This window comes from Bubalus kerabau, chromosome 23 (genome assembly GCF_029407905.1).
Source record: "Bubalus kerabau isolate K-KA32 ecotype Philippines breed swamp buffalo chromosome 23, PCC_UOA_SB_1v2, whole genome shotgun sequence".
NCBI classification, from domain to species: Eukaryota; Metazoa; Chordata; class Mammalia; order Artiodactyla; family Bovidae; genus Bubalus; species Bubalus kerabau.
Window position 1 is genome coordinate 42,791,922 of NC_073646.1, and position 138,764 is coordinate 42,930,685.

The 138,764-nt window shown below is 56.6% G+C and overlaps 4 protein-coding genes across 16 annotated transcripts in view; 1 reads left to right on the top strand and 3 right to left on the bottom strand.

Moving 5' to 3' along the window:
- The first annotated feature begins 8,100 nt into the window (after positions 1 to 8,100).
- Positions 8,101 to 43,199, top strand: ADAP1 (ArfGAP with dual PH domains 1). 3 transcript variants are annotated; one of them, XM_055562369.1, is made up of 11 exons: positions 8,101 to 8,394; positions 23,855 to 23,985; positions 30,558 to 30,649; positions 32,568 to 32,650; positions 37,703 to 37,815; positions 38,316 to 38,462; positions 40,259 to 40,342; positions 40,602 to 40,664; positions 40,982 to 41,053; positions 41,214 to 41,460; positions 41,541 to 43,199. In XM_055562369.1, exons 1-11 carry the CDS (start codon positions 8,313 to 8,315, stop codon positions 41,567 to 41,569), a joined length of 1,143 nt encoding a protein of 380 aa, XP_055418344.1. In that variant the 5' UTR covers positions 8,101 to 8,312; the 3' UTR covers positions 41,570 to 43,199. The 3 variants fall into 3 exon arrangements, with proteins under 3 accessions (XP_055418344.1, XP_055418345.1, XP_055418346.1); XM_055562370.1 differs by having other exon boundaries at positions 41,232 to 41,460; XM_055562371.1 differs by having other exon boundaries at positions 40,985 to 41,053; positions 41,232 to 41,460.
- Positions 43,107 to 56,880, bottom strand: GET4 (guided entry of tail-anchored proteins factor 4). The gene is made up of 9 exons (XM_055562368.1): positions 56,474 to 56,880; positions 52,847 to 52,925; positions 52,557 to 52,638; positions 52,078 to 52,227; positions 50,418 to 50,556; positions 49,109 to 49,249; positions 48,861 to 48,936; positions 48,154 to 48,226; positions 43,107 to 43,729 (listed from the first exon to the last, which is right to left on the bottom strand). The coding sequence occupies exons 1-9, from the start codon at positions 56,863 to 56,865 to the stop codon at positions 43,644 to 43,646; spliced, it is 1,218 nt and encodes a 405-aa protein (XP_055418343.1). The 5' UTR covers positions 56,866 to 56,880; the 3' UTR covers positions 43,107 to 43,643.
- A 355-nt stretch (positions 56,881 to 57,235) lies between these two features.
- SUN1 (Sad1 and UNC84 domain containing 1) lies at positions 57,236 to 102,043 on the bottom strand. 11 transcript variants are annotated; one of them, XM_055562366.1, is made up of 22 exons: positions 101,957 to 102,043; positions 92,398 to 92,532; positions 85,256 to 85,405; positions 83,624 to 83,808; positions 81,757 to 81,783; positions 81,473 to 81,649; positions 74,996 to 75,079; positions 74,701 to 74,811; positions 73,471 to 73,569; positions 72,865 to 72,958; positions 71,944 to 72,002; positions 71,656 to 71,801; positions 70,740 to 70,916; positions 69,972 to 70,058; positions 68,890 to 68,933; positions 67,356 to 67,491; positions 65,419 to 65,673; positions 64,793 to 64,877; positions 62,335 to 62,450; positions 61,077 to 61,244; positions 59,329 to 59,421; positions 57,236 to 58,974 (listed from the first exon to the last, which is right to left on the bottom strand). In XM_055562366.1, exons 3-22 carry the CDS (start codon positions 85,330 to 85,332, stop codon positions 58,861 to 58,863), a joined length of 2,334 nt encoding a protein of 777 aa, XP_055418341.1. In that variant the 5' UTR covers positions 85,333 to 85,405; positions 92,398 to 92,532; positions 101,957 to 102,043; the 3' UTR covers positions 57,236 to 58,860. The 11 variants fall into 11 exon arrangements, with proteins under 11 accessions (XP_055418341.1, XP_055418332.1, XP_055418330.1 ...); XM_055562357.1 differs by lacking the exon at positions 101,957 to 102,043 and adding an exon at positions 88,175 to 88,271 and having other exon boundaries at positions 71,656 to 71,795; positions 92,398 to 92,534; XM_055562355.1 differs by lacking the exon at positions 101,957 to 102,043 and adding an exon at positions 88,175 to 88,271 and having other exon boundaries at positions 92,398 to 92,534.
- Positions 102,044 to 121,473: 19,430 nt separating this feature from the next.
- Positions 121,474 to 138,764, bottom strand: part of DNAAF5 (dynein axonemal assembly factor 5) — a 23,436-nt gene continuing 6,145 nt past the window's right edge. Inside the window, exons 5-13 of the mRNA XM_055561919.1 lie at positions 136,253 to 136,485; positions 135,489 to 135,701; positions 133,977 to 134,120; positions 132,635 to 132,803; positions 131,486 to 131,633; positions 127,455 to 127,605; positions 126,479 to 126,635; positions 124,955 to 125,146; positions 121,474 to 122,084 (exon numbers count right to left, since the gene is read on the bottom strand). Of these exons, the coding sequence (XP_055417894.1) occupies positions 121,948 to 122,084; positions 124,955 to 125,146; positions 126,479 to 126,635; positions 127,455 to 127,605; positions 131,486 to 131,633; positions 132,635 to 132,803; positions 133,977 to 134,120; positions 135,489 to 135,701; positions 136,253 to 136,485 (1,544 nt within the window). The 3' untranslated portion in view covers positions 121,474 to 121,947. The remainder of the gene's footprint in view (positions 122,085 to 124,954; positions 125,147 to 126,478; positions 126,636 to 127,454; positions 127,606 to 131,485; positions 131,634 to 132,634; positions 132,804 to 133,976; positions 134,121 to 135,488; positions 135,702 to 136,252; positions 136,486 to 138,764) is intronic.

The following is a 138,764-nucleotide window of genomic DNA, read 5'->3' on the forward strand; positions in this document are numbered from 1 at the left end:
AGGCAGCGTGGCGGGAGAGGGCCTTGGGTAGAGAAGCAGACATACAGAAGTGTGTGCAGAAGCGTGTGCATGCACCCGTCTGTGTTCATACGGACATCCCTTCGCTCTGGGTCCTGGGGGCCTGGGGGACCCCTGGCAGTGAGGGGCTTGCCTAGTGTCTGACTCTGATTTGAGCCTCTCTCCAGCAGGAAGACCCAGGGCCAGAAAGTGCATTTGACCCTGGACCTTCTTGTGTCAGACAGTAAGGAGTTGCTGAAGCCTTGGTGGACTTGTCGGGAGCGTGCGACAGGGCTCCCAGTGGCCTAGTTGGCAGCAGCAGGAACGACTGTTAGGCTTTGGCCACAGCATCAGTTCCTGCCTGGGAGTCCCTGCTGAGGGAGTCACGAGTGGAGTAAATGTTCCAGCGAAGGAAGGGGACAGCCCTCATCCCAACCCTGGCCTGTGTGGAAGCACGGGCCTTCCGGGCATCGGTGTGTCTGGAGGTGGGTGGGCAGTGTTAGGTGGAGCGGGTTTGCCTGTTCTGGAGGACGCCCCGGAAAGCACTCAACCAACAGCCGAAACCTCGGGGATGTTGCCCACGGCACCTGCCCTGATCTGCCCCAAGGAGGAGGCGTCGCTGCTCTTTTCTCTGAGCGCGTCACCTCCGTCTCTGAGGACACACCGATGTGCCCGGCCCGGGGGCCAAGCCTGGTGTGAGGACCCGCGGTGCCTTCCCCGAGGACGGGCGAGGGGCTGCTCCTGGGGCTGCGGGTCGGTCACAGCGTATCGTGCCCGTGCACATGGTGTCGTCGGGAGAAGCGGGCACACTGGCCTGCTGCAACTTCTGGAGGTCTGGAGTTATTTCAAAATAAAGAATTTAAAAAATGTTCCGTGCTCATTTCTTTGTAGTTGAACTTTGTACATATATGACTGGGTGAATTTGCGTTTTGAAACACATTTGGGAATCCCACAGAGAACGCAGCTGTGGTGGCGTTGGGAGGGGGCGCGGGGCCGGAGGACACCGCACGTGGGCCGCGGTCTCCTCACGGAGGAGCGGCAGCTCCCGCAACCGCTGCTAAGAATACGAGGCTTCATCTGGTCCTGCCGAAGCTCCCGTGAGGTGTTTTTGGTTGCCTGTCATTTGTCAAGTAAAGAATGCCTTTTACTTGTCGTGTGTACTTGACTCGATGAGCCAGTGACGTTACTAGAGGGCCCCTGAGACAACGGGCAGAACGTTTTCCAAGCGCCTTCCTTAGGATGATGTCAGGGCAGCCTGACGACCACCGTCAGCCCGGGCCTGCAGCCACCTTCCTGAAGAGCGATGCTGATGGAGCTCCTGGGACGGGAGCTGGGGGCGCAGGGCTGGGCCCCCACCTTAATGAGCCAGCCAGCTCCCTGTAACAGCTCTGGAAACTCGAGTGGAGGAAAACAGGTGGGTGGAATACCTTTTACTCTGTTTAGGGAGGCAGTGCTTTTGTTAAAAAAAGCAAGTTAGCTTCCTTCCCCACTAACAGATCAGCACAGACTCGGTGGCTTAAACAACACAGTCATGCTGCAGACTGGAGGCCTCATGTTCAGTAGCTCCCTCGAGCTGGCTCCTTCCGGAGGTGCTGGGCAGAGTCCGCTTCTTCCTCTCCCAGCTCCTGGAGGTGCTGCGCTCTGTGGCCCGTCCTCGTCCTGAGCTGGTGGCTTCTCCCTCCCAGACTGCCTCCTCCCCCGTCCTCTGTCTGACCCGGGGTCTCCACCTCCCTCCCGGAGGGTGCTTCGTGATGACATCGGGCCCCCCAGGCACGGGCAGCTTAGAACCAGGGGACGCAACAGAGAACCCTGCTTGTTTTATATCCGTGAACTGCTTAAACCGGGGGACAGAGAACCTCGTTTGTTTCATATACATGAAGTGCTTAAACTGGGGGACACAGAATCCCGCCTGTTTTACACGCGTGGCTCACGTGTGATTGTGTGCGGTGCTTTGCGGTGCATGGTGGTTTTGATTACTCAGCAGACGTCCTTCAAAGGAAACTGAAGAGTGCGCGTTGACCTCACGCCTGCTGCAGAGAAGCCGTGGCCTCTGCCCTCCCTGCGTCCTGGACAGCGCGCCCCCGGCCCTCGGGAGGAGCGGGGGTCTTACGTGGCCGCTCTCTGTCCTTGGGAAGCACGTGGCGGCAGCAGGACCCCAGAGCAGGACAGCCCCCCAGCCCCGGGGTCTGGGAGCTTCCGGGACCGTGTAGAGTATCCCCCGAGCCGGCCCTCAGCAAACAGGGCTGTCTCCGCGCAGTGCACGGCGCGTGGCTGTTTTTCTTTGTGTTTATAACAAGCATCTATCATTTTTATAGAAACAATAGGAACATCAACCAGGGGAACAGCCTTCTGAAGGTGCCAGGCCGTGTTACCAGGCTCCGGCTTACCAGGTCGTGGGGGTGGGGTCAGGGTTGGCGTGTGGAGGGGGCCGGCCGCCCCGTGACAGAAGCTGGGGCTGGGAAGGGCCTCTCCCTCCGGAGGCCGCGGGGCGCAGACTGTGGTGGCGTGGCGGCCCCTGCTGGCCGGTGGTGGCGCTGCAGTGCCTGAGGTCGCCTGCGGGAGGGCCGTCCTCTGGGGCCCCCAAGGGCTCAGCGAACATGCAGTGGCCTCCACACTCTGGGAGTAACACATCAGGCCAGGGCTGTGCGTCTCTGAGGCCCTGGATACTCCTGATACGGGGGCCAAGCTGGAGGCCCCAGCTGAGGTCCAGCCCCCCCAGCCCCTGTGCCCCTGGTCACCCCGGGCTCAGGGGCCAGTGAGGGACTGCGGGGGCTCTCCGTCCACACCTGCGGGCTGTGTGCCCAGGGGGCAGTGGAGCCCCTGCAGAGGAGACCACCCTGGGGCAGAGGGCGCTGGGGGAGGGCCAGGGCCGGGCTTTTGCCCCGCTCTGTGAAGAGGCCTGGGCGTGATGACGGGGGCAGGGTTCTGGAGAGGGGACCCCCTGTGCACGCGCTGGTGGCAGCTCCCCAGGCTTGGCTTCTGAGCCCAGCGCCTGATGGTTGCCATCCTCACGGCCCTGGATGGGCTGTGGTCAGATGGTGGCTGATGCCCCTCTGACACCATACCCGTGTGCCTGGCACATGAGCCAGGTGGGGGCCGGGCGGGAGGTGGGGGACCCCCAAGGGGCCTTGGCAGGTGGCAGCTCAGGAGACACTTGGGGAGACAGCGCACCAGCGGGAGCTGAGTCCTCTCCCAGTCTTGGAGGCGGGGGTCCCGGCCCAGACCCTGGGGCAGCCGTAGGCCCCACCTCTCGGTGGGCGGGACAGTAATAGGCCCCACCTCTAGGTGGGAGGGGAAGCCGGTAGGCCCCACCTCCCAGGGGGTGGGGCAGTCGGTAGGTCCCACCTCTCGGGGGCGGGGCAGGAAGCTCCTTGGGGAGGGCGTGTGGGAGGCTGAGGGGCAGACAGGGTGGGGCACAGACGCACAGACCCTCCTGGGGAAGGCCAGGACCCCTCACACCCCGCCTGTCCCCCTGTCCGCAGCCTGACCTGTCCTGTCCCCGCATGTCAGCCCAGGACCTGGCCCTGCCATGTGCGCAGCCTGCAGGGCCTGGTGAGCTGAGGGGTGCTTCCAACACGGCTGTGGACTCCCACCGCCTTGCCCTGCAGGTGGGGCAGGGTCCCTCATGCTCAGTCCACTGACAGGCCTGGGGCCTGGTCCTGCAGAGAAGCCTCAGGCGGCCGGTGAGCAGGGCCTCGCAGCCTCGGCTCCCCACCCCTGAGGACTGCTGACCCGTCCATTCCGCCAGCCTGGTGGCTCAGCACGGGCTGGAAGCGACAGGTCCGAGGCCTTGGGAGCACCCTGGCACGCCGTGGGCGTCACGACCGGCTGCTCTCACCGACCGTTGCGGTTCGTCCGGGCTGTAGCGCTGTAACGCTGCTCTCGTTTCAGCGGCCGAGTCCTGCTCCCCTGTATCCACGCCTCCGCCGACGGACAGTGGTTGCCCCGCTTTGGCTCCTGTAAGGAGCGCTGCTTTGAACGTTCAGGTACATGTTTCTGAGCGTGTGCGCTTTCTGTCTCAGGGGCGTACTTGGTGGAGTGGGTGATGCTCTGTTTATGGGTCCGCACTGGTGCAGCCGTCCCGCGTCTCCCGACAGCCGTGATGCTGGGTACATGCACTTCTGTGTGTCTTCCTGGGAGAACGTGCTGCTCGGGTTCTCTTCCCACTGGCTTGTCAGAGGTCTTTGTGAGTTGAGTCACGCTAATTTGTGAACTTTAAGTCCCTGGCTGGATGTCAGTGCTCAGAGAGCCGGGGCCTGGGACATCACCGCAGCCGCAGCCCACTCCCCAGCCCGCACCCGGGCTTCCCCCGGCTCCCACGCCCGCCCCGGGGGGCACCCTGGGAGCCCAGGTCCTCCAGGAGCCCGGGGGTCCTGAATACATCTCCCCCTGCCACATGCTGGTTCCCTTCAGGATACCAGGCAGAAACTCTTTTTAAATGTCCCCACACCCACTGAACGAGCCCTGGAGCTCTACCCCCATGGAAACCCCACCCGCCCATCCCCTCTGGGGACCGCCCCCCCAAGACCCCCGGGTTTCTAGGCCAGTGCCGCTCGTAGATGGAGACTCGGTCCTGGTCCCGGGACCGTCCCCGCCGCCCCTGGCTGTGGTGCGGGGAGGGGTGCACAGCCTGTGCACTGAGGGTCACCTTTCTTTGGGGTGTCTCTGTGTTTCCTTTGCTGGGGTGGGGCTGGAGACTGAGGCTTAGGCTCAGGAATTACACAGGGTGAGGGCTTTAAAACAGGAACTGTGCCAGCCACACCGGAAGCCGCCGCTCATGGCCAGGCGTGTCAGCCATGTCTCTGTGCGTCTCCCACATTCTGGGAGGTGCTTGCTTCCTCAGCCCCCGGAGTCCCCGTGGGGACCTTGCCCTCAGCTGCCACCCAGTCCTCAACTGAGGACTGACTCCGACCCCCCGGCTCATCCACTCCTGGGAACCCCCGTGGGGTTCCCGGCTCAGGTGTGGCTCAGAGCAGGCTGGGCGGGGATGGAGGGTACAGGGAGGAATGCCCCAGGGCCCCCCCAGGCCCAGGAGGCTTTGGGCTGAGCCAGCTGCTGGCTGGGCTCCTGCCCTGCTCCGGTCTTGCCCAACGCCCGCCCGGAACCTTGTGGTTGCCCAGCCCCAGCCACGACGTGGCCGGGAAAGGCTGGAGGGCAGTGCCTGCTTTCCCTCCCTGACGCACCCCAAACCCAGGTCTTAGGCAAGGGTGCTGGTGGGGGTGGTGGACATGGCCTAGGGCTCCCCGTTTTCTCCCCTTGGTAGACAGGTCCCCGCTGCTCAGGGCTCTGCACAGAACAGGCGTGCCGAGGGTGCTGTCGAGGGCCCGGCCTCCCGGCAGGCCCCCTCTGGGTGCCCCACCCCGCCCAGGCCGGAGTGCCAACCCCTCTGCCCTGCAGAAGTCCCTCAGGAGTCTGGGCACAGCTGCCAGGGGCTGGTGGCCGGCATCCCGTGGGGCGCCCACTTCAGCCCCGGCGCTGCCTCCTGGCAGCCATGTCTCCCTGCCTGCACCCGTTGCCCTACAGCCCCTGGGGCTCGGGCCCCGCCTCTCGGGCCCGACCCTCCATGCCCTCCACCCATCCTCGTGACTTTCCCCCCTCCTGCCTGGCCCCCCTCTGCCCAGCCCTGCTGGGGGGCCTGCTGTGGACTCCATCGACTGCCCCAGACTCTGTCTCCAGCGCTCAGGAGGACCCCTCCCTGGGTCTCCCGGGTGCTTTGGCGCCCTCCCCCCCAATCCTCGAAGCCACCCTCAGGCCACAAGGCTCTGAGCCCCTGGCGTTTCCCGTCTGTGTCCCCCCATCACCCTCATGTGCCCCTCCCCCAAAGCAGACTGCGGTCACTCCCCTCGCTCCTGTCCACTCAGCACAGGGGCCCCCAGGGCCCCCCCAGGACCCTGGGCGCTGGCCTCCGGCTCCTCTGACACCCCCCTGGAGCCTGGGCAAGGGCCTGTTGGGCATGGCCCGCCCGGGACTGCGTGTGCCCTGCGTCCTGGGAGCCCCACACCAGCCCACTGCACCCTGTGCTTCCCTTCGGCCTGGGAGCCTGGTCAGGGGCTGCAGAGCTCCGTCCTGCCTGTCTCTTTAAGGATCTCACGTCCCGACCTCTGTCCTTGAATCCACTTCCCTGGACCATGTCCTCACCCCCATAGTCAGATGGGACGACAAAGAAGGTGCCTGCCTGCTCCTCTCCTGCTCTTGCTCCAAGCCCCTCTGGCTTCCTGCCCCCACCCATCCCTCCTCGACCCTCAGCAACCCTACCGCTGGAGTGGGGGGCTCGGCTTTTTGTCCCCCAGCTGTATGTTCATCCCAGTCTTTCCACTTAGAAGCCACGTGTGGCCTTGGGTGTGACTGAACAGCTCCATGCCTCTGTTTTCAGAATCTGTAAAATGGGGATTAAATAGGAAGGGGTTTGACCTAATGCCTGATGTAGGATGGAGAAGACAATGGCACCCTACTCCAGCACTCTTGCCTGGAAAATCCCATGGACGGAGGAGCCTGGTGGGCTACAGTCCATGGGGTCGCGAAGAGTCGGACATGACTGAGCAACTTCACTTTCACTTTTCACTTTCATTCATTGGAGAAGGAAATGGCAACCCACTCCAGTGTTCTTGCCTGGAGAATCCCAGGGACGGGGGAGCCTGGTGGGCTGCCGTCTATGGGGTCGCACAGAGTCGGACATGACTGAAGCCACTTCGCAGCAACAGCTGACGTACGGTGTCAGTGAAAGTCACTCAGTCGTGTCCAACTCTCTGTGACCACACCGACTGTAGCCCACCAGGCTCCTCTGTCCAAGGGATTCTCCAGGCCAGAATACTGGAGTGGGTTGCTGTTCCCTTTTCCAGGAGGTCTGCCCAAGCCAGGGCCTGAAGCGGGGTCCCCTGCGTTGCAGGCGGGCGCTGTACCGTCTGAGCCAGCAGTCACTGAGCTAGTTGCTACTGCGACTGATGCCAGCTTGTCTTCATGAAGCGCCGTCCCCCACTCTGCTCTGTGGCAGATACTGACCCTGGCATGGGGACCCCGAGATGAGGACACCAGCCGTCCCTCCCGGAAGGGCGCCATCTGATGGGGGAGAGAGGGGCCAGTCCAAGCACACGGTGATGCGGGACCTGTGGTTTAGAGACTCGCGCCCAAGTGGGCTCCCATGTCCTGCCCGAGAGACCCTCAGGGCCCTGGAAGCATCGCGCCCCAGAGGTGGCCAGAGCAGGCCTCGGTGGGCAGTGCCCACGCCGCCTCCGTGGGGGGCGAGGTGGCAGGTCCGCCCCCGTCCAGCGGCCCTTCCCCTTGTCGTGGAGGTGCTCTCCTGGTTGTGGGCCCCCCGGGACTCCAGCACAGCATCCAGCTGAGACCCTGGCTGGTGGAACGCACCCGCAGCGCCGGCCTCCCCGCAGACTGACCGGCGGAGGACCGTTCTGGAAGAATGCTGGCAGTTGTTGACAATGGTTGGCTCAGTCGCTGGGGTCGGGGGTGGTGGGGAGGCTGTGGTGTTTGTCTGCTGTTTGTTTCTAACCAGCTGCATCGCTGCATTCATAATTTAAGAAGAAAACGGAAAGAATCTGAACAAACAGGGACCCGTCCCCTCCCCTCCCCCATGCTGTCCTGGCATCTGGGTGCTGGCTTCCTGACTCAGAAGGCTTTATCCAGAGCACCCTTCTCCCCCCACACCCCGCCCCGCCTGTCCCCGCTGGGTGCAGAGCGGGGCCCTTCTGTGGCCTGAGCGCCCACCGCACTGGGGCTTGTCACCGGCCGGCCTCTCCTCCGAGGACAGGGAGGTGGTCCTCAAGGCCGCGCACGCACCCCTTCCAGCAAGCATTCCCTGCTTGCCCGCTGGGCCTGGCCTGCTGCCCCTGGGGGCACAGTAGGTGTCCAGGCGCTGTCAGGGCGATTAACCAGGGATGGTCCCACCCCCACCGTGGCTGCTGGCGTCTTGCCCGGGCAGGTGCGCCCGCTGCACGGGGATAGGGTGGGCGGTGGCCCGCAGACCGCCCCTGCGGGTCCCTGGGCGGGTCCCGGGAGCGCGGGCTGGGGCGTCGGGCAGGCGCGGGAGGAGGCCGTTCGCCCGCCCTTCCGCCCGCGCCGCTGGGGGCCGCCCGCGGGCCGCGCCGGCCAGAGCGCGCCGTGCGCCCCGGGCCCCGCGCCGGCACACGCTCGGCTGCCGCGGCGGCGAGGAGAGCGGCGGCGGCGGGGCCGGGCGGGCGGCAGGAATGCGGAACCGGCGCGCGGGCTGAGCCGCCCAGGATGGCGCAGGGGCGGCGGCAGCGGGCGGCCTGCGTGGGGCCCTAGTGCGGCGGAGCGGGCGCTCCCCACCCGGCGTCGCGGCCATGGCCAAGGAGCGGCGGAAGGCCGTGCTCGAGCTGCTGCAGCGGCCGGGGAACGCGCGCTGCGCCGACTGCGGCGCCCCGGGTAGGTGCGGGCCGGCTGGGCGCGCCGGGGTGCTGTGGGCCCGCGTGGGTGCGGGCCTGGGCGGCTGAGGCCCGGGCCGGGTGCCGGCCTGGATGCCAGCCCTGGGCCGGGGAGGGGTGCTGCGGCGCCCGCAGGGCTGGGGGGCGCGGGCCGCGGAGCCTGGCTCCCACTCGGGTGGGGCGCGGGCCTGGATCCCGCCAGCCCCCGGCCCCCGGCTCTGTCGCCGCCTCCCCTCCCCCAGGCTGCGTGTCTTGTCACCCGCCGGCAGCCGCCGCCTTGCGAAACCTGGGGCTCCGCAAAGAAAGAGGAAATCGCGCCGGGAGACCGGCGGCAGGGAGGGGATGGGTGAGCGGGGCCGAGGCTCCTCCGCGGGGATGGAGGGTCCGCTGGCGCCCCCACCTGCGGTGACGTCATGGCCCCTGTCTGCAGCCGCCCTCCGGCCCTGCGCTGGGAGCGGGGGAGGAAGCACCTGCCACGGCCACGTGGACCCGCTGGGAAAGGGGTCGCGGGGCCCCCTCCCCCCCAAGCCTCGCTGCCCTGGCAGGTGGCCAGTTCAGGTGGGGCCCTGGGCAGGTGCCGTCTCCCAGCGGGCATCTCCTGGACTTCGCTCCTGGGTGGTGCCTGCTCTGGGGTGATTTCCTAGTCGCTGGAGCCCTGGGGCTAGTGTTCAGGGATTGGCAGGAAGAGAAAAGGCTTTGCTCTCAGGCCCCGGGGACCCTGCTAGTGAGCTGGTCGCCCCTGGCGGGTCGTGGCTGCAGTGGGGGTGGGGCAGGAACAGCCAGGGCAGCCCCCGGCCTGCAGGGAGACACTGGGTGCTCCCTGGGGCGCCTAGCCTGAGCCCCTCAGAGCAAGCTGAACAGCGTGGAGTGGCTGAGCCCCTAGAGAGGGAAGGTGGGGACACGGACTCTGGACATCGGCCAAACAGGACCCACTGGAGCCCCTCAGAGCAAGCCGAACAGCGTGGAGTGGCTGATCCCCCAGAGAGGGAGGTGGGGACATGGACTCTGGACACCGGCCAAACAGGACCCACTGCCCGGCTCTTGGCCACTGCTCGCCCACTGGGCTGGGAGGGGTCTCTTCCCTCCTGCCCCCTCCAGGTGCTGGGAATCTGCTGGGAGAGGATGCGCTGGGCTGGAGCAGCCCCGAGGGGAAGCAGTGGCAGGCTTCTCTGGAGACAGGCGGGCTGAGGGCCTTCCCCACGGCCTCCCTCCGAGCCGGCTGCCCAGGGCCTGCGGCTGTGCGCTGAGGCTGCATGGCCACCGCCTGCTGCTGCTGCCCGCCTGGCCACCCCACCTCTCTCTCCCGGGTCTGTGTTCCCACTTGTCAGGAGGGTGAGCCGTGCCAGGGAGTGGTCTGGGGAGGAAGGCAGTCCGCACCGTCTCCTGCCAGGCCTGGTCTGAGGGGCCGGGCCATGGGGCCAGCCTGCCCAGAGGAGATTCTTGGGACACCGAGCCTCCCTGGCAGGAGGGAGAAGGGGCCTCCTTGGCGTGGTGGTCCTACAGCCGCTGCGCCCGCCCACCCACTCGGCCAGGGACACTCTGCCCCCACCCCGCGGGCATAGGCACTCGGGAGGGCCGGTGCCCGGTGCTGGGCCACACCTCTGCCCTTCAGACTCGGTCCAGGACCTCAGATCTTCGCCTCGTCTGTTCAGCAGCCTGAGGAGCAGCCAGGATGTGGGCCCCGGTTTTACAGCTGGGGACACCAAGGCCTGGAGACCTGGAGCTGACTCAGTGGCGTGGGGCCTCAGGGGTGACTGCTGTTTGGGTGCCCGGCCCCCTGGCCTGTGTCACGCCTGCCGTGTCTCTGTTGCAGCCCCACGACTCTGTCCGTGGTTGGGGCTGCCCTGGGGGGCTGCTGTGGCCTCCTGTCCCCGCTGCGGCCAGCTGGCCGACTGGAGCCCTTCCTGGCTCTGAAGGGGGCCCAGAGGAGGACAGCGCCCTACCGTGGCTGGTGCTCCTGCTTGTCTCCGCCGCAGCCCACCCAGAGCGGCGCCTCGGGGCGGGGGTCCCCAGGGCCTCGGCCCCCCAACCGCCAGGTGTGGGGCTGTGGGGATAGATTTGGGCAGGTTGCCACGCGAGGGCTGCTGGCAGGGAGGCCGTCTGGGGGTGGTTGCAGCCCCCAGACCCTCCAGTTGTCTGCCCTAGAGTGGGCGCTGCTGCCCTTGAACACAGGGCCTGGTCTGAGGCTCCTGCAGGCGCTTCTCACTGCAGGCCTGCCTGGGGGGTCTCCGTCCCAGAGGTAGGGGGTGCTGCACTTCTTTCCTCCGGGTCACCCGCCTCGTTGGTCACCTGCCAGGTGACCGCCTGGCCTCCCATAGGCAGGAAGGGCGAGGCCTCCACGTGTTCCCTGGTCTGAGGTGTGGGTGATCCTCCTGTGGGGCTTTGATGCCTGTCACCTGGACCACCAGGTGAAACCAGTTTTGACTGGTGACGTCTGGGCTTGTCAAGGAGCGCTTTCTGGGAATGCAGTGCGACAGTGGTGTGGAGACCCTGCTAGGGGCCCGGGGCTGGGGGCCGGGCCTCACCGCTCAGCCGGGACTGGGGTGTCTGCCTGCCAGACCTCAGAACAGGAGGTCCGCGCTCCACCCCAGGGGGCTTCAAGGCAGAGGTGACTTTTCAGACGTCGCTGTGAAGCGGGGCAGGAGCGCCCAGGCTGGGAGGGGCTCTGCAATGTGGCTTAATTTGGGAGAGGGTCCCCTGAGAGTGTGGCAGGCAGGGGGCTGCTGAGAAGTGGGCTGGGCAGTTGTCCCCGCTCCCTGGAGGCGCAGCCCGCTTGGGCTTTAGGTCGCTATTTTTTTCATCGTGGTGAAATACACGTAAAAGCCACGCTTTCCACTGTGTGCAGTCGCCACTCAGCGGCATTAAGTGCATCCACATTGTGGATGCCACGTCACCACCGTCCGTCTCTCAGTGCGTCTTGCGAGCTCTTTGCATCTTGCAGAACAGAGACCTGTCCAGGTAAACACTGCCTCCCTCCTCTCCCCAGCCCGCAGCCTTCCCTTGCTGTCTGTGGACTCGACCCAGACGAGTAGGATCACACAGGATCCGTCCTCCTGCGTCTGGTGTATTTCACTGAACACAGCATCCTCAGCGCTCACCCTGTTGTGTCTGGAGGCACGGTTTCCCGCCTCCTTTAAACAGTTGACACGTCACTGGCTGCGACATCACATTAGTCTCAGGTATAAACACAGCGGTTTGATGCTTGTGCATGCCGGGAAATGGCCACCACAGGAAGTCTAGTTAGCACCCCTCATGCAGGGTCTCTTCCTCGTGACGAGGACTTTTAAGATCTGCTCTCTCAGCAGCTTGCAGGTGTCCGCAGGCCTCGTTGACTCTGTAACTGGAAGTTGGTACTTTCTGACCCCTCTTCACGCAGCCCCACCTCTGACAACCTGTTCTCTCTCTCTGTGAGTGTGGGGTTTGGGGTTTTGCTTTTTAGATTGCGCATGTTAATACAACATTTGTCTTTCTCTGTCTGGTTTATTTTACTCAGCATAATGCCCTCAGGATCCATCCATGTGGTCACGAGTGGCAAGGTCTCCTTTTTGACGGCTGAGTAGTACCCATGTGTGGCACGTCTCTATCCAGTCATCCATATCTTTGCTGTGGTAGATGGTGGTGTAGTAAACACGGGGATGGAGATATCTTTATGAATGCATTTTTGTTTCCCTCAGTAAAATATCTGGAGGTGAAGTTACTAGATTGTAAGGAAGCCCTATGTCTAACTTTCTGAGGCGCCTCCGCCCTGCTTTCTGCCTGCTGCTGCTGCTGCTGCTGCCAAGTCGCTTCAGTCGTGTCCGACTCCGTGCGACCCCATAGACGGCAGCCCACCAGGCTCCCCCGTCCCTGGGATTCTCCAGGCGAGAACACTGGAGTGGGTGCCATTGCCTTCTCCGGCTTTCTGCCTGTGGTGCCGCACAGATGTGTCCTTACACCCACTGCGGCCTTGCATCCTTGTCTTTGCAGGCTTGTTATTTCCCGTCTTGTTCTTGACGGCTCTTCTCACGGGTGTGAGCTGACACCTCGCTGTGGAGTTGACCTGCGCTTCCCTGGTGCTTAGTGCTGTGGGTGCCTCCACACACCACGGCATCTGCATGTCTTTGGAACAGCATCTCCTCAGAGGCTTCGCCCACTTTTCAATTGAAGTGTTGAGTCTTTTGTTTTTGGCTTGCTATCACATGAGTTCTTTGTGTATTTTTGGATGTATTTAGACCCATTGTTAGGTACATGATTTACAAATATTTTCTCCCACGGATTGCCTCTTTATTCTGTTGATGGTCTTGCCATGCAGGAGCCTTTAGTCCCACTTGTTTATTTTTGCTTTTCTGCCTTTGCTTTTGGTGTCAGACCCCAGACTCATCGCCAGGACTGGCGTCAGGGAGCTCGCTGCCTGAGCTCCTCTAGGAGTTCTGTGGCTCCAGGCCTTGCACTCACGTCTTCAGTCCATTCTGAGTTGATTTTGTAAGACAGTGGTCCCCGTTCATTCTTTTGCATGTGGATGTCCAGTTTTCTGGTTTACTGAAAACACCGTCCAATTTCCTTTGTACAGTCTTGGTTCCTTTGTTGTAACTTAATTGACCACATAGATGTGGGCTGATTTCTAAGCTCTCTGTTCTGTTCCATTGATGTGTATGTCTGTTTTTATGCCAATACTATACGTTTTTGCTATTCTCTTGATTACGATAGCTTTGTAACAGTTTGAAATCAGGAACTGTGATGCCTCCAGCTTTGTTCCTCTTTCTCAAGTTTGCTTTGGCTGTTTGGACTTCGAGGTTCATAAACATGTTAGGATGGTTTGTTTTGTGGTGCCATTGGAGTTTTGACAGGGGTTTCTGTAGATACCTCCTCTGACACTGTGGATGGCTTTGGGGAGTGTGGACGTTCTCACAACGTCAGTCCTCCCCATGCTGAGCCCGGCGCGTCACCATCCGTCTGTGTCTCTGGCTTTGGGGAGTGTGGACGTTCTAACGTCCGTCCTCCCCGTGCTGAGCGCGGCGTGTCTCCATCCGCCTGTGTCTCCGGTCTCTGGCGTCAGTGTCTTGCAGCTCTCAGTGTGCATGGCTTTCGCCTCCTTGCCTAAATCTGTCCCTAGGTGTTTTACTCTCTTTGATACAATTGTAAACGTGCTGTTATCTTACTTTCTCTGATGTTCTTACTTGCTTTGTTTTTGGCTGTGCTGGGTGCTTGTTGCCGCCTGGGCTTTTCTCTAGTTGTGGCGAGCGGGCTCTGTGTCCAGTGGCCGAGTGTGGGCTTCTCGTTGCAGCGGCCTCTCTTGCTGCAGAGCAGGCTCCGGGGCACTTGGGCCTCAGCGGCGGTGGCTCCTGGGCTCTAGAGCACAGGCTCAGGGGGTGTGGCACAGGCTTGGTCCCTGCGTGGCGCGCGGGGTCTCTCTGGGTCACGGCTTGCACTTGTTCCCCTGTGTTGGCAGGTGGAGTCTTTACCGCTGAGCCACCAGGGAAGCCTCTAATCGTCTGTGTGGTGGTGGTGGTGGTGTTTTAGTATAAAGAAACACAATGAATTGTTGTATATTGATTTGTATCCTGCAACTTTACTGAACTCATGTAATAGTTCTAACAGTCTCTCCATGGAGTCTTAGTCTTCCACGTCTTATGTATTGTCATCTGCAAACAGCGACAGTTTTACTTTTTCCTTTCTTGTTTGGGTACCATTTATTTATTTTTCTCTCCTGTTTGCGCTGGCTAAGAGTGCCAATACTTTGTTGGAAAACAGTGGCAAGACTGGGCACCCTCGCCTCGTCCCTGGTCGTAGAGGACAAGCTCTCAGCCTTCACTGTTGGCTATGATGTCAGCGGAGGCTCGTCACGGCCTTTGCTATGTTGGCATGCACACCCTCTGTACTCACTTTGTTGAGAGCTTTTATCATAAATGGATGTTGAATCTTGTCAAATGCATTTTCTACACCTGTTGAGATGATCATGATTTTTATTCTTCATTTGGTGTATCACATTGATTCTTTTGCTTCCCTGGTGGCTCCGTTGGTAAAGAATCTGCCTGCAATGCAGGAGACAGAGGAGACTCGTGTTCGATCCCTGGGTCAGGAAGATTCCCGGAGGATAAAATGGCTAACCCACTCCAGTATTCTTGACTGGAAAACCCCATGGACAGAGGAGCCTGGCAGGCTACAGTCCATGGGGTCTCAAAGAGTCAGACACGACTCAGCGACTGACCCACTGTTGATTGGTTTGGGAATATTGAACCGTCTTTGCATCCCTTGTGAGAGCTGGACCATAAAGAAAGCTGAGCGCTGAAGAATTGATGCTTTTGAAGTGTGGTGTTGGAGAAGACTCTTGAGAGTCACTTGGACTGCAAGGAGATCCAACCAGTCCATCCTAAAGGAAATCATTCCTGAATATTCATTGGAAGGACTGATGCTGAAGCTGAAACTTCAATGCTTTGGCCACCTGATGCAAAGAGCTGTCTCACTGGAAAAGACCCTGATGCTGGGAAGGGTTGAAGGCAGAAGGAGAAGGGGATGACAGAGGATGAGATGGTTGGATGGCATCACCTATGCGATGGACATGAGTTTTAGCAAGCTCTGGGCGTTGGTGACGGACAGGGAAGCCTGGCGTGTTGCACTCCATGAGGTCACAAAAAGTCAGACATGGCGGAGTGACTGAACTGAATTTGCATCCCTAGAATAAATCTCAACTGATGATGGTATATGATCCTTCTAATGCATTGTTGAGTTTAGTTTGATAACAGTTTGTTGAGGATTTTGTATCAGGGATATTGGCCTGTGATTTCCTTTTTGTGTATCTTTATATAGAAAACCAGGTATCCTTATGTGATTTTGGTATCAGGGTAATGCTGGCCTTGTACAGTGAGTTTCAAAGTGTTCCCTCCTGTTTCTGGAGGAGTTTGAGAAGGACTGGTATTAGTTATTTTTTCAGTGTTTGGAAGAGTTCACCAGTGAGGCTGTCTGTCTTGCACTTTGGGTTGTTGGGAGGTTTTTGATTATGAACTCAGTATCCTCACTAGTTACTGGCCTGCTCAGATTTCCTGTTTCTTCATGATTCAGTCTTGGAAAGCTGCATGTTTCTAGGAAATAATCAGTTTCTTCCAAGTCGTCCAATTTCTTGATTTCTAGTCTCATGCCACTGTGGTTAGAAAAGACGCTTGATGCGATCTCAGCCTTCTCAGATTGGCCTTGTTTTCTGGCCTAATGTGCGACTGACCCTGGGGAATGCCCGTGTGCGCCGGGGAGGACGTGCTTTGTGTGGCTTCTGGATGGAACTTCCTACGCGTGTCCACAGCCTCATGTGTTGGCCAAAGCCGGAGTTTCCTGACTGGTTTTCTGTCTGGATAATCTAACCACTGGTGAACGTGGGGTTTAACGTCCCCCCTCTTACTGTGCTGCTGTCTTTTTCTCCCTTTACGTCTGTTAACATTTGCTTTACATTTTTGGGTGTTGCTACGTTGGGTACCTCAGTTCAGTTCGGTTGCTCAGTCGTGTCCAACTCTTTGCGACCCCATGGACTGCAGCACGCCATCACCAGCTGCCCATCACCAGCTCCCGGAGCTTGCTCAGACTCATGTCCATCGAGTCGGTGATGCCATCCAGCCGTCTCCTTTGGGGACCTAAATATTTGTAAATATTTGCATCGTCTTGTCGGGTCGACCTCTTCATGTGACGCCCTGCTTCGTCTCTTACTGCAATGCTTGTCTCACAGCCTTTGTTTCCTGAGTATTTCTTCCTAAGCACAGCATCCCAGCTTTCTTAGATTTCCATTTCCTTCCCTCTTGAGGTCAGATCATTCTCCGTTGTACGGATGGACCGTTTACCTGTGCGTTCTATCGATGGACACTTAGGCTGCTCCCACGTTCCGGCCGTTGTGGACAAAGCTGCGGTCAACGTGGGTGAGCAGACGTCTCAGGAGTCTGCTTTCGGTTCTTCTGGATTCACTCAGAAGTGGCCTTGCTGGGTCACATGGTTTGTTCTTCTCTCACTCTTTTGAGTAATCTTGTGCTGCTTTCCAGAGTGGCTGTGCCGCGTTCTGTGCCCACCAGCCGCGCACGTGGGTGTGAGTCTCTCCCCGTCCCCACTGTCTCTTGTTCTGGTTTGGCGGCAGCAGTCACCCTCCTGGGCGTGAGGTGCTGTCTCACTGTGGTCCTGATTTGCATGTTCTTAATCATTCATCATGTTGAGGATCTTTTCATGTGCTGACTGGCCATTTATATATCTTCTTTGGAGAAACGTCTTTTTAAATCCTTTGCCCACTTAGAAATTGGATTGTTGTTTTTTCGTTGTTGTTGAGTTTGGGGAGTTCTCTATATATTCTGGACATTAATCCCTTATCAGATATATTATTTGCAAATATTTTCTATGTTTCTGTGGTTTGGCTTTTTACTTGGTAGATAGTATATTTTGATGCACAAAATTTAAAATATTTTTGTGAGGGAATTCCATGGCAGGCCAGTGGTTAGGACTGAGTGCTCTCACTGCTGAGGCCAGGGTCCAGGCCCTAGTCAGGGAACTAGGATTCCACAAAGCCGTATGGATGACCAGAAAAAAGCTCTTCTAATTTTCATGAAATCCAGTTTGCTTATTTTTTTTTTTCTTGCGTTTGTCCTTTGGTGTCATATCCAAGAAAGCATTTTCAAACCCAGTGTCATGAAGGTGGCCTCCCGTGTTTTCTTCTCTGTTGTGTTCGGCCTCACATTTAGGTCCCTGATGGGTTTTGAGTTGATTTTTGCATGTGGTGTGAGTCAGGGTCCGACTCTAATCCGCACGTGATAGCTGACATTCCGGCACTGTTTCTTGGACAGACAGTTTTTCCCATTGATCTTGGCACCTTTGTCAAAAAATGATTTGACCATATATGTGAGGGTTTATTTCTGGGCTCTCTATTCTGTTGGTCTCTGCCTATTTTTATGCCAATATGTTTTATGATTTGATTACTGTAGCTTTGGAGGTCCCTTCAGATTGCATATGAATTTTAGGATGGGTTTTTCTATTTCTGAAAAAAAAATATTTTTGGAATTTTGATAAATATCGCATTGACGTTTTAGATCGTTTTGGGTAATGTTGGCATTTTAACAACATGAAGTTTCCAATCCATGGACATATGATGTGTTTCCTTTTATTTATTTCTTCTTTAAATTCTTTCAGGACTGTTACATTGTACAAGTCTTTCTCCTCCTTGGTTAAGAAAATTCTTAAGTACTTTATTCTTTTTGATGCAAATGTAAATGGCGTTATTTTTGTAGTTTCCTTTTACTGTTGTTATATGTAGATGTATAGTGTGTGAGTATATATACATATGTGTGTATACAGTCAGTTGATTTCTTGCGTGTTAACTTTGAATCCTTTGCTTAATTCATTTCCTAGTCTTTGCGGCTTTTCAGTGGGTCTTTGTATCTGCCTATTATCAGGTCGTTCCGCTGGCGAATGACATAGCTCCACTTTCGCTTCTTCCTTTCCAGCTTGGATGACTCGCACTTCTTTTTCTTGCCTGATTCCTCTGGCCAGAGCTCCCAGCGCTCTGCTGAGCATGGTGGTGCAGTTCGCACTCTGGTTTCTTTGTGCGTCTCGTGTGTTTTGTGGAACACCAGCCATTTGAATCTAATAACATGGAGACTCTGGGGTGGGTAGCCACTGCTGGGCTCAGAGCTAGTGATGGAGCTCAGTGGAGCTCGGTGGGGCTGAGCTCAGTGGAGCCGATGCCATTGATGTGCAGACTGCCCCTCGAAGCTGTGAGGCTTCCGCAGGCTCCGGAGCTCAGGACCAGTTCTGTCGTCCGAATCTGCCAGCGCCATGGTTCTCCAGGTGGAGAGACTCCGGGTGCTCCCTGCCCCACCAGCTTCCCAGAATCTTGCCCAGGACGGGCCCTCCACCGCGGCTGTCCAGGACAGTGTGTAGGCCTGGAGGTGGCCAGCAGGCTGCCAGCCTCGCCTGGCCCACAGCAGCCCCACCCAGAGCCAGGGGCCGGCTGGGGCTGACCTTGGATCCGCCCCAGAGCTGGCGCTGCCCTGCCCGTGTGTGAGTGTTGGGGTGCCTTGCCCTGCGCCTCGCTTGAGCTCTGCAGTCTCGTGGGGCTGGCAGGTGGGCAGGTGGCCCCCTGCAGAGGCCAGATGGGCTGCGGGTGTGGCGGCCCCTCCTTCCTGGAGGTCAGGAAAGATGCCGGCGATTGGAATGTGGAGGACGAGCTTTCAGACTGTCGGAGGCCATGTCAACGCTGCTGCACGGAGCGGGCGGCGGCTCTGGGGACAGCGGGGGAGCTTGGGGTCACCTCAGCTAAGGGCCGGCCTGGGGTGGGTTCAGTGGGGAGCGGCCTGAGCCATGTTGGGGGGCCTGGGGGAGGGGAGCTGGAGGACACTGTGAGCCCTGGGCATGCCTCGTGGGGACCCAGCCAGCAGAGCATTCGAGGGGCCACGGGGAGGGGGGGCCCCACTGTTACGGAGGGGCAACTTGGGGTCACCAGTTGGTGGGGCCCGGGATGGTGGGAGCTGCCCTGTGGAGGGAGCAGGCCCCCCCGCTGTGACCAGGATCCCCAGAGGAGGCAGCGCTGGAGGCGCTTTAGTCGTGGGGGGGCAGCTCTGATGGAGGGCCGGATGCCCCCGCCTGTGTGCGGCCCCAGGACCCTGGCACAGGCCTTGGTGAGAGTGGGCGGCATTGGGCGATGGGGGGCCGTGCAGTCTTGGCCAGGCGGTGGTCAGCACAGGGCCCCCAGGTGGGGGTGAGCGGTCTCAGGGACAGGAGCGTGTGGGTGCAGCCGGGCCTGGGGCGCTCACTGGGGGAGGCTGTTGCTGCAGTGTGGCCTGCGGACAGGTGGTACCGTGGCTGCCAGGGTCCCCTGGTCACGCGGGCGCAGCTCCTCTGGAAGCAGGAACCCGCCGGGCCCCGCGAGCCTCGCTTGTTGCCGGGGGAAGCGGAGAGGCCGTGTGTCCAGCGCCAGGATGCGGGCTCGGAGGTGCCCACGGTGTAGGAGGGCCTCCGCGGGGCGGGGTGGCAGGCGCGGAGGGTCCCGGCTGGGGAAGCAGGTGGAGGCAGGCCACTGCGGAGTGAGTGGTGGGGAGGGGCCGTCAAAGCCTGGAGACGCTGGGAAGCCTGAAGAGCTGGGTGTGCCGGCAGCTCGGGTGTGGGCAGAAGGGCCGGGAGGGGCTGCGGGAAGAGGGGGAGCCGTCCGGGTGCTGGGGACGCGGGCGGCGACCGGGCGCTGGGCGGGCTGGCAGCGGACTGGACTGGAGACGCCTGGCACTCATGGAGGTTCTGGAGCAGAGAGGGCAGGGGTGGGGGCGGAAGAACCAGCCGAAGCTGCTTCCCTGTTCGCTCTCCTTCACCTTTGCTGAGGCGACACTCAGGTGAGGCAGAGCTGACCACGGGAAGAGAAGAATTCACGGCCTTTAGAACGTTCCCTGGTTGCGTGACCACCGCCTGCGTTGAGCTCAGATCTTAGAGCCAAGAGGCCAGATGAGAAGCTGGAGGGCCCCTGGTGGGGTGTGCGTAGCCTGTGGAGGACTGTGGGCAGGGGACCCGCGGCGGTGCCTGGTCCAGGAGGGCTGGGCTTGGCGCCAGGGAGGCGAGGAGGCCCTCGGGCTTGAGAGGGGCTCTGACCACTGGGTCTGGCTGCTGCTGGGAGTGATCCGAGAGAGAAGGGAGTGGGGCCCAGGCGGGGAGGCCACGCCAGGCCCGGGTGCTTGCCTCTCCGGGGACTGGGCGGGAGGAGAGAACGTGTGGCCACAGACAGGCACTGAGCGCCTTCTGTATGCAGCGCCACCTTTAGTGACAGAGCACCACCCACCCAGAGCTCGGACTCCAGCGGGAGGTGAGGGTGGACACCCCAGCGGTGCTGGATGCGTGGAGGGCAGCTCAGCAGGGGGCGCCTGCGATGGGCGTGGGCAGTGGGCCCCGAGGCCGGCGCCCATCCCCCTCCTTGGTACCCCTTGGGCCTCTGCCCAGAGCTCAGCCCTCCCCGCTGCAGCCTGCGGCCTTGCCGGGACCCCCCGCGGGCTCGGCAAGGGGCACACCTGCTCCTCCCGCCTCAGCCCCAGGACATGTCTCACCTGCCCTGGAAGAGCCAGGGAGCTGAGTCACGCGGAGTGTCCTAGAAGGCAGGGCAGGTGGGGCAGCTGGGGGGCAGGAGAGGCGGGTGCGGAGCTGGTGGCCTGGGGCAGAGTCTGCCTGGCCCACAGGTCTGGTCACCCCCGTGCAGGAGCCCGGAGAAGCGCAGGGCAGCCCTCACCCCTCTGCCACGGGGCCCTGCGCTCCACCAACGCTGGCCGTTCCCTTGGCCAGAGCTGCTGACCCACGGCCTCTGCTGGGGACACAGGTCCTGGCGGCTGAGTCCAGGCCGTTGGGAAGGGGGTCCCCGCATTGTGGGTACACAGAGGGGCAGGGCAGCCCCTTTCCCTTGGGGCCGGGCCGGCGTGTGCCCCCATAGTACAGCTGGGCCCAGCGTGGGGCCCTCTCCTGCCAGGCGCCCTCCGCCCTGGGGCCCTGGGCTCAGGGTGAGGCTCTCGCAGACGCGCACACCCCAGCTCCCACGCCTCTCCTGGTGCTGGTGCGGGGGGCGCCTGACCGGCTCTCCTGCTCGGCGCCCTCCTTCCTGGGGCCCTGGGGGCACAACTGGCCCCCAGGAGCCAAAGGTCTCCCCTCCCCTAACCACCCCTGCCCCCCGCCTGGGGCTTTTGGCCGCAGGGTGGGCATCGAGCCCCCCCAGGAGACTGTGCTGAGAGGCTGCTTCCAGGAGGAGGGAAGGGCTGGGCGAGTGACTTGCTGATCTGCTGAAGCACAGACGCCCAGACGGACCGGAAGTGGTCATCAGTTATCCCCAGAGGGGCTGCAGGGTGCCGGCTCCCCTGAATAGCCTCACACCCGCTCAGCCCCACTTCCTGTTCTTGTGGCTTTGGAGGGCTGGGGCAGTCACTCTTCTGACCCCTGAGGCCTTAGACTGCTGGTCAGAGTCACCCCCAGAATTCTACCCCCAGGGTCTGAACCCTTCTTTAAATCACTTGATTGGAGCGCCTTCCTGGGCCCTCCAGGGACGCCCTGCGGCCGCCTGGAGGATTTGAAGCCTTTTGCAGGGCAGAGGGCAGACAGGCATGCACCCGGCCGGTGGGTGACTCGAGTGCCCGTGCTGCAGGCCCCGGGGCAGGGGTGGCCGGTGCCTTTTCGCCCAGAGGTGGGGGCACACGGAGGGGCACTCCCGCGGGCGGACTGCATGCTCCACAGGCTGCAGTGTGGAGGCTTCCGGCCGAGACGTCCCTGCCTCCAACTTACTCGAAACCATCTCCCTGCCCCGGTGCTGCCCAGGCAGGAGGAGGCAGGAGCCGTCTGCTCCCGAGATGAGGACAGGCTTCCTTGCGGCCTGGCCGCTGGGCGGGGGCCCCTGTGGACGCCGGCTAGTATAGCCTCCCGGCACCTGCCCGCTCTGAACCAGGAAGGTGTTTCTGGGAGACCTGGGCCAGCCGCCCTCTGCTGCGTGACCTCAGGCCCTGCTTACAGCTCCCTGGGCTTTGCTCCCTCATCCTGTGGAGCTGGGCTGACGGCGAGGCTGCAGCCTGGCAACGTGGCCAGTCGTGGCCAGTGAGGGTGAGGAGGCTGCAGACCCCAGGACCCCAGCGGCTGGCTCTGCGTCCCGAGTGGGTGTGAGGGTCTGGGGGAGGTTGGAACGTGCCTGCGGGTGCTCCTCCAGGCCCGGCCACTGGATGCCCACCCGGGAGGACGCAGGAGCCGCTGGCCCTTCAGGCTCGACCTTTCTGCTTCTCTGTTGGGACGGGGCTGGGGTTGTCGACACACAAACAGCACCTGCCTTGGGTGTGATAGTCAGAGGGTCAAGGGAGCCCTTCTGAGTGTGGAAGAAGCGGCCACTGCCACCCCAAAAGGCCGTCACCCCGGAAGGCTCTGGGGCGGGTGTGATGGAGCTGCAGGGCCGTGAGTTCTGCTGGGCCGGGTCCCAGAGGGAGGCCAGGGCGGGCGCCCGGGAGGGAGCCATGGCCCTCGCCCTGCCCTGTGCCCAGGCCCCCACCTCGTCCCGGCCGGTGCACGAGGGTTCCTGCTCAGAGGACGTGGGCTCCCCGCGAGGGCCCCAGTGCGCCTCGCCCGCGGGCCTGCTGGCTTCCATCCTGGCTTCCTCATTTCCTGCAGGGGCCGCGCTTTGGCACAGAGGGCGCGCTCCTGGAAGGGTGGGGGGCACGGTGACCGTGCAGGGTGGGCCGGACGCCAGGTGCAGCCTGCTCAGGGCCCTGGGCAGGCGCTTTCCTGGGTCCTTGGCGGCAGCTGGGTGACGCTCGCGGGGAGCGCTCCTGCAGATAGGTGTTCTCTGAGGTCCCACAAGCCTGTGGAGAGCAGTCGCCGGCGGGGCTCTTCTGTCCAGGAGCCTCGGCTCTGGAGGGCATCTGGGGTTCCCTGACACGCAGTGTCTCTCCCGCTGCTCCCCGGGAGGCTCAGAGCCAGGAGCCTGGCGTTCTTCTCCCTCCCCAAGCCCGCTGTGTCTGGTCCCAGGGTCCCCATGCACGCAGGGGCCGAGGACCTCAGAAGCCTGGTCCTGTCCATGGGCAGGCTCTTGCTGCCAGAGCGCCTTCCCAGGTCGTGGTGGGGGCCGTGGGGTGGGACGTGTCCCTGACGCCCCCTCCCAGCGCCCGTCGGGGGCCAGCGGGTGGTCACAGAGGCCTGGGGGGCACAGGGGCCGTGCCCAGGGCGCCACCCTCCGGCTGGAGAAGCCCCTGGGGTTCCACCCAGAGAACTGACGTGATGTCTGTGGGCCCCGCAGGCAGAGGTGCAGCCGGGGGATGTGGGCAGCGGCCAGGAAGCTGGGGGTGGACAGCGGGTGTGGGGAGGATGGGGCCCCGCTCACGGCCCTTCCGAGCTGGCTGAGGCCTTGGGTCCAGGCGGCCCCTGCGCCTGCTCTGCTTGGGACCCGCCGATGTGCAGGGGGAGGCCAGGGCAGGGCTCTTGGTGGCCTCAGAGAGCCAGACCCTGTCCCTGGGCCGGGCACTCCCCCGCAGCCTGTTGCCCCAGCTGCAGCAGGAGCCTCTTCCCGCAGCCACTGCCGTGTCAGTGGCCAGAGGCCCTTATTAGGGGTCAGGGTTTGGGTGTGCCCAGCCCCCCAGCCCCCAGTGGAGAGTCTGCAGAGGCCAGGACGAGGTCCCTCGTGGAGACACGGCAGTCTTCCTCCTGAGCCTTGTCTGTTCCATGTGCCACGTGCGCTGAGAGTCTGGGGCGGAGCCCTGGCTCCCAGCTTCCAGTCTCTCCCCTGAGGCCCTTGGGGGGAGCTAGCATGACGGGGGGGTTCTTGGGACGATGGGGGGCTGGTCCTTTGTGGGGGTGGCCGGGACCCCTGCTTGGGGCCCTCAGACCCCGTGAACTTGGTGTCCCGTCTTCCTATCGCTCCAGTGAGGAAATGAAACCCAGAAAGGAGGGTGGGCGTGCAGGCCTGTGGGCTGTGGTCCAGTGCCCCCGTCTCAGGGGAGACCCCCCTGACGTCTGGCCTTGTCTTGCAGATCCTGACTGGGCCTCATACACCCTGGGGGTGTTCATCTGTCTGAGCTGCTCTGGGATTCACCGGAACATCCCCCATGTCAGCAAGGTGAAGTCCGTGCGCCTGGACACCTGGGAAGATGTGCAAGTGGAGGTACGGCTGGGCTGGGTGCCGGGGGGTGTGCCCGCTGCCATGGCGGCCTCAGACCCAGCCAGGTGCCGGGGGGTGCCTGCCCACTGCCACGGCAGGCCTGCCCGCTGTCACGGCGGCCTCAGACCCAGCAGGGTGCCTGGGGGGCCTGCCCGCTGCCACGGCGGCCTCAGACCCAGCCAGGTGCCGGGGGGTGCCTGCCCACTGCCACGGTGGGCCTGCCCGCTGCCACGGCGGCCTCAGACCCAGCCGGGTGCCGGGGGCGGGGCCTGCCCGCTGCCATGGCGGCCTCAGACCCAGCCCGCACCCTGGCCCAGGCAGGCCCCTACCTGCCTGGTGCCCTGGGAACCCACATGGGCCCCTTGTTGTCAGGGTTTCATGGATAACTTACACAGAGTTGCAGAAGGTGACAGAAGTCAAGCCCTTCACCTGCTGTCCACCCACAGAGTCCCGGGCCCACCCCGGCCTCCGTGCCAACTCAGAGTCCGCACGTACCCTAGTGAGGCCGCCCCGGCACGCGGACACACCGCATGGCTGGAAGCACCCCCACCCCAGGGCCAGACAGGAGGGCGAGGCCGCATTGACACAAGCCCGCAGCACGTGCACCTCGTGAGGAGGGAGGGACAGGGAGGTCCCAGAGAGGCTGGGCTGGGCTGGGGGTGAGGAGCGAGCGGGGTCTGGGGTGAGGGGCTCCAGCCCCTTCTGCTCTCTGCTCCTCTGCTCCCGTTGCGACCTCGAGGGGCCGGCAGGGCTGGGCCTGCAGGGCGCTGGACCCCCGCCCCGAGTCCTGGGCCAGAGGTCATGAGCCAGCCCGGCCCGGGAGGCCCGGGTGCGGAGAGCCGGGCACAGGGCCCTGGTCTGTGTGTTTTGTTTCATGGTTTTCCCTGAACTTTATTTTTCTATAGCACGTGCTTTAAAGAAGCTTTATTGAAACATGACTCACACGTCACACAACTTGCTCTCTTAAGAGCACTTCAGCGGAGTTGCCCCCATTGTCAGCTTTAGAACATTCCCATCACTTCAGATGGAACCCGGCCCTCCGCTCCACCCCTGCCCCGGGCCTGAGCCCCCGCCCGCGTGCTTCCCCCTTATGAGGCCGGTGACACTCACCGTGCGGCTGGACCCCGGTCATGGCTGCGTGCACAGCTCCGGGAGTGTGGGGGCCCTGCTGAGGCTTGCTGCGGGGTGTCCTTCCCAGACAAGCCCTGGGCCACCGGGGCAGCAAGGTGGCCTCCATTCCTGGAGGGGAAGTCGGAAGGCTCTGACTGTAACTTCAAGGATTCTGCCAGGCTTCCCCTCCTGGCCATGCCCGCAGGCCCTTCCCTGCCCTTCCCCGCCTCAGGGGCCGTTGCAGAACCAGGTGTGACCTCCGGGCTCCGGGCTGGGCCCCTCACCGTCACTGGCATGGGCTGCTTCCTTTGTGGGGGTTTCACAGAGGCGGGTTCGCGGCCCTCAGAGACAGCGAAGACGTTTTTGGGAGGTTGTCCTGACTTTGCTGGTGGTGGTTTTCACGGTGGAAACTTTCAGATTTTGAAGTGATCAAGTTTATCAGCCTTGCCTTTGTGGTTTCAGGGTTTACTGCACACCGAGATAGGCCTGCGTTGCCCTCAGTTATTTTTACTCAGAGCAGCCTGATCTCTTGCTGCTCACACGCCGCGCCCCTCACCCTTCTAGTCTACGGTTTGGTGGTTTTCATGAATTCTCAGGGCTGTGTGACCACCGCCATGATCTAATTTGAGAAGGTTTTCATATCCTCAAATGAGCCCGCACCCACTGGGGCCCCTGCCGGCCCCCGTCCCGGCCCCGCCGAGAGAGGGGCCCTGCCTCCCCGCGGCGGGCCTATCTGCTCTGGGTGCTTCGTGCCGGTGGGTTCACCGTGTGGTTCCAGGCCCCCTCCCTCCTCTCGCTGAGCATCGATTTCTAGACTCATCCCTGCTATCGGGGTGTCAGCACTTGACTTCTTGTCACCGCGAGGTCACGCGGTCGCGTGGGGGCCACCGCTTGTCCGCCCCTCACCAGCTGCACGCCTGTCTTGTTTTCCCAGGCCTTCTGAGCAGCGGGGTTCACGGCAGGTCTGTGCCCTCAGCTCTGGGAGGGCGCGGCGCTGCCAGGCCTCGGGGTGACCGCCTGACGTCTGAGGGTCGGCGGGCTCTGCGCACCACAGCGCCCCGGCCCGCCGGCAGCTCGCGAGGACTGCAGCCCCTCCGCGTCTCGGTCTGGCCTCAGCCCTCCTCGGGGCGTGCGGGCGTGTCCTCATGGTGTCGGCCCCCCTGCCTGGGGATGAGTGACGCTGAGCGCTGCTCCGTGTGCTTCTTGGCCAGCTGTGTATCTTCTTTGGGGCAATGTTCATTCAGATCCTTTCCCACTTTAAAAATGGGTTGTCTTTTGATTACTGAGTCAGGAGATGTTATCACTAAGCTTTAGATTCTGGACACAAAATCGCTTTCAGATTTAGTGTTTGCAAGTAATTCTTCTCGTTCTGTGGGTTGTGTTTTAACTTTCATGTTGAAATGATATTTTTAAAATGAAAAAGTATGGTTTATATTTTTAAGGAGCCATCTATAATTTTTTACATCATGGAGGGGCGATTCATATAAAATCCATTTTAAAGTGAGCACGGTGGGACATATATATGCTGGAATATTACTTGGCCATAAAATAGAATAAAAGAACGCCAGTTACAGCTACATCGATGAGCCTGGAGATTATCCCGCCAGGTCAGTCAGACAAAGACACATGCCGTACGACACCACTTACGGGCGGAATCTACAATATGACACACATGAATCTCTATGAAACCGAGAGGAGCTCACGGGCGTGGAGGCCAGGCTGTGGCTGCCAGGACGGAGTGGCTGGGGAAGGGGTGGGGGTCCGGGGTCGGCACGGGCACACTAGTGCCGTAGGGTGTTAAGCACCGTCCTGCCGTTGCGCTCGGGGGCTCTGCTCAACGGGCGAGCACAGATGCAGGCACGCCTGTGCCTTACCCACGTCAGAAAGCAGCGCAGCGCTGTACATCAACTAGACTTCAGTAAAGTGAATTTTTAAAAAGTGAATAATCCAGAGGCAGGAACGTGCAGTGGGGAAAGGAGAGTCTCTTCTACGAAAGGTGCTGGGAGAACTGGACAGCCCACACCGCATGTCACACCGTGTACAAAAAGTGAGTCAACATGAATCAAAGACCTAAATGTTTAAGACCCCAAACCATACAGCCCAAACCGTACACGAGCTCGTGGCCGTCAGTCTTAGCAGTATCGTTCTGGGTCTGCCTCCTCAGGCAGGCTACAAAAGCAAAGATAAACAGATGGGACTGCAGCAAATGAAAACGCTTTTGCACAAAAAGAAAACTATCAACAAAGTGAAAAGCCCACCTACTGAACGGTAGCGATGTTTGTAGATGATGCGTGTGTTAAGGGCTATTGCACAAAATGTACAGAGAACTCATACAACTCAGTATCAAAAAGAAAAAACAAAGTGTCCAGTTAGAAACGGGTTGAGGACCTGGACAGACGCGTCTCTAAAGACACGGCTCGTCAGCAGGTGCGTGAAAAGACGCTCAGCGCCAGCATAGAAACGCTGATCCAAAAAAACAAAACAAAAAAAAGAAACGCTGATCTAGACCGTGCCGAGCCTCCACCTCACGGTGCCAGGAGTGGCCTTTGTTAAGAGTCTGCAGATAATGGGGGCTCGCCTGCCGGCCCAGCAGTTAAGACCCCACGCTTCCAGGGCAGGGGCTGTGGGTTCCATCCCCGGTAGGGGAACTACTGAGATCCCACGTGCCATGTGGCCAAGAAAAAAAGATTCTATAAATAACAAATGTGCAGAAAAGAGCGTCTTCTGCACTGCTGGTGGGAACGTGAACTGGTGCAGCCGCTGTGGAGAACGGTGTGGAGTTTCCTCAGAAAACGAGAAAGAGACCCGCCATACAATCCAGCAGCCCCACCAGGATGAGGGCTCCCTGGTGGCTCAGGCGGCAAAGAACACGCCCACAGCGCCTCATTCCTGGGTCGGGACGCTCCCCTGCAGAAGGCAACGGCTGCCCACTCCATTGTGGCTGGAGAATTCCATGGACAGAGCAGCCTGGTGGGTACAATCCCACTAGAACATTTTTAATCAAAAGGATATATGTACTCACGTGTTCCCTGCAGCATGAGTTATAATAGCCAAGATGTGGGAGCGTCTACAGGTGCCTTGATAAGGAAGATGTGCATTTATACAACGGAATATTCCTAAGCCAGAAGAGTGGTATTTCACAATCTGCGACAACAGGGGTGGACCTGGAGGGTCTTATGCTAAGAGAAATCTGTCAGACACAGAAAGCAAGTCTGATCTCACTCCCCTGTGGGATCTGAAAAAGACGCAGACTGACAGGCATGGGGGACAGGCAGGTGGTTGCCGGAGGGCAGGGCTGGGGGAACGGGAGACGTAGGTGCAGGAGACTGAGGCGCCGAGTCCACCCTAGGACAGGTAAGTCACGGGCTGTAAGGGAAGCACGCGGTCCCCAGCCCCGTAACCGGCGTCTCACGCCCTGAACAGGAACCACCAGGTCTCACGCCTGAAACCAGCAATGTACGTCAGCCCCCCGGCAGCGAAAAGCAGATAAAGCACGTTCAGAATCCAGCTCAGCCGTCGCCTGCAGCTGCCAGGACATCTGTCGTCCTCACCTCAGGGGAGCCCCTTCCTGAGACCCCAGGGCGGCTCTCCTGTCTGGATTCGCCGGTCCGGGACATTCCACAGCAACGCGGCCCTCGGCTGTCTCAGGACCTGGGACGGCTGCTTCTCAGGGGCCTCGTGTTTTTAAGGCTCATGCCCCTTTTCCCTTTCCTGATGGGGTCCTTAGAAGCACAGCAGTCTTAAGTTCCGGTGAAGTTCTGTTGATTTTTTTTTTGTTCCTTGTGGTTTTGCTGTCGCTTCTAAGAAACCCTGGGCTTATCTGATAGCTTTAAGAAGCCTGAGAGAAACCTAAGGGCTTCCCTGGCGGCTCAGCTGGTAAAGAATTGCCTGCGATGCAGGAGACCTGGGCTTGATCCCTGGGCTGGGACGATCCCCTGGAGGAGGGAAAGGCCACCCACTCCAGTATTTTGGCCTGGAGAATTCCACGGACTGTATAGTCCACGGGGTCGCACAGAGCTGGACATGACTGAGCGACTTGGCACGCGTCACACACAGTGACTAAGAAACCATTCCCAACCCCAAATCCTGAAGATTTCCTTCCATATTTTCCTTGAGTCATGTTTTAAATCACCCTGTGATTTTCATCTATCTTTTTTAGCTGTTCCGCGTGGTCTACAGGGTCTTAGTTCTCCAACTGGGGATCAAACTGCCCCCTCCACTGGAAGCTGGACTGCCAGGGAATTCCCTTCGTCTACTATTTTGATTGCTTAACTTTGGAAATTCAGCCTCTCATGAAGTTGGAGTTTTGTTTTGCTGAAAGGCATACCCCCTTTTCTGCAACGGTTTCCAGTTTCTCATTGGTTATCAACCCCCATCTATCTGAGACGTTACCACTACTGTGTACCAGCTCGTCCTGCTAAACCTGTTGGTACTGGATATTAGATCCCATTGGATCTGCTTCTGGACCTTGGAGGTTTTCTTGTTGGCACTGTTTGACTCGGTAGCTTTATAACAGGCTTTAATATCTGCTAGGAAGCGTCTTCCTTCTCACAATTTTCTTCTGCTTGTTAACTTTAAAATGAACTTTAGAATCATTCTAGCTCTTGAAAATTCTATTCCTGGTTTTCTTTTTTGAGAATTGCTAAAAGTAGATCAACATAAGGAGACGGCGTGCTTTCCGTCTCCCTCACCCAGAGCTGGCGTGTCTGTTCAGCGTCTGCTCTGCTCCTGGGGGCGCTCGGAGGCTTCTCTGTGGAGCCCGAGGGCCCTCACCCCGCTGGCCCTCAGCGATGATGTCCGGCTGCTGTCCTCAGCCGGCCTCGGACCAGGCGGGTGCTCTGTGCGGAGAAGCCTATGCTTTGAGGATCCCACGTCGGTCCCAGCCTTTGCTGAAGGGTCTCATCGTTTTGTGGCTCTTGCCGGTCATCCTGCGCACCCTTGGCTGGACCGTCCTCAGTGCCCTGACTGAGAGGGTGGGCTTGGAGCCCTGGGGTCCCGCACCACCCCTGGCGTTTGAGGCCCTGCGGGAAGCCCCCCCACCGACACCAAGGGCTTCCCCTCCGGCCCACCCAGCTCACTCCACCTCAGGGCCTTCGCTCGTGCTATGTCCGTGCCCAGACACCCCACACGCCGGCTGCTCCAAAGACCCCCGTCGCCCCCACCCCACAGGGCACCCTGTCTGCATTCCACAGGCTCGTTCTTTGCTTGTAGTCCCCTGCTTGGTCTATGCAGCCTGGCTGCCTCACAGGACGTGGGCTTCCAGGCCGGTCTGGCCTCTGTGCCCTGGGACCCGTGGGATCAGATGTGGGGCGGGGGCGGGGGCCTCCCTCCCGAGGGGCCCTTTCTGGAGGGCCGGGGCCCCACCGCCCGCGGGGAAGGGCAGTGCCCAGCTCCCCCACCCTGTGGCCAGCCCCCCGGCCCCAGGTCAGCTGTGGCTCGGGGCCGTGACACCGTCTCTCTTGCAGTTCATGGCCTCCCGTGGGAACGCCATCGCCAGAGCCACGTTCGAGTCCAGAGTGCCCCCCTTCTATTACCGGCCCTCGGCCTCCGACTGCCAGTGAGTACACAGGGGCCTGTCCGCGCCGCTGCTCCGCGCCGGCCCGTGTCCGGGAGCCCTATCCAGGCGCCCCCCGCTTGGTTTTGATTCCTGGTGTGGCAGTGGCGGGCAGGGTGGGGACAGCTGGCCTGGGCTCCTGGGCGGTACAGGTCCCTGCGGGAACCTCAGCCTGGGTCCAGGGGTCCCTGTGGCGTCCCCGGCGTCTGGAGGGCTTGCTGGGCGGCCGCTCCTGCATGCGGCCCACCTGGCTTGGTGCCCAGGACATGGGCATGGGGAGGGTCAGGGGCATGACCCCACACGATCCTAGTCACCAACCTCTCAGAGCCTCAGGTTCCCTGTCTGCCCACCCCGTGGGCACTCCTGGGCTCCACTGGGTTCCGAAAGGTTCCGGAGATCAGGGGAGGTGCTTGGGGTGAGGTTGGGACCCCAGCCCCTGGGGGAGGCCCCCATGTCGGGCTCTGCACCAGCTTGGAGAGGAAGGCCCTGTGACGAGGCTCCTCCTGGACTGTCCCTCCGTTGGGATGGACGGCGGGGCCGCAGCCTGCCCTCAGCCCAGGCCCCTGCGTCCAGCCCCACCCCTGGGCCGCCTCCTTTGTGCTCAGCGCTGTCACCCCGACTCACTTGGTGAACCCCACACCCCGGAGGCCCTGCCCACGACACTGGGACCCGGGCTGCATGCAGGGCTCGTGTGTTCCTAGCTCTGTGCAGATGAGGGCTGGGAGATGAGGGGGCTGCCGGCTGCCACAGTGGGGTTGGGAGCGGTGACCCACCTGGGAGGCGGGAGTTCAGCACCACCAGTTCAGACCCCGCTTGACAGGTGGGGAGCCGGGGGCTGACCTCACTCTGCACGCCGCGTCCAGTCTTCAAGCCCTTGTGGGCAGGGCCCCTTGCTCGGCCCCACCCCTCCTGGCGCCCCCCACCCGGCCTCTCTGCCCGGCTGTGAATCTGCAGGTCAGCAGCTCTCCTGCGGTCAGCCCACCTGCACGCATGGCTGCGTCCCCACCGCCTGAGCCGGCGCCACGGACAGACTCCCACGGGCCTGGTCCCTGCAAGGTGCCCCAGCGGGCCGTGTGGTCAAGGCCTCTCGGCTGACCCGGCGGCCCCAGTGGGAGAGTGCTCTGAATCCCAGTGGGCCCCACTTTCCGGAAACCTCTACTGGGTGAAGGCTCACAGGAGCCGAGCCCACTCCATTCCCCAGACTCAGGTGCTTGGGTGTGCCGGGAGGGATGGGGTCCTGGGAGAGGCCCCTCACTGGGCTGGTATCAACAAGGGAACCTGACCAGGCAGCCATGAGACCAGGAGGGTATGGGGGCTGACAGCTGAGCTCACCACGGAGGCCATGCAGCAGTGGAGGGCGTGTGGACGCCCGTGGACGCTGTGGAGTGCCGTGCAGGGGTGGACGGGGCGTGTGAATGCCCGTGTTTGGTGTGGAGTGCACCTCAGCTATACCCACTTAGTGGAGGGGCTGCAGCAGCCTCCCACAGGCAAAGGCTCTGGGATGCCGCTGGGATGAAATCGGTGGTGAGTCAGGAGGCCAGAGTCTGGCCCGAGTGGGGTCTCTGGACCCAGGGCCCTCCCCACCCCCTGCCGTCTGGGTAAAGGGAGGATCAGGTCCCAGGGAGGCGGTCAGTTTTAGCAGCAGGCCCGTGACCCAGAGCGGCCGGGGACCCAGCTCCCTTCCCATGTCCCTGGTGCCTGACCTCGGGTTTGGGGGAGGTCAGGCCAGCGCCCCGTTTGGCCTCTGTTGGAAGCTGGCCCCTCCTGCTTCCCACGTGAGTGGGGCAGGCTGGAACCCCTGCTCCTGGCAGCCGTGGCCTGGGGTGCCCCCCTCAGTGGGTGAGCCTGGCCCGCCTGCTTGTCAGAAGTTCACCTGGGCAGCTTTGGCCAGCGTCACCCAGCACGTGCCCTCTCTTCTCAGACTCCTGCGGGAGCAGTGGATCCGGGCCAAGTATGAGCGGCAGGAGTTCGCCCACCCCGAGCGGCAGGAGCCCTACTCTGCAGGTGAGGCTGCCCGCAGCTGGGCGTCCGCCCCTGCCCCCCACCCCCCAGAGCTGGAGCAGGGTCCCGAGGAATCTGGGCGGCCGCTTCAGTGTCTGGGCCCATGTCCGTCCACCGGCCCTCAACACCGGCTGGCTGACCTGGCTGCAAGGGCCCTACAGCTGCTCACAGCTCCGCCCTGAACCCTGCCCGAGGGTGGGGCTGCCCAGGGCCCTCTGGGCCCCTGGGGGCTGTGCCTTTGCCCCCGCAGGGCGGGTGGGGCTGTCCACAGCGGTGTGGACAGGCCTGGGGCCCAGGTGGGCCTGGAGAGGGTGGGCCAGGCCCCAGGGGCTTGGTCAGCACAGGGGCTTCTGCTGCTGCGACGGGGGCCCGGCCCCCACACGGTCTGTCGGCCGAGGGGCTCTGCGTGCGCCCCGCTCCTGCCTGGCAGGCGGTTGCAGGACTGCTTGTGGCCTTGGCTCAGCTGCCATCCACCCGAGAGCCGCGAGCTCGTGGGCGCAGCTCCCTGTTCAGCCCCAGGACTCACACTCGTCCTGCCTGAGGCCCCGGGACGCTCACCCCACAGCCTGTCTCCCGTCTCCCAGGCACAAACACCTTGGGGGTCTGGCATGTGTGGCGTGTGGCCTCGGCTCCGAGGCAGAGGCAGGGTGTCTGTTCCTGCATCAGGACCTCTGGCTGTGAGGGTCCAACCCAGCGGGCGTCAGGCAGACGAGGGTGGGCTCTCAGTGGCGCTGGCTCCAGGCCCAGCCTGACCCCAGAGCTCAGTCAGCGGTCAGTGCCCTGAGGACGCCGCCTGTTTCCCCTGGTTCCGCCTTGGGTGGCAGCAGCCCCCCAGAGGAGGCTTCAGTGCGGCAGCTCCAGACTTCCCGCCTGGGCTGGAAACGCCCTCGGCTCCCACTTTCCCCGGCTGCCAGGAGGAGCTGCCGGGCACAGGGTGGGCCTCGTGGGGGACAGTTCCCACCAGGCGTCAGCTCCTCTGCGGGAGGCCACCCTCTTTTCTCTGAGCACTTGGCCCCGAGTATGGAGGTCCTGGCCTTGGCTGCATCTCTGCCCCCGGGCTCAGGGCAGGGAGCCCTGGCCAGGCTTTCTTCTCTTTTCTTCAAAGCCAGTGTCCCCCAGAGTGTGAATGCCACCCCCTCGAGCCCTGAGAATCCAAGCCTGTGGTCCCCCACCCCCCTCGCCCAGTGGAGCTCTGGGTGCCCTGAGATTCTCAGGAAGTGTCCTGGGTGTGCAGGACCCCATGGGAGCCCTCTGCAAGCCCCCTTGGGGCAAAGCCCTCACAGGGTACCGTGGGGAGGCGCCCTGGGGACCCAGAGGTGCCCAGCACTGCCCTGAGTAGCCTGTCTCGTGGTCACGGTGGGGCTGCCCTTTCCCAGCCTGCCTCCCCAGGTCTCCCGGGGAGAGGGTGGTGGCCAGAACACCTGGGGCACGGCTCCCCACAGCTGCCCACCTGGCTGGCCGGAGACCCTGAGGCTGGAGCCCTGCCCGCACTGTGCCGCATGGAGGGGGCTAGGCCCCAAGCCCCCAGGCTCCTGCCCCGGCCCCACGTGCACCTCCCCGTGCCCCCGTCTCTCCCCCGTGCCCCGTCTCTCCCCGTGCCCCGTCTCCCCCCGTGCCCCGTCTCCCCCCGTGCCCCGTCTCTCCCCCGTGCCCCGTCTCTCCCCCGTGCCCCGTCTCCCCCGTGCCCCGTCTCTCCCCGTGCCCCGTCTCTCCCCCGTGCCCCGTCTCCCCCCGTGCCCCGTCTCCCCCCCGTGCCCCGTCTCCCCCCCGTGCCCCGTCTCCCCCCCGTGCCCCGTCTCCCCCCGTGCCCCGTCTCCCCCCGTGCCCCGTCTCCCCCGTGCCCCGTCTCCCCCCGTGCCCCGTCTCCCCCCGTGCCCCGTCTCTCCCCGTGCCCCGTCTCTCCCCGTGCCCCGTCTCCCCCGTGCCCCGTCTCCCCGTGCCCCGTCTCCCCGTGCCCCGTCTCTCCCCGTGCCCCGTCTCTCCCCGTGCCCCGTCTCTCCCCCGTGCCCCGTCTCTCCCCGTGCCCCGTCTCCCCCGTGCCCCGTCTCTCCCCCGTGCCCCGTCTCTCCCCGTGCCCCGTCTCCCCCGTGCCCCGTCTCTCCCCGTGCCCCGTCTCTCCCCGTGCCCCCGTCTCTCCCCCGTGCCCCGTCTCTCCCCGTGCCCCGTCTCTCCCCGTGCCCCCGTCTCTCCCCGTGCCCCGTCTCTCCCCCGTGCCCCGTCTCTCCCCGTGCCCCGTCTCTCCCCCGTGCCCCCATCTCTCCCCGTGCCCCGTCTCCCCCGTGCCCCGTCTCCCCAGCCCTCGCCTCCCTGCAGTCCAGGGCGGTGCAGCAGCTGCCCCGGCCGGTGGTCCTCCTCAAGGTGCAGCCCCCTGCGAGGAGCGCCGGGGTTCCCGGGGGCCTCTCCCACGAACGGGGGGCCAACACACCCATGGCCGCCGTGAAGGGGGCCCGCGGCCCGGAGGGAGGGCGCACGGGCTGAGCCGGGCAGCCTGAGCAGTTGCGTGGGCAGCATGTGGGGTCTGCAGCGGGTGGACGCCGCACGTCCCAGGATCCAGGGACCCGAGCGCGAGGTGGGGGGCATCATCCCACCCAGAAGCCACCATGGACGAGGTGCCCGTGAGGGTAGAGGCACAGGGGTGACTTCCCGGGTCACGGGCGGCATTCCCTTGGACGCCGACGTGCCCCCGTCAGGCAGGGACCCCCGCGTGAGGCCGCGGCCGTGGGCAGGACCGCAGGCGCCAGCCTGGCTCGATGGCTTTGCTGTGGCGGCAGGCGAGGCAGTAGGTGCCCCCACGCTGCCCTTGGCCAAGGTCCGGGTGTGGGAGGCACTTGCCCTGAGATAATGTCGCAGAGATACGGGGCGCCTGGGCCAGGCCGTGCCTCCCGCTGCCCACAGGCCCCTCGGCCGGCTGACCCCAGGTCCCGGCTGCTCCTGGCTCTGTCCCCAGACCGTCCCCGCCTGCACCGAGCCTCAAAGGCCGCCTTTCACAGGCAACAGGGCCCCTGTTGTCCCGAGGGCCGCCTGTCACAGCATGCCCGGCGTCACAGGTCCAGCCCCTCGGAGACCGAGGCCCCAGGGCCGCGTGTGTTGAGCTCGATGAGAGGCTGCACACTGCTTGTCCCCTCGGGGGACGGTCAGCCGGGGAGCTGGCTCCCGTGTGTCGTCCCTGGGGTGGGCAGCACTGGAGCCCAGATCCCCTGCCCACATCCTGGCTGCTCCGCGCAGGGCTTGCTGAGCAGAGGTGGCTGCTGAGCGGGGGGCAGCCCGGCTCCTGGAGGGGGCACGCAGCTGGCACTCAGTAAATGCTGAGTGAACCCTGTGGCCTCTGCCCTGGCACTGGCCAGTCTTTTGGGAGCAGATGGTCATGCCGCACGCAGCCGGGACCCTGGTGTGGGCTGGGAGTGGGTGCTGCTCGGGGCCCCTGGGCTGGGCCTGCTGGTGGGCGGGTGGCCGGGGGCCCAGCTTGGAGCCCAGGTGTGCTGGGTGGCGGTGCCCGTGGCAGGGCCTGGGCTGCTGCATCCTGCGTCACGGGGCAGGGGTGCAGAGAGCGCGTGGCTCGGCCGTGGGCTTCAAACTGTGGCCTGAGAGCCACCCATGCCCCGGGGGCATCGGAGGCTGGCGAGTGCCCACCCGGAAACAACGTGGCCATGCCACACACCCGAAACCAGGCCTCCTGGCGGCTCGCTGCCGGGCCTGGGGGCCCGTCCCGTTGGGCTGGCCGCGGCAGGTCAGCGGGGTTGAGGTGACCGGCTGGAGCTCCATCGGGGCCACAGCAGGGATGCCCCAGCCCAGGCCAGCCGAGGTGCTGCTGCCCCCTGGTGGGCCTGGCCGGCAGCTGCACACTCGCTGGCCAGCGGCCTCGGACAGGACTCCTGCCGGCCTCAGCCGCATCCTCGGCAGGGGGGTGACCACAGGTCGGTCCCGGAGGCCCGTGTGGGGCCACGAGACCGCTGAGTGCGTGTTTGGCTGGCTGTATCTCGTGTGGACAGGGTGCTGGCCGGGACCGTCCTTGCAGAAGAGCTGTTCCTCGGGCACTGCCCTCTGTAGCTGACTCAGGGTCGGGGAGGCCGGCAAGGGGCCTTCCGGCCTTGCCCTGGTGGAGCGCTCGTTTAGGCAGCACACGTGCCAGGCTTGAGCTGGGGGCGTGGTGGTGGCCCTGTCCTCCAGCACACACGGGGCACCGGTGCTGTGTGCAGGCCACGGGGCTGGGCCTGTCCCAGGCTCCAAGGCCTCTCCGGGTCGTGGGGGGTGGGCGGGGGCCCCATGGCCTGAAGCACTGCAGACTGAGAGGGCCAGCGGCCCCGATGCCAGGAGGCCGCCTTTTTATAGACGTCTGGAGCGCAGAGAAACGCCCTGTGTCCGTGGTGTCTGGGGCGGGCGGCGGGCAGGGAGCTGGAGGCTCCGGGGTCAGCACCTCGCCATGGTGTCCCGACTGGGACAGCTGCAGCCCGCGGTCATGGCCAGCAGAGGGCAGCACCGGGCACGGCCAGCTCAGAGGGCCAGCTGGGGGCCCTGAGCCGTGATGCTCACACGGGGCCCGGTCCTGACCTGTGACGCCCACACGGGGGCCCGGCTCTGACCTGTGATGCCCACACGGGGGCCCCAACCTGTGACACTCACATGGGGGCCCAGAACAGGCAAAGGGGAAGGAAAGGACAAGAGGGGTCGGGGCGGACGTGGCCCCTGTTGTCCGTCTCCCCCGCCCGCCACTTGGGCCCTGACCGCAGTCTGTACCTTCGAGCCACATGACAGAGCCTGGGCCCGGAGGTCAGGGCCGGCTCCCCGGGTCTTGGCCGAGGCCGTCGTGGCGTCGTGTGTCTGAGCTCGCCTCTCGCCCTGCCCCATCTCTCTGGGCCCGTGGTGGTCTCGCGTCTGGGTGTTTGGCCACCGCCAGCCCCAGGCCCGCAGAACCCGTGGGTGCCACGTGCCTCCCGCCCACCCAGTGAAAGGAAGAGGGCAGCCCGGGGTCCAGAGACGCTCGGGAGCCCCCCGGACAGGAGTACGAACACCCGGTCCGCTCATCGGGGCGGCCGTCCAACCATGCCCTTCCCCCAGGGTACCGAGAAGGCTTTCTCTGGAAACGCGGCCGGGACAACGGGCAGTTCCTAAGCCGGAAGTTCGTGCTGACGGAGCGTGAGGGGGCCCTGAAGTACTTCAACAGGAGTGATGTGAGTGGGTTCAGGGGCCGGCCCCCCACCTAGGCCTGGCACTGCGGTGCCACACCCCCAGCTGCCCCGCGCTCTCCTGGGAAACACACTGCCCCCGTGGGGATCCTCCGCCCGCCGCTGGTCAAAGCCACTCCCTCTGGTGTGGGTGACGCTGGGGGCGCTCCTAGGCCCTCGAGGGACAGGGGACTGGCACCCTGCAGGCACGTCAGGGGGACCCTGGGCAGTGTGTGGAGGGGCTGGCTGGCCCTGCCCGAGGGCACCGGGGCATCTGCAGCCCCACGGCAAGGAGAGGGGAGAGGTCAGGCTGGCAGGGTGGGGAGCAGGAAGAGGGCACCCGGCCTAGCGTGGGGTGGACCACAGGGCCCACCCTCGCAGCTCCTGGGAAGCCGAGCCCAGAAAGTGTAGGTAACTTGCTCAGAGCCACAGGGCACCGAAGTGTGGGGCCAGCACGCAGAGCCCGCCGTGCCTGCCTAATGCTGAGGCCCGGCCCTGCTCCCCAGGCCAAGGAGCCCAAGGCTGTCATGAAGATCGAGCACCTGAACGCCACTTTCCAGCCGGCCAAGATCGGCCACCCGCACGGCCTGCAGGTCACCTACCTGAAGGACAACAGCACTCGCAACATCTTCGTCTACCACGAGGACGGGAAGGTGGGCGCGGCCGCCCGCGCTGCCAAGGGGAGCCCGGCCGGCCGCCGACCGCCAGCGCGGCTGCCGTGGGAGAGCGGGCCTAGGAGCCCCAGGGAGAGGAGGGGTGGCAGGTGGCGGAGCCTGCCCCAGGGCTGGCATCTGCGTCCCCAGCTGGCGCGGCTGGCCTCCGAGCAGACCCTCAGGCCTGGCCTCCGTGTGTCTCTCTGGCACAATCTCCATGCGCTCGGCTGTTCTGTGGATTGTACACAGCACACGGTCTTGATGCTCAGTGTTTTTAAAATAACCATGTTTCCCTTCAGCCGCGTGTGCCTTTGGGGTCACGGTCAGGAAGTCGCTGCCGAGTCGTGCCGTGGCCTCGTGTTCTTCTTGTAAACTTTACTGTCGGGGACTCACGTCTCAGCCCTTGATTCGTCTGTGGTTGAGTAACGGTCCAGCCTCCTTCTCTGGCGTGTGGACATTCATTTTCCCAGCAGTTGGTTTAAAAGACTGTCTTCTCCCAATGGCCGGTCTTGATACTGTTACAGAAATCAGTGAACACGCGAGTTCGTTCCTGGGCTCCGTGTTTAAGCCCATCCTGGGTTTCAAGTTTCTGTCTTTTAATTTTACTGAACTGTAGTCGCCTTACAGTGTGGGTGTCTTCGGACTCGGTCACGCACAGCTTTCTCACGTTCCCGTCCGCTACGGGCTGTCACTGGGTGCGGAACAGGCTCCCTGAGCTGCACACACCTGCCCTTACCTTCCTGCAGGCTCGTCTGCCAGCTCACCCTTCCCACCCCCTCCTCAGCAACCACGGGTCTGTTCTCTGCGAGGCTCTTTCAGTTTCATGAAAGCTCATTTCTGTCATATTTTAGATTCCACGTGTTAAGTGATTTCAAATGGTGTTTGTCTTTTCCTTAGTTACTCTCTGGGTGCAGCCATATTGCTGCAGATGGCATTCATTTCGTTCTAAAACGGCTAACACTTGTGTGTGTACAAATCTTCACCCATTCATCTGTGCGTGGACACAGGCTGCCTGTGTGTCTTCAAACAAGTCTGTTTGAGTTAGTTTTCTCTACCGCTCCCAGGAGTAGGCTCGCAGATCATGTGGTCGTTCTGAGTTTTTTGAGGACCTTCCACACTGTTGTCCACGTGTCCAGTCCCGCCCACAGCCTCTCCAGCATGTTACCTGTCAGCGTCGGCCGTCCTGATTGTGCGAGGCAGGCCCCACTAAAGTTTTGATTTGCGTTTCTCTGATCGCTGGTGATGCTGAACGTCTTTCCATGTGCTTGTTGGCCACCTGTATGTTTTCTTTAGAGAAATGTCTATTTAGGTCTTCTGCCCGTTTTTTGACTGGGCTGTTGTTCTGTCACTGAGTTATATGAGCTGTCTGTAGATTTTGGGAAACTAAGCCCTCATCGGTTGCATTGTTTTGGAGGTATTTCCTCCCCACCTGCAGGCTGTCTCTTCATTTTGTTCAGTTTCCTTTCCTTGGGAGTTTGATTAGATCCCACTGTTTCTTTTACCTCAAGTGCCTGGGAGACTGACCTAAGAACACTGGTGCAGCTGGTAACAGCGGGCTGTGCGTGGGTCTATCAACAGACGCGCCTGCTTGGGCCAACGTCCGGTCATAAAAACAGCCGTGTCTGAGGAAAGGCCCGGAGCAGCGGGGCTGAGGGGCAGCCCGGCCGCAGCCCACCGCCCAGGCCTGCTCCGGTGGCCGTCCACGGGCAGCCACGCTGGCCCTCGGGCCGCAGGCGGGCGCGACTGGGGGGCGTGGCGGCCCCGCGGCGTGGCCCTCACCCCGCCTCTGCCCCCAGGAGATGGTGGACTGGTTCAACGCGCTGCGCGCCGCCCGCTTCCACTACCTGCAGGTGGCCTTCCCGGGGGCCAGCGACGCCGACGTGAGTGGCTGCTGCTCCCTGTGACCCCGGGGGGCACGTGTGCCCTGGGCCGGGACGGGCGGCTGGGGGCTGACCGAGGGCCACGCGGCCCCTAGAGACCCCGGCCACCAAGTGGCCTAAAGTCCCTGGAGACCACGGGGTTTTGTTCCGGGGGGTCTCAGCGTCACTGTGGAGGGGGCGGGGAGGAGGGCAGGGGCAGGGCGGGGCGAGTGGGCAGGCAGGGAGGCCCCCAGGCCCACGCCGCATGGTTCTGCCCTAGCTGGTGCCGAAGCTGTCCAGGAACTACCTTCAGGAGGGCTACATGGAGAAGACGGGGCCCAAGGTGGGTCTGACCCAGCGCCCTGGACGCCTGGGTGTCACAGCGAGGCCCCATCCTCGTCACTCGGGGCTGGGCGGGACAGGGTCGGGGGTAAACAGTGCCGGCAACCCGCCCATGTGTTTTGTGCGTGTGGGCTCCACTGACCATGCTCCTGGGGCTTTGGGTCCGGTCTGGTCAGCTGCAAGCCCTGCCTGATGCTCCTGTGTACCCGGGGGCCCCGCTGCGGGGTGGGGCGGGCAGGCACGGGGCCCAGACTCCGGGACCAGGTGGCGCACCTGGGGAGGCGCGGCCTCGGGCCGACCTGTGCCCTCACCCCCCAGCAGACAGAAGGCTTCCGCAAGCGCTGGTTTACCATGGACGACCGCAGGCTCATGTACTTCAAGGACCCGCTGGTAAGGCTGGACGCGCCCCAGGCCCCTGAGGTGTGGGTGTGCCCTCCCATCACCGCAAGGCAGGCGGGCGCAGGTGGTCTGCTGGGTGAGCTGGGGGGCGGGTCGGGCTGGGGGCTGCATGCAGCTGAGTGACTCAGGCAGGAGCAGCCGCCCCGTGCAGCACCCCGGTGCCCCCCAGGACGCCTTCGCCCGCGGGGAAGTCTTCATCGGCAGCAGAGAGAGCGGCTACACGGTGCTGGCCGGGCTCCCGCCGTCCACCCAGGGCCACCACTGGCCACACGGGATCACCGTTGTCACGCCAGAGCGCCGGTTTCTGCTGGCCTGCGAGACGGAGTCGGAGCAGCGGGCGTGGATGGAGGCGCTCCGGAAGGTGGTGGACAGGCCCATGCTGCCCCAAGAGTACGCAGGTGAGTCGGGTGGGCCGGCCGAGGGGGAAGCCTGGCGGCCCCACGTGGCCGTGACCCTGCGGGGCCCTGTCCTTTTGCAGTGGAAGCCCACTTCAAGCACAAGCCCTAGCACGAGAAGGTCCCGGAGGCCCGAGGACTCTGGACTGCCCAGACGTGGCTGCAGGAGGCCGCGGCTAACGGGGCCTGAGCTTCAGCCATGAGCACCTGTGTCTCTGGAACCCCTTCGTGGGCTGGCCCACCCCCCATGGGACGCCCACAGCTCCCCCCACTGACCTCTGCCCGCCAGACCCCCATTCCTCTGAGGACCAGCCCCCAGCTGCCACTGCCCACCTGAGCGGGAATCCCCCCCCAGGTAGCTGGGCTGTGGGGACAGAGCCGGCCTGCATGCCCCCTCCCAACACGTATTTATTGAAACCCGCCATGTCTGTCCTGGGGGCCTGGGGGCCAGAGCGGCAGACGTGGACCCCATGCTCAGTGAGCTGACCCACACGGATGAGTGGGTCTGGGGGGTTGGGCCCCCATAGCAGGAGCCCCAGGGCCTCAGGCCTCAGGCCTGGCTGCCCCTGGGCGCCTGCCACGCCGGCTCAGGACTCCGCGCTGACCGTGACCCCCCGTCTCTGCCTGCCCTGTCTCTGACCCCTCAGAGGATGGAGCCTGGGCCGAGCTCACATCTGCAGCCCAGCATGCTGCCGGACAGTGGTAACCGCCCCAAGCCTCCCTGTGTGCCCGGGGGTGGGGGGGGGGGGGGCAGGGCCGTGGTGGAGCAGGACGTGTGTGGGGGTCACCGGCAGGTCATCTGGGTGCTGTCCTGTGTGGCCATGACATGCTCCCAGGGGACCTGGACCAGCTGCTGGGACCGAGAGGAGGGCACCAGGCCTAGGCCTGGCCTGTGGGCCCACAGCCAGGGACGGGGACAGGCGCCCTCCTGTGAGCCTGTCCGCCCTCGCACCTGCGCGAGCACCCACAGTGCAGACTCGTCACAAACCTGGGCCCTGGACAGGGGCTGCAGGGTCCAGCAGGCAGCACAAGCCCCCTTCACCGGGGCCACTGCCAGGGCTTGCCAGGTCAGGGGTCACCAAGATGGCTGGGCGAGGTGAGGACCGCTGTGAGGTCACCCAGGGCCAGAGCTCTGTCTCCCCAGACCCCTGGCGGCTCCTCCAGTCCAGGTCCCGGGGCGCCCAGGTCCTCAACTTCAGAGCAGGCAGGAGGGCTCTGCACACCTGTGTCTGTATGTGTGTACACCCACATGCTCTGCCAGAAAGCTCTAGAAAAGAACAGCTGCATGACCAGCCAGCAGGGAGAATTTCTCAGAAAAGGCAGAACCCACGTGGCGGTGCGGAGTCAGAGGCACGCAGCCCGCACGCAAGCATCACAGCATATCTTGCTCGGATGAGACCAGGGCTCAGGGCACCCAGCCCCACCGGCCGCTCACCTGTCCGCAGATTTAAGTACAACACTGTTTATACCTAAAACCATGACACTCTACCAACACTGGCCACTTGGTGCCACCCACCAAGGACACACTCCAGACAGAGCTGGAAAAACACTGGTCCCAGCGCCCGCGGGCCTCACGGGGCATCCAGGCCGCTTCTCCCCGCCCACACCCGGCCCCAGGAGCTCCCTCAGAAAGGACCACTGCTGCTGAGCCCAGTATAAAGGATTTATTTAAACTCAACAATGAACACAAACCTTTAAATTCCATTTTTACAGTAAATAAAATTGTGTACTGCGTTCCTTCCCATGCATGATCACCGGGTATTAATCTACAACTCTTATTATAATTGTGAAAAAATAAAGTGTTTCCCCTTTTGTAACCGTCCCGGGCATCTGGTGCAGCGTCGGTGAGGCACAGGCCTGCTCGTCCCGGGCCGCTCACCTGCATAAACCCGAGCCGTCAGGTCACGGCCTCCATCACCGGCCGATGGTAACGCCGCCCCACGAAGCTGGGGGTCCCGCAGCCTCCTGACGAGAGCCACTCTGGTGGCCGGGCGCTCGGCCGCCCAGCTGTCCCCAGGACACGGTGGCTGGGCCCCCCGCCCCGCCGAGCCCTCCCAAAGCAAACCAGACACGAGGGCCGGGAGGAGGCGCCGCAGGGCCTGCGCTTTATTGGGGTCATCAAGGTACACGGCCTGGCCCGGGCCCCCGCGCGCCCCGGCCCCGCCGAGTCTGCGGCTCCGCGGGCGTCAGTCGAGCTCGATGGGGCTGCTGTCGTCCTGGCTGTCCTCGCCCTCCTGCTCCGAGGAGCCCATGAGGCTGCTCAGGAGGTTCCCTGGAAGGGGCGCGCACCGTCAGCCCTGGCCCCACCCCGCCCCGCGGCCCCGCCCCGCCCCACGCCCTCCTCCCGCCCGCCCCGGGGGCCTGCGGGCCCCGCACGGCCACCAGCACAGGCCTGGAGGCACCGGGGACCCAGCAGCGGGTTCACTCAGGTTACCTCTCCAGTGCCGCAGGAGTAAAGATGTGAAGGTTCTAAAGCCACAGGCAACGACTAACCGCTGTCACCTGTGGGCCTTGTTGGGCCAGACACTTCTTACCTAATTTTTATCCAAAGAACCACTCCTCCGTTGATACAAGAACGAAGTTTATCAAGTGCCCGAACCCAACCCACACAAGGGAACAAGAAAGGGCATGTGGTGCCCCTGGGGTGAGCCCACCCCACGGCGGCACTCTGGGACCCGGGACAGGTTCTGCGGGAAAAGCAGGGCTGCAGACGAGGCCCGAGGCGAGGGAGGGCTGGACGTGGCCTCCGCGATAAGTGGCCATGGTGAGAGCCCAGGAAAGGGGAGCGGCCCCCTCCCGGCCACTGACACGCCACACAGACTCCACCTACAGGTCAAGTCCAATCTGTATCTAAGGGGAAACAGCTTCTCAAATGATCTGGGAGACCGGAGAGCTTTCCCCGCGGCAGCACCGTTTGAGGACGCTCACCCCAGCCTCCCTGCAGAGCCCCATGGGGCAGGCTGGCCTGCAATGGCCTATCGGGCAGGGGATGTGCCAAGGTCTCCCGGGCCTCGGCCCTGAGGCCCACGGCAGCTCCAGAGCAAAGGACAGGGGCTGTGGGCTCATGGAGAAGTAAGTGACTGCCTGTCTGTGAAGTTCCCCCCAAGGAAGCTAAGACAGGCTGCCTGGCCTGCATGTCCCCCGGGGACAGTGGCGGGGCCCAGCACATCTGGACTCTGTAAGCACGCTTTATCTACTCAAAAGTAAACCTAAAGCGTTAGTGATGTCAAAACCCAGGTCTGAGTGCAGGACTCTGCTGGCCCCTGCCCTGCTGGAGGGCAGGTCAACCAGAACTCGGGAGTCGAGACAGAGGCAGCAGGATGGCGGGGCAAGACAGGGAGAGGCCTGGCCCTGAGACGCAGCGTCCGGGCCTGCACCCGCCAGTGCCAAAGACACACACTCCCAGCACGCTCCAGGCTCCAGCAGAGAAATCCCAGAACCTCAGGGCTTCAATGGCGACAGTGCTGGACGAGGGCGCCGCCCGTCAAGTGCCAGAGCCACAGAGACACGAGGAAGGACCGACGCCCTTCACAGCAGCGACGCAAACCCACAAAGCGCCAGCAAACCAAGCCCAGCAGCGTGCTGAGACGCAGGCAGCACGCCCAAGTGGGGTCTGCTCCTGGGACGCAAGCGTGGCTCAACATGCGACAGTCAGTCAGCCGGACACAGCACGACAGACGGATCATCAGCTGACTCAGAGAAAGCGCTTCACAAAGTCAGCGCTCCTAAAAACACTAAGAAAGGAAACCGTCTCACACCGCGACGTGGTAAAAGCCATGTATGAACCCACAGCAAACACCACAGCGGTGACACTTGGAGCTCCTGCCCTGAAACCCAAGGACCGCTCCCGCCACGGCTCCCGCCACGGCTCCCGCCACGGCTCCCACACGGCTCCCGCCACGGCTCCCGCCACGGCTCCCACACGGCTCCCGCCACGGCTCCCGCCACGGCTCCCACACGGCTCCCGCCACGGCTCCCGCCACGGCTCCCACACGGCTCCCGCCACGGCTCCCACACGGCTCCCGCCACGGCTCCCGCCACGGCTCCCACACGGCTCCCACACGGCTCCCACACGGCGTGCTGCGCCTGAACACGACCGCACTGCACGGCCTGCAGCGTGTGCTCACACTAAAGCCCTACCTGATCTGCAGGGGCTGAACCCACGAAGAGTGGGCAGCTCTAAACTACACACCAGCTTTCGACTGCTCAGGGAATCAGCACCCCAACCTCCCCACACTGTCCAAGGGTCAGCTGCACTTGAAGTTCTAGCCAGAGCAATTAGGCAAGAAAATAAAAGGAATTACAAATTGAAAAGAAGTAAAATTATCTGTCTGCAAGTGGTATGTTTTACATGTAAAAATTTCCAAAGAGTATAAAATAAACAGAAACACTTCTATTTTCAATAGCATCAAAAGGAATAAAACAGTTAACTAGCTGAACCAAGGAGGTGCAAGATTTCACAATGAAGTGTGATACGTTTCTGAAACACACATAAGTGAAGACACGTCCCATGTTCCTAGACAAAAAGACTCAATATTGTTAAAATGTCAATACTACCTAAAGCTGGCAACAGACTGAATGAAATCTCAAATCCCCAAAATATTTTTTTGTGGAAATAAAAACCCATCCTAAATTTCACATGGACTCAAATAGCCAAAACAATCTACTTTCAAGGGACTCAAATACCCAGAACAATCTCGAACAAAACTAAAGCCTCGCACTTTTTCATTTAAAAACTTACTATAAAGCTACAGTCATCACGGTTGGGCTTCCCAGGTGGTGCTGGTGGTCAAGAACCTGCCTGCCAATGCAGGAGACGCAGGCTCGATCCCTGGGTCAGGAAGATCCCCTGGAGAAGGAAATGGCAAGCCACCCCAGTGTGCCTGCCTGGAGAATCCCACGGACAGAGGAGCCTGGCGGGTAAGAAACAGTCTACTGGTGCGCAGAGAAGCAGACACGATTTAGTAACTAAACAAATCAGTGTGGTCCGAACATAAAGACACGCCTCAACCAGTGGAACAGAGAACCCAGAAAGGAACCCTCAAGTATGTGGTAAAAGGTTTTTGACAAGCGGTATATGCCCACTTGATGGGGAAAGGACAGTTCTTCCAACATGTGGTGTTGGGAAAACTGGAAATCCACACACCAAACAAAGTCGGATGGTTACATACACAGACCACCAAATAAAAGACCCCTCAAATTGGATCAAGGACCCACACGGAGGCCTCAGCTAACAGAATTCTTACACCACAGGGCAAAAGCTTTGTGACACTGAACTTGGAGACGACACCAAAGGCACAAGCAACAAAGAGACGCAGACAGACAGGATGGAGATTTAACATCTGCATCAAACGCCATTCCAGGGGTTCACGCCCACGCGTGGCGGAAACCAACACCACACTGTGGAGCAGTCATCCTCCGATTAAGCGTTTAAAAAAGACGCTCCAGGGAGTAAAATGGCGGCGAGGCAGGGGAGGCAAGAACAGGGGGCAGAGGATTTTCAGGGCAGCACGACAGCAACGGTGTGTCCACGCCGCCGCACGCTTGTCCCAACTCACAGAACAGACACCAGCGACCCTGACACGCCCTGCCCTGGCGCTGAGGCCCCGTCAAGCAGGCGCGCCCTGACAGGTGTGCCCGCTGGAGGCGGGGAGGCTGCGCCGGGGGTGGCGGGGGCACTTGTGTGAAACCTTCCTACCTTCCTCTTAATCCTGCTTGGATGTAAAACTGCTTTAAAAAAAAAAGGTCTTAAAAAAAAAGCCAACCCACAGAATGGGAGAAGATAGCTGCAAATCACGTATCTGGTAAGGAATTAGTACTCAAAGCCAGGGAAACGACATGAACAGACCTTCACAAACGGCCGACAAGCACGCGGAAGAACCACGAGGCGCTCAGTCACTGAGGAGACACAGCCGCCCGGCAGCGCAGGCCCGGCGCCCACGCGCAGGACGCCGCTGCCAGCAAACAGCCGCAGCTGCTGGGGCACGCGGACGCGCAGCTCCCGGCCCCGCAGCCCCGCCGGCGGCCGTGCTGGGGGAGCAGCCGCCGTGGGAGGAGGGTGTGCGCTCAGCATCACACCGGCCCGGCAACTCTGCTTCTGGGGTCCCAGGAGCACCGAAAGCAAGACCTCACAGAGATGACTTGCACGCCCACATTCACAGCGGGCCAAGCGGAAGAACCCACGCACCTACTGACGAGTGGACAGATAAGCGAGACGCGGTCCACGCGTGACGGGACACACATCACCCTAGAGAGGAAGTGGGTCACGGCACCTGCCCAGCCTGCACAGGACACCCCGTGACTGCGCGAGGGAGGCCCCGGGCGGCGTCAGGCCCACAGGGCCCGGCAGGACGAGTGGGGCTCGGGCCGGGGCCAGAGTCTCGGCGTGGGACGGTGGCCAGGACCAGCCGCCCACCGCAGCCTCACGGCCCCCACGGCACGGCTGCGGTGGGCAACGGCACGTAACGTGCGCTTTACCGCAAGACACACCCGGCTTTGACTCTGCGGCCTACAGACAGGAGCCCAGGGGAGAGCATTCATCGGGGCAACAGGCCCTACAGCTCTGCTCGGGAGGTGGAGAGCGGGGGCCACCGGGCGGGGGCGGGGGGAGATGGGCCAGCAGCCCTCCTGCCAGCCCCGGACTTGCCCTGTGCTCTGAGCCGCACCCACGGGCCCCCCACCCACGAGCCCCCTCACCTAGCAAGCCTCCGTAGGATGACGTCTGCTTGGGCGGCACGCCGAAGAAGAGCTGTCCTATCCTGTCGAGGTACTGCAGGGGGCGGGCACTGAGCTGGTGCTGCGCCCAGAAGCTTCTCCCCCAGCCCCCCAGCTTCTCCCATTTCTCCCCCCTCCTCCCCCCACCCCCCCGATTCTACCCCCTTCTCCCCCCTCCTCCCACCACCCCCCAGCTTCTCCCCCCTCCTCCCCCCGCCCCCCAGGTTCTCCCCCTTTCTCCCCCCTCCTCCCACCACCCCCCAGCTTCTCCCCCGCCCCCCAGCTTCTCCCATTTCTCCCCCCTCCTCCCCCCGCCCCCCCGATTCTACCCCCTTCTCCCCCCTCCTCCCACCACCCCCCAGCTTCTCCCCCCTCCTCCCACCGCCCCCCAGCTTCTCCCCCTTTCTCCCCCCTCCTCCCACCACCCCCCAGCTTCTCCCCCGCCCCCCAGCTTCTCCCATTTCTCCCCCCTCCTCCCCCCGCCCCCCCGATTCTACCCCCTTCTCCCCCCCCACCACCCCCCAGCTTCTCCCCCCTCCTCCCACCGCCCCCCAGCTTCTCCCCCTTTCTCCCCCCTCCTCCCACCGCCCCCCAGCTTCTCCCCCGCCCCCCCCGCTTCTCCCCCTTCTCCCCTGCCCCCCAGCTTCGCCTCCTCCCCCCTTCTCCCCACCCCCCTCCCCGGCCCGCACCTCGTTGTACATGGGGTCCCGGCGCAGGGACGGCTGGTACTGCTCACACAGCACGGTGAACACTGTGAGCTTCCCCCTGGAACGGGAGGAGCCAGCACAGTGAGGCCGCGCGGGACCACAGGCATCGAGAGAGAAACCACACACCTCCACATACACTCCCACACGCCTCCACACACGTGCCTCGCACACCTCCAGTGCCTTCATACAACCACACGCCTCTACGCACACACCTCAACGCACACACTCACCCATCTACGGCCAGCAGCAGAAACCAGATGAAGTTGAGCAGGGGCTGCACGAAAGGAGGCCCGCTCTCAATGGACGGGTGCTTCTGTGTGTACGTCGTGAACACCACTGAGGCGCTGCTTTTGTTTTTTAAACAGAGAAACCTGGAAATAAGAAACATCGCAGTCAGTGGGTGCACCCAACCGCAGGAGGAGGAGATGGGGGCGCACGCCCCCGCCCCACCCACCTAAGGTGCCTGCCAGGCCCAGTGCAGGGAGCTGGGGTTGACAGCGTGCAGACTGACTCCAGAGGGCACCTAGCCAAGGTCAGCAGAGGCGGGCAGCAGCTCCCTGAGCCCGAGCGCCTGCCTGTCCTGCCGGTGAGCACACGGGCTGGATGCCGCCCAGCGTGGTCTCCTCCCTGTGGAGGACGTGTCTGCGGCCAGATTTCAGCGCAGCGTGGGCCCGCGACACAGCCAGATGGGCAGGGAAGGGAGGAGGCCGGAGGGGACATCGGCACCACGCGCAAAGCTGGGGCCAGGTTGCTCTGGATGGTGAACGAGTTCTGTTCTCGGAGTCACAGACTCAGCATCAAGTGGTGCTGGTGGGGCTCCGAAGCTCCCTGTCCCCCAACTCACGAGACACAGCCTGGCCCGAGGCCTGGCCGCCACATCTAAGTCCTCTCTGGGAAGGTTAGTCTCATTCTCAACAGTGGTGTATCTGCTGGGGGGAGAGGCCGGGCTCCAGTCACCTCACGTGAGCTCCCCACGGTGCTCACACCTCCAGCAAATCTGCTATACCACAATGTTCTTAAAATAAATTGTCCAGAAAACACAAAAGAGAAGACTCAACTGGGGCAAAAGAGCAGAGACACAGAGCTGGGAGGGAAGCTGGCAGGTGACACCGCATCACTGTGTCTGGACACACGAAACATCTGGGAAGACAAGCTGCCTTTGAACAAAACCCATGTCATACAGACACTTCACATCCCAGAGTGGAGCTGAAAATTCAGTAAATATGTGTGTCCCACCAAAAGAGTAACTCCTTCCCAACCAGACGTGATGGATAAATGGGAAAACAAAATCGATGGAAAAAAAAAAACAACTTAAAGCATAAAAAGTGCTTCTACAGCCAAGAGAAACATCACATGTTGACCTAAGAAAGGGCAGGTCTGGAGTCCCCGGAGGTCAGCGGCAACGTCACGCTCGGGGATGTGAGCTGTGTGTGGGATGCCAAGTGACTTCAGACCTGTCCTTGCGTGAGGTTCGGCCAGAGGCCGGCCTGGGACCCCGGGAGACCACACACGAGGAGGGGATGGCAGGCGGGTACCTACTGGAGGACGGCCTGGGCCACGAACATGTCCACCTCGCTGCGGAAGCCGCGGGCCGTGGAGTACTCCACCAGCATGTTGGCGCAGCCCTCGCCGTCGCTCGAGTGCAGGAAGTGGTACCGCGACTCGCAGTAGTTCTGTTCTGCGGACAGGGCGCGGGGGGCGGCCGTGAGCGTGCTGTGCGCACAGCGCCCCGGCCCGCCAGCACACTCCACCTGGGCGGTGGACCCAGCGGAGGCCAGACTGTCCCCCGCGCCGCGGGGACAGCTGGGAGCGAGTCAGGGAGGCAGAACCCGAGGCCCCCGGGAGTGCAGCACGCGGGATGGAGCGCAGGGGCTCTCTGCCCACACCTGCCATCCTGACGAGGACGCAGGACCGGACGCGGGCTCTTTGGGGACCAGCCGTCCTCTGCTGCTCGGCTCTTTTGAGCCTCTGCCTCTACACTGGCTACTACCCTCTGGGTGGGTAACCCCAGTCCCAACCTGCCCAGTTTCAGTAGAGGACTGGAGGTGTGAAGGGGCCCCCTGATACACAGGCCCCTCATTCCCCCAACCCACCTTCCAGCCAATGGCTCCCACCCAGAGCCACTCAGCTCCTACCCGACTCTGCGATGTCTGACGCTCCTGTCTACCGTCACAGCCAGGGGTGCTGATGGCACCCAACCCCAACCCCAGACCACCCAGCAGCTACAGAGCTGGCGGGACGCCCAGGGTCAGCGGCACAGAGGCCGAGACCCAGCTACAGGGCACGGACCCTAGGTCCTGCTCACACGCCACACTGGGCCCCTCTCCTCCAGGGGAGGCTCCACGGCTTCGGGTTAAGCCTTCTCCACCTTCCAGCAATTCCCCAGCCCAGCCCAGCCCCAGGTCACAGCCAGCTCCTGGCCACCTCCAACACAGAGCTAGTTCCGGGGTCTCCTCAGTCTCCTCTCCCCCCAACCCCAAGAGGTTTCACAGCCTCCAGGTGAGAGGAGAAACCTGGCAAGTCTCCAGGGCCGTCCAGCCCCGGGCAGGCAGCTGCACAAGACCTTGGGGGGCCAGGGCTCCTACTGCCCTTGCACAGGACGTCGGTCCTGCCGCACACCCCCCCGGAGGCTGCCCATCGCAGAGGAGGGGACTGCAAACACCCCTCAGCATAGCCTCCCATGTACGCAGAGTCCTGCCAACCTCACCCACTGTCTGTGCCTAAGACCCTTAAAATGCCCAGATCTTCAACTTCAAATCTTTAATATACGCGTACCAGAGCTACACAGCTCCTAACCTCAGCAAGGCCTCTGCACGGGCGCCGGCCGCACAAACCGGGCTCCGCAGACTCGGGCAGGCCGGACACGCAGGCGGACGATGCAGCGCAGAGGGGCCTCCGGGCCCAGCCAACCTGTGGGCACAGCCCGGCCCGCGTGTCCAGAGCAAAGTGGCCTCTAGCCGAAGTCTTCTGAACCGCCACAGGCGGGGGCGGACAAGGCCGCCCGTCGGTGCGGTGCGACGGCCCCTGCCCGCGGCCGCCACGCGTCCACCCGGCCCCGAGGACGGCAGCCGTGCTCACGGTCGGCGACGCCCCGCCCGCAGTCGCCCGTTTAGAAGAGAGCGGTGGGTGCGGATGGGCCAGCGGATGCAGAGCTCAGCGCCCGCGGCCTCGCGGCCGCCACCCAAGCACACCTACCTACCTTTCCACAGGGTGAGGGCCAGCAGCTGGTGGAGCCGGGGGTGGCCCAGCTTCCCTGACCCGCCGCTGGACCACTTGAGGGCTCGGGACACGAACGCCACTCGCTCCGGGGAGTTGGGGTCCATCAGGCTGAACAGCTTGGCCAGACTTTCTGCAAACGACAGCACACAGGCCTGACCCGGAGGCACGCGCGCCGCTTCGGCTCTGTACCGGGCGTCTCCAAGAAGTGAAAACCCGCCACTTCCGGGTGCAAAAGCAAAGCAGCGCAGGCACTGTGGTGGGGCCCTGGGGCCGCCCGCCCGGCCTCACCAGGCGCCTCCCCAGCGGGGCCCGCGAGCAGCGCTGGCGGGCGGGAAACGGGCGGCGGATACCCTGCGCCCTCCGCGGGGTCCGTGCAGGCGTGAGTTTATGAGCACGTGAACGCGTGCGTGCAGATGTGAGTGCGTGCGTGCGTGCGCGATAGGGCTCGCGCCGCCTCACCCAGCAGCTCGTCGGCCACCTCGACCTCTGCCTTCTCCAGCGACTCCAGGACGAGCATGGACAGGTCAGCGGCGCTGTTTTGCTGTGAAACGTTAGGGAGGCTGGTCAGTGGGAGGAGAGGCTCCTGCCAGTTTTCAGAAGGCGGGGAGGCTGGCCGGTGGCTCTGGATGCCAGTTAAAAACCAGTGACCGACCGCACCTAAGAAAGAGTTCCGAGCACCGAGGCGGGACACGGGCATGCTAGGGCCGCCCACCAGACCTCTCCCTGGACTCTCCGTGCTGACGGCTCACCTGGCCGTGGCTGAAGAACAGCAGGGCTCCGGAGCACATGAGTTCGCGGGCCTCAGCGTGCTTGCTCTGGGCCATGTACCTGCGGGAGAGAGGGCGGGGCCGTCAGGTCCCACCACACAGGCCCGCTAAGCTCGGCCACCCCCAACCCCCGTCTGGTGACAGCGTGCGGGCACCGTCTCCGACCACAGCAGCGCCTCCCTGGAGCAGGGCAGGGGGCTCAGCAGAGGGACCAGAGAGGGGCTGGGGGCCACTTCCAGCTGCAAGCACACGTCTGACCGTGGCAAAAGGCAGGGAGAACCGTCCCCTCCACCCTGAGTGCTTTCCACCGGGAACACATCTCACTGGGGACAGGAGTTGGGAAAAGCTGGCTTCCCAACTGCAGATGGACAGGAACCTGATGGGCAACAAGGTGCACACAGAATAGAAAGGATGCTTCCTCCACAACAAGCGAGACAGAAATCCAGGGTGGCAGGGTGACCCACCCGAGGCCTGAGCCAAGCACAGGACACCAGGTCCACTGGCCACATGTTCCTCTCAGGGACAAACAGGCACGAAACCCGCCCAGCCGGTCAGACCTGCGTCCCAGCCCACACAAGCCGAGTCAGAGATGTGAGAGGTGTGCGGCCAGCAGGCACGCAGGAGAGGAGACACGGGAGCCCGGCTGCCCTCCGGCTCAGGCCGGGACCAACCATGGAAAAGGGCTTTTATGCACCCGGCTCGGGAGCAGCAGCCTCAGCCTCAGCGCACAGGGTGAGACCAGGAGGAGAAACCCACAGCCGGAGAAGCACCCAGGGCACCTGCGGGTGTGGGCCGGGCATGGACACGACAAAGGGCTTCTGGAAAAACAGGCCCTTGCATGGCCATGGCACAGACGGTCACACAGCGGGCTCTGCTTCAGGGACACGACAGGCTCCGGATCCTCCCCCTGAAGCACAGCTAGAGATAAGCACCTAAAAAGCCAGGGAGGGACGGGAGGCCCAAGAGGCAGACAGGCAGCTCTGGTTTCCAGTGACCACAGCCACACAGTCCTGGGCAGCCCTGCCCGCGGGAGAACAGCCAGCCCCTTGGGTCTGGAGCCGCCTGCTGCTGGAAACCCCACAGCAGTGACAGGTGCCCCAAAGCCTGACATGCTTTCTGGACGCCGCAGAGGGACGCGTCTGACCCCCTCCTGTCCCGGCAGAGAGAAGGCTGAAGAGACAAAGGAGTGCCCATGGCACCTGGGACAGAGCTTGACCTTCCTTGGAACCAGCAGCTCCTGCCCTCCTCATGCAGCACACACCCTGTAAATCCAACCCAATTCCTCTTCCTCTCCTCAAGCTGCTGGGGGACACAGTGTAAGTGAATTAAAATAGCACAGATTGGTGAATTTATCCAACAGGTGAATGGATACGACGTGGCCCACCCATACAACGGAATACCGCCCAACAGTAATTAACTAGTGACACGTGTAGGGGTGAATCTTCAAATGATCATGCTAAAGAAATGTGAAAAGTCAGATAAAAAGAGGACATACTATATAATGCTACTTACATAAAATTCCAGAGAATGCAAACCCATGTTTTATAACAGAAATCAGTGGATGCCTGGGGGCAAGGGGTGAAAAATTCATTATAAAGGCAGAAGAGAAAGCTTTGGGGCATGAAGGGTATTTTCAGTACTTTGGTGATAATTTCTTGGGTGAATACATATATCAAAACCCATCAAATTGTACGTGTATGTAAATGCTTAAAAGCACTTATAAAAAGACATTAGAAGAGTGAAACTGACTTCTTTGGAAGCTGCCAGCCACGCAGAGCTCTAAGCAGGGCTGCAACTGCAGGTCTGAGCGTGGATGGCGCCCCGCAGGCCACCTCAGCTGGGCCCTCGGGATGCCCACCAACGCCACCCTGCTTGGGTCCACAGCTGACCATTCATTTCTCAGGAGTCCTGAACACGTGTAGGAGCCCTCAAAGACCAAAGAGGAAGCCAAGACTTGGAGAAGAGGTTCAGCAAGTTGTCCTGGGTTACAGGTCACTGAGCAGAGGGGAAATGTGAATCCGAGTCAAGGCAGGGCTGGTGGTCACCACAAAGCAAACTCTGGGGACAGGGAGGCCTCTTCAAAGCTAATCAACAATCACGTTCCTGGTACAGCAGTGACTGGAGAACTGGCTCAAAACAAGGAACACTGTGTTTATTTTTGGGACGATCCCGTTTTGCTGATTAATCACTGGAGCAAATATTTATATACAAATCCCTGAGAGCAGCGAGCACCAGGGAGTCTCAAGGCTACAAAGCTCCCATCCTACAGATCTGATTGGCTGAGCTCCGGGCAGGCCCCGCGTTACAGACTTTAAACCTGCTTACACCTTTGGCTCATCCCCTGAAGGACAATTAACTCCCTCCTACCTGGTCCTCTGGGCCACCGAGCCCAAACACGACCTGAGGCAGGCACACTCGCACTGCGTCCCAACCAACCTACAACCCAAACAAAAAGTACTACCAGAGTTTCCAAGACACTGATTCAACTTGCTGTTAAAAGAAAAAATTTGTATCTAGGCCTAAATGCTGTAAGGCAGACCTGACTGCCCATAAACATCACAGCAAAATATTTGCCGTCCTGCGACACTTTAGAGGAAAAAAAAAAACAACAAACATTCCGCAGAACAGATTAAATCCTCTAAAATTATTTTAAATGCTAACAAATGGCCCAAATGTTTTCTGGCAAGAAACCTGAAGGCTAATTGCATTTGTGTAATATGCAGGAACGCCTGACACACGCAGGAACAACTAAGAAATCACAGCAGCAGCCGCAGTGACAGCAGAAACGGCGAGATGCGCTGCAGTCCAGAACAAAACCGAGCTAGGCAGCGCCCGCACAGCTCCCGAGGCCGCACTAAAACCGCCATCGTCTTCAATCCAATACATCCGAGCGGCGCTTCACCGTGCGATCAGCAGTTCCTGAAGTTACCTGACCTTTTCTCTGCGCTGTCTTTGAAGGCCGAGTTTTTACACTCACAGCCCATCCTGAGGGACTCAGCCCAGAAGCTCAACTGCCGCACGTGGCCAGCGAGCCGCACAGGCACAACCGGCTTTATGAAAACAGCCGGCTTAGTAACAAGGTGAGCAAGGGCGACACAGCCAGAGGAGAAATGTGTTTACAGCCTCGCGGCCGGACCCGGGGGCAGCAGAATCGTGGGACTCGGAGCGAAGGTTTCAAGCTCAACGGCGCTCAGGGCGGGGGAGGGGGAGAGCGGCCGGGCCAGGGTCCGGAACCCGGGCCGTCTGCATTCTCGGTCGCGGTTTCGGGTTGGGTCTGGGGTCTCGGCCGGGGCTTTGGGTCGGAGCACGGGTCGGGGGGGGTCCAGTCTCGGGCGGGGCTCTGAGCCGGGCTCTGGAATCCGCGGGCCCGGGCCCGGCCTGGGGCCCCGGGGGTGGGTGAGGGGCCGCGGCGTCGCTCCCAGGCTGCGGCCCGCCCCCGGCCGCCTCGCCGCCGCCCGCTCCCACCGCGCAGGCGACGGGCAGCGGCGCGAGCCAATGGCTGCGCGGGGCGGCGCGGCGCGGCCAATGGGGGGCGGCCGGGGGCGGGGCGCCGGGCTCCGCGGCCGGGCGGAAAGCCCTGGAAGGCGGAGGCCGCGGCGCAGCGACTACCTGAAGAAGAGGGTCCGGTACATCTGGTGCGCCTCGTAGTAGTCGCCCTTCTCGACGCTGGCCCGCAGCTTGCCTTCCACGCGCTGGACGCCGCCGCGGTTGCGGGCGCCGTTCCGGGCGCTCTCCTGCTCGGCCATCGCCGCCGCCGCCATCGGGCCGGCGCTCCGCGCAGGGCTGACGCTGTCGCAGGCGCGGTCGGCAGCGCCTCTCGGCTTCCGTCCCGGCGGCCTCCGGATGCCCTCTACGGTGGCCCGCGAGGAGCCGCGCGCTGCCGGGGAGGCGGGGCGCGGGCGGGCACGTGATCGCGGGGCGGGGCGCGGGGACGACGGGGGGCCGCGGGCGACGCCGCGGGGCGGGGCGGGGCCACAATGGCGGCGGCCGAGGCGCCGCATGCGCCGTCCGTCCGCGAGTGCGCCGGGAGGGCGCGCCCCGCAGTGACTGCGGCCGCCGAGACACTGAGGCTTTCCGGGGAAGACCGTGCTCCCAGCCCTTCGCCGGGGTGCCGGCGGCTCGGAGTCCGGGGACAGCGCTCGGCCCCGCCGCTGACTGCTCGCGGGTGGTCCGTGGGAAACGCGGAGACACGTCTGCGCCTAGGGCGCGCGCGGCGAGGACCGCACGGCCGCCAGGGGGACGCGCACGGCGGGGGCGCGCGCGCGCCGCGAGGCTCGCTGCCCTTAGACCCCGGCCCGAAAGGGTCGGAGGAGGGGTCGCTCAACGCGCTGTGTCTCCCTCATCGCCCCGGGCAGAGACGAAGCAGGTAGAGTAAAGAAACATACTGTTTATTATTCATTTGAAATGTCACATGCACTTTTAAAAATTAAAACTCTTTATTTAAACATTTCGGTAGCGTCTTACCAATTTGGTGGCAGCAAAGAAGCTCTACCAAAGACAAGTATGTTGAAAAGCATTTACAAAAATACATTGCACAAAGTCCTGTCTCGCATCTTTAAAAATAAATATTCAAAATATTTCCACCCCGTCTCCCAAATTTAGCTTTATATAGGAAATTTTGATCTATATATTTATCCTGTAATATATGAAACGTGTATACATTTTATCCAACTTAACTGCATAGGCATCAATTTCAATTCTAACAAGAGTGAAAAAAATGCTAGTTTAAGTAGTTTTGTATATTTGAGGACTGTTGTGCAATATACATAAAACTCTTCAGAAAACCAGTCAGCACCATCATTTTCTTTTTCTGAAAATACATTTATGGTACACCAAAAAACTGTCTTAACCCAATAAAACTTAAATAATTTTTAAGGTAAAACATCTGTAACTTTAAGTGCCTTGCAGATACCTCATTTATAAAGTCTGCTCAGTAAAATAGTCTAAATATTAAATATTAATTATAACCAAAACAAAGAGAATGGCCAAGTCGTAACAAAAGGCAAATCCAGCCATACAAAGTGCTGCTGTAAGGAGACATCGCCAAATGTCCTGGTTTCATGAATTTGCCACATGGGACAATCTCCTTTAATAACCGTAAGTGGAATAAAAACATAAGCCTCTGAAAGACAGAGCATGTTAGTGTTCGCTTTTCAGCAAAATTCAAGACAAAACCTGAAAATACCCAAAAGATTGGATTTCTTGGTTCCTATTCATAGTGTGAAGTGAAACTGCAGGGAGAATCCGATGGGATGAGCCCAGTGGAGACCTGAGAACTCTATTTACATGTTTGTATAGATCCAGACCATCCCCTCTCGAATCAGACACACTTCAAACCTGCAACAAAGGGAAACTCTCCAGGGTTCCTGAATGGATGATGGAAAATCCTTCTCAGTGGTGGGAGCATGCTAAGCAGGAAACCCCATTTTCATTACTTCTGCACCTGGTGATATTAAAGAACCACTTATGCCAACAGAGGAGCTGCTCACCCTAAAGGAAGGGAGTTCAGCTCTCAGCTTTGGTGACACCGTTCTTCCCTGAAAGACGTGTGCTGGGTTGAACACATATCTGCTCCCAAAGGCCCTTTCAAGGGGCTGGTGAAGGCTGCTGTCAAGGCTTCAAGAACACGCCAAACTTTTTAACTTCCTTTGCTTTGTTCCTGATGTCAAGCAAATAGTTTTATGTTCAAAATCAAAGCCCCCCCCCCCCCCCAAAATAAGTGTCTGTGTGAACCATACATTCAGATGAATCTCCAGAGGCCACCTGCAGCTGGCAGGTCTCTGAGCCCGAGAGCCAGCGTGCAGTGTCTCCCGGGGACGGAGCAGCGAGCTGGGAGTGGCTGGGCAGCACGCATCACTCCACCCGTGTCCTGCCGGCGGTCGGCGTGTGTATTTCAGGGGTGACTTAATGCTGTACTCTGCCTGAGTCCATGAAGGATTCCAGTGTTCCAGGCTGTCCAGTATATACAAAATGTACAAGAATAGTGAGTCATCTCTTTACTCAATAGGCTCTCCATGAACTCTGAACCGGTAAAGACATGTGTATTCAGGATGGCCCCAGTTAGAAAAAATCCGAAGTTCCACTATTTGGAAAGCTCTTTCCGGTTTTTTCTGTAATTGAGAGGAAAAGAAAAAAATCACACATTTCATATTAATATGCCCAAGCCCTACCACTTCCCCAGCTATGAGACTTGAGATTAAGTAGCCAAGTTGGAGATTAAAGCTTTTAACATGAAATACATCATTACAGGACACAAAGTTCAGGTCATCACGTATGACACATTTATGCAGAACAAGTTACATACTAAAAAGGCTCACTCAGGAACAGAGAAGCTAGGAAGCTCGGGTCCACTTTGTCAGAGGCCGGCCCTCACGCCCTGTAGGCAGTTCTGTAAGTACCTGTGGGTCCCGAGGCTGGGACTGTGGCAAGGGACCCCGGAATGTGCAGGACACACAAGGTCTTACCGGGGCCACGAACATCTGGAGTGATTCCCCTTCCTGATCGTAGGTGAACCGTCCCAGGAGCTGCCCTTCTTCCTGATACTCGTTTTCTAACCCCTGAAACAGAACCATCTAGTCACTAAATAAAGGGAAAAGACAATGTAATGGGGTGGGGTGGGGGCTGGGGATGACGCTTCCATTAAAGCAGGGAGAAGGCCCTCCCAGGAAGTCCTGCTGTGTGCTGGGCATTTTGTTATGGGCTTCTCACAGACCACAAAGCCTGTGAAGCAGGCAGTACTTTCCCGTTACAAAGATCAGGAAAACTCAGGCTGGGAGAGGGCAACACCCACGTGGCCCACTGTTGCCCTCCATACTCCAAAGTGGACCCCAGGGCACCTGATGAGCATGGGAAAGGAGAGAAGGCCAGCAGAGTGAGGTCGACTCACTGCCAGGAAGAGGACGGTGGGTGCCAGGGCTGAGGGGCGGGAGCCGGTGTCTGTGGAGACCGTGTCCGTTTGGGAAGATGAGGGAGCTCTGGGGAGGGTGGTGGTGATGGCTTTCCATGGGATGAATGTGCCTGATACCCCTGAACTGCACACTCAGAGATGGTGACGATGCTAAGTTTACGTTCTGTGTATTTTACCACAATAAAAAAGTAACCAGTAGGAAACAAGTGACTATTAGATGTCTGGTTCATAAAAGAAAAAAGGACTTTCTAGGTGTAAAAATGCCATGGAAGAAATTACAGGTGATGAGCAGGTGTGACTAAATATGGAATTAAGACTGGACAGTAGGAAGTGTATCTGTAACAGAACGACTCAGGATCAATGTTTTCATATTAAAAAGCTAAAATATTCATAAGGAAACCAAGATACCCAAAGATAAATGAATAAAGACAAAACTAGACTCTACAAAAAAGGAAACATGCATGTGCAATACAGTCATGAAGATTAAAATAAGAACCACAGGGTTAGTGCAGATTTAAAAAAAAGACTTAGAAAGGGAGCCGAGACGAGGGATGCCTCACGCTGACAGCACGTGCGGTCCGGTGAGTCGAAGGCCCCTCGTGCCCCCGAAACACCCCGCTGCCCTAGTGTCCTTCTGGGGAGTCACTGAAGAAGGAAGACAACTGTGGGGAGGCGGGCACGTGGACGGGCACTCGGGGGAAGCGGCCCAGTGTGCACGGGCAGGAGGCGATGCTCCAGCGTACCCAGGCGTCAGATGCTCTAAAACGGCACACTGGCGCTCGCCCACGGACACATTCTTGGGGTCGACGTGCTTTTTTAGGGCAGGAAGTGAAATTTTATGAATGGTGTTGCCTCAAACTGTGCATTTTTTTTTGCCAAGCTACACAGCTTGTGGGATCTTAGTTCCCAACTGGGGCCTGGGCCCGGCAGTGGAGGCAGAGCCTCCCGCTGGACGGCGGGGAGCGCCCTCAGCTGTGGTGCTCAGGGGAAGCGCCAGTGTTCACGGTGGCGTCCGGGGCGCGGGGACCCGGGTGTCCTTTCCCCAGCACCCTCGCCGTGTCCTCACCGCAGTCAGAACACACTGCACAGCTGAGCGACGAGAGGCGAGTCCTCCCGCAGCCTCCCTCCCTGGAAAAGTCTGGGAACGTCTCCCTCCATGTTTACTGGATACTCAGAGGTCAGCGGGCAGAGGGGAGGACCAAGGGCCGACGCTGGTAGTGTACTCGCGTCACAGCCTTCTCGGGGCTCATGTCTGGGAGATTCCCAGACGGCTGAGACGGGGTCTCTGGGTTTGGGTGCACTCACGTAAACCGCAAAGTCCTTGGGGGCGCTGGTGATGCTGCCCGTGGGTGATAGTGTCTTTGGTATGTGCTCCAGGGTGAAGGCGGTCGGGCGGATCGTCATTGACAGCCTCACCACCAGGTACCCCTGGGAGCCTCTGAACGCCCAGCAGTTCCCTGGGTAGATGTCAGGCTGCGGAGAGGCAACACTCACACTTAATGCTGAACAAGCTCCTGCCACTTGAAACAGGAGCGGTGAGAGAAGACGGGCTAATACTGAAAAAACAAACCACGCAATGTTTGCTGGTAAGAAGTGGTCATGAGTAAGATTAGAAATAGGAAGTGAGGAAAGGCATCTGTGACTTCACCCCGAAGGGCCACGTGTGCAGCGCGAGGTGAGCGCCCGGTCAGGTGAGCCCGTGGGAACGGGCGGCACACGGCGCTGCGAGCGCCTCGGATGCAGGGAGACCCTGTTCCCAGAGCAACAAGAAAAGCACAATTCAAGCGACACCTGTCACCACCTCTCACCTCGCAGACAGATCATAACCCCCACCAGACAAAACCCGCTCTGTGCTGGGGGTGCACGCCCCGCATGCCGAGCCCAGAGCAGCAGGATGCAGCCCCTGGCATTCGCAGAGCGCGCACGCAGCCACACTCTGGCTGAACGGGGAGCCCACGTTCACGCCCTGTGTGTGGACACAGCCCCAGACAACAGAGGTGGAGCACTCCCCGCGAGAGAGGGCTTGTACTGCGGTGGAGGACCCTGCAGCCCTCACCCGGGACCACCTCCCACCCACCCCAGCACCCCGTGTGCATCTCCGCCTCTCCAAGCGCACCAGCCGACCACCCTGCGCCTGGGGCTCCGGGTCCCCGGCAGGGTCCTTTCCGCCTGCAGAGAGGCCAGGCTCCCCAGGGGCAAGCCAGGCTGTGTCCTCTCAGACAGGCCTGGCTCTGAGCCATAGGGGACACCCCCGAGACTGTAAAGCCCAGCACAGGATGGCACGGGCAGCCTCGCCTGCGGCAAGCCCAGAAACAAGCAGAGCCAGCAGAGGCATCAGGAATCGCCTCTGAGTGAGCGGGGATGATGGGGACCGTGAGGTGTGGGACTCTGCTCCTGGGTCTGGGGCCGCTGCATGAGGCACACCCTGGACTGTGGACTCGGGACTTGCACGCTCCGGCCTGCAACTCTGTGGAAGCAGAACGCGCACACCCCCAGACGGTCACAGTGGCACCACACCTGCTCAAGGCCAGGACACGCACGTGCGGCCCGGACGCCTGCTCACCTGGATGGCCACGCGGGGCGACTGGGAGAAGTACCAGAGCGGCACGCCGAACAGGCTGATGAGCGCGGTCTTGGTCTCGTACGTCTCGGAGCAGCGGGTACTCAAGACGCTCCCCCCTGCGGCAGAGCACAGATGCGACTCAGCGCCTCATCCTACTGTTTCGGAAGCAGCATCACTCCCACCTTAGGGGTCTGTTTGTAATGTTCTAAAAATTCTCACGTTTCTAGTCCTGTAAATAATCTTACATGAAAAGCAGCTCCAATCTTACTTTTTTAATATTTACTTGACTGATGGGGTCTAGTTGCAGCACTGGGGAGGTTCATTCACGGCTGTGCTTGGCCCTCTAGCTGTGGCGTGCAGGCTCCAGAGCACAGGCTTAGTAGCTGCAGCGCTCAGGCTTAGCTGCTCTGCAGCACGTGGGATCGTCCCAGACCAGGGATCGAACTGTGTCCCCTGCACTGCAAGGTGAATTGTTAACTACTGGACCACCAGGGAAGCCCCTCCATTCTTAATTTTACTTTTTCCAAATTCAGAGTCAACAGTTCAGAAATGTTTTAGGACACACAGTCCTAATGCCAAAAAGACACTGGGCTCCTGGCCTGCCACCATGGGTGCGGTGACTCTGAGTGAATTTTTGTTCTCATTTTAAAATAAAGAATAATGAATCTAACCAGGCATCAGCGTTACCTGACAGGGGCGTTTTCAGATGGCCTACTTATTGCTGGGGTAATGTGACGTGTCTGCTAACAGGACAGGATTTCTATTTGGAAATAAACAAAAATGTTCTGGAAGTAGATAATGGTAACTGTTATAACATGGTAAGTATACTAAAAGCCACCCAGCTGTACACTTGAAAATGGTGAGGTCTGTTACATGAATTATATCTCAATAATTATAATAAAAGTGTTAAAAAAAAAAAAGTCCAATTTGCCTCTCAATAGGAGATGGGATAGGATGTTGGTGCCAAAGCAGGTCAAAACACGTTGGTGTGGGAAGAAACATCAACTAAAATAAACTAAAAAGAAAACAAGTGCGTGATTAATAAATCCAAGCAGTCCCGAGCAGTCTGTCCGCTAGGAGCCAGCGGCGCCTCCGCTGGATGCACACGACCATGCTGGGGACACCAGCAGACATAGCCCCGGCCCCTCTTGGGGCTCCTCACCTAATGGGAGAAGCGTGCATGGGAAAGAATTTTAAACAAGAAAATAACGTGATTTTGATCTAGCTATCAGCCGGTCCAAACTTCTGAATTCTTTTTAAAATATCTTATTCTCTGTCTAAAAAAGTGTCTCCTTAAATACAGTGACTCAGTTTTTTCACTTAGGAAGAGCCAATAAATGCTTTGTTCAGTAACAGAACGTTCAGTTCAGCCTTCTCGGGATGATGAGAATTCTGAATCAGTGGCATACCGACCTGTGAGCACTTACACCTCTAAGAAAACATGGCAACTATTGGTCCCATCGAACTGGTAAAAATCATGTGATGTCTCAGTTGTCAAAGTTTCCTCAGAAACCACTGAATTTCAGAACACAAAACTACAATCACTTAAAATATTCTAAAACAGTCATTCTAAACACCAGCCGCACAGCAAGCAGCTTTTGGACGCCTCCGGCAGGAGCAACAGCCCACAAGGGTGAGTGAGGGGAGGCCCCCGGCCCCGCCAGCGCCCTGCCAGCTGCCCTCAGCCCTCCCGCAGGTGCTCACATGGTTACTGGCGCGTGCCAAGAACCTCTCTTCCTCCGAGAGACCCTAAACGTTCAGAAAACCAAGATTTTTCTCCAACGTGTCTGCTGCCAAACGCTCCCTGAACTGACGTGACGCCACTCCCGTTTTCACACGCGTCCCATGTGACTCCGGGTGCTGTCCTGGAGGTCACCGAGGGCTGGCGACAAAGGTCCATGGGCTCGCCGCCTCGCTGAACCACAGGCTGGCCCTTCCAGCGCACCTGGCCCGGGGCCACGTCCACGCAGCACCTCCGACAGGCCTTCCTGAGAAGCCGGAACAGTGCCCGTACTTTCTACCCACCAGCTGTGGCTTCTGGCATGGTAATGGCCATTCTTCTGTCATCTGTCTCCCCCTGGAGAGGAGGTTCTGGGGGGCAAGGACTGTCCAATTCACTGCTGTGTCCCTGACGCCCCCCACAGGCCTGCACGTGGCTGACAGGGGGCACTACTGCCCCGGGATACAGTTTGAAAAATACTCTACAGTCAGTGGACTTCTATTCTTTAAAAAACCCACACACTTTACAACACATAAGACTGTAAGTGAAGAATCAGTAGTTCTGGGGTTCTGCTGCCGCGTGTCATCTGGCCGCGCACCCCCACAGCCCGCGCTCCGGGGGAGCTGGCCCGTCTCCAGCAGACCCCAGGGCTGCGCCTGGAGTGACGCTCCCCCTCAGGCCGTCGCGTGCTCTCCCACGCCCCCGCCCCTGCTCTTGACCGAGGAATCAGGCACTCACCCCCAGACTCCAGGGCGAAGTCCACCATGCCCGTCTTGTCCTGGGAGTACAGCTTCAGGGCGTTGTTCACGATGACCCGTGCTTGCTGGGCAGAGGCGGCGCCCACAGGAGCAGAGACAAGACTCGCACGTTAGTGACAGAGACAGACTTTCAGTGAGCTCTATGTGGGGCGCCTCAGCAACGCCAGGCTTGAGTCCTGCTTGTGACCGCGGGGACCTTGGCGAGAGGGCCAAAGCCAGACACCCAGGCTCAGACACGGCACAAAAGGCTCAGAGCCAGAACCCCTGGTGCCATAAAAAATGGACAAGCAAGGGACAGCATCAGAGACGGTAACTGGGACTGCACTATGGGAAATTTCTGTGTAATTGCAGAAGGTATGTGGCCACCCAGGTAGACAAAATCTTTGGGACAAAAAGATTAATAAAGTGTAAAGCGTAACACTTCCAAGAAGTAGTCTGACAACAGGAAACCTGCCCCCCACACCCGCTTGGAGTTGAGCACTTTCCACACCATCGTCACACCCTTAAGGGACCATGCCCAGGCAACAAAACGTCAGCATCTGCTAGCTTAATACCTACACGGGCAGCTTCATCACCATGTGACTTAAACATTCCTCGTCCACTCACCGCTTCTGTTATTCCCGAAATGCCTGCTCCGCTCACAGCAGACACTATAGTTTCGGAGGTCGGCATCTGTCTTGTCACAGAAATGTGGTGCGTGATGTTCCTCAGGATCTGCAGCTCTAAATCTCGTAGCAAAACCTGCACATCATCCTTGCTCACAAACTGAGCAGACAGCTTCTGGAGCAGCCAGTCGACAGAAGAATCGTGCTCATCCCCAGAGAATATGAGTCTGAGAGTCTCTCTGATCTGGACATCCACCTAGAAACATCATTGGTGAGTATCATGTGAATCTATTGTTTTAGATGAATCTTTTCAACTCTTCACTCAATCACCTTAGATACCGGGAAAGACCACACAGCTGACCAAAACCCATGACAGAAACGCGACACAGTTCTTCCCTTTCATATAAGATTTAAGAAACCCTCCAAAGATGCTGGGATACATTCAAGGAGCAGGGACAGAGGTAAGCAAGTCTGGGTGCCCTGGGTGCCCAAAGAGGGGGCTGGAGGGGGCCCCGCCCCAGTTGAGGTGCAGAGACAATAGGGCCCCCGTCTTCAAATTCAGTCTGAGAAGCTAACAGTCCCATACACAACTGCAGACGTGACTTTACGCAGGGAGGAAGCATCCCGGTGCAGTGTTTCTACACAGACACCACGGCGTGCACATGCTCCTCTTCAGGCTCCACAGAGAATGAGCTCGGGGCAGCAGCACATGGGAAAGCACAGCTCCTGTGATGCCGCCAGCCAGCAACCTCCCCATCTGCGCACTCTGGAATGTTCTACCACACGTGTCAGCCGCCACCCCACCTCAGGGCACTTCAGCACTAACGTCACAACGCTGCTCGCGTGTCCGTGGCCCCAGCGTGGGCTCTTTCACCTCTGCACCCGGGTTCCAAGAGCGGGGCTGCTTGTCTTCAAAACAAAGTCTCTGCGACCCATGACCGTCTCAGGGCCTTCCCCCAGGAGGCTGCAGGCCCCTGTCCCCCAGGCCCCCTGCAGGGACGGTCACAACCCCACCAACCTGAGGACCGAGGAGCAGGTGTTCATGCAACCTGCAAACCCACTCAGGGAGACGGGTCGCCTGCCAGGGTGGGCTGAGTCTATGCTACGCTACGCTAAGTCACTTCAGTCGTGTCCGACTCTGTGTGACCCCATAGACGGCAGCCCAACAGGCTCCCCTGTCCCTGGGATTCTCCAGGCAAGAACACTGGAGTGGGTTGCCATTTCCTTCTCCAATGCGTCAAAGTGAAGTCGCTCAGTCGTGTCCGACTCCTAGCGACCCCATGGACTGCAGCCTACCAGGCTCCTCCGTCCATGGGATTTTCCAGGCACGAGTACTGGAGTGGGGTGCCATTGCCTTCTCCAGGGCTAAGTCTAGTGACTGACTAAACCAAAAACATACTGCTTCAGGGCTCTAACAGTCCTGTTTTACCGCAGCCGCCGTGTGCTCTGCAACAGTACACCGTTACACTTACAGTTGTTCACGTATTTATCGGTGTTCATCAGCCTCGGGGCTCCCGGCACCACACACCGACCTGTCCCCCGCCCGCCCGCCCAGCTCAGCATAGCCTGCACCTCTGCTCTCACCGCCCGCAGCTCTGCGCGTGGGGCTTCTGCTTCTGTGTGAGCATGGGCGGCCCTGATGCAACGTCCTGACGGATGTGAGGCACGAGCGTCTGCTCTGGGGACAGACAGACAAACTGCCCCCTCCATACAGGCGCGCCCTTGGAGGGAAAGATAGGCCTGGCACCCACACCTTGTGTCACCGGAATGGAGGGAATTCGAGGGGAGCTGAATTTTTTAATTATTTCATTTAAAATGTTCAAAAAACTTCAAACATAGTAAAATAAAATTTTTAAAGAAAGTTGAAATTAAAAAAACTTAAGGCACCAACTCAGTGTCTCTATTTTCCACAACAAACATAAAAGCTGAGGCACTTGCCTTCTCACGGATGGCCTCCGCCTTCTCACAGCCGGCCTGCCCACGCTGCCAGCTGGACAAGTCCGCTTTCAGGTGCCCCAGCTCCTGCTCCAGACGCCCGACCAGGGCAGGCAGGCGCTGCTCCTCGCCAGCACCACTGTGGGGGAAGGACGGCAGACAGAACCATTAGGGACAGGCCCCGTCACAGGGAGGGTGGCTGCTAACACCCGCCTGCCCCTAGCACAAGGCAGGTTCAAGTCAAGGGCCCAGAGACTGTTCCCACCTCAGCGTTGGCGCGCGCGCGCACACACACACCCCCACACACAATCACCCCCCACACACAATCACCCCCCACACACACTCACACCACACACACACACTCACACCACACACACACACTCACACCACACACACTGCTGTCAGCAGTGGTTTCGCCTCCACTGGGGGGTGGGCACCTCCTATACACCATTTAATATGTAAAACCTACCCCTATCTCCTTAAAATTCTGAAAGACTTCATAAACTCATAAATGAGGCTATATTTATTGGTAATCATCATAAAGTTAAGAATGAATTTTTCATGCTACTAGGAGAGAAAACTAAACTAAAAACATGGTTTCGGGGTTTTAACAATCCTATTTTAATGCAGCCATTGTATGTTAGGAAACGGTAGTGTTCTATTTCTCTTGTTTATAGGCAGGTCCCATTGCGTGGAGAATCTCACAAGAGTGCCCTCGGGGGTGAACACTGCAGGCAGGGTCTGAACGGTCGGTCAGAGGGGCTTTGACACATGAAGGCCCCGAAGGAGAGTTAAAAGGTCTGCCACTCACACCGTCCTGAGGCCTAAAATCACGACACAGGACCCACAGACACACTGGGGCCAGAGACAGGAAGACTGGAGGTCAGAGGTCCCCACCTGTTCGCTTCCAAGTGAGTTACTGGAGTAACAGAAGGGTAACAGTGGCAGGGAGAGCCAGGGTGACAAAACCAAGTGTGTGAAAAGACAGGCAGCTGTGAGGCTCGCAGGCAAGGGAAGCACCGCACAGCTGAGGGCGTAAATGTGCAGGGGAGAAGCAGCAGGGTGTGATGACCAAACACGGCGCCCTCGGAACTGCCGAGAGGCCAGGGCTCAGAGGAGGCCCAGCCGTGCCGCAGCCATGCTGGCTGGGAAGGCAGGTCTCCTCGAGGGGCTGCCGAGCAGGGCTCAGGGCTCAGGGCTGCACTGCGGTGCCCCGGGGCGAGCAGAGGCCCCGGCAGGAGGCCCACCACCCCCACGGCCCACGGCCGCTCCTTACCCTGCCTGGGGTGGCCCTCCAAGGCGCGTCCAGGGAGGGAGGCTCCCCAGAGCACACAGGGCCCCGCGTCTTTGGTGCTGCATGGAGGTGGATGGCAACAAGCCTCCCCCAGCCTCCTCCATCCTCAGGTGCCCTGAGAACCTCCCAGGAAGACAGCGGCTGCAGCTGACACAGCCCCGCCACTCCCGTGCTGAGACGGTGCACCCCACGGGACACCGAGGAGCCGAGAAGGCGGGAGAGGAATTACGTGAAACGTCCTACCTGGCTGTTCTTAGCCTGGCCTGCTCTAACTCCTTCTGGATGGCCTAAAACGATCAAGAAACTGTTTAAATACACAAGTTATGCGCCAACTTTCCAGGAAGTCACATACATGACTACATACATGTAAATAGGAACAGACACACATTTATCTGGGATTCTCCCCCTTAATTTAAAGCCCATCCCTGGCTGCTGGCAGGCAGGTGAGGGGTATTTACTTTACTTTTCACAACAGACTTTAAAAGACACACAGTGTCCATTCAGAGGGGCACACAGTTCACCTGGGAGCGGCTTGACAGATTTTCAAACTAAGCAGCTCCTGTAACCAGTACCCAGGCCATGAAGCCAGACTCCGCCAGCCCCAGCGAGTGCCTTAAATGAGGCAGGGCGCGGAGAAGCAGGTGGCAGCTTCACACACGAAGCCGTGCCTCATAAACACGGTTTGTTCACAGCCATTCACAGGTCATAACTGGACCGAGGCCCCGCTCCGTGGCAGCAGCCACACGCGCGTGGGATAGCCATGGGTTCTCCTGCGGGGGCCACGGAAACTTCCAATTGATGAACAAAGTAAACCACCTGCCTCGGACGCTGTCTGCGGTGAGCCCTACCCCGAGAGCTATGGTCTCCCCTGAAGCAGCAGGTCCACCCCTATCTCAGCGCCCCCAGGCCTCCTCTCTCTGCCTCCTCGACGCCTGAAGAGACCAGACTTCCCCCGGAAACCCCTCTGCACAAGGGTCAGGGTGCTGCCCCTCTCCCTGTCCACAGACACCATCACCCTGCGGAGGTGGGGGACGGCGAGGAGAGCCTGCCCAGCCCACAACTGGTTCAGACCCTTCCCCTCAAAAGACAGCTGGGAGCCCGTGAGCTGGACACACGTGGGAGTCACTAGAGCAAGACCGCAAGCACCCAGGGCACAGGGCGCAGGCAGAAATACTGCTGTTTGGTCTCATGAAGGACGGCAGCAGACGCCCTAAGGCAGAACCTTCAGAGAGGCTGGGGTGCTCTGAACACAGCGGTGACTGCTGACTTTCGTCAAGGAAACCGCGCTGCTGGGGCTGAAAGGGAAAGGTCAAGTGCATGAATACCTCAGATCTTTCTGTCAGTTCTCCAAGTACATCTTCCAGGCTGGAGATGCGCAATTCATGCTCTTGGTGAAGCGTCACATAGTCAGTCTTGAAAGGGAAAATGAATGAAAAATGGCAGAGAAAATTAAGCAGCAAATAAGCCCAAACCTGTCAGCCAGGCCATGCCGTTCCTCCATAGCACAGCCCGCCACAGCACCCCGCAGGGAGGACATCCTCTCTGGGTCTAAGTTCAGACATCTGAAACCTGCCGTACGGTGGTTTTGAGGAAAACGGACTGACAATTCTTTCTTTGAGAACCAAACAGATGAGACATGAAACATATATATATAAAAGCTCATGGTTTCAGAAGGACTAGTAGCTGCTCTTAACTATCTCATGATCTTGAGATATTTTAAGTAACAGCTTTGAGCAAATTTTCAGTTCCGTGATAGTAAAGTTTCGTGCAACTGTGTTCAATCCACTCATGAAATAAAATGCAGGCCAGGGACAGCCATGTGTCCAGCTGCAGCCTGCACCCCATCCTGGGCGACACCCACAGGCCTCTCCACCTGCCCCACCCTGTCCTCAGACGGGGCTTCTCCTCGGGAGTGGCAGGAGCGCCACAGCACCGGCTACGGCAGGTCAAGGACCCACTGCCCTCCCTGCAGCACCCCACCGCAGGGTCCACCTGCTCCCTGTGCCTGAGAACCCCCTGGTGTCACTGTGGAGCCCGGGAGCCCACCAGCACCAGCCCCCTTGAGACGCTGCCCCCCGCCCCACACTCCTCACCAGGGGTGACGCCCCTTCACTGCTGCCGTGCGCCCGGTCCACCCGAGCCTGCAGCTTCTGGAGCAAAGCCAGCAGCTGCCCCAGCTCCTCATCGTGCCTGTGGCACTGCCCCGACAACGCGGCCACCTGCCTCTCCACCTCACTCATCCGATGCCAGTGCAAGGCCTCGTCGCCAACCTGCAGAGGAAGAGGTTCCAAAGGGGACAAAAAGACAGGACAAGTCCAGACAGCAAGCAGAGCGCTACAGGAAACGTCAATGACAACTCACACAGCCCGAAGGAAAAGACAGAAACACGTTCCTCTTTAGTGAGCTCCTTTACGTGGCAGCCTATGGGTGGTTTTTATTTTCTGCTTTATGCTTTCTACATTTTTCCAAAGTACTGAGAACTCTTTTTTTAAGTGAAAATGAGCTGAATGATGAGATGCACTGAAATACAGAACCCCACAAGCACTGCACTTTCACAAGCCAAGGTTCTGTCCACGCACCTTCCTAACGACACAGAGGAGCCCGTGCTCCCCTGGGTCTGTATCACACTTGGGTAATTCTCAAAATATTTCAAACTCTCCACCAGCAAAAACATTATATGATTCATTAAAGGCTTAGACGACAGTTAAGGTTTGTTAACAGTGAAGTATTTTCAGTTAAGGTCTGTACGTTATTTTTTCAAACGTAATGCCATCGTACTTGTAAAGTACCATAAGGTAAACACGACTTTCATGTGCACCAGGAAACCAGAAAACCCGTGTGATACTGGAGCTAACACAGTACTTGAGGTGTGCCTGTATGCATTACTCGAAGTGTTTCAGAACAGGGAAGGAGCCCAGCTGAACTGCCCTGTCGTTTACAAGGAATGCAGAAACTCGCTTGGGAGAACAGACTGGCAATGCCAGGGAAGCGGGTCTCCTGACTGATTACCTGCAGAGGCTGGTTGGGGTGGGAGGCAGCAGGTGTGACCGTGGTCCCGTGGTCATCCACTCTCTGCACTCTGTGGCTGTGGGTCCAGTTTAACACAGGCAGGAGTGAAAAGATGTCACCCTGGCCCCACAACGAAACACCTGCAGCTCAAAGCAGAGAAAAAGCACCCTGTGCACACGCTGTTCTTCAAATGGCAGACATTTAAATGCTCTGTTTTTTCACTAATTCACATACATGTGCATGTGTACATACTCGTCATGTAAGGTAACAAAGTTAAATTGTACTTACCTAGTAAAAGTAACAGTGGAATGAGCAAGATTAAAAACTTGCAAATATTTCGAAGGCACCTAGGAATGAAAAGATGTAACTTGGGAAAAGTGAAAAGCAGGGCTCACCATCCTGCCTGCCCTCGCTAGGTAATTTTATACAAAGCACATCCCCTGCTCTCATTTTGGAGAAGGCAAATGGCACCCCACTCCAGTACTCGTGCCTGGAAAATCCCATGGATTGAGGAGCCTGGTGGGCTGCAGTCCATGGAGTCGCCAGAGTCAGACACGACTGAGCGACTTCACTTTCACTTTTCACTTGCACGCACTGGAGAAGGAAATGGCAACCCACTCCAGTGTTCTTGCCTGGAGAATCCCAGGGATGGGGAAGCCTGGTGGGCTGCCGTCTATGGGGTCGCACAGAGTCGGACATGACTGAAGTGACTTAGCAGCAGCAGCTCTCATTTTAAATGGGAAGGCCACAGGCCAAGAAGTGCAGCTAGCTTTACGCACAGGGTCAGCAGATGCTACAAGAGAACCTGCCCACGCAGGGCTGTCCTCAGGGCCCACGTGAACAAGCCAACAGGTCATTAACTGCCAATACGCTGGGCTGGGTGCACAGGAGGGCACTCAGGGGCCGCGGGCACTGGCCCACAGGGGCACCCTGGTGCCAGGGCGAGTGCACCAGAGAGGGAGCCAGGGGCCTGGGCCTAGCCCTGAGCACCCTCCCAGCCGTGTGCTCCAGGACGCGCTGCTCAACCTCCGCACACCGGTCTCCTTGACAACACCTGCCTTTCCCTTTGCACAGGAGTGGCTTGAACAATCATTTAAGAATATGAAAGCACTTTACAAAATATAAAATGGTTAAGTCAAATGAGATCATGAAATCAGCAAAAAATCAGCTCTTTAAAACACCCAGCTGACATGGCATTGGCTTCCTTACCTTGTAAGAAGAAACACATTCAGCCAAGAGATCAAAGTCACAAACTGGTACCATCCAATCCCGAGCCACCAGAACACTTCAGACGCTGCCTTCCCTAGAAGAGAAAACACCAAAGGTCCTGTGGAGAGTTTTTAGGGAGAGCAAATCGCTAAAGGACCAGTTTTGTGAAGATAGGCCAGAACCACAGGAAATGTGTTAACAGACACTTGAAAGTCTATCAAGATGAAGTCAGGGATGAAGTATATAGGATGATGCTTAGTCACCACAGCAGAAATACCCGTAACTCAAACAGGAACATAAATAAGCCACAAAGCAACATGCCGTACACAAGACACAAAAGGGAACACGAAGTCCATGCACTCGCAAGTACAGCAGAAGCAAGCAGCTGGACTCACACAGAACCCCGAACTCCGAGAAACAAAGAATGCCCATGCAGCTAAAATCACAGGACTGGGAGCATTTCTAACAGATGGCAGAACACGCTACACGAAGGACAAAAGCATGGAAAGCGAGAACGAAATGTTTATTGGCTAGGTAAACAGTTTATTGCAGGTGCTTAGCCGCCAAAAGCCAAGAAGTGCTAACACGGAAGGCCAAAGTAAGCACCTGGGGCGGCCGTGGCCAAGCAGAGCACCGACAGCAGCATCCGGGACACATGCCATCCTGCGGCTCCGGCCCTGCGCAGCGCCTGCCCCGCGAGCTGACCTGTGCCGGAGAGGACGAGGCAGGAGGGGCGCCTTCAGACACCAGCCCCGGTCCCGGGGCAGCAGCGGACAGCGCCCGTCTGCACCACACCCGCACCCGCACGTCAGAGCCCACAGCCTCCCCTGAGAACGGCCACTGGCTGGCTTAGGTCCAAGCAAGACGCTGACACTAACTCATGAGATCCCTGCTCTGGGTCGCAACAGATTTCACTCACTTCTGCCTACGGACACGTAGGACGTAAAACGCAGAGGTTTCTCATAAGCCTGCAGGGGCTGGCTGGCAGCTGCCCTGCACATGTGTGCAGTGGCTGCGGGCAGACCGTGTACCAGTAAGACACTGCAGTCAGGTAAAGGAAGTAAACGCCACACGCACCAGCAGCTAATAGGCTCTGGGTGAGACAATGGCTACTCAGACACCAGAATGAAAATCTTCCCACACTGGTGAAGAATATCCTGGAATCAAACCAGCATCCCCACTGGGTGACAGAACAAAACACAACAAACTTTATGCCCAAAGTCACACCGTATCTAAGGCAGGAAGCTGCTTGTGAAATCAACTGTTCCCGTTTTTAAGGGTAACCATGGAAGTTAAACACTCACACAGCATTTGTGTGTTGACTCCCGAAAATGTTAAGTGATTCCAACTCAGCTGATGTGTAAAGACACATGGTGTTAGAGGCTTATCTTTTTTTTTAATCTATAACTTTATGTTTATTAATTAACAATGAGAGACAAAAATTTGTGAAGTTCAGCTTTTTAAAGACTAGCGCCCCTCTGCCAAGAGGCTGGCAGGCACGAGCTGGAAGCACGGCCGTCTCTGCCGTGCGGGCCGCACAGGCTCCGGCCCGGCCCCGAGTCCCGGGCGACGACAGCGTGCACCCAGGGCCCGGCCTCTTCTCAGCCGCTCAGTTCACCTCGAATGTGCTCCTCTCCACACGCTTCATTTACACTAGATACACTTGCAGAGAAGCTTTTCAAGAATGAGAGTCTCCATATTTAAACCAAAGTTACCACTCTGTCAGTCTCACTGAGGCCTTGCATTTCAAGCACAAAGAAACAGTAAACAAGGAGCACCCGTGACACTAACTCACGACAGAGATGTCAGAGCTATAAGGCAAAAGCGCCAGACAACCTGCGCGGGACAGGGCGAGCCCCAGGGTCCCTGCCAGCCCTCCTGGCCGCGAGCGCTGCGAGCGGGTGCTGACGTGCATTTCCAGGCGCTTCCTCCCCTTACAGTCGTCGCCTGCAGGGGTGGGACACGCAGTTAATCGGACAGATGGACATACACACCCTGTCGATCTCAACGGTGCGCAGCAACCGCCGTTTGGAACGAGCAGGAAACTGAAATCACGAAAGTCCCAGCCAGCGCCGCCAGTGCCGCCGGCTCCCGGCCTGAGGGCCGCGGCCCCCACGGCCCCCATACTTACACAGCGACGCCCCGTTCACACGGAGGTGGCCGTCCTCAGCCAGGCGCGCGCGCGCGTCCATCCTCCCACAGTGACTGGAATGAGCTGCAACACAGGCGAGAGGGGCTGAGCCGGACGGGCTCTGCAGGGCGCCGAGGGGCAGGGGGGCCGCCTGCCCGGACACGCCCGCTAGCACACACGGTGGGCCTGCTTCGGTCACTCTTGAAACATCATTTTAAATACTATTCGAGTAATTTTTTTACTTTAAAAAGGTCATAAGAATAAAAAGATGAGCGTATTAACTTTTTATTTACTGTTCAAATGCTGATCGACATCCAGGAAACACCCAGAACTGCAGAGAGAGAGAGGTGCAGAGCAAGGCTGAAAGCAACAGAGAGAAAGGCCGCACAGGTCAAGGGGAGGGCGTGAGCGAAGCGTCGCGTGGGGAGGAGTGTTTTCTCCACCTTGAAAGCACTCGATTTGGTGGAAAAAATTATTTAAATACCTTTTGATTTATGGCTTTCTGACTCATAGCTTTTTGATTCACAACTTTTCAATTTCTAACTTTCTGATGCATGATTGAGCTTCATTAAAACCACTTGGAAAAGCTGCACCAAGAAGGAGGCACAGGACGCCGCGGTGTGCGCGGCCAACGAGCAGACGCCATCCCCGCAGCCGGGGCGCGGCCTGCTGAGAGGCCGTGAGCGGTCACTCTTCCAGCAGGGCGGGGCGACACACTTCAGCTAAGGAGGGACCCACCTTTTTTTTGGCCATGCCATGCAGCTTGTGGGATCTTAGTTCCCCAACCAGGAGCTCAACCTGGGCAGTGAAGACTCGCGGTCTTAACCACTGGACAGCCAGGGCATTCCCTGGAACCCGCTTTTAAGTGGGTCCCTGCTCAGCAGAGCTGCAAACCAGCCATCCCCGAGGGCACTGGCAGCGCCACGCGTGTCTCTCCACGGCCAGCTGCCGTGAACACGGGCGCTGAGAACACCGCCGCCTTCAGAAGCCAGCAAACGGTGTCTGCCCCGCCCTCTGGCCCAGCAAACCCACTGTACTAGCAGCCACAAGAAGCCCCTCGGAGAGGAGCAGCCCCTCACAGGTGCTCCTACAGCTCATGCAGCAGGGCACGAGACCCTGCCGCTGACACTGAGGTTCCGTGAACTACGGGTGCCTGGTCGAGGATGCCTGCCTGTCCGTGGCTTCCTTTCCACAGCACCTAGCACGTCAGGACAGACACTGCAGCCCCCGTAACCTACGTCATGCAGGGCGGTGTCTACAAGTCACAGTGGCTAGAAATTTCTATCACTAAAAAAGTTTCTTCACTGAGTGGCAGGTGAAGAATGAGGCTCGTTCCTGCCCCATGACAACCACAGGGCGGCCTGGAGATGGGCCGGCCGGGAGCACGGAGAAGCAGCCCCATCTGTGCAACCCCACTCGGCTCTATGAGGCCAGGGCACACGCATGAAGCCACGGGGACTGGAGGGATCTGAGCGTGAGTGATTTAGAAGAAATAAGGTCAGAGCTCCAATCCTCTCCCCACAGGGCCTGAGTAAAGCAGTAGGCTACTTGTGCAATGGAAATCTGAACCAAAAAAAAAAAAACTGGGACCAGAAACCCCCGTCAGGTCAGCTTTGTGTTCCTCCACTCACATGCCTCTGTGTTTGACACCACAGTGTAAACTTTATACAGAGATTGGTAAAAATAGAAAAAAAATTAATGAGCAGGTTAATCCATGGCCTGTTTCACTGACAATCAAAAATACCAAAATCCATTTTTCATTCATCAATTGGCAACATTTAAAAGAACAAAAATAAAAGACTCCTACTTAGCGAGAAACATGAATGGGACCCTCAGCTGGCCATGCGGGAGAGCAGTCCTGGTCAGTCTGCTGGGAGGTCAATGGGAACAATCTATCTGAACTGACACTATACACAACCTGTCTTCAGCGGCGATGACGATGATTCAGAAGCTGGCAGCTGAAACAGTTTCTAAGGACATCTAACTGCTGCCTGCGGGCTCTGCAGAGGACAGGCTCAGTCAGGGCTGCTGCTCCTCAAAGCCGGCCAGCAGCATCTCAGCTGCTCTGCAGACGCCGAGCCACACCATCCACTTCAACCTCAGCTGCTCAGGGTCACAGCCCTCCGACCTTGAAGTCACCTGCCCCTCTCCCAGAAGCACAGCCATTCTGTCCTTCCTTCTCTAAAGACTAGGCCTGGTTCAAGAAACAAAGTGCTGCTCAAAGCAACTGAGACAACCGATAAATTTTCAAAGGAATGACTTTTCATCCATCCATCCATCCATCCTTCTTTCCTAGGTTTACACCTGCTATTAGAGAACAGACGCATCACCTTAGGCAAGAGAAAGAACACAGAAGCCTCTGTTTTCAGATTTCAGTTCCCTGAGTCCTCCTGTGGGGTCAGCCCGGGGGCCAGGCAGGCCTGAGGGGCAGCAGGCGCACAGGAACGAGTCCTGGCGGAGCCGATCTCCACGTCTCCAACACCACAGGCTTCTCCCACAGACACTGATCCTCACGGCAGAACTGAATCTGCTCATGTGCGCGAGTCTTAGCATCCTGCTCTGTTCAATGTCCAAGGAAAGCATGTGCAAGGCTTTTAAGGCCTTTTTGATGTAGCCCAGAAAATCATAGTTTTTCTACAATGCACTCAACCTAAATCACGTTTCAGACTCAGAAACTGCACGGCTCAGGCAAGACGCACGGCGTGTAACACAGCTGTGCTGCTTTGGGCCTGCCTACCCTGAAGACTTGTGCACGAACTCACGCACACCCAAAGAAAACACACTTTGTAGAAGTGTACAAACAGCAAAGCCTGAATGTCCACCTCCACGCCAACTAAACAAATTCCGATACAACCATAAATGCAACATTAGGCATCAAAAAGAATCTAAGTTCATGGCAGCTACCGTTTAAAATGGAACAGCCTCCAAAACCACCTACTGGAAGCAAAGACAAAACCACTCCATGTCTCCGCAGGAACATGAAAGCGAAATTTAGGCAGTTACACACGCTGAAATGATACTCCAAAATGGTAGACAGTTACGTTCATGTTATGTGACTTTCTTGCTTTTTCCATGATCCAGCGGATGTTGGCAATTTGATCTCTGGTTCCTCTGCCTTTTCTAAAACCAGCTTGAACATCAGGAAGTTCACGGTTCACATATTGCTGAAGCCTGGCTTGGAGAATTTTGAGCATTACTTTACTAGCATGTGAGATGAGTGCAATTGTGCGGTAGTTTGAGCATTCTTTGGCATTGCCTTTCTTTGGGATCGGAATGAAAACTGACCTTTTCCAGTCCTGTAGCCACTGCTGAGTTTTTCAATTGTGCTGGCATATTGAGCGCACCACTTTCAGAGCATCATCTTTCAGGATTTGGAAGAGCTCCACTGGAATTCCATCACCTCCACTAGCTTTGTTCGTAGTGATGCTTTCTAAGGCCCACTTGACTGCACATTCCAGGATGTCTGGCTCTAGGTCAGTGATCACACCATCGTGATTATCTGGGTCGTGAAGATCTTTTTGTACATTTCTTCTGTGTATTCTTGCCATCTCTTCTTAATATCTTCTGCTTCTGTTAGATCCATACCATTTCTGTCCTTTATGGAGCCCATCTTTGCATGAAATGTTCCTTTGGTATCTCTGATTTTCTTGAAGAGATCTCTAGTCTTTCCCATTCTGTTGTTTTCCTCTATTTCTTTGCATTGATCACTAAAGAAGGCTTTCTTATCTCTTCTTGCTATTCTTTGGAACTCTGCATTCAGATGTTTATATCTTTCCTTTTCTCCTTTGCTTTTCGCTTCTCTTCTTTTCACAGCTATTTCTAAGGCCTCCCCAGACAGCCATTTTGCTTTTTTGCATTTCTTTTCCATGGGGATGGTCTTGAACCCTGTCTCCTGTACAATGTCACGAACCTCATTCCATAGCTCATCAGGCACTCTATCTATCAGATTTAGGCCCTTAAATCTATTTCTCCTTCCACTGTATAATCATAAGGGATTTGTGAAGAAGCGTGAGCGCCGAAGAATTGATGCTTTTGAACTGTGGTGTTGGAGAAGACTCTTGAGAGTCCCTTGGACTGCAAGGAGATCCAACCAGTCCATTCTGAAGGAGATCAGCCCTGGGATTTCTTTGGAAGGAATGATGCTAAAGCTGAAACTCCAGTACTTTGGCCACCTCATGCGAAGAGTTGACTCCTTGGAAAAGACTCTGATGCTGGAGGGATTGGGGGCAAGAGGAGAAGGGGATGACAGAAGATGAGATGGCTGGATGGCATCACTGACCCGATGGACGTGAGTCTGAGTGAACTCCGGGAGTTGGTGATGGACAGGGAGGCCTGGCGTGCTGCATTCATGGGGTCACAAAGAGTCGGACATGACTGAGTGACTGATCTGATCTGATCTATGTGACTTTCACCTCCTTAAAACAGCAGGAGATTCAGGGTGAGGGTGAAGGTCCCTCCAGAAGGGACACCAGGCAGGGACGGTGGAGGAACAGGGAGGGGACTGAACTTATCTGCGCTACTTAAAGATTTCCCAATGAGAACGTAAGAAAAAAAAAGAAACTGTTGGGGTGGGGTTAACTTATGATTATTACACATATTTTGAGTAAATATGCTCATATAACAGATTCCACACAGTGTGACCTAAACCACACAACAGAGAGAAGGGCCTCTGGGTACAAGTTACAAGTTATGCTAATTTTCTTCCTTGCACACCTCTCAAGTTTTCAAAAGTTCTTTGATACATGTTTCACTCAAATAATTAGGAACAATTTTTTCAAAGGTAGTTGAGTTGGCACTGGCTCTACAGAGCACTGCTGCGATGGAAAACAAGGGGCGCAGTAAGGACAGGAGCCCCAAGTGTCCGTAACGGGTTTTCTCCCCAAAATGCTCAAGACCGACTTAAGCAGGAAGTGGGGTGAGTATCCAGAATCTCCCTCTGAAGACCCCACCTCCGGCGCAGGGGGCTCAGGCCACCGTCCCCAGCTGTCAGGACAAGTGGCTGGCTGCCAGCAACAGAGACGCAGCCAAGGGCGAGCGTCAGACAGGACCACAGACAGGCGATGCCGAGGGCAGCGTGTGGGGTGACTTTCACCCTAACGAGGGCGGTGGACTCCACACAGCAACGGCGAGCTTCAAATGCAGCCTCAATGCCTGACATGCGGCACATCAAGTGTGAGGCCCGGGCCCCAGCCCCAAGGGAGCTCCCAGAGGACCAGAGGCTCGGGGGCCAGGTCCAGGTTCTGTCGCTCGCCGGCAGGCGTCTGAAGCTGGGTGAACCTGTTTCCTGGTCTGTATGATGGGGGTGATGATGCTAAGATCGACCACGACAAGGGGCACAGCCGTCCCGGGGGGCTGCTCTGAGTGCTGGGGAGGTCACGGTGCAGAGCCCTGGGCAGCGTGAGAGCACGGGACGCGGGTCTCCGCGGCACCCACACACGACCCCGGGACCAATTCCCTGCCTTTCCCCTCACAGCGTCCCCACTGTTCTGGCAGCCCTGACGACGGCAGGAACACAGCAAATGGCAAAACAGAGCGCCCAGCCACAGGATAAGGTGCAGAAATGGAACTGAGAGTCGGCCTGGGGCCTTCCTCCTTCATGGCGAGACCAGCACAGGGGCGCCGCCCGGCCCCCAGCACTGTCCCCTCCCGACCCTGTCCACCTGCACGGCGTGTCCCCCAGCCCTGCTAAGCAGACCAGCACTCAGATCACACAGACATGGAACCAAGGGGTTGGAAACAAGGCAACGCATGTTTCAAGTCAAGGGCTCCCAGCCTCCCACACCTGAAGGCAAAGAGCAATCAGAGCGGCTGTGAAGCCGCTGGAGGGGCACCTCGACCAGGCAGCTCCCAGAGGAGCCTCTGTAGCTGTGTTCTCTGTGGGGACCTGGAAGACGCTGACTCTCTCTGGCCAGGTACTGATCAGAATCGATCAAGCAGGCACACGGGGGCCCAAGGGCCTCCCCTTGCCAGTCAGCAGTTGCCCCATAAGACCCTCTGCCATGCTTGCTGCCCTCCCAAAAAGGCTGGTGTGCCACGTGCCACCTAGCACTCCCATGCTCTGGTGGGCTGTCCCCGCGGTCAGGACGGTGACCCACAGAGACCAGAGACGGCCTGCGGCCCACCGCCTCCTGAGGCACCTGGAGCCTGTGGCCCTTAGGAAGGAAGAGTGCGTCTGCAAGGACCGCACAGCCCTGCAGGTCCATTCGGAACAGGGTTTCTCCTGCTTACTCTGAAGTTCAAATGGACAGACTCTCAGACACTCCTAGGTACAAGACTCACCACATCAAACGCAGGCTGGGAGAGGAGGAGGAGGAACAGAGCTCATTGGTGCATCTCTTAAAGGATAACTTTGAGCTCCAGTCTATGGTAAAACAGTGCAGACCATGAGGCCTTAAGACAAGGCTGATAAGAAGAAAATGAAATAGCTAGTATTTGGACATGAACCCTTTCCCTCACTTTTAAAAGAGCAAGACTTACGTTTCTGATGCCTGTCCCTGGAGTAGATCCTAGAGGCCGGGGCATGGGCTGCAGAGCAGGCGGTGAGTGCACCCTTGCGCGCGGCGAGGAGGCTGCACTCGCTGCATGTGTAGCCGTTGCTCCCGGCCGCCTCTGCGGCCACCTCGCCGTTTGCCTGAATGGCGGCTTTATTCCCACCTGGAGTTTGCAAAAAAGAGATGGAACCTGCTTGTTACAATCTGAAGACACCTAACTAAAACCTCCACCTTGAGAAATGTGGGGAAGAAAAGGAGTAAAATAATTACCTTTAAGATCTCCGTCATCGTCAAGACCTAAAAAACACATTTTTTTGCTGTTGAGCTAAAATGATCAAAACAGGACAAAATGCACACAAGCAAAAGTAAAGGTTACAATGGTTCATAAATGAGCACTATGGCCTGGTCAAGACCGACTTCCTACAAGACCTACAATCAATGGAGATTCCTCTAGGTACCTGCAGACGTCTGCTTTCCATTCCAGGAGAAAGTGCATCTCTGGGGAAAATGCCTACACACACTCTGTCTCACACGCTTACACACCCCTCCCTCGTCTTACACACTCACAACCCCTACACACACACCACCCCCATCTCACACACACTGACACACCCCCTCACACACACATTTCACACACACTCACACACCCCCATCTCTCACACACACTCACACCATCTCACACATACCACCCTCCCATCTCACACACACGTGAACACACCCCCTCATCTCACACACACTCACACACCCATCTCACATGCTCACACACCCTCAGTGTTACACTCACACACACCCCATTTCACACAGTCACACACCCCTCATCTCACATGCTCAAAACACCCATCTCACAGTCACATACCCTTGTCTCACATGCTCACACCCCATCTCACAGTCACACACTCCCGTCTCACATGCTCACACCCCCCCATCTCACATGCTCACATGCCCACACCCCCCCCCGTCTCACACACTCACACGCCCCCGTCTCACAGTCACGCCCCCCCGTCTCACACACTCACACGCCCCCGTCTCACAGTCACACCCCCCCGTCTCACACACTCACACGCCCCCGTCTCACATGCTCAAACGCCGTCTCAGTCACACCCCCCGTCTCACATGCTCACACCCCCCCATCTCACATGCCCACACCCAGCTGTCTCACATGCTCACATGCCCGTCTCACAGTCACACCCCCCCGTCTCACATGTTCACACGCCCCCGTCTCAGTCACACCCCCCCGTCTCACATGCTCACACGCCCCCGTCTCAGTCACACCCCCGCCTGTCTCACATGCTCACACACCCCCGTCTCACAGTCACGCCCCCCTGTCTCACATGCTCACACGCCCGTCTCACAGTCACACCCCCCCGTCTCACATGCTCACACGCCCCCGTCTCACAGTCACACCCCCCCGTCTCACATGCTCACACGCCCCTGTCTCACAGTCAGGCCCCCCCATCTCACAGTCACACCCCCCCGTCTCACAGTCACACACCCCTGTGAGTGGAGGAGCAGGCAGGAACCGTAGCACCAGTGCACTCGCCCCTCTGCTGCCCAGGCGCTGCTCCGCTGGTGGGCAAAACAAAACCAACGTGAGCGCCAGGCCTCCCCAGACCAGCACACGCTATTTCTAGAGCCGATCTGATCTCCACATCTCCTCAAAGGGGCAGCCTGAACGTCAAGGAGACACTGCAGCTCTCGGCCCCCCAAAGCCGCGGGCCCTGCGGCCGTCGCGTCCTCTGCAGCGAGGACGGAGCGCGCCGCTACCACTCAGGGGATCAGGTCACAGCCACATCGTCTCTGGAGTCGGTCTGTCTTCACCAGGTGCTTTCCGAGGAGTCAGAAACCGCGGCCCAGAACCTGAAGCCACGCTGCGGAGTTTACCAGTGACTGTGCGCCAACACCGCACAGAAGCCCCACATCAGATGGTCATGAGCCTGGCCCGAGCCCTCCACGCCACCTTCCGCAGCAGGACACGCGCTTGGCCAAGGGAGGTGGTTTCCTGGCGTTTCCAATCTGATTCAGAGGAAGGCCTCAAACGTTCCCTGGGCTGCCCCCACCAGGAAGGGGCAAAGCGACAAACTGGCCACAACACCCCTTCTTCTCAGGACAACCGGAGACACCACCAGAGACAACTCACCCCAGAAGTGGTCCACTTTGGTCTGCTCACGGATCAGAGACTCATCCAGCACGGGAGGCCGCAGACAGGCCGCGGCCTGCACGGTGCCCGAGCCGCTATGGCTGACAGCCGAGGACAGGACCTTCCTTGAGCTGTGGTGGATACTAAATGCCGACCTGTGTGAGCTGCTGCGCTGTTTGGTTAGTCTAAGAAAGAAACAGTGAGGAACAAGTCTACAAACTCTGTCTGGCAAATACAAATGATTGCGTTTTACCAACACAAAATCTTTGCCTGACAATGAAGTGTTGTTAAAGTAACATTCTCTTACATCCTTCCTGCTATATAGTAAGACACCTATTAATCTAAAAAAGGAACTAAGCTGGGCTCCAATAACTCCTTTGAAAATTCTATGCACAGGTAGTTTTCAGATTACTTGGGAGCCCATGACCCCTGATAGCTCAGTTGGTAAAGAATCTTCCTGCAATGCAGGAGACCCCAGTTTGATTTTTGGGTCTGGAAGATCCCCTGGAGGAGGGAAAGGCTACCCACTCCAGTATTCTCGGGCTTCCCTTGTGGTTTTGCTGGTAAAGAATCCGTCTGTAATGTGGGAGACCTGGGTTCGATCCCAGGGTTGGGAAGATCCCCTGGAGAAGGGAAGGCTACCCACTGCAGTGTTCTGGCCTGGAGCATTCCATGAACTCTATAGTCCATGGGCTCTCAAAGAGTCGGACACCACTGGGCGACTTTTACTTCATGACCCAAAAGGGGTTCAAACTTGAAAAACAAGTCCCGGCACCACAGGGACATCCTGCAGTTTCTCAGTCACAGTAAAGATGGAGTCGCATCCAGCGCACCGAGGAGAGGCTGTCACCACATCCTTTCTGCACTGGACTCACTGCGACGATGGACAGGAAGCCCATGAAGACAAGCTCCCTCCCCTGCACTCCAGGGACGGAGCAGAGACAGGAAGGCCCCCCGAGTACACACCCCAGGAAACCTGGTCCTGGAGTCCCGGGGACAGAGCAGAAGATTGTCAGAACCAGGGTGCCCACAGGCACACCAGTGTGAGCCCCGCGTGGCCGCAGGGGGCAGGGTGTGCGAGTGTGTCCTGTGGACGGGGAGGTAGTGCCGCAGACGCCCACGCCTGCCCAGCCCTGCCGTCAGCCCAGAGGCCGGTCCTCTCAGTCAGCAGCCCCACCCATCGCTCTAACACGAGCAACGCCACAGCAGAGCTGCTGCTTTCGTTCATCTCTAAACGGCACAGGGATCACACACTCCTTGCGCACAAATAAGCGACAGGCGTGTGGAGCCTTCCGAAATCAAGTCAACAAGGTAAACATCCAAACTCAGGCGTGTGCCTGTCGGTCCACACAGTTTACAGACAGACTGAAAGCGCCGACGACACAGACGCCGCAGGGCCGCGTGACAGGCGGCAGGCCCCCTCCCCACTGGGAGCCCGCACGCGGACGAGGGGGAACACTGCCCGCAAGCAGGGGTGTCCTCGCCATCTAGACCAACGCCAGACAACCCGCACAGCCTTGTCCCCGGCCCAGCTGCAGCCACGTGAGCGCCTGTGTGCACACGCAGCGGTAAACCGCCAGCAGCGAGGGTCTGCAGGCCAGAGCACGGAGCACCGGCCCCCGTCTCGCTCACCTGGCCGCGCTGTCCCCAGCGGGGCCGTCCCCGGCCGCGCGGGCTGTGGTGACCAGGCGCAGGCTGCGGCGGGACATTCTCGGAGAATCAAATACAGGATCCAACTTGTGTTCAGTCTCGAAATCCAGAGCATCAGAAGAATAACTTGAACTAGAAGGAAAAGACCTCGTCAGAGATAAACACCGATTACAGCCCCACTTTGAAAACAAACTAGCAGAACGTGCAAGCTGGTGTGAATTCTTAAACACAGCCATTAGGATGTGAAGCCTTTCCTACAAAGCAAAAGCAAGCTGGGACCAACTAGGCCCACAGCTGACACGCCCTGCATGGGCTCTGACCGCAGCCCCTGCCTGGGGTTCAGGTCTAGGGCCGGCTCTGCGAAGTGCGAGAGACGCGCTGGTCACCGGCACCCCGCCATGGGCCATGAAGTCAACCCTGTCAGAAGACTACAACCTTTACTGTTAACAGCAGACCCTGCCTGATAATGCAGATAATGAGACAGGGAGCCCAGGAAGCTGCTGAATAATCAAACAGGAGGAAAGGAAAAGCCAGCGAGGAGCCACCAGCGCCACTTTGCTTCTAACTCACCATTAGGTCCAAGAGACGAACGGTACAAAGAAAACCCACTTCCATGGAATTACCTTAAACCAAAGCACAGGTCCTTCTGCGCTGTCAGCAAGCTTCCCAGATCGGAAACAGGAGTGGAGAACCTGCTCAGGGCCCCGTGGGGGCGGGGGCCCTACAGACAGTCCAGCTGCTGGGCAGGACAGTCAGGACTCCACACCTCCAGGAGGTGAGCTCACACCCCAGCAGGAAGGAGGAAGGTGAGGAAGAGGCCACAGCAAAGCCAGGGAAAAGTCAATCGCAGCCCAAGGCACAGGGTGGGGCTGCATGAACTTGGGCCCGGCTGCAAACAAAGGCCTCCTGGAAGCTAGAGGGGGACCTGCTCGCTGGAGGTCCTGGGCAGGCCCAGTGGCTAATCTGCAAGAGGTGGAGACTCTGGGGACACCTGGGGGCATGTCCAGAAGGCAGCAGAACAGGCCTAGTCAAGACAGCAGACCCCAGGGCCAAGGGTGTGGACATCTGGGAGCATCTGAGTAAAGTAAATGGACTTTATATTTCTGCAATTTACTTTGTATTATAAAAATATTTCCAGAAGCGCCCCTGGTGGCTCAGTGGTAAAGAATTTGCCTGCCAATGCAGGAAACATGGTTGGATCCCTGATCCGAAAAATAATTTTAATACAAAATATAGTTATTACTTTTCTTCCAAAATTACTTTACATAATTTTCTTAAATGAAAACTGTAATTATTTCAAATCAGAATTCACCATGTAGATGTGGGCCAACACCCCCCATCAACTTCCTCTTCCGAGATGTGGGCCTTGACCCCCGGGGCACTGGGGTTTCCATCTGGGCTGGCTGAGGGCCAGATGGTGCCTGCCGCCCATTGAGCTCTTGAGCCTGAGTCTCACACACCCTCCCATGAACTGGTCCTCTCGCAGGTGCTCCTCCTGTGCCCTCCCAGGCTGCGAAGTCACCCTTGCCCCTCCCTCGTCCCCTTCCTCCCATCAACCACAAGGCCTCCAGTGCTCCCTCCCAAACCTCACACCCTGCCCAGCACTGCCCGAGACCTGCCCCCATGAAGTCTCAGCTGAATGTCTGCCAGGCTCTGCAGAGCACCGTCCCCATTCTCAAGACCCGCACAAACCTGGTCCCACCCCTCCAGGTGGAACCCCTTTGCTGATACCCGCCCCCCCAAGAGCCCCACCTCCCAACACACCTCAGCTCACCTGCCTTTCCCACTCCAGTCCTCACCCAGCCCACGGCCCCGCTACAGTGCCCTGACTGAAACAGTGCTGCTCTCCTGAGGGGGAGCTCCAGGGAAAGGAATGCTTAAAAACGGACCATGAACACAGATAAACGACTATAAAAACAAAATTAAATAAGTTATAAAAATTAAAAATAAATTACCAAGAATTATTTTTATGCTCCACAAATACAGAATAAGGAAGAGCTTTACTTGAGTTCGCCCACTCATTTTGTTCTAAAATACTATGGACTTTCCATAAAAACAGTACGTTACTATGGAAAAGCATGACACGATCTAAACTTGTGACTAAAAACTCAAATCATTAACTATCAGGTTTGACTAATGCTGCTAAGAAGTATGCTTCTTAAAATATCTTCCAATTTTAAGTTTCCATCCCATTGTTAATTTTTAGGAAACAAGCCATGATGAAGCTGACAGCAGCATCCCCCTCGTGTGCTCTGAGCATCTTGCCGGGGTACAAAGGGTTTCTGCCTGCTAATCAAAGCCTCACCAACCTAGGAACATCTTCCCTTTGCCACTGGCCCATAACTTTACCATACTTAAGTTTCATCTCAACCGTCCTTTCTACCTGGTAAACCAGAAAGGCAAAGAGCCAATCGAGACCTCTTAAGACTCAGACTTCCAGTCGCAGCACGAAATCACAATACAAATAAAAGCAGGAGACCCAGCACTGCATCTGCCAGAAGCCGTGCTCCAGAAACCGAGGCTTCACCAAGACTCTGCTCAGGGTGCCTCCTCTCAAAGGCAAATCACTTTCCAGGTTACTTCTGTTAACTTTAAACTGCTCAGCCATCAACATAAATCACAAACCCCAACATAACCACACAGATGTGCTCTTGAGACCACAGCCACCTGGGTGGAGGCTAAAACAGTCATTCGCAGTGACAAATCACTGAGTCACCAGAAACGTTTGGTTTTCAAAAAGAACCCTCCTAGTTTCCATGTCAGTTTAGCAGTTTTGTAAAACCAGAGCATAACATAAAGTTCATAGACATTTTCACTTTCAACACAAAGCAGCTGGGTCCAAGTACTATAAAAGCCACAACAACCCCACGGCATTCAAGACCACGCACACGTGCAGCTCACCTGAGTGCATACGTGTAGCCAGTGTTCTCAGGCACACACTGGGGAGGAGTGTACGTGTGGAGCCGAGAAAAGTCCATGTTCACGGTCTCAACGCATACTGCAGAGAGTGGGAAAAGCAACGAGGCTGTTAGAGGCTGGGCACACGGGAGCCCCGGGCCAACGGACTGAAGCGCTGCGGCCAGCACTGGATCCAACAGGCCCGTGAGAAGTGACAGCAGGGTTGGTTGTTTCCTTTTAAGCAAAGGAGACAAGTTTTCTCAGAGCTCCAAGTCCACAGTGTAGTTAGTTGTCAGACTGAGTTCCCTAAAATGATAAATCTACAAAAGCAAAGGGGGAAATCCTAGACCGACCGACTGAAAATGAAGAGAATACAGAGAGTAGCTCAGAACCCTCTTCAGAGCATATTTTTTAAATTCGTGAAGGTGTCAAAACGCTCTCACGCCTTGGGAATAAATTTCCGTCGTTATTACGTAAAGCAGCACTGACTGTCGCTCCTTGGTCAAGATCGCCCCGTGCACTCCTCCAAAGTGAGGTTTAATTATACATACAAGCGCCTCAGAATCAGAAGGCTGCAGGCTGAGTAAGAGAGAAGCTACAAGCTCTGGTTACGCTTTTATTTTTCCCCAAAAAAAACAAAGATTATTTTTAAATTAAGAAGTTTTGAACATATTGTTTTCAAGGGTGTCATTTAGATTTCTTTGAAATGACTCAAAGTTTCCTCTGGCTAAAAATACACACTTCAGAAAAAAAAAAACACTACCACACCCTCACAGGAGTAACATGAATCTTAATCTGCTGCTCAAAAACCAAGGAAAATAAACCTGGACAGAAAACAATCACGCATAAATGACTGATTTCTATAAACTAAGCCAAAAGTATTTAAATTCACCCCATATTCTTTTAAACAATCCCGGAAGACGTTTAAAAACTACGTTCCCATAGAAACAAACACCACTGTTTACATGTTAAGACTGTCACCGTGCCTACTAATTTCGACACTGCCCTGTGCTCCTACTGGGGACCTGGCTCATCCGCCCAGGCAGCACACGCGCCAGACAAGGACAATTCACTCTATTAATAGACACCTGGAGCTCCCGCTGCAAGAGCGGTAAGTGCCGCTGAGCCCACGTGTTCAGTACCTGCCCGTGCCTCCCTGCGCGCCACCGGCAGCGGAGCTCAGGTCGGGCGCGGTTCCGCAGGCGGGGCCACACCCAGCGGAGGGTAACAATGGCTCTGCCGGAGATCCGGGAGCGGCAGCTTACCCGGCAACCAGAGGAGCACCAGCAGGGCGGCTGCTCCCAGCCCCGGCTTCCCTCCCCAAGAGGCCTTTCACTTCGCTGTCTCCCACTCCCTCAGTACCACCCCATGTCAAAGCTGTTGTCACTGCTGCTTTTGTTTTAATGACAGTTTTGTTCCCTCATTCCCAGTCCTGTGCCTTTATAAGCACTATTTTCTTTATTTACGGCTGTGCTGCCTCTGCTGCCGCAAGGCTCCCTCCAGCTGCGGGGGCAGGGGCTGCGCTCGCTGCAGCTGGCACAGGCTTCTCGCGCAGCGGCTTCTCCCGCTGTGCCTGGAGCAGGGCCTCGGGCGCCCAGGCCCAGCGGCTGAGGCGCATGGACATGGCTGCGCCTCGGTGCCTGGATACGGGGTTGAACCTGTGTTTCCTGCATTGGCAGGTGGAGTCTCCACCACAGAGCCACCAAGGAAGCCCCGCTGCAGCTGATTTTGACCAACGTCTCTACAACTGGTATTCAACGCATCCTAGAGGACTGAGTATTTGGATCGGTTCACACAAAGTCATTTGCAAAGTTATAAACGGCTGAGTGGCAGGTGGCCGAAAGCCAAGCAGCACTGAAGTATCATGACGATGATGTGCAGACATCAGAGCGCCCGGCTGAGACCACGGCTGGACTCCCGACGGGTCTGGGCTCTGACCTGAGCTTTGCCACGAGCTGACTGGCCGCCTGCAACAGCTCCTCATACTCAGGAAGCTTCGAGAGCGGAGGCAGCGCTCCAGGCAAGGCCACTGAAGGGCTGCAAGGAGGGCCAGCCCGTGACTCAGCACAGAAGAGCCTGGGGAGGAGGGCACTCGGAGAACTGATAGCCTTTTTACTTTATTCTATTTGCAATTTATCTATAATACTTTCTAATTTCATTTAATTGAAGTATACTTGATTTACAAGATTTCAGGTATATAGCAAAGTAATTCAGTTATACATACGTACCAACATATACTTACAAACACATACACACAAAGTATTTTTCATCCTTTTCCATGATACGTTATTACACGATATTGAATACAGTCCCCTTTGCTATACAATAGGTCCCTGTTGTCTGCCTAGTACAGCCTTTTTATTTTAAAAAAGTTACATTAATACATTCTCACGTTTTCACCTATCTAAAAGAGAGCTTACTTTCTAATGATAACAGTGTTTCCAAAGCTGCCAGAGGCAAGGACCAGCTGCAAGCTCACCACTCAGCCCGGTTCTTCCGATCGCTGAGACAGAGGAAGCTGAGTGATGCCAGCCTTGTCAGCCTTAACAGAGGCCTTCTGCCACAGCTCAGAAAGAAATGTGACTTCTTGTCTCTGAAATAAAACTCTATCCAAGAACCAAGTGCAGCTACTGGCCATCAGACGAGTTTCCTACCACGAGCAGGATAGGGTTACAGCAGAGTGACCGAGCGACCGTCCTACGGGCGACAGCACAGACACAGGCTGGGTGCCGGCCGGGGAAGGCTTCTGGCCAAGCGTTGCATGAGGGGAGCTTCAGACGCAATGGAACGCCCGAGGGCAACACCGTGAGAGCACTGGTGTGGACACCCACAGCTCTAGGGAGACCAGCCATGGCCTGGAGGAGAGGCAGGCGGGGGACGGAGGAGGGAGGTCTTGGCCGGAGCCGGTCGGACCTCACGGCCACAAGGGTGGAAGGAACGGGAACCTGTGGTCAGGGCTCTTACTTTTCCCTACTCATTCCGACTTCACTCCTGTAAACACACAGACTTTGTGTTTAGTACACGCCCGCAACATCATCTGCAGAACCCAGCCCTGTCTAATCAGACCTGCGGCCCAGGGAAATGCCGCCCTGGCTTGACTGCCTCCAGCGCCCAGAAAACCACCTCTCCACGCAGATCCTTCCAAAGCGACAGGTGGGTACAGAGGCCGCACCAAGCTTGACTCAGAAACGCGCCGCAAGGGGTGAGGCGTGCTCCCCTGCGCTCAGTGTGGATGCGTCACGGGGCACAGAGGCTGCTGCTCCTCTGCACACCCAGCTTCTCCTCTGTCATCCCTGCTGCCTCATTCTGCCTCCCTGGACACATCATGATGTGGATTCACAACACGCTAAAATTAATCTCTAGTTCTTTTCATCAAACACGAACATTAGATAAAATTATAGAATAAAGTAAAGCAAAAGAGAATTAAATGATACATGTAAAGCGATGCCTGACACATGGCAAATACTCAACAAGTAAGCTTTAATTATTTTGTGGAATACAGTTACAAAGTCTGTTTTAATTGTTTTTTAAAGAAGGATTTTTTTGTCTTCTAAGTTAACAATCCCCAAGATGGAAGAGTCACTCACCCCGGCCTCAGTGAAAGAGAAAGCCCGATGGCAGCTCAGATGGCCACACCGGAGCCAGCAGGCAGGAAGGCCAGCCCAGCCTCAGCTCAGCAGGACCCCCAGCAGCGGTCTCCCCGCTGCAAGGCTTGGCGTGTCCCCAGAGCCGCTCAAGGCTCCTCTTACACCATCGCTACTTCAAGCCTGAGTGTAACCTTAGAGTCTTCCCACTTGCAGCCAGGCCTGAAGGTGGCCTCAGCCTGTGACTTGAGGGAGATCAGATTTGCATTTATAATCTGAGCAGTATAGAAAGAGCAAGTGAAATAATGAATTGAAAATGTTTTCACCAGCATCAGAAAATCCTGAAAAGAATTCCAAGTCAACATTTTGCAAACGTGTGTGTTTATGAGGAGCAGGCCACACTGTCCCCACTTCTCTAGTCTCTCAGGCCACACCCTTCTCCCAAAGCTGTCACCACCGGGCTGACCTCTGAACGGCCACGTGTCCTCTGAGCCCCTGACGTGGACACGGGGGGCGCACAGCTGAGCCGGCTCATGCCAGGGCACCTGCAGGCCCAGCAGGCTAGCGTGGGGGGAGGGAGGGGGTGCTCCATTGAGCTGCCGTCTGAGCGGAGGAGGCGGGGGAGGGGGGTGCAGCGCTCACCTCAGCAGACGCAGCCGGGAATGGAGAAGGGAGCTCCGGTGTCGCCCTCTGCTCCTGTCCCAACAGCCACACGCAGGCCAGCCCGCACGGGCTAAAAGAGGTCCTCTGTCTAGACTGCAGACGCTGGTCTCAAACCTAGGAAATCAAACAAGCGTCTTTACCCACATGTAGATCCTAGCGGGGCTTTAAAGTATGAGTTAAGATGCCTTATCGGTGACACCTGGCTTCTCCTGTAATGCTCTCCCCTTGCCCAGGGCACACTATAATATTTACACCATATGGGAGACATGAAATATAAAGTTCAGTTTTTGTTCTTGAATGCTTTGGTCAAAAGTGAATTTTAGTTCTACCACGACATATAATTTGACTCTCTACTATTTAGAATATTTGTACTCATCTAGTAACAATTTAGAAAACATGCCTGAAAAATATTAAAAATTACAAGTCACACGGTTGAAAACAGAGACTGAAGCAAATGGCAATACCAAAGAAAGAAAATAAAACTGTTAATAGCCCTGAAATAAATTAGCACAAAATATTTTCTTAAGAAATGCTATCAGTTCTAAAATAAAACTAGAAAAAAAATCAAACTTTAAAACTGGTCTGAGCATTTCTTCTCATTATTATAAACCACAAGCACCGTCATCTAGTAGATACTTTTTACTAAACCATGCATAAGACCATCAGAATTTGCTCCAAAGGCACTGTGTTTATCAACGTTTCTAAGAACTGATGGGGTTGCTGACCAAGTGGGCTGAGCCCAGAAGTGAGCCTGACGGACACAGGCTGACATGGCTTCCCTGCACAAATCCTCGGGAACAACACGGCTGCCCTGTCAGCCCCCACCGGAGTCCCCTGTGAGCACCGCACCTCGCCCTCAGGAAGCGCGGCCGTCCAAGGGGACGCCGGACGCACTGGACTGCACCCTCCCCTCTTTGGGCGCAGGCCGTGTCCGAGGCCCTGAGCTGAGCTGCCCTGAGCTGAGCTGCCGGCGGAGGCTGCACTGCCCGCCCAGGCCCTCACACCCGCACACGAGGCCCAGCCTCACTCCCACCAACCCTGCACCACCCGGGGCTTGGCTGTCAAAGTGCACCTGGGCAACCCGGTACTTCTTTATCACATGCCTTGTAGTGAAGAATTTTAAAACTAAAATTCAGAGGTGCCCTTTAAAAATTAGTACTATAGTGATTTTTAAAAAATCAGTACTGTATCTTATTGGTGATTTTGGCCTCACCCCAGGGCATGTGGGATCTTGGTTCCCTGAACTCGCGCCCCCTGCAGTGGGCTTAACCACTGACTGCCTGGGAAGCCCTGAGCACTCTGCTGCTAAGTTGCTTCAGTCGTGTCCGACTCTGTGCGACCCCATAGACGGCAGCCCACCAGGCTCCCCCGTCCCTGGGATTCTCCAAGCAAGAACACTGGAGTGGGTTGCCATTTCCTTCTCCAATGCATGAAAGTAAAAAGTGAAAGGGAAGTCGCTCAGTCGTGTCCGACTCTTCGCAACCCCACGGACTGCAGCCCACCAGGCTCCTCCGTCCATGGGATTCTCCAGGCAAGAGTACTGGAGTGGGGTGCCATTGCCTTCTTCCCAAGAGTACTCTACTTGAACATAATCACTTTGCTCAGGTTTAATCCTGTTAAAACTCCTAACACAGAGACTAAAAATATTAGTTATATTTCCCTACAGATTAGAAATAAACATAAACTGGCTTAGACGTTATTGTTTTCCAAATATCATGTTCAATGTAATTACTTCCACAACATAATAAACAGGAATTGGCATTACCTACCTGTTTTCATTTTAAGGAGGCAAAACATTGCTAGTTTATGGAAAACCATGGTTTATACTAGAATACTTAAAAAATGATCTCGTTATTTAAAACAGCGAATCAGAAACAAATGAGTATAACCTAAAAATATGTGAAAGACCTTCACAGAACATTATATGTTTTATATATATACTTGAATATATTTTTAAAACTTCAAGAAAAATACTGCACTAAATTTAATTGTAAATTACAGAGAATGAGACTACCCTGCCTGGGACTGTTCAACTTTTTTTTTAAAAGAGTAGGTAGATAATATACGTATAACTGAATCACTTTGCTGTACACCTGAAACACAACACTGTTAATCAACTATATTCCAGTACAAAATAAAAAGGTTTTAAAAAATAAATGAGGAGTAGGTTTTGGTTTTATAATTTAAACAATTAACCCAGTAACTATTATTTTCAAAAAGAAAAAGAAGGCTGGTCTTCATCTGTGAAGCGGTGTGAGGCGGCCAGACCTGGGGTTCTCGCTCGGCGGTGGGAGCCTGGCCCCCGCGCTGTGGCAGGCCTCGGCCCGTCACCACCCCACCTGCCCGGCGCCACCTGGCTGGAGGGTGGGAGCACCCAACAGGAGTCGAGTATTACCAGCAGCAACTCTGTACTGACAGCTTCCAGCCAAGATCTGAGGTTTATTTTTTCAGAAATGATGAAATAGGAAAAGAGGCAGGCTAGATAGCTTTGTTTACATAATAGAGGAGTTTTCGAGGAAATGACTCCTTCTATGTGAAGATGCATTATCACCTGCTTCCATCTCCCAGTGATATGTGCGCTCGATGGTTTTAATAAAGCCTATGCTTCCTCTCACAGGGAGATCTGCCTCAGTGTTTCAGCAAAGGCAGCTTACTTTCTGCCCATTACTGTAAAGGGTTTTTCTTCTTAGAAGACAGAAAACATGACCCCACACTTCTCAGACCCAGACTGCACTGACTTTCCTTCCAGTGGTGCGGTCAGAAGAGATGTGCTCGGCACCTCCCCCGGAAAGAGTTCGGTGACAGCGAGTGACGGAGGGCCTTCCGGGACAACGCCGGGTGGTGGTCCGGGACCCCCACACCGCACGGGGCTCCTCGGGACACCAGAGGCCACTCTGGCAGGCGAAAGCCCTCTGTCTCATCCTGCAGGCGGCTTGTCTCTTTCTCCCCGTTGCACAGGAGTTAGGTGGCATGCCTGGGCTGGCCCCGTCTGTTGCTGAACAGACGTGTGTGATCGGCCCAGGCTCAGCCCTCCCCTGTGCTCAGCCCTCCCCTGGAAGGCCTTCCTAACCCAGAGCCCGGGACAGGCTGTCATGGGTTCTGCTGCCCACGCAGATCTGACCTCCGCACTTCCCGCCATTTTTAACTCATCTAGTCCATCTGTTGCTTCTTTGTATACCTGAGGGAGGCATCTGATTCTACTTCTGCACGTCACCCACTGAATTCAAGGGGAGCAACCACCGCCCCCCTGGAACAGCGGTACCCTCCCTTGGGCCAGTCCTCCGCCCCCCGACCATCTCTCGCTGGCTTCCTGGGAGCGAGCACCCCTAATTTCCCCCTATCCAGTCTTGCCTTCTCAAGTCAGAAAACTGCCAGAATGGTCCAAAAAGAGATTCAACCATCTCCCTCCCTTCAGATCCCATGGCTTCCCTACAAATGAGACCCCTGTCCAAGGCTCCATCTCCTACTACCCACATCACAGCTTCACTGAGAGCCTGGTCCCAGGTAGCCCTCTCCCTCTGCTCCATTTACGTACAGCTCCAGTGCCCTTCTCTTGTCTGGGATGCCCTCCTGATCCTGATTCCCACTCCCTTGGTCTCCTGCCACCCCAACTGCTCCCAGCTAACTTCTATGCACCCTCAGGCTATAGCGGAAAGACCACCTCCAGGAAGCATCCAAATTATGTGCCAATTTTAGAGCTCCCTGGTGTTTAACCACATAAGAGAAATATGCTGTTGATTAATGAGTCTTTTTCTTCAACTAGACCGTGACCTCTCTGAGGGTAGGAGCTAACCCTGACTCGTAGAACCAAGGAATGTCACACAGGTGCCTAGAGACACGGGAGAACCAAGGAATATCACACAGGTGCCTAGAGACACGGGAGAACCAAGGAATGTCACACAGGTGCCCAGAGACACGGGACAAGTCATTGCTACCACACTGCTTTGCCTTTAACCTGAAAATACTCCTGGTTCCCCTCATCCCTCTCTCGGCAGCCCCCCCCACCCCGTGTTGGATGAACTCCTAAAGAGCAGTGCGGCTCCACACATCTGGTCCCCACACTCCTTCTCCTCATTAACCTGAAGCACTTCGTGTGTTTCCTCATTTAATCAGAACTGTGGCGTCTGCTGCTTCATTTCCAACTATAACTGGGAACAGCCAGAAACAATAATCACAGGATTTTACTGCTACTATAAATGTAAACACTCGATCCACACCATTTCGAGATCACCCTTTTTAATGCTCTGTCCTCCTGCATGTGAAGTACTGGGCTAAAAGTGAGTGTTCACCAGTACTAAAAGGGTTTGTAGCATAAACAGCAAGTAAAGAAACCTTTAAATAGATGTTTTTCATATTTTAGATAAGGCTCCCATCTTCCAATAATATTAAAGATCAAACAAAGAAAATAGAATGCCTAAGAGCAAAGCAACTGGGCAAAGCACTCTTTTGTTTTGAAGCCATGTGTGCCCTGGGGAACCCCTCACGCCACCCGGGGAACCACTGATCTGCACTTAATTACTCTCACACGACTCAAGTCTTGCCCCTGCAGCTTTACTCTGCCCAAATATCTAAAACCATCTGTCACATGGTTCTTACTCCCTAAACTAAAATTCAGTCAATAACGGTTCATGGAGTGCCCCTCTGCCACTAAATGAAAAGCAAAGCACTCAACTAACAAGCAGGATTACAGATACAATTCAAACTGCAAAACTGACTGATGAATCACACAGGCCACTGAACAGAGCAGTAAATTACAGCACTGATTATAATGAACAGCAGGTTATAAACAGGAACACTGTGGTCTATACTTTGTCCATCCTAAATTTATTTTGGCCCAAAGGAAGTAAAGTTTCAAATGGAGCCAGTCTAGTCTCTTCTATCTGGACATCAAGTGGGCTAAGCTGTCCAAAATAGCAACGCGTTCCAAACTTAGGAAGAAAGGGAGGAAGCAAACGCAGGTGTTTTCAGTCAAGAAGATAATACTGCGGCCCTCCTGCAGGAACCACAGAGCACAACTACTCTCCAAAATATTCACAGCAACATCACATGTGCTCGACTGGAATTACTGTTTCGTTCCCACTGCCCTGCGAACCCCAATGTGGGTGCTCAAATTTCGGGTGTGTTCAGGACCTCTTCGCTTGAGTCAACAGTGGGCCCCATGAAACACCCTGCAGTTGTCCGGGTTCTCACCTCCCCTTGAAATATAGAGGTACAGACAGGTGTTGCAGTGCTGAAGCTGGCTTCATCCTGTTACCACTGCTACCAAAAGTGCCTGGCATTTACTGAACGGGAGGAAAAACAATAGCAAGAAACTTGGAAACTAGAAAACAGATGGATGAATGAAAACTCATGTAGGCCAGAAAGTGCGGAACCGGAAGCTTCAATGAGGAGCACTGAGAAGTAGCCAGTCTGCATCACGGAGCCCTAAGCGTCTGCATCACGGAGCCCTAAGCGCCTGCATCACGGAGCCCTAAGCGCCTGCATCACGGAGCCCTAAGCGCCTGCATCACGGAGCCCTAAGCGCCTGCATCACGGAGCCCTAAGCGTCTGATGATGGTGACACCTGTGAGCACTTGGACGGAAGGACGTGGAGCGGGACCAAAACACAGGGCGAGCCAAACAATGAGAGTCCGCTGAACAAGCAATTAGGCAAAACCACGTGATCATCTCAACTGGTGCAGGAAAAGCATCTGTCAAAATCCAACAGTTCTTCGTGACAAAAACATTGAACAAACTAGGAAAAGAGAACTTCCTCTATCTGACAAAGGGATTTGGCAATGGCACCCCACTCCAGTCCTCTTGCCTGGAAAATCCCATGGACGGAGGAGCCTGGTGGGCTGCAGTCCATGGGGTCACTAAGAGTCGGATGCGACTAAGCGACTTCACTTTCACTTTTCACTTCCACACATTGGAGAAGGAAATGGCACCCCACTCCAGTGTTCTTGCCTGGAGAATCCCAGGGACGGGGGAGCCTGGTGGGCTGCCGTCTATGGGGTCACACAGAGTCGGACACGACTGGAGCGACGCAGCAGCAGCAGCACAGCTAACACCACACTCTATGGTGAAAGGCGGAAAACTTCCCCCTAAAATCAGAAACCAAACAAGGACATCATTTTTCCACTGCTATTCAAGACTGTACTGGATCTAGCCAGAGCAATTAGGCAAGAAAAAGAATAGATGGCATCCAAATTAGAAAGCAAAACTAAAACTGCCTCTATTCACAGGTGGCATTATAAAAAATTTTAAAGAATTCACAAAAATCTATTAAAACTAGTAAACTGAGTGAAGTTAAAGTTGCACGATACAAGATCAAGACACAAAAATAAGTTATATTTCTATTTACTATAAATATACAATATTAACAATCTAAAAATGAACAATGAATAAAAATGAATAAACAAATAAACAATCTAAAAATGAAATTAAGAAAACAACTGCTCTTAAAGTAGCAACAAAAAGAGTAACAAACTTAGTCAGAGGTTGTGAGTTTGTTCCTCACCTGGAGCACCAAAAAAAAAAAAAAAACAAAACAGTAACAAACTTAGTTGAGTAAGTTTAAAAAAGTATAAGACTGGCACACTGAAAATGATGAAACACTGCTGAAAGAAATGCAGACATAAATGAACAGAGAGAGCGCCCCATTCAGGCGCAGGAAGACAAGGGTGTTAGCCAAACAATACGCCCCTGAGCAAGAACAGACTCAATGTGCTCTCAAAATCGCAAAGGCTTTTTTGTAAATGGTAAAGCTTATATTTAAATTCATATGAATTGCAATGAATCCCAAACAGCCAAAAGCAATGTTGAAAAAGAACAAATTTGGAGGACTCACATTTTCCAATTCCAAAACTGACCTCAAAAGCAGTGTGTTCCCGTCATGACGACAGACACGTACACTAACGGGACAGAACTAACAGCCCAGAAACAAACCCCCACATTTATGGTCAACTGATGTGCTACGAGGACGCCAACTAGTCAACAGGGAAAGAGCAGTCTCTTCAATAAGTGGTGTTGGGACATCTGGACATCTACAAGCAAAGCTGGACCCTTACCTCACCCCATATACAAAAACTGACTCAAAATGCATTAAAGGCCTACATTTAAGAGCTAAAACTAGAAAACTCTTAGATTAAAAACATAGAGATTTGCCTCCACAACCTTGGATTTGTCAACAGTCTCTTAGATAAGACACCAAAAGCATGAGCAACAAAAGAGAAAATAAATGTGGCTTCATCAAAATTAAAATTTTTGTGCATCAAAGGACACCATCAACAGAGTGAAGAGACAACCCAAAGAATGCAAGAAAGTATACACAAATCATGTATCTGAAAGGGTCTAGCATTCAGGAGATATAAAGAACTCTTACAACTCAAAAAGGCAAATAAGCCAACTACAAAATGGACAAAGGACCAGAATGGACACTTCCCGAAAGAAGATATATATATGGCCAACAAATACATAAAAAGATGATCATCATCAGTTACTATGGAAATGCAAATCAAAATCAAACTGACACACCACCTCACAAGTACTAGAATGGCCATAATAAAACAATGCAAAATGGAAAAAAAGTGTTGGAGAGGATGTAGAGAAATTGGAACCCTTGCACAATGTTGGTGGGAATGTAAAATGGTGCAGCTACTGTGGAAAAGTTTGGTGGTTACTCTACAAATTAAATAGTTACCATGTGACCCAGCATTTCCACTCCCAGTTACTGATATACACCCTAAAAATGAAAACAGGTGCTCAACCAAAAACTTGTAGACAAATGTTCATAGCAACATTATTCATAATGGACAAAAAGTGGAAACAACTCAAATGCCCACTAACAGATGAATGGATAAGCAAACTGATATATTTGTACAATGGAATATTATTCAGTTGCAAAGAGGAATCCAAGTTCTGACACACTCCACAACGTGGATAAACCTCAAAAACATTCTGCTAAGTGAAAGAAGTCAACATACAAGGTCACATACTGTAAAAATCCATTTGTATTAAAAAAAAAAAAAGTCCAGAGCAGACACATTCATAGAAACAGAAAAAACCTTAGCTGCTGCCAGAAGCCACCTAATGGGTACCGGGCTTCCATCCAGGATGATAAAAAGTTCTACAGCTAGACAGGGCGATGGCTGCACAGCACTGCGAACAAGCAATGCAGGTGCTGTACAGGTTAGGGCGGAAATGTTATGACATGTATTTTTTACAACTTAAAAAAAAAAAAGCAGTTGGCTACTCAGCATGGATCCCCTTCCTGCCTCCCCCCAGAAGAGACTGGAGCATAAAACCAAGGGCTCCCTAGACCAGCAAGTAAAGGGCAGTCGAGTTCTAGAATGCCTTCCTGAAACGGGGGATAAGAGAGCATTTCCTCTCTAATTTGTAAAGCCCACAGCCATAGTCTTCCACTCTTAAAATAAGGCAGGAGATTGGGAAGCCCTTCTCTGGACCTCTAGAAAGTCCAATCAAAGGGCCCAAGGGCAGCGACATTGGGTATGGCTCAAGGAAACCCAACCCGCCCTCTCAGCCAGCAGTGACAGGACCAGAGCAGGTGCACGGGGCTCCCCGAGGGCTGGGCCGGGTCCCACTCTCAGATGCCCTCATGTTGCAGGACAGGAGGACTCAAGCAAGCCAACACTTAGGCCATGGAAGGAGAATGAGACGCCAGAGCATTCAGAAACACGACACAAAATTTTAGAGGAAAAAACAGTTAACGACCAAACCTCTGGGAAATGTAAAATCTGATGACCAAAACAAAACGCTCAACAAATGAGTCAGGACATTAACGAAATCTAGAAAGTCAAACAAGAAGACATCGGTGGAAAATAGGAGAGATAAAGATGACCAATCAAGAGGTCCAATGCCCCAATACAGTAGCATTTCCAAACACACAGGGGGAAAAATTAAAGAAAAAAAAGAGGGAAGAAAACTATCAAAGCAAATAAATCGAGAAAATTAAATTCTCCAGAACTTCCCAGTCACCCCGCGTTTCCAGACTTAAAGGAACTCTGAAGGGTCCGAAGAAACGGACGAAAACACAGCCGGAGCGCTCACGTTTCGGAGCCGCGAGGGCGGGGCGAGGGAACGCGCCGGGCACGGAGGACCCCGCGCGGCGCCGGGCACCAGGCCCGGCCCGCCCGACGTCGGCCCCCGCCTGCAGCGGCGGGCACGCGCGACCCCGGGCCGAGCGGCGAGCCGGGCGCGCGAGCCGGAGGCGGGCGGGGGGCGGCGGGCCGCGGAGCGGGCGCCGAGCGGGCGCGGGGCGCTGAAAGGCGCCGGGTGAGGCGCGGGGCGCCCGGGGCGGCAGAGGGGACGCGGCCTGAGGGAGCGGCTTGGGGGCGGCCGCGAAGAGGGTCCGGCGGCGCCGCGCACGGGGACCACCGCCTGAGGAGGGGGCGCGAGGTCCGCGGGGCTGACGGGAGGCCGCGGCCGTTGGCGACCCCGCCGGGGCCCGCGGCCGCCCCTGCCCCCGCCGCCCGGAGGGGCGCCTGGGCCCCGGCCCCACCGCGCCGGCCCTCCCGCCCCGAGCCCCGCCACAGCTCACCTGCCTCGCGCCGCGCTCGCCGTCGCCGCCGCCGCCGCCGCCGCCGCCGCCTGAGGCCTTGTCTGCACCGCCCAGGCCCGGGAGACCGTGCCCCTGCCAGCCAATCGCTCGCCGCGCCGGGGAGCAACGCAGACGCCCACCAATCGCGGGCGCGCCTCTGGAAGCTCCTCGGCCAATGCAGAGGCGGCCTCCCGAGGGGCCCACCCAATCGGCACCGGAGGCCGAGCCGCGGGCGGGGAGGTGGGCGGGCCCCCAGGGCGGCGCGCGCGGGGACGGGGCGGGGCGAGAGGGTTCCGAGGTGGCGCGCGGGGTCTTCGTGCCGAGCGGGACCTCCGGCGCGGGAGTCGTCCGTGTGGGCTCCGAGCAGCCAGGCCGCCCTCCCTGCGACCCCCGCCCCCGCGCCGCGTGGCTGTCCCCGCGCCCCCGGCGCCGACACCCCGTACCCGCGCGGCCTCCGAGCTCCGCCCGCGTCCCTAGGCGTCGCAGGTGCGCTCCTCCGAGGCGGGCGGTGGCGGAACCGGGCTCTCAGGCCGCTGCCCCTGGGCCTGCGGAGCACACGTGCGCCTACTTGCCTGCAGGCTTCTCCACCCACGGATAACAACAGGCCACTCTCCGGTGGAGTTTTGCGGTGTTTGAACCCGACCTTTTATTATCTCTTTGCGTTTCAGAACCGATTTGCCAGGTAGATAAAGAAGCTATTATCCTACTTTACAAAAGAGGAAACGCGGCTCCAGCAGGTTAGCGGGTGAGGGTGAGAAGACTTTGCCAAATTGCCCTCTCACGAGAAGACTTCCAGCGCGGCAAAGAAAAAACCAGTTGCAAGGGCTATTTTAATGAGAACGTATTTATTACAGTAATGGCAGTGGGCTAATGCAGTGTTAGCTGGCCGTCCTTGTAGGCTTTATTAAGAGAAAAGATGGCCTTTCTCTTCTCTTATTTTACTAACTCAGCACAGGGGCTGTGACTTTAGGTGAGGTCGCAGGAAGTCACATCCCCGGTATAAATTTTACAGATGCCTTTTTATAAGCAGGTTAGGTGGTCAGCAGGAGCAGTGCAGAGAGAGGAGAGAAGGTTGTGTTTTTTTGTGTTTTGTTTTGAGTGTCGCCTGGGAGGGCCGAGCGGGAGTGGGGTGTAAAGCAGGGGGAGGAGTGGATTGAGGAGAATAAGTATCCGGATTAAGTCTAGGCCTGCCAGTTGTCCACAGTAGCTACCGGCCACATGTAATTACTATCACTGGAGATGTGGCTAGTTGAAATTGAGGTGAGCTGTGCATTGTATAAAACACTCAGAATTTTGAAGACTGAAGTATGAAAAAGAAGGTAAAATATCTCATTTAAAAATATTGCTTATTTGTCCAGTTGTGATATTTTGGATTTTGCTGTTGTTTAGTCGCTTAGTCGAGTCTGACTCTTTGTGACCCCACAGACTGTAGGCCACCAGGCTCCTCTGTCCATGAGATTCTCCAGGCAAGAGTACTGGAGTGGATTGCTATTTCCTTCTCCAGAGAATCTTCCTGACACAGGGATCAAACCCTTGTCTCCAGCTTGGCAGGTGGATTCTTTACCACTGAGCCACCAGGGAAACCCAATATTTTGGATATGTTGGTTAAATAAAACATCTGTTGTTCACTCACTCAGTCGTGTCCAACTCTTTGGGACACCATGGACTGTAGCACACCAGGCTTCCCTGTCCTTCATTATCTCCTGGAGTTTTCTCAAACTCATGTCCATTGAGTCAATGATACTATCCAACCATCTCATTCTCTGTCATAATATCAAATTAATTTCATCTGTTTCTCTGAGTTTTTAGTGCAGCTTCTAGAAGATGCGAGGTGTCATAGGTGGCACGCATGGTGTCCCTAGCGGACAGCGGTGTAGACGTCGGGGGCACTTTTGGATAAGGATTCCACATGGAAGGCAGGCCACAGCATCCATCTTTTTCCTCCCGATAATTACAAAACCACCAAGGCCAATTTACAAGAAGAAAAAATATTTCACCAGCAACAACAGACAGGGAAGGATGCAAACCCACATGCCATAAGGCCAAAGGAGGGGAAAAGGTGCTGGTGGGGCTCTGTGGAACCCCCAGTACCTAATGAAAGGGAGCTCGCAAAATCCTGAGGGTCCTGACAGGTAAGCCCCCACCCGCCAGGTCAGAGGGAGAGAGTAGAAGGCCCTGCTTCCCATCCTGGGCCCCGCCCCTACTGCCCTCAGCCTCGTGCTCACCATGCAGACCTCCAGGCTGGGGAGCGGGGAGCGCAGCGTAGGGGTGGGGGACAGGAAAATGTTCCCAGCCTAAAACAACGGAAACACTCCACAGTGAAAGAGAAAACAGGCGGCCCCTGAGGGCGGAAGCAGCGCTGACAGCCCCCACCTCAGGCCCCAGCGATGGGGGAACGCAGGACTCCGCTCCTTTCTCCTCCAACTGGTGGGGGTGGGCTGTGGAACCAGGGACAGATCCCTGGTGGAAGGAGGCCGAAACCGGGGACAGAGCCCCTGGTGCCAACTCAGGCACACGCCTTGAGGTCTTCCCTGGAGGGACTGTGTCCCCCTTGCGGCTTGTCTAGTTGTGTTTCGGCTGGTGGGTATCAGCCTGTGGGCGTGAGGGAGCCCACCTTGCACCGCAGCTGCCCTGCGCCCTTCAGCGCAGCTGCAGAGGCCTGTAGAGCACCCAGCCCTGCTCCTCGGAGCCGAGGCCCAAGCTGGAGCAGGCTTCTCCGCGGGCGCTGTTGGGGGCCATGGGAGTCCTCCCCTCTCGCTGTGCTGGCCTTGTCTCCCCCGCTTTCCACTTTCCTCTGCAGGCCTCTTCCTCCAAGAAGTCTTCCCCACTCACCCCACCCACCTGTGTCTCCAGTGTGCCCACCTAGACAGCTCCTTGGGTGCTTACCCCCAGTCTCCCTTCTCTTGGGATTGCATTAAGTTAACGTGTTTACTGGGTGCCTACTGTGTGCCCATACTTAGTAGGGGCTGGGATCCACCACTGAAAATCAAATTTGCTGCCCACCTGATACCTATATTCCAGGGGGAAGAGCCATGTGTAACACGTGTGTTTGAGTATGTGTCTTATGCTCACAGAACAAGAATTCACAATTCAAAAAAGCAGAGGAACCAGAGATCAAATTGCCAACATCCACTGGATTATCAAAAAAGCAAGAGAGTTCCAGAAAAACATATACTTCTCCTTTATTGATTATGCCAAAGCCTTTGACTGTGTGGATCACAACAAAATGTGGAAAATTCTTCAAGAGATGGGAATACCAGACCACCTTATCTGCCTCCTGAGAAATCTGTCTGCAGGTCAGGACGCAACAGTTAGAACTGGACATGGAGCAACAGACGGGTTCCAAATCGGGAAAGGAGTACGTCAAGGCTGTGTATTGTCACCCTGCTTATTTAACTTATATGCAGAGTACATCATGTGAAATGCCGGGCTGGATGAAGCACAAGCTGGAATCAAGATTGCCACGAGAAATATCAGTAACCTCAGATATGCAGATGACACCACCATTATGGCAGAAAGTGAAGAAGAACTAAAGAGCCTCTTGATGAAAGAGGAGAGTGAAAAAGTTGGCTTAAAGCTCAACATTCAGAAAACTAAGATCATGGCATCTGGTCCCATCACTTCATGGCAAATAGATGGGGAATCAATGGAAACAGTGTCAGACTTTATTTTTTTGGGCTCCAAAATCACTACAGATGGTGACTGCAGCCATGAAATTAAAAGACGCTTGCTCCTTGGAAGAAAAGTTATGACCAACCTAGATAGCATATTCAAAAGCAGAGACATTACTTTGCCAACAAAGGTCCATCTAGTCAAGGCTATGGTTTTTCCTGTGGTCATGTATGGATGTGAGAGTTGGACTGTGAAGAAGGCTGAGTGCCCAAGAATTGATGCTTTTGAACTGTGGTGTTGGAGAAGACTCTTGAGAGTCCCTTGGACTGCAAGGAGATCCAACCAGTCCATCCTAAAGGAAATTGGTTCTGAATATTGACTGGAAGGAATGATGCTGAAGCTGAAACTCCAATACTTTGGCCATGTGATGTGAAGAAGTGACTCCTTTGATGCTGGAAAAGATTGAAGGAAGGAGGAGAAGGGGATGACAGAGGATGAGATGGTTGAGTGGCATCACTGACTCAATGGACATGACCTTGAGCAAGCTCCGGGAGTTGGTGATGGACAGGGAAGCCTGGCGTGCTGCAGTCCATGGGGTCGCAGATTTGGACAGGACTGAGTGACTGAACTGAACTGAAAAAAGCAAAATGGGTGGAAACACTGGTTTCTAGATGGGGAGGGGGGATGCTTCAGTCAGTGTGAGAGGATCACAGTGAGGGAAGTTGACCTGGAACCTTTATTCATTTTGATTTTTGGCCGTGCTGGGTCTTTGTTTCTATGCCGGCTTTCCTCTAGTTGCGGTGTGCGGGCTCCTCATTGCGGTGGCTCCCCTTGCTGCAGAGCGCGGGCTCTGAGGAGCACGGACTTCAGTAGTTGCAGCGTCTGGCTCCAGAGCAGAGGCTTCGTGGTTGTGGCGCTCGGGCTCAGTTGCTTGGGGGAGCTTCCTGGATCAGGGGTTGAACTCGTGTCTCCTGCATTGTCAGGCAGATTCTTTACCACTAAGCCACCAGGGAAGGCCCTGATGTCTTATAGTCAGATTAAGGGAGGGAAGAAACAGCTCCAAAAACAAAGCCAGTTCAGAAAACAGTGTTCACAGGGTCATATCTGTGCAGAGACCAGGGTGTGAAAGGTGCTCAGGAAATGATACACTGTAACTGAAAAAGGCAGCTTCTCTGATTCCATGTGTGTGTAGACACACACAGGACACAGAAAACTGTTGCCAGCGATTCTATCCAAGTAGGGGCATCGGGGCATCGTAGATTGTTTTCCTTTTCTTGCTTGAGTTTACCTGTATTTTGCACAAAATACTGGGAAATTTTTAGAAATTTTAAAAGTTTCTAAATGTTAAACTATGGAAAAAGTACAGACTTGTACTTTTCCAGTTGAGCTATTCCAAATCCTGAAAGATGATGCTGTGAAAGTGCTGCACTCAATATGCCAGCACATTTGGAAAACTCAGCAGTGGCCACAGGACTGGAAAAGGTCCGTTTTCATTCCAATCCCAAAGAAAGGCAATGCCAAAGAATGCTCAAACTACCGCACAATTGCACTCATCTCACATGCTAGAAAAGTAATGCTCAAAATTCTCCAAGCCAGGCTTCAGCAATATGTGAACTGTGAACTTCCTGATGTTCAAGCTGGTTTTAGAAAAGGCAGAGGAACCAGAGATTAAACTGCCAACATCCGCTGGATCATGGTAAAAGCAAGAGAGTTCCAGAAAAACATCTATTTCTGCTTTATTGACTATGTCAAAGCCTTTGACTGTGTGGATCACAATAAACTGTGGAAAATTCTGAAAGAGATGAGAATACCAGAACACCTGATCTGCCTCTTGAGAAATCTGTATGCAGGTCAGGAAGCAACAGTTAGAACTGGACATGGAACAACAAGTGGTTCCAAATAGGAAAAGGAGTACGTCAAGGCTGTATATTGTCACCCTGTTTATTTAACTTATATCCAGAGTACATCATGAGAAATGCTGGGCTGGAAGAAGCACAAGCTGGAATCAAGATTGCCGGGAGAAATATCAATAACCTCAAATATGCAGATGACACCACCCTTATGGCAGAAAGTAAAGAGGAACTCAAAAGCCTCTTGATAAAAGTGAAAGTGGAGAGTGAAAAAGTTGGCTTAAAGCTCAACATTCAGAAAATGAAGATCATGGCATCCGGTCCCACCACTTCATGGGAAATAGATGGGGAAACAGTGGAAACAGAGTCAGACTTTATTTTTTTGGGCTCCAAAATCACTGCAGATGGTGACTGCAGCCATGAAATTAAAAGATGCTTACTCCTTGGAAGGAAAGTTATGACCAACCTAGATAGCATATTCAAAAGCAGAGACATTACTTTGCCAACAAAGGTCCATCTAGTCAAGGCTATGGTTTTTCCTGTGGTCATGTATGGATGTGAGAGTTGGACTGTGAAGAAGGCTGAGTGCCCAAGAATTGATGCTTTTGAAGTGTGTTGGAGAAGACTCTTGAGAGTCCCTTGGACTGCAAGGAGATCCAACCAGTCATTCTGAAGGAGATCAGCCCTGGGATTTCTTTGGAAGGAATGATGCTAAAGCTGAAACTCCAGTACTTTGGCCACCTCATGCGAAGAGTTGACTCATTGGAAAAGACTCTGATGCTGGGAGGGATTGGGGGGCAGGAGGAGAAGGGGACAACAGAGGATGAGATGGCTGGATGGCATCACTGACTCGATGGACGTGAGTCTGGGTGAACTCCGGGAGTTGGTGATGGACAGGGAGGCCTGGCGTACTGCGATTCATGGGGTGGCAAAGAGTCGGACACGACTGAGCAACTGATCTGATCTGTACTGTAGGATAATGACTTGTACTTTAGGATAATGACTCCATCCTAAATTAACAACTATGAATATCTTGCCATCCTTCCTCATTGAAATTTCATTTTTAAAGAAAAAATTTTAAAAATAAAACTAGATTCCAGATGAGTGACAACCCAAATGAGAAGGAGCACTAAGACATTGAAAGAAGAGACTGAAGGAAGCTGTTTTCCCAGGGTGGGGCAGCGTTTCTCAAACCTCCAAAGCACAGACCTTATGGCGAAACATTGATGGGTCTGACTCCATCAAAGTGAAAGATGTCTGTTCAGCAAAAGATACCGCGAACAAGTCATCGGACAGATAACAGGTCAGAAGATATCTGCTGTCTTTAAAACAGACCAGGAGTTATGACTGGTTAGAATATACAAGAACCTCCTGCAACTCAGCAAAGGAAAGAGAAAGGCAAGAGGAAAATGGCAGAGAGTGGGAACAGGCAATCCACAGAGACAGGAACGTCAACGCATGACAGGGACACGAAGAGCTGCTGCAGCCCATTAGTAGCCAGCGAAATGCAAACGCAGGCAACTCCACACCACGCTACCCCCACCACACTGGCAGCAGTCAGACTGGACAGCAGCGAGCACGTGCGGGCCTGTGGAGGGTCCCTGGAGCAGTCAGGGTCCCAGAGACAGGAAGGAGGAGGTTGGGCACCGGGGACTGAGGGAGGGGGTGGGGTTAGTATTTAATGGAGACAGGGTCTCTGGGAAGGCGAGAAAGTTCTGGAGACAGACAGTGGTGATGGTTGCACAACAGTGTGAATGTTCTAGACACCTCTGAACTGGACACTGAGAAGCGGTTGAGATGGCAAATGTTACATGAACTTTAGTACAATTTGTGGCATCTGGAAAGCTACTTCCCATGGAAGAAATCCTCCCATTGATTATAGAATTCACCTGCTTGGGGGCTTCAACGTGTCCCGAGGGGGAAGGGCAGCTTGAAAATAGGGCCCCGGGAAGCCGAGGCCACTCCCAAGTGTGGGCACAGGCATCAGGTGTCCAGGCATGCAGGCTTGGGTGACCAGGCATGAAGGTCCTGGGAGGTTTCAGCTTCCTGGGGGTCTCTCCTGCACCCTCTGCAGCCCTCACCCCCCTTTCTACCTCTGTACCTGGCCTCTGGAAACCACTAGCCTGCCCTCTTTTTCTAAAATTTTGTCATTTCAAAAATGTATAAATGGTATCCTATGGTGTGTCACCTTTTGAGGTTGGCTTTTTAAGCCTGGCAAAATTCCCTGGAGATTCACCCCTGTTCATGTGTTTATCAGTATCTGTATCGTTTTTAATGTAGAGGAGACTGCAAACGCAGCAGGGCTAATTGATGGGCGAAAACGTGAGTCCTTCTGTCCTGGTGAGCAGGAGGCCTTCCCTCCACCTGTCCCTAACAACATTTCTCTGGACTCGACTCTGCGGATGCCCTTCTTTCTTGCGGCAGGAAAACACACAGACGAACATACACCGCGCGCTGAGCAGCAGCGCTGTTCTGAAGCCATGACACCCCGACTCCAGCCTCACTTGCGTGACAGTGACGCCCCTGTAGCACCAGGGTCAGGACTTGTGGAGGGCTGTAGAAAGCGCCCACCTGCCTGGTAGCTGCAGGCATGTGCTGATGACTGGCTGTTTAGCGTCAGGCCCTTTGCATCTGTGCGTTTATCTCACATGCTCCCATGTCCACATGTCCATTCTTGAACGCCCGAAGCGCACTGGAAGCCATGGCAGGTGAGCCTCTCCTCCTCGGGGACTGAAATGGGGAGTCCCAGCAGGAGTCTTGAGTTCTGTTGTCATACAGCATCTGTTCCCGGGTCATGTCATGAACTGCAAGGAGCGTCGCGCAGCCAGCTGCAGCCAGTCCATCCGCTTGTGGCCTCGTCAGAGGCCCTTCAAAGGCTGGAGAGAAGCACATAAAGCTCTGTCTTCGGGCAGACTGTCTCTCCGGTCTCATCCCTGATGAATTTCCAGACCAGAGGCGGGCACTCCTCTGTCAGCTCTGAGAGAGAAGCTTTGACGGCAGACCAGCATGCGAATGTCTTTTCTCTGAACGCAACAAGGACAGGTTTCTTGTGGGGAGTATCTTAAGAGGCTTCTGCTTCCATTTCTGTAAAGTCAGAAATCTTGTTACTGCACGTTCTGAGGAAAGTGAAAGGCGAGCCAACCTTCCTTATGAAAAGCCCAGTATCAGGTAAGCAGGGCTCACCTTTATTCGCAGGGTTGTGTACACGGGCTCGGAGGCCATTTAGCAGCTAAGGTCTGTTCGTTTCCTTGGAAAGATCACTGACTGATGGAGCTTGCCAGAACCCACCTTTGCACTAGCAGCAAACACGCAGACAGAAAGCACAGCTGGGTTTGTCTGTGGGCCAGATCCCAACGGTCTCGTTAAACTTCCCAGACGTCAGGAGGACAATCTGGGACTTCCCTGGTGGTCCAGTGGTTAAGAATCTGCCTTCCGATGCAGGGGATGCCAGGGATGCCGGTGTGACCCCTGGTCAGGGAACTAGGACCCCATGTGCCGCGGGGCAGCTAGAGAGATGCCCGAGCACCACAGTGAAGAGCCTGCACGGCGCTCCTAAGACCCGATGCAGACAAAAAGAAAGGAGTAAATAAAAATTCAGAATTAGAAAATAAAAACTAATTAAAATAGGGCTTCCCTGGTGACCTAGTGGTTAAGAACCTGCCTTACAATGCAAGGGACACTGGTTCGATCCCTGGCCTGGAAAGACCCACATGCCACGGAGCAATTAAGCCCCTGTAGCCCAGGGATGGAGCCCACGTGGCTAGAGCCCGTCCCCACCACAAGAGGAGCCTCTGCAATGAGAAATTCACGCACCACAACAGCTGCACTTGACGGAACCAGAGAAAAGCCTGTGCAGCAAGCAGACCTACAGCCAAAAGCAGTGAATCTTAGAAAAAAGATTTGAAACTCCTTACTTCCAATCAAAGTAGCTAAGAGCTGCAACAACAGTGTTTTGGTCCCAAATTGTGCGGGTCTTAGGCAGCCCGTGGAAAGTCTCCTTGGGGTGAGAGGTGAAGGGTCAGCTCTCCTCTGTCAGGGCAGGAGGCACATTTCTTAGCATAGTCTTACTTCTGATCTCAGAATGTGGAAATGTCACTTTACTCAGCTCCATAGGGCATGAAGGGACGTGTCCCCGAGCTCACACAGCGGCCCCAGACTGTCTGTGGTCTTGGGGAGACAATGAAGTTGTGGCTGGTTTACAAGAACTTTCCTGTCACACCCGGGACTTGACGTCAGTCCCCACCTGTGCCTTCCGCCCTGTCCATCTGAAAATCCAGATCAGATCCATGTGACCCTCCCCTTCAGACACTATACAAGCAGCCACACTGACGACCACAGTTTAGAAAACGTGTTTAAAAATTTTTACAAGCCCATAGGCCACGTTAACCCCATCACCCAGAGAGAGCTCTCACAAACGCTCTCCTGTCTATCCTGTCGCGCCCTGTGCACATGCATGTGTTTTTATTAACATAAAGTGCGCGCCCCGTATATGCCCTTTGGAGGTCTGCTCCTGCACCTCACACGCATGCCCCTGGACATTGGTCTCTGCCCACAGAGGTCTCAGTGCAGAGAAGAACTGAGCACAGGCAGCTTCTCTTCTCACCAAAGGCTTCATTGCAAGGGTTAGCGGAGAAGCACAGAAAGGCAGTGGGTGGGGACAGGAGATGAGAGCATTCAACAAATTTGGGGAAGTGTGGGCACAGGGAGCAGCATCCCAGAATAGGAGCGCTGCGCAGAGGCGGGGGCTCGTCTGTCCTGGTCTCTGAGGCTCAGGGCAGGTGGGGCTGGCACTGGGGATTACCCGAGGTCCAGGGATGAACAACTGTTCCCTCACAAACCCAGGCCACAGAACAGCTGGCAGCTGGCCTGGCGCCTCGGTCCCAAGGCCAGGCTTCTCTTCTTAGAGAAACCAAGCAGACTGCTTTTAGAGAGGGTGGGGCTCTTCCTGATAACACTGACCCTCAGACAGGACACTCCCTCAACCTTTCCATTTAGGAGAGAGGCCTGTCAAGGAAACTAAGTTACCTGGAGTAACTAAGTAAGTTCTGACCCCACTGAGTGATGAGAAAGATTCAGAGGCAATGGAACTCTCGTGCATTTCTGGTGGGACCGTCAAGTGGTACAACTACTTTGGGAAAGAGGTCAGCAGTTTATTATAGAGTTAAACATACACTTAACAGGCCATCCAATGATTCCGCCCTTCGGTATTTACTCAGGCGATATACAGATGTATGTTCACACAGAGGCTTGTAAATGAATGTCTTTAGCCATTATTCCAGAGAAGGCAATGGCAACCCACTCCAGTCCTCTTGCCTGGAAAATCCCATGGACGGAGGAGCCTGGTAGGCTGCAGTTCATGAGGTTGCTAAGAGTCGGACATGACTGAGCAACTTCATTTTCACTTTTCACTTTCATGCATTGGAGAAGGAAATGGCAACCCACTCCAGTGTTCTAGCCTGGAGAATCCCAGGGACGGTGGAGCCTGGTGGGCTGCCGTCTATGGGGTCATGACAGAGTCGGACACGACTGAAGCGACTTAGCAGCAGCAGCCGCTATTATTCAAAACTGAACTGGATAAACCCAAATGTCCCTCAGCTGATGAACAGATAAAAAACTATGATACAATGGGATATGACTCAGCAAGAAAAATGGAATGAGCAACTGATACACACAAAAACATGGGTAAGTCTCAAAAACACACGCTGAGCATGACAATAAAGAAATGATACTGTAATCTATAATGACAGAAATCTGATCAGGAACTGCCCAGGACCTGTGTATGGGGTGGGGTTTGACTGGGAAGGGGACCAAGAAAACTTTGGGGAAATGTTCTATACCTTGACTGTGATGTGATTACACAGTTGTATGTATTTGTCAAAACTCATCAAAATACACACTTAAAAATGGGACCATTTCATTATATATAAATTGCTGCTGCTGCTAAGTCGCATCAGCAGTCGTGTCCGACCCTGTGCGACCCCATAGACGGCAGCCCACCAGGCTCCCGCGTCCCTGGGATTCTCCAGGCAAGAACACTGGAGTGGGTTGCCATTTCCTTCTCCATTGCGTGACAGTGAAAAGTGAAAGTGAAGTCGCTCAGTCACATCTGACTCTTCGCAACCCCATGGACTGCAGCCTACCAGGCTCCTCCGTCCATGGGATTTTCCAGGCAAGAGTACTGAAGTGGCTTGCCATTGCCTTCTCCGTATATAAATTAAACCTCAGTAAAGTTTATTTATTGAAAAAGAGACTTAAAAGGTAAATGGTAAAAATAAAAAGATCAATAAGATACTTAGAAAATAAAGTAAAAAAATTGTCTTAGGACACAGAAGAAATGACCCAAAAAGAAGAGGAAGAGGAGAAAAAATAGGTAAGAAATGATGGAATCGTGGGGGATGTGTCCAGGATGTTTACCTTCACATACACAGAAGTTCCAGAAGAAGAGAATAGAGAAAATGGAAAGAAAGTTCTTAAATACAAACAAAAAACTAGAAAATGGAAGGTCCCCTTGAGCACAGAGAAGGGTGAATGAATAAAAAGATCCCCATTTAGACCTGTTCTTGTGAAATGTCCGAGTATTAGGGATAGAGGTTTCAGAAGCATCTGAAGATAAAACTCGTGACTCCGCCAAAGGAATGTGAGATAATGACAGAGCTGGGCCCTCAAAATGCTGAGGAAAAATTTGGGATCTAGAAACTGATGCCAAGTTATGAGTGCAAATTAAAAGCCTTTTTAGATACAGAAAGACATCCCCTTCTGAGGACATGCTTAAAATGTACTTCAGCATATGAAGCTGGAACCAAGTACAGGGAAAGCAAGGGACTGGTGGGACACGCGTGATGTCTGCCGAGACAGCCAGGCAGCAGGTCTGGACAGAGACTGGGGCTCGGAGACGGACAACTCCAGGGGAAAAGACAAGCTTTGGGAGCTTCTACAATCTACAAGCAAAGCACGAAAAAGCATTTTCAACCCATTCAAACTGTAAAGACCAATCCTGACAATACTCAAGCAAAAGTTTGGGTGATGGAAGGTGATGGAGGTGGGAGAGGCAGAGGAAAGGACAGGACCTGTCTTCCGTTGAGGGGAAAGAATACCATGCCATCCAAAGCTCTTGACACAAGATACAGAGGTTTAAGGATTGTGTATTAATGCCACACAGGTACTCAAGGAAAACGTACAAGAATAACAGAATTATAATAAAAAGGTCATGGGAGGAGACATGAAGGGGTAGGGGAGAATATGTTCCCTACCCTCACCTGCTGTGGTCCTGATGGTCTGACTCACGCTGTATGTCTGATCTCACCTCTTACCGTCCTCCTCTCACTCATCTGTAAGCTCCTGTCCTGCCTCCTTGCTGTTCCTCCAAGTTGCCAAGTTTGTCCCTGCTCACGGCATTCATACCTGCCAAGCCAGTGGAGACAGGTTGGGCAGCAGAGATTCCACAGAAGCCCATCCACCCCAGCCGCTCTGAGACGCCAGGGTTAGCCCCAGTTCTGAAGGTCCCTTGCTCACCCGGCCCACGAGAGCAGTGAGTTCATCTTCACTCCCTGTATTTTGTATGGTATGGGGTTCCCATGTACTCTGTCTCATTTCTCAATGTCAACAGTGTTCTATCTTATACCGTCATCACTTGGTTAAGGTGTTTTGGTCAAGTTTCTCCACCATGAAGTTACTACTAATCCCTTTGTAATTAAAAAATATCTTGGGGGAGATATTTGAGTAATAAGCTGTCTCAAAACTTTTGGCCGTTAATCTGAGGAATCATCGGTAGCTCTTGTTTGGGACAAGTATTACCGTGTTGTTTGCCTAATGTCGATTTTCTATTTCTCTCATTCCTACTACATCTATCGGAACATTTTTGTCTCCTTCCTCCCTCACTTATTCTTTTTTCTTTTTGGCTGCACCACATGGCTTTTGCGATCTTAGTTCCCCAACCAGGGATTGAACCCAGGCCCTCTGCAGTGCGAGTGTGGAGTTCTAGCCACTGGCCCACCAGAGAATTCTCTCTTTTATTTTTAATGTCACTAGGGACTCGTGGATATTTACATTATTCTGTAACTCACAACCCAACAGTTTTGCTATTAATTTTGCCAGTCACATGGTTCCAGCTTTGGCCACTAGGAGCTCCTCAGGTTGCCTCCTGAGTCCCCATCCTTTTTGGAGCCATTCCTTACTTTTCTGGCAATGCTCGGACTTTCCCTGACCTAGCCCTGGGATCAGTCACTTCTTCAAGCAGCCCAGGTATGTGTGTGGGTGGAGCCCTCTCTACCCCAGGCCCGAAGGCAGGAAAGAGGGTGTGGTGAGAAGGAAGGGCACTCCTGCCTCACCCACTTCTCCCGCCCTCTTTTTCCCTTCAGGAAGGATGCTGCTCACAGGTGCGGCGGGCTCTTCACGGACTGCGCCCCGCGGGCGCCTTGTCAGGACCCGCAGTTGTGTTTGGGTACAGAGCTTGTACTCGGAGGGGCACGGCTGGCTCTCAGCGCGTCACCGGAAGGGGACACTTGCCAGCTGACAACGGCATCCGTGAGCAGCACCGCCGCCCCGTCCCCTCCCAAATCTCGGGTGCTGGAGGACGGTGGGAGCGGAGCCCAGTCGGAGGGCTGGGAGTACAGTCCCTGTCGGCTCGAAGACGTTCTCACTGAGGCACAAACCTAGGACTTGAAGAATGCATTTCCCCCCAGGTCATTCTGGTAGTACTTGTTTCAGTTCTGACGTTTTATCGGGCAAGTATCAAAACGTGCAGCTCAAACTGGCTTACGCTAAACACGTTTCAGCGACTCAACCGAAAAGACGTGGCTGGACCCCAGGTGCAGTTTGACGAGGCTTCTGGCTCCATTTCTCCTCAGAAAGCAACGGGGACATCATCCCTCCCTAACTGGAAGACCAGCCACTCAACACTGTAGACGTCAGCGCAGTGCGCCGCTAATCTGCAGTGTCCGGGAGTGGCCGCACCCAGGCGGGGGGGGGGGGGGGGGGGGGGAGGGAGCGGCCGGGGTCACGCGATCCAGATACGGCCAATCAGGGCTCCAGCCGCCGCCGGAACGCAATGACGCAGACGCCTCTGCGCCGCCGGCGCCCCCGATTGGCCGAGTCCGGGTCACGTGGCCGCGCCCTCGCCGCAAGGGCCGCTGGGAGGACCGCTGGCTGCGACTGGGGTGTCTGAGTCGCGGAGGCATTGGGGCCTTCGGTGCGGCGGGGCCGGGCGCACATGTGGAGGTCACGCGAGTGCGGGCCGGGGGCGCGGCGGCTGGCCGCCGGCGCGGATGCAGCGCCCGTCAGCGGTCGCCGTGTTGGTCGCACTTCTTTTTCAGGCGGCGGAGACGGCGCGCATCTGCCTGACGCGGAGCCGCGAGCGGGGGTGGGGGTGGCCGCGCACCCATCGTGAGGGCCGGGACCGCGGGTCCCAAACCCGTCAGCTCCCGCAGCTGTTCCGCAGCGAGCGTCACAGCGTCGCGTGCCCCGGGGCCGGAGGCCGGCCGTCGGGACCTCTGGGCTAAGGCGGAGCGGGCTGGAGAAACCTTGTCGCTGAGTTGTTGGGCGATACGGTTGTCCTGTAGGGATTTTATATGCCAAAGCGAAATTCCTAACTTTGGTTTCGTCATTAATTGTCATCAAGGATTTTAAGCCATGTGAAATGTTCACCGTTGTTTCTGAAAGGTTAATTCCACCTCGTTAATCACGGGAAGAGGTACAGGCTAAAGCACTTCCATGAGACGCCATGAGAGGCGTTAGTTGCTAAAGGCGTCATCACACACGAAGACCAAGGTCACCAGGAGGGTCGTTTCCATTGGGTTTGCTTGCCACAGCCTTGGCAACTGGAGCCGGGCGAGCAGCGAGACCCATGTGTGCGCGCTTGTGAAACCCCAGGTACGCAAGGCCTCAGACAATTGATCCGGAGGATGAAGATCCCAACTCAAACGCCTGTCACTGGGAGGCTGGAAAAGGACCAGCGTTCTGCCCCAAACCCAGTCCCCCTACAGCAGTTTAAAAGGCCACTGTTGTCCCGTTTTACATTTGCCAGTCTCACCGCCTTTCTTCACTCTTAGCCAAAACTGTCAACTCAGTTTGTAAAGAATAGAAATATGAAGGAACTAATGTAACCCTAGAGGGTAGAAGCGCCATCAGTTAGGCAGGAGGAAGGCACCTAGGCTTATGGATGGACTCTTCTGTCTAGCTGCCATTTGTTGTCAGTCAACCAGGGCACTGGTTGCCTCTTCAAATTATACTAAGACATTGAGAAAACTCCTAAGAACAACAGGACAGGTGCTTTTGCATTTGGGTTCCAGACCTGTGTCCCAGCCAGCTCCTGAAGCCATCATTTGGTTATAGGAAGAGTCACAGAAAAGCAGCTTAGACCACTGTGGGTTCAGGGCCAAAGGAGCGGGGCTGAGAGGGTAATGCTTGAATGGAGGCTACAGCCCCCTTGCTGAGATACCAATTGTCATATACTACAGCCCTGCCATTAACATTATAAATGACTCAAGTCTGGGAAACAAGAAGGGAAAAAGTGTATCCATAGCCCATCACCCTAAGTACCACCCAGTAATTGCTCCTCTTGTCTGCATCACCCTTCTGGACATCACCGACTGTTTAGAGTTCTGGAAAAATCAGGAAGAAAGATTTATCTTTAGAGAGGATTTAATTTTCCAGGCTGGTTGTAAGGTAACTGGTAGTGGAGAGGCAAGCCTTTGGTAACACAGCACCATACTTCCTGTTCCTGCCTGGAGGCAGCCTCTGAGAGCACTTAGTCTTAAGCTTTTGACTTCCAAACTCAACCAATGATTGTTTCTAAAGTTTTGATACTTTCAGTTATGAAAAAGTTCACACAAGATACACATACACACACCAGTAGCGCAGAGAGGAACAGGTACCTAAACATCAGTCACTGATTTGGTGGTTAAGAGAGAACAGTGGAAGGACTTTGCCGTTCTAGAAGTCCAGCAAAAGATGCACTCCTCACACCTGGCTGGCTGCCGACTAAGGTCTGAGTGCGCCACCCGCCTCGCAGTGCTTGGCGCCTTTTGACTGCTGCCTTCTGTTGTGTGGACATACCACAGTTTATCCATTCATAACGTCAATGGACATTGGGTGATTTCCAGTTTGGGGCTGGAATAAAGCAGCTATGAACACTTGGGCACAAGTCTTTGCATTTTCATTTCTCAACGAGACAAGTTTTTGGTAAACGTTTTGCTTCATCCTGAACGTCCTTCCCCGGAATTCGGCTCTTTTTACACAGAAGAAACATGTGCTGACAAGAGCCAAGATAATCACCCACAGTCAATTTGAATTTCTGATTTGGCAGTTAAGTCTCAGCTGAGATATGCTTTCGACTAGTGAACACGTGCATAACAAAAGTAAATCCAAAGGTATCAAAGGGCACAGACCCAATTTCCACTCCAGTCCCTCAGCCCTACAGGTGTCCTCCTCAAATGGCACCACCCTTACCAATTTCTTTTGTAACCTTCTAGAAATGTCTTCTGCACATAAAGCATATATAAGCAGCTCCTTCTCTCCTTTCACATATGCTGCATTCATTTAAAAAAAAAAATACTCTGGCTGGCCCGGACCTCAGCTTGGCTCCATCTCTGATACCTGTTGCAGCACGTGGGATCCTGAGGTGCAGCGTGCGATCTCTTGGTTGCAGCACGTGGGATCCTGAGGTGCAGCGTGCGATCTCTTGGTTGCAGCACGTGGGATCCTGAGGTGCAGCGTGCGATCTCTTGGTTGCAGCACGTGGGATCCTGAGGTGCAGCGTGCGATCTCTTGGTTGCAGCACGTGGGGTCTTGAGGTGCAGCGTGCGATCTCTTGGTTGCAGCACGTGGGATCTTGAGGTGCAGCGTGCGATCTCTTGGTTGCAGCACGTGGGGTCTTGAGGTGCAGCGTGCGATCTCTTGGTTGCAGCACGTGGGGTCTTGAGGTGCAGGGTGCGATCTCTTGGTTGCAGCACGTGGGATCCTGAGGTGCAGCGTGCGATCTCTTGGTTGCAGCACGTGGGATCCTGAGGTGCAGCGTGCGATCTCTTGGTTGCAGCACGTGGGATCCTGAGGTGCAGCGTGCGATCTCTTGGTTGCAGCACGTGGGGTCTTGAGGTGCAGCGTGCGATCTCTTGGTTGCAGCACGTGGGGTCTTGAGGTGCAGCGTGCGATCTCTTGGTTGCAGCATGTGGGATCTTGAGGTGCAGCGTGCGATCTCTTGGTTGCAGCATGTGGGATCTCGTTCCCTGACCAGAGATTGAACCCAGGCTCTCTGCACTGGGAGTGCGGAGTCTCGGCCACTGGACCACCAGGGAAGTCCCTACATACACTGCGTTCTATACACAGTGTAGTGTTCCTTGCCTGTTACAATTTATTTCAGAAGTTAACCCCATACTGGCACATATTGGGCTGTCTCTGGCTGCTAAAAGGTAAGTGTTTCATCTTCAGCCAACCAACTCACCCCTAGAAGGATGTCGTATTTTCATGTAGGTCATGGAGAGGAGATTTTAAAAGGAAGTAAAACTTGTTTTTGAACCACAGCATGGGTTGAGGCAAATAGAAAAATTACCTTTAAGAAAATAACCTTTTGAACTTCTTAAATTCAGGAAATGAAACCTTGGGTTGAGCAAACATTTCCTAGATACAGCATCACCAGCACAATCCATAAAGGAACAAATATAAAAATGAGATTTCTGGGAATTTCCTGGTGCTCTAGTGGTTAAGCCGGCATGGTCACTGCAGAGGGCCCGGGCTCAATCCCTGGGTGGGGAACTAGAGGCCCACAAGCCATGGGGGTGTTAGAAAAGGCTGCTGCCCCTTTACAGGCTAAGGCTGTGTCGGGTGTCCTCCTGGCTGCACTGCTGCCTCTGCCTGGTTCCCCGAGGACGCACAGAAGCAGAGGCGCAGCGCTGACGCCGCCACGGCAGCCGGGCTGGACAGCAGTGGGGGGCGCCCAGCCCCGGCGGCCTCGTGGGAGGCGAGGGGTGGAGCATGCGGTGTCCTCCTAGCCAAACTCTCTGTTTACTTTTGGCTCCCGTGACACTGACGGACCAGAGCAGAAGATGGGGCTTCTTGCTGGACATGAAAACGTGTGCTCTCACGGCAGGAGTCCCCGGCCTGTCGTCTCTGATTCGGTAGGTCTGGACCGAGGCCAGATAACATGCATCTCTGACAGGTTCCAGGTGGTGCTGAGGAAGGACACGCAGAGGCAGCGGAAGGCAGCCGCAGAGCTGGGGGAAGACCATCCGAGGGACTCCGCCATGCCTGTAGCCATCAACCCAAATGGCCTTCAGAACCTGGGAGGGCACAGGAGCGGGTATCAGGAGTCGTGCTGCCTGGGCCACAGCGACCCCGCTCTGTGCTGCAGGCTCAGCTCTCAGCCGTTCTTCAGGCGGACCCCACTGGAGGGTAAGCCCTTGGAAGCCTTGCTGACGCCCTTGTCTTAACTTGTTTGGAGCGCCCGCCACCTGGTGTCCACACAGGGTACCTCAACGAGCAGTGAGTCCTGCCACCTCCGCCCCCCTCCCCAATCCAAAGGCCCAGGATTCTTGAGGCTGCTGTGAGGTTAAATCTGAGGAAGAAATGAGTCTTAATTTCAGTTACCAAAACACACAAAAACAGGCGTACAGAATAATTGTAATAAATATTTTAAGTTATATTTTCAAATACCAAAGCATAAATGTTAATCTTTGATTTTTGGAAAAAATAGAGCATTTTCTTTTCTTCTGTTAACATAAATATTTGGCTTATGGAAATAATGCTTAAAATGAAATCTTTTAGGCACTTGGGGATAGAAAGTGCAGGAAAATATAACACAGTTTTACTGTACTGCTACGTACAAGAGCAACCAAAATTATATTTGATTAAATATCCTATTTTCAACACTGTCAGCATTACTGATCTAAGAGAAAATACTGTGACCAAATACAACCCACATAACATTTTAAAAGGGGAAGATTTTGTTGATAATAGTTCTTAAAGTTTCAAATTCTTTTCAGTCTTGTCACTGAGATACACAGTTTCACTAGACAGAACACAAAGAAGAAACATTTCATCTTCTTTTTTTTTTTTTAAACAACATTTCTTTTTAATCACTTTGGCTTTTTCCTTTATAAACACTCAAGAACTTTCTTGGTGGGCATTTAAGCAAGAAAGAACCAATAACCCACAACTAGCAGCGCACATAGCCTAAAAAACACAGCGCGTGGATTAGGCTGCCACAATGAGCAGCTGACATTTCCTTTGAAGGCAGCTGTGGATTTCCGGCAGACCTCTTAATGGCCTGTATGAGTGAGACACAGAGATACAGAAGCCCCTCAGTGAAGCTATTTCACAAACTGCTGGGTGTGAGGAGCTGTCCCAGGGCGCACTGGGCAGGGGCTCGGGGATACATTCTTCCGCTGTCAAGGCTTGCTTGGGGGGGTCCTCCGCTGCGGGCAGACAGTGCCCTGTGACGAGACTCAGAGGCCACGAGTCCCAGCCCAGGTGAGGACGAGGGTTGCATGTCTGCCTCCCTCCAGCTGCTGCGCTGAGGCTCTGCCCCCAGGACTCTGGTCACTGGGCGGGCGGCAGGGCCTGTAGGTGCTGCAGGAGCTGCTCGCAGTAGGTGGGTGAGCGGTGCTTGTGGAGGACAGCCTCTGTCTCTTTCACCAGGAGATCGGGGAAGAGGACGCTGCCTGCTTTGAGGGCCTCTGCAAAACAGGAACACGCTTTTATGGTGCCAGAAATAAATACTAAGCCAACCTTAGCTTCATATTAAAGTTACAACAGCCATAACGAGCAGGCTGCAGGGAAAGGGAAGTGATCGGGGGTAAGGAGGGCGTCGCATAATGATCATGTCAGTTCTCAAGAAGACGTAACCATCTTTATGTATGAGCCCCACATCAGAGTGTCACAGTATGCAAGGCAAAACTGGCAGCTGTGAGAAGTAGGTGGATCTACTGTTGTGCGGGAGACTCCCACACGCTCCTCTCAGAAAGGGGAGGAGCCAGCAGGCAGTCGGGCAAAGCAGAATCCAAGAGCACCAGTGATCAACTGCTATCTACAGACCGTCTCATCCAACACCAGCAGAACATACATTCCTCTCAGCTCCTACAGAACGTGTACGAAAACAGACCACGGCCAAGGCCGTGAGACACCTTCACCAGGACTCCTATCATCCCTGCTCTCGGACCTCAGTGAGATTAAACTGAAGTCAGTAACAAAGAGATAACTGAAAAACTCCCAAACAGCTGTAGGTCATACAACACATCTCTAAATACCACAATGGTCAAAGAAGAAGTCTCAAGAGAAAACATATTTTTAACTAAATGAAAATACAACTTATTTGCAAATGATGCAGCCAACAAGGAACTAACTTCTAAAATGTATATATAAACAACCTGTACAAGTCAACTGCAAAACAATAAAATAACCCAATCAAATGTGGGCAGAAATTCTAAATAGACATTTCTCACCAACAAGCACATGAAACAATGCTGAACATCGCTGATTGTCAGAGAAGCAGAATCGAAACTGCAGGGAGGCACCGCATCGCACTGGCCAAATGGCCACCATTAAAAAGCCTTCAAGCAATAAATGCTGGAGAGGGCGTGGAAAAAAGGGAGCCCTCCTGTGCTGCTGTGCATGCGTGCTCAGTCATGTCCTTCTCTCTGCGCGGCCCCATGGACTGCAGCCCGCCAGGCTCCTCTGTCCACGGGATTCTCCAGGCCAGAATACTAGAGCGGGTTGCCATTTCCTCCTCCAGGGGATCTTCCTGACCCAGGGATTGAATCTGCATGTCCTGCATTGGCAGGTGGATGCGCGCGCGCACACACATGCACATACACACACGCGCGCGTGCACACACACACACACGTGCACATGCACACGCGCGCGTGCACACAGTGGACTATTATTCAGCCATAAAAAGATGAAATAGTGCCATCTGCAGTGACATGGATGGACCTAGAGACTGTACTATTAAGTCAGAGAAAGATACACATCACATGATATTGCTTACATGTGAAATCTAAAAAAAATTATACAAATGAACTTATTTGCAAATCAGAAACCGTATGGTTACTAGAAGGGAGGTGGGGAGGGATAACTTGGGAGACTGGGACCGACATGTACATGTTTATAGTCTTAAAATTAAAACAACCCAATTAAAAAATGTGCCAAAGACCTTAACAGACACCTCAGCAAAGAAGAGATATAGATGTAAGCATGTGAGAAGATGCCCCACATGGCATGTCCCTAGGGAGATGCAAATTAAAACAAGGAGCCCCAGTACACACCTGTCACAAAGGCCAGAGTCGGCGCGCCACCTGCTGGCAGGGTGTGGAACGACGGGGACTCTCACCTTGCAGGCGGCGCTGCAAAATGGTGCAGCCACTTGGGCGATTTCTTAAAAAACAAGCGTACTCTGGGGCTTCCCTGGTGGCTCAGCTGGTAAAGAGTCCGCCTGCAATGCAGGAGACCCTAGTTTGATTCCTAAGTTGGGAAGATCCGCTGGAGAAGGGGTAGGCTACCCACTCCAGTATTCCTGGGCTTCCCTGGTGGCTCAGCTGGTAAAGCATCTGCCTGCAATGTGGGAGACCTGGGTTCTATCCCTGGATTGGGAAGATCCCCCGCAGAAGGGAACGGCTACCCACTCCAGTATTCTGGCCTGGAAAAGTCCACTGACTATACAGTCCATGGTGTCACAGAGTCGGACACAACTGAATGACTTTCACTTTTCACTTTCAAACCATACTCTTACCATATGAGTCAGCAATCACAATCTTTGATATTTATCCAAAGGAGCTGAAAACTTACATTTGCAAAAAACCTGCACACAGATGTTTAGAGAAGCTTAATAATCATCACAATTTGGAAGCGATGAAGATGCCTCTGTAAAGTGATCAGTGAAGGTATAAATTAACTGGTTCTCTCTCAGACGAGGTATTAGCGCTAAAAAATGAGCTCTCACACCATGAAAAGGAACCTCAAGTGCCTATTGCCAAGTAAGAAGTCAACGTGAAAAGGCTTCATACCACATGATTTCAAGAATATGATGCTCTGGAAAAGGCAAACCACAGAGGCAGTGAAGACGCGTGGCTGCTAAAGTCCAGGAGGGACAGGGAGACAGACGAATGGGGGCGGCACCGAAGGCTTCCAGGGACTACGCGCGGCACCGCCACGTGGGATGCACGTCCAGACCAACACACGCGCGCGCCCAGTGATCCCGCCGCAACTGAGCGCTCGGCGACGGACGAGTCCCTGCAGGCTCGCTGACCGGGACACACATGCTGTCAGGTGGGGTGTCGGCCAGGCTGAGCGCGCGCCTGTGGGCAGTCTCTGCAGCCCTGCTCACGCTGTGGGGTCTGCAGGAACGGGGAGGGTGGCGTCCGGTCAGGAACCCCCGTGAGGACATGCGCTGGCTCCTGGTACAAAGCGAGACCACCGGTCCATTCGCAGCTGCTGCCGCTGTGAGCAGTTTGCAAGTCACCCCAAACAAGTCACCTCTTGTTACCTTGAGAGCTGCAGTGCCGGCCAGTGGCCCCTGTGTGGCCGGCCCATGTGGGGACAAGGCTCTTACCCAGAACCGCGTCCTGGACGGCGCGCTCCGGGTCGTCGAGGTACACGAGGAGCTCGCGGTACAGGTGCCGGACGCTGCTCTGGTAGCAGCACTTCGAGGTCTCGCTCTGGATGCGCTGCAGCCAGGTGACCAGAGTGGAGGTGGCTGCCAGCCTCACGTCGTCAGAAACGTCGTCCAGGCGTTTTATGAGTTCTGGGGGCGGGAGCAGAGACAAGAGCGTGAGCAGAGGTTCCGGAGCCGGTGTGCACAGCTAAGCTCCCAGCACCCATCCCAGGAAACTGACCCGCGGGTGCTGGGGAAGGGGTGTCCTGGGACCCTCAGCTGCTCTGGCCCAGGGGTGGACTCCATGGACACCGTGTGGAGGCATGACTGGCCGGCCTGGGAGTCTGCGCCCTCTGACCCGTAGGGTGGCCTTGAGGTTCGCCCAGCTCCGAGATGCTCAGGCTCAGTCATTCACAGGCGTCATGCCCCAGCTGCCCCATTTTCCCTGCCGCGTAGATGGCACAGGAAGGGCGTGTGCTGACCCTGCTCTCTGCCCACAGTAGCTCTGGGGATGGAGAGGAGGGCTGGTGACATGATGGCCACCATCATGGATGTTTCTATTGAGTCTCCGGGACCAGACGTCCTGGGGGAACAGTTCTTCCCGAGGGGCAGGAACGCTTCCCGTGAACGGGAGAGACTCTTATCAATGGGTGCTTTTCCCTCAGAGCCCACACGAGATGCCGGCCCCACGACCGGCGTCTTCTAGAGACTCAGCTCCGCCCCCCAGGTGCTCCCAGGGTTTCAGTGCTCCCATTTGCACTTTCCTCAACTTGTTTTTTTCACTTTCTATGAAAGTTCATTCTGAAACGTGCAGCAGGTTCCAAGACAACACTGGTTCTAAGCTGTCGGCAGGGAATCAGACGTTCACCCAGCAGTGGATTCAGGGTTACCACAGCCCTGGGCACAGGGACTGCTGACTCCTCTTTCTGCGGGAACGCCTGTCCTCCTCGCCTGCCTCCTGGCACCTTCAGGCACCCTTTCCACAGAGCCCGCAGCTGCAAGCGCTCAGCTTGTTTTGAAGGCTGTTGTCCCTGCAGCCTTCTGTGGACCATGACTGCGCTCAGAGAAGACGGCAGAGGGCCTGCACTGCCACCTCCCTCCAGCGAGGGCACCCACAGGCCCCGAGGTCCTCGGTGGCAGGCCCGCGCCGCACGTGTGTGTCTGGGACTCGCTGGTGCTCAGGCTCCAGGAGGCAGTGGCACAGCGCGCGTGAGGCAGGAGCCCGCACTCCCAGGGCGCGGACGCTGCCCGCTGCGGGGGCCCAGCTCCCGGGGCGTCTCAGCGCCCACCCCGCAATTCCACAGGTGCCTGTCCTGCTCCTCCTGTTACGCTCCTTACTCAGTGATGTCACACCCATCACGGCCATGTTTAGACTCAGCACCAACCTGACGAGAAGTCAAAGGGAGCATTTCCCATTCTTCCTCCGACAGAAACAACTGTCAAACACACACACACACGACCGGGGAAAGAAGAATGTCCTACCCGGATAAATCTTGATGAATTTGTCTGGATCAATCACACCATTAGAGGTCTTTAAAAACAGGTTAATGATCTGGCATGAAATCAATCGAGTCATCTGAGAATCCTCTTCCAGGGTGGTCAGAATTTGAGGCATCAATGTTTCATGCATGTCCTGTATCTGCAATAAGAAACCACGTGAGCTGTGGGTCACGACTGGACAGAGACCGCTACGTACGCGCCATGCGCACCGCCTGTAATGGGAGAGACTTGGTTTTAATGCAACCGTCAGAGTCTGGAACGCTGTTCTGAAATTTCTATGTAAGAAGCAGACTTGAGTCTTGATTTTAAATTCAGATAATTTGAACACTGGTCAGCTGATCCTTAAAAAATGTGTTCTTCAGAAAGTCTCAGGCATGGATCCTACACAGCCCACTACTTGCTGGCAGGACCGGGTATCCCGTCCAGTGACGCTTAGGGGCCGTTTCTGTAAACATGGTTACGAAGTAACGTGGCTATGCCAGCCGCAGCGTGCAGCGCCTTCAGCTGTGGCACGCGGTTCTCAGTTGCAGCACGCTCTCCCGCCAGGGATCGATCCTGGGCCCTGCATTGGGAGTGTGGAGCCTCAGCCCCTGGACCACCAGGGAAGTCCCGAGGCGGACACCTTAACTTAAGTAACAGCCGTTCAGGCATCACCATCTTCCCTGCTTCTACTCTTTCCTCAGTTCCCCCTCTAAATGAGATGCGAATACAACCAACACTCAGGTTAGGCTCCTGTGATAGTCTTTCCTCATAAATGGTAACACTCACCTGAGAAATCCTCCAGGTGACCCAGGGAAACCCAGACCCTCCCCCAGACCTCTGCTCGCCCGCAGCCCCCTGGTCCCGCCCTCGGTCTGCCTGGGACCTCCTGCTGCGGCTGTCAGGACAGGAGACTCAGGCGAGCGCTCTTCCAGGGCACATCCCCTTCCCTCTTGGGCCTGGGACGCACGAGCCCTACCTGCCCGTCCGACAGGACCCCGCTGCTGACAAGCGCCCAGAGGCAGGACACGGCCGCCGTGCGGATGGCTGCGGCCGTCCTCCCGGCATGCCACTGCAGGTTGGGGACGAAGATGTCCTGGACCAGGGTGTCCAGGTAGCCGTGAAGCTGCCTAGAGTGGAAGAAGGAGAGAGCGGGTAAGGGGCATTCAGACTCCCTGAAGGCAGCACTTCTGTCTGGGGAACAGATGGTGCTGAGGGAAAAGGCCAGAGGAAACAGCAGAAACGAAACACTGGACGCTGAGCAAGCGCTTCTCAGGAACACGGTTTCTGAGGGGCGTAGGGCTTCCCCTCGGCTGCCCGGGGGCTCCTGCCACCTCTCCCGGGACTGGGCCCCAGGGCTGCCGTATATTCCAGCCTCCCTCCCGCTTTGTGGCCGAGGGGCTGTCCTATCCACCACCCCTCCTGGAGTATCGTTGGGATGCCGAGTCACTCCAAGGGCAGCACCCTCACAGAGACAGGCCTCGTGGTCCTTGAGATGATGTGAAGTCGCTATGACCACACCCACCACCTCAACAGGAGGGCACCTTGGGGCTGTGCCCACGGTCCCACGTGCCAGGACACCGGGAGACGTGGACATTTCCGCCAACACAGTTGGGGCCCTTCCTCTCAACACGCCGTCAGGTCAGACACAAAGCAAAACGAAACCAGGATCGCAGCCCTGAGCCCCACTGACTGGCTGGGCCACCCTGCCCCGCGGAGCCACAGCTGAGGCCCCACCCAAAGCCCAGGGCAAAGCCTTGACTCTTCTTACAACTCCTCTGCCCTACAGGCCTGCACACCCTATTCCACTGAACACATGACCCATCGATTGTGTCCCAAGGAAGTGAATAGGCTGCACAGAACAGGTTCCAGGGGCAGGTCAGTCTGACCAGCGCCAGGGCCCCAGGACCCCCAGCAGGGGGCGCTCCAGAGCCACCAGCGCCGCCGACCGCGAACCTGGTGCAGGGGGACTCACAGGGTTCCCAGGTCTTCAGTTCAGTTCAGTTCAGTCGCTCAGTCCTGTCCGACTCTTTGTGACCCCATGAGTCGCAGCACGCCAGGCCTCCCTGTCCATCACCAACTCCCGGAGTTCACTCAGACTCACGTCCATCGAGTCAGTGATGCCATCCAGCCATCTCATCCTCTGTCATCCCCTTCTCCTCCTGCCCCCAATCCCTCCCAGCATCAGAGTCTTTTCCAAGGAGTCAACTCTTCGCATGAGGTGGCCAAAGGACTGGAGTTTCAGCTTTAGCATCATTCCTTCCAAAGAAATCCCAGGGCTGATCTCCTTCAGAATGGACTGGTTGGATCTCCTTGCAGTCCAAGGGACTCTCAAGAGTCTTCTCCAACACCACAGTTCAAAAGCATCAATTCTTCGGCGCTCAGCCTTCTTCACAGTCCAACTCTCACATCCATACATGACCACAGGAAAAACCATAGCCTTGACTAGATGGACCTTTGTTGGCAAAGGAATGTCTCTGCTTTTGAATATGCTATCTAGGTTGGTCATAACTTTCCTTCCAAGGAGTAAGCATCTTTTAATTTCATGGCTGCAGTCACCATCTGCAGTGATTTTGGAGCCCAAAGAAATAAAGTCTGACACTGTTTCCACTGTTTCCCCATCTATTTCCCATGAAGTGATGGGACTGAATGCCATGATCTTCGTTTTCTGAATGTTGAGCTTTAAGCCAACTTTTTCACTCTCCTCTTTCACTTTCATCAAGAGGCTTTTGAGTTCCTCTTCACTTTCTGCCATAAGGGTGGTGTCATCTGCATATCTGAGGTTATTGATATTTCTCCTGGCAATCTTGATTCCAGCTTGTGTTTCTTCCAGCCCAGCATTTCTCATGATGTACTCTGCATATAAGTTAAATAAGCAGGGTGACAATATACAGCCTTGACGTACTCCTTTTCCTATTTGGAACCAGTCTGTGGTTCCATGTCCAGTTCTAACTGTTGCTTCCTGACCTGCATATAGGTTTCTCAAGAGGCAGGTCAGGTGGTCTGGTATTCCCATCTCTTTCAGAATTTTCCACAGTTTATTGTGATCCACACAGTCAAAGGCTTTGGTATAGTCAATAAAGCAGAAATAAATGTTTTTCTGGAACTCTTTTGCTGTTTCCATGATCCAGCGGATGTTGGCAATTTGGTCTCTGGTTCCTCTGCCTTTTCTAAAACCAGCTTGAACATCAGGAAGTTCACGGTTCACATATTGCTGAAGCCTGGCTTGGAGAATTTTGAGCATTACTTTACTAGCGTGTGAACAAGTGCAATTGTGTGGTAGTTTGAGCATTCTTTGGAATTGCCTTTCTTTGGGACTGGAATGAAAACTGACCTTTTCCAGTCCTGTGGCCACTGCTGAGTTTTCCAAATTTGCTGGCATACTGAGTGCAGCACTTTCACAGCATCATCTTTCAGGATTTGAAATAGCTCAACTGGAATTCCATCACCTCCACTAGCTTTGTTCGTAGTGATGCTAACCTGCTTCAGTTCTTTTAGCAAAGAGCTGCTGTTTCCTGAGAAGTGATCCACCGGGGGCTCTGAGAGGTCAGTCTCGGGTCCTGGCTGAGGTGGCCCACACAATGTGGCAACACGGGCCTAGGGGCTGGCCACGAGGGGCAGGCAGCGGCCACCTGAGCTGCTTCTGACTCCAGTGAGGTGCTGGGAGCAGAAAACGCAGCAGATTCCCAAAGGATCAGTCCCACTGCGCGGAGCACACACGTGTATCCGAAGCTGGGTCCTGAGACAAGGAAGCCCAGCCGGGGGGGTCCACAGGCTCGCTCAGACCCACCAGCATCCAGTCTCGCCCTACAGGAGAGGAGTTCCATAATATCTGCGCGAGGGGACTGCTCCATCAATGGCTGGGCGCCCAGAATGGGGAGCAGCCCACTATCACTGGGGATTCCTGCTCCAACCGGCGCCCCGGCCCTCTGTCCTCCGGCTGTGGGGTCCTTACAGGGTGGGGTGGGCCGGGGTGGGGACAGGGGTCCCTTGCTGTCTTAGGCGCCATGATTTTACAATCCTAAAGTTCAAAACCAAGCAGGTGCTGTTTCCCAAAGTCCTTCCTGCCTGGAAAAACAGCTAATACTTTCACTAAATACTTGAAACTGAGTGACTCTCTTTCCACAAGAAGCCTCCGAGCACAGTTTCTTGAGGGAGTTCAGCCCAGCACGGAGGCGTCTTTCCTGGGGAGTCACTGTCCTCAGGGAGCAGGGGCCCGAGGGGCAGCAACTGGGCTGTGGGTCCTCTACTCGGGATGGTGCCAGGGCTGACTCCGTACCGTCTATGGTCTCTCCTAACCCCAGAAGCCTTTGCACACAAGTAGGAAATAAAACTTCCTGCATTACGATGGACTAGCTAGAGGCCCGACAGCAGATCAGAGTAACCTCCAGAGAGGCGAGGTCTGAATGATGACCTGTTATTTCCCTGGGAAAGTCCAGGACAGGCTGACGGCTGAGATCTGCTCTCTCAGATCCCAAACAGCTCACAGCATCTTGCCGCCTGCCGCCCGTCCTGCCAAGGGCTCCGCTCCGACTCGTGTCCTGCCCGGTGCTCCCCTACCCTCCGAAGCCCTGAGTTGGAGGCCTGGGTTTTTACTGCCTCCAGTCCCTCTGGAGAACATGCGTTTCCTAAGCTCTGAACTCCGCGGTCATTCAATCAACTCTGTGAGGCTTGAAAGGCACCAGAAGCCATGTAGAGCTGAGAACAGTCATGGGTAAACCATCAGGAGCCAATGTTCCCTGAAACTTCATTTGATGGAATTTTAATGGCCACACGAGCACAACTTTAACTCAGCGTCTCTGTGTGGTACGCTTGTGGCTGGCACCGTGCTGTTTCCCTGGGGCGGTGTGTCGGGGTGGGGCGAGGGAGCCACAGAACAGCAGGGCCTAGAGCTCGGGGTCACTGCAGTCCCCACGAGACCTCAGTGTCAGGGCAGGTGGGGACGACCCAGCCCTAACTCAGCGTGCGGCGTCGGGGGGGGGGTGCAGCGCGGAGGCAGAGCCGACCTACCCCTGTGAATCCACCGTCTCTGGGGCTCCCAGCAGCACGCCCGTCAGAGTGGAGAAGAGCTTCAGGCGCATGGCTGGGTCCCTGGCCGGCTGAAGGCAGCTCCTGAGGATGGGGACCAGCTGGGGCAGGGCTTCTCCGAGGGCAGGGCCTAGAAGACAGGCGCGGCAGGAGGGTGGGAAGGTGGAGCCCTGCAGCCGCTCTGGCCGCGAGGCGGCGTGTGGGGCACGGCGCGCAGGACGCTCTCGGCACAGGCCGCCATGGGCCCCCTCTGTGCACCGCCACCCCCGCCACGGCTCTAACTGTTCGCCATGTGACCTTTTCCTTCTTCTTACCTCTCACCAAATTCATAAAAACGCTGAAGTCAAGCAGTCTTTTAAAGACCAGTCGAAATCAACTATTCAAGAGTATAAAAACTGCTGGACGTGTGCCCCGAACCTGGCAGCCAACGACGTTCATACCCGTCACCAGACGGAGCGGCGGTGCCCTGGCCCCGAGCCTGGCAGGATCCCAAACGCAGCGATGCTGCTCAGGCCTGAGCCTGCCCGTGACGGGGTGACAGGATCTCTGGGTCTGGATGTGAGTCACACAAGCTGCCTTCCCCACCAGGCCCTGTGCTGACCTGGGACATGTGTGTCAGAAGAGACAATGGCCACCCTCAGGCCCTCCAGGAGTTCAGTCTATCCAGAGGCATTGCCTCAGAGCCCAGGGTCAGAGTGGAACAAGCGTGGCCAGAGGAAGACTGCCCGCCCCCCTCCTGCCTTCTGGTCTCTGTCCCGAGCCCCTAACCCACAGGGCAGGAAGCCACCTGGGCAGAGAGGACAGCATGCAGACGCCACTGAAGAGCTCGGGCCACACAGGCAGCACGCTGAGTCACGCGTTCAAGGCTTAACATCAAAACGTGTGCCTGGGCAGACTTTTAAGACCACGTTACATTAATTCTTCACTGTAACATTCTCAGCACTTTTTGAAATAAGGGTTTAAAATGGCCAGTCCCCACAGGCGACATGATCATGAGTGAATGAAGAAGTGGGCCCCGGTGCGTGGCTGGCTGGGTGGTGAGAGCAGCTCCGCCTGTCTGCGCTGGGGCTGCCAGAGCCGCCACGGCAGCAATGCTCTGAACCCAGCTCGGGGCACCCGTCCAGGGCTCACCTGAGTGGGTGAGCACCACGTCCAACTGCAGGAGCTCCACGGAGTGGCCGGTCCAGTCCCGGTGCGAGGCAGCCAGCCACTCCAGGAGGGGGCTCACACGTGCTCGGAAGAGGTCCTGGCTGCCGTGCATGCCCTCCACTGCAGCCAGCTCGGCCAGCGTCTCCTGAACCTGGGGGAGCAAGTCGCCGGCTGAGACAGTCAACCTGAATGTGGGACTCACATACCCACTGGAGACCCCTGTCCTCCCGCCTGAGGGAGAGAGAGCCACTCGGGCACATGCCACGTGGCCTGGGTTCCCACACCCATGGCCCTCCCGTCTGGACAACAAATGAAACGGACAAACGTGACTTACAGGAGGTTCACCCCCTCCCCGCCCCCATTTTGCACAACCCAGGGCGGGGCAGTCCTTGCAGGGTAGAGGGCGGGGGCAGCTGCAGGGACTGAGCTGACAGACTTAAACCGTGGCCAGTAAAGGTGGGTCCAAGGCCCCCTCTGTGAGCTCTGCACCTGACCTGACCAGCGGTGACGGTGCATCTGCTGCTTTGGGGGCAAAGCGGGGAGGGCAGACCGGACCGTGGAGCCGGGGCCGCCTCGCAGCCCTGCACCCCGCACGCCCGCCTCGGGCTTGAGGAACCGGACACACTCGGCGCTCTGCGCGGGACCCGAGCCTGGCCTGCAGAGCCTCCTGGAGGAGCAGCTCGGCTTCTCTAATAAGCATTTACGGCCCTGCGCTGACAGAGCGCCAGCTCACGCCCGGGCCCTGCGGGGGGGCTCCAAGGGACGGGGCGAAGCTCACAAAGGCTGCGCAGAGGCAGGCAGCGCGCCCTGCACAGTGTGCGCAGAGGACAAGCGACTGGCGACAAGCCGAGTTCTCAGCTCAGCGAGAAGCGGCCAGATACCTGCCTCCGCTTGGTCCTTACAGTGCTGGGGAGCTAGACGGCAGGAGGTTTCAAGTTAAATACAGAGCCAGGGGAGCGGAAGTGACTGGAAAGCTGGGCTATAGCTAAATAGGGAAAATATGATAATATTTCCTCTCCTGTATCTTTCAACCCCACTTAAACGCAGATTTGTTAACGACCAGGGAGGCCTCCTTTCTTCTGTTTCTCCAAGATTAAGTAGCGTCTTTCCTCTGAGATACTGAAGTCAACTTCAGTGGGAAGGAATCTCAAATCCTGGGTCCCCCTGAGGCCGCCTTGAGGAGGACACACCCAAATGGTCTAGATTCTTTCATCTTTGGTCATCAGCTCGGTGGGCAAGCTCAAGACGTGGAGTTTGAGACCAGCGACTACGGACGACAGTCACAGTCCAGGGGCTGCAGCAAAGCAGGAGGCTCCCCGCTCACCTTGTCGCCGAGGCCCATGGGCCCCCACAGCGCCAGGACAGCCACCAGCACCTCCAGGAGCGGCTCGCCGGCCCCTCGGCAGTCCTCCCGGCCCACGGACACCACGGCTTGCACGCACTGCAGCAGGCGCTCGCCGTACAGGCGCTGCAGAGAAAGCGGCACCGTGAGCCACCCCGCGCCCGCCCGGCAGCCCAGACGAGGCCCTGCCGTGGAGCCACGGCGGGCTGGGCCCGGCCTTCCACACATCAGCATCAAGAGGGCGTCCCTCTTCACAGCAGGGAAACCGAGCCCCTGCTGAGCCCAAGGATCTCGGGTTCCATATGCAGTTCAGTGACACACACTGGAGGGGCCGGGGACCCTGGGTCTGCTTCAAAGGCCCCAGGCCTCCCTTGCCCAGTCAAGCCGCAGAGGGATGCGGCCGGGAAGGCGCAGCAGGCACGAGGGGTGCATGCTGCTCCCCTCCGCTCTGTGTACTTCTGAGCTCCTATAATGCTCAGTGAACAAAACCATATAAAATTCTATGACTCAAAAGATGCTTCCAGGTTGATGGGAACACAGGGTTGCACCTTGGGAGGGCCGAGCCCGTCGCTCACCTCCCAGGCTCCAGCCTCATCAATCGTGCAGCGGGGCCAGGGTGGGCGTGGGATGGCCCCACAGGAAGACTCAACACCCCCTACTGTCTGCTTTGCTGTGTTCCACAGAGGACAGAAGATCAGGATGGGAGTCATGCATGCAGGTCACGTGTGCGTCCCCAGCGCGGCAGCTGGGACCCGCTCTGGTCCAGCTCTGTGGGCACGGCTGCCCCTGCTGAGTGTTACCTGGCGCGGGGCCAGCTTCCCGCGGGCCTGCAGAGTGACGGCAGATGCCCAGTGAGGCAGACCCTTGTTGCTCCAGAGACAGACAGAGGGGCCACATTCCAATGCAAAGAGTCAAGGTTTAAGACCATCACAACCAAACAAAAACAAGGGCATTATTTTTCCATCAACAGCAAATAATTATAAATTATTCTGAATGACCAAGTCTAACTACCTAGATTGTTTCAGCTTCAGATGTAATGGAGTTACTGCTCAATTTAAGACAATAAACCTGTAACCAGCAAGCACAGTGCCCAGTGACGGGTGCCAAATCAGGCTGCTTGCTGAGAGCCCTGCTGGAAGGCAAGTGACACGGTGAGGACAAGCCTGCCATGGAGACACGGTGTCCGAGAGGTGTGTGGACCGGCAGAGGGTGGACAGACGCCACTGGTCACAAATACTGGGCACTTGAAGTGTGGCCAGTGTGACTGAGGACTGCCTGCGCGCCATGTGGGTGGAGCAGAACAGGCCAGGAAGCGCACGGGTCCAAACAGAACATTGGTGGCTGCACCCCAGCCTCCTTGTTGGCTGGCTATCCCCGAGGGCCTGAGGGACGGGTGACCGTCACTGCCTACGCGTGGATGGCCCCAGCAGGGGACGGCATCACCATGGAAACGGGCTGACTCTACGATCCCCACCCTCTCCCCTGCACGCTTACGTTTTCAGACCCTTGGCAGATGTGAGCCTGCGCCAGCTCCGTGGCGATGACCTTCACGTGTGGCTGCAGAGCCTCCCTCGGGCAGCCTTGGATGAGGGAGGCAAGGACCAGGAGGCCGGAGGGCGAGGGTGACTTCCTCAGCGTCGACAGGATCAGCTTCAGAAACACCTCCGGGCCGACGAAGGTGCCAACCAGCTCTGCAGACCTCATGCACTGGGCGGGGAGGGGCGGGAATGGGTGGGGGGCGCTGAGGCTGCTGCCCCTCTCCCTGCCACCCCACCAATACTGCTCGGCATCTGCCTCATACGCTTTCACCCCCAGAAACAGCCCTGCTGGCACATTTCCTCCTGGCACCTGCTCAAATGCTCATGAAAACAAGTGAGTCCTCCTGTGAGCTCAGAACTGCCAGGGGAAGGAAGTCACGCGTCCGGCTCGTGGGACGGCTGTCAGAGCATCCTGAGGCCCGGCTGCCTAAGCTGGACCCCGGGGGGCTGCTCTGCACGTCTGCCTGCCCGCCCGCGGTCCCTGCAAGCTGACCACCGCAGGGCCTGCGGGTGGAGGCTGTGTTTTCATACAGACGCGGGGCCACTCGCCTGCACGTGCTTAAGGACAGCCTTCACATGCCACTCCTCGCAGGCCCAGGGCCGCGTGGGGGCCACGGCACATCTACACCTTCACACGGGGCAACCGTGTGTCTGCTGAGGTCCGAGTTCACGGCCGGCAGAGCTGAGAAGGAAGGGCGGGGCCCCGCAGACGCCACTCACGCTGCTGACCACGGCCGCCTCCTCATCGGCGCAGGCGCGGAGCAGGGCGCGCAGCACGGGCTCCAGGTGCTGTGTGACGTGGTCCTCCGCGTGCAGCAGCAACACGGCCAGCAGCTGCGCCGACTTCACCCTGGTGCCCGCCACCCAGTCATCGATGTCGTGACAGACGGCGGGGAGGATCTTGGAGAGGTTTCTGAACACGAGCTCTCGGCAGCCCAGCCCCGGGCGGCTCCCTGCGGGTCGTGAAGGTGGAGGGAGACAGTGAGACTCAGGAACACACACCTCAACGATTCGTGTGGAAAGTCACTCAGCACACGTTCCTCATTTAAGGCGGATCTACAGGTTTTGTTCTGAGGTCTTAAAGAACTCAGCCCGACGCTGAAGACAGAGGGAAATGAGGCCACAGAGTGTCGTTCATTACTTACTTGAAAGTTTTTAGCAATGCTGAGGCGTGACATGCATTAAACTACATGTTCAAAGTGCTAACAAATGGATACACGGCTCTCAAGACAAGACACACGCATCGCCCAGAAGCTCCCTGTGCTCCCGACAACCGCCCACCGCCCACCCCTCCCTCAGGGAGCTCGGTCGGCTTCCGGTCACCGCGGAGGAGCTGCCTCTTCCACCTTCTGTGAGCGCGGGTGCACAGCACACGGCCCTCTCTGCTGGCCTCCCTCCACGCGGAAAGGCACGCTGAGGCCCACCGCGTGCTGGGGCACACGAGACCTTCTCACTGCTGAGTGTGCCCCACTGCACAGACAGATCGCAGTCTGTCCGTCCGGCCGTCCACCTGCTGATGGGTGCCTGATCTGCCCTGGTGCACGCTGCTGCCAACAGCTCTTCTCTCGGGTGGGCGCCGGCAGGGAGGCACGTAACGGTTTAAGAAACGGTTTAAGATGGCTTTTCACAGCAGCAGCGTGTCCTCCCTCTGCTCCGGGCTCCGCCCCCTGCCACGCCAGGGACCTGGGCTCCTCTACACCGCCTGCGGGGCAGGCTTAGGTCGAGCCTCCCGGAGCAGGCGGTGTCTCCTTGCTGCTCTAATGCGCACTCTCCTCAGGACCCATGTGCAACCTGGGGCATTCTCTCAGGGCAGGGGACCCACTGGGACCCACTGGCCAAGCATCAGCGTTCAGAGGGGCGGGCCACCGTGTCTAGCTGCTCTAATGCGCACTCTCCTCAGGACCCATGCGCGACCCGGGGCATTCTCTCAGGGCTTACTTGACGTCTGTGCGTCTTCAGGCAAGTGTCTTTCCAATCTCTTTTTTACCCACTGAAGCTGAATTGTTTGCTGCTGCTGAGCTTGCCGTTCCCTCTGTGCTCTGGAAGCGCGTCCTTTGCATCAGTCTGCAAATATCCCCTCTGTGCCCTCAGCTGTGCTTTCTCAGCGTCTTCCAAAGAGCAGGCGTTTTCATCTTGAGAACTGGTCCACCAGTCGTTTCTCTGTGGACTGTGTGGGTCCTACCCTCAAGCCCACAGGCCACTGGGGGTCAGCCTTGTGCATCCGGAGGAGGGGACCCAGGCCCAGGAGAGCTGGCTTTCTTCCCTGAGCCGTCTCTGCAGCTCATCCAAATCCAGAGGCCACCCGTGTGTCTGTCTTTGGACTCCGCTCTGCCCACAGCCCGTCTGTCTGATGCCAACCCTTCCGTGCCCGCTCACTCTGGCTTTATGTCTCTATGTCTTTATGTCTTGAAGCCAGACATGCTGGTTTTTCAACCTGGGCCTTCGTCTTCAAAGTTTCGACTGCCCTAGGTCCCTTGCATTTCCTTGTGAATTTCAGGATAAGTTTTTCAATTTCTATAAAAAACCCTTCGAGGATTTTGATTACAAGATTTTCATCTTAAAGATTCAAAACAACTCTAGAAATAGAAATGAGACAGTGACAAGTCAGAGTTTAAAGGGTGTTTTAGTAGAAAGAACAGCTTGAGCCGCGAAGCCCCCCTTTGAACGTTTGCTGCTGTGACTCTTCTGTCTCCACAGAAGAGACTATGTTCCAGTCCCCACTATGAGAGACTTAGCTCCAGAGACTCAGATCCTGTCAGCTGTTTCAATGAGCTTGTTGCAATTCTGCAAAAGACAAAAAGCCAAAATGATGCCCTTTTCTTCCTGGTGATACTGGTCCCTTGCGGCGAGTCTGGGGGATGAGGGGCCGTATTAGGACGGTCTGGGGAGGGGTCCACGGGCAGGCGGGCATGTGGCCTCACTCCAACAGTGCTCTGACCTCCGTTCTTGCACGTGATATGGCAGATGTGGTGATTCAGAAGATGGTGAGTCCTCAAGCTTCAGTAACTCAGAAAAAGTCCCTGCTAGCAACTAATTTTTGTACCTTTTCCAAAACATGTGTGATTTCCCCTTATAGCAGCTGCGCGGTATGGGAGGTGACGCTGCCTAAAAGGAGGTGACAGACCAGAAAAAAAGACGACGCAGGCCTCCTGGGTGCAGGGAGGAGCCGCCCGAGGGCCTCATTCGCGCGGCACCAGGTGCCGACACCTGCCCCCTGTAGCATCACGCCCGG

Coding starts and splice junctions, on each gene's coding strand:
- ADAP1 (XM_055562369.1), top strand. CDS start 8,313: ATGGCCAAGGAGCGGCGGAAGGCCGTGCTCGAGCTGCTGCAGCGGCCG. Junction 30,650..32,567: donor CCCTCGGCCTCCGACTGCCA/GTGAGTACACAG, acceptor CTCTCTTCTCAG/ACTCCTGCGGGAGCAGTGGA. Junction 41,461..41,540: donor GCTGCCCCAAGAGTACGCAG/GTGAGTCGGGTG, acceptor GTCCTTTTGCAG/TGGAAGCCCACTTCAAGCAC.
- GET4 (XM_055562368.1), bottom strand. CDS start 56,865: ATGCGGCGCCTCGGCCGCCGCCATTGTGGCCCCGCCCCGCCCCGCGGC. Junction 52,228..52,556: donor GGTGGCCGACGAGCTGCTGG/GTGAGGCGGCGC, acceptor TGTCGTTTGCAG/AAAGTCTGGCCAAGCTGTTC. Junction 48,227..48,860: donor GGGACCCCATGTACAACGAG/GTGCGGGCCGGG, acceptor CGCCCCCTGCAG/TACCTCGACAGGATAGGACA.
- SUN1 (XM_055562355.1), bottom strand. CDS start 88,251: ATGGACTTTTCTCGGCTCCACACGTACACTCCTCCCCAGTGTGTGCCT. Junction 72,003..72,864: donor AATGTGTTTCTTCTTACAAG/GTAAGGAAGCCA, acceptor TTTCATTCCTAG/GTGCCTTCGAAATATTTGCA. Junction 65,674..67,355: donor CGGAGGCCATCCGTGAGAAG/GCAAGTGCCTCA, acceptor TGATGTTTCTAG/GTGGATGTCCAGATCAGAGA.